Here is a 144179-nt window from a genome sequence, read left to right as displayed (position 1 = left end):
AAGACTTATGCTCTAAAGATGGTCAAGCCCATAGTCGGTATGTTGGGTACATGACTTGTGTATGACATGACTTTACTAGCAACAGTGGAATTCATAGCTCAATTAAAGAGTTAACGATATCCACTCATTGGCATTATGTGGATTGATAAATATGAAACGTGGCTACGGGTTGCTTATTCTTGAACGAGCAATTTATTACAGTCATTTGTTAAAAGTGATCATATTAATTATTAAGAAGACACAATGGTGACAATAAGATAAAATAGTATTATATTGAATGAATAGATTTAACTCAAATGAATCAAGGATATCATATGAGGGTAACACACACATGATGATATAATTGGACAAAGCAGTTCAATGAATAGTTTTCGTAAAGAGTATACAATAAGGAGTTGTAACACCCTAAATAATTTATTTCTATTTCTATAAGTATCTAACATAAATGAGTATCTACTTCAGTGGTCAAGTGTTCTGAATGTATGTTTGAGGTATTGGGTTCAAGTGCCACTTTTGATAATTTTGTTATTTTTGGTCCTAGCCTTACCCTTATGAAGTGGGCTTACATAAAATTTTCTATTAATTCATATCAGAATGAGCCTGTTGGTTTGAGTGGAAAGGGAGTTAGTGTGTTTGAATCCCTGCGCAAACGTGAATGTTAATTTTTGCTCGGTTGTTTGATAGAGTTTCGATATAGTTAAAACTTTGAGGGACTTATGAGTTAGTGGGTTACTAAGAGTAAAATAAGGGATATGTGGGATATCTTTTATTTTTATTGTTTTTCTAAAAATTTCTCTCTCCTCCAAATAAAATATGACGTCTAATTTTTTTTTTGTTTTTCCCCTTCTTGGCATTTCTTTTCTCTTTTTCGACAACCATCTGTTTTATTTCTCTTTCGATTCAGCTCGTGAATCCATTGTTTGATCATGCTGTTGGAATTGTTGGGTTCTCCTTTTGGTTTGGTAAGTAGAACTCAATTGTCGTTAACTTTTGGTTTGGGATTTTAGCGATAACATTATGTAGTGATTGATTAGTGATAATTCGTGTTTAGGAGTAGATTGTGGAGTAGGGAATTACACTTCAACGGTTTAATACGCGTTAGAGGTGGTTTGTCATCGGTGGTAAGTCGGTTTCGTGTTGATTCTTATGTCGAATTCATTAATCAATCTGCTAAATCGATGTTGGGTACTCTATTTTAAGGTTTCAGAAGGCTCGATATTGTTTTTGCATCAAAATCGTACCATGTATGTACCGAAAATGTAGAAAATTGAGCTTCGGCAAAAGCTGAAAAACCACACTGTTTACGCCACACGAGTGTGTGCCTGGCCATGTGCGAGACACGACCGTGTGATCGACAAAGGGGTGGACGTACGCAAGACACGATCGTGTAATGGTGAGTGTGGCTATGTGAGCCACACGGGTTAGGCCAATCTAGGCGTGTGGGCTTTGGGCCAGGCCGTGTGAGCCACATGGGCAAGGCCAATCTGGGCGTGTGGGCCTACACGAGCAAGCCACACGGGCATGTGGGCTCGTATTTCTAAAATTTTCCCTAGGGTCACACTGGTCATTCTGATCGACTGTGGACCTACCGTAGGATCGGTAAAGGCTAACCAAACCCTGGGTTAAGTGATCAGTTATTTTGATAGTATGCTTTAAGTAAGACATTGTTATGCATGTCTGATTATTCTGCTATTTGTATATCTGATATCTGTATTCAAGCATGATAACCATGATAATTATGTATTTGTAATCTATAATTATGTTTGGGGTGGGAATTGTATATGTGGAGGAAGTGTTCTGTATGGCGACCTTCACCTATATTCTAGCAGCTTAGCTACACTTTATTTGATATGTGTCTTAATGACACGATATGGTGTGTAGGGATGAGAGGGTGTTTTTAACCCTACATGGTGTGATGGGATGGTCAGAGTTGGTGTGTAGAAGATGGGGGTAAGATTCTGTATATTTGATCTATATATCTGTATCTGTTATCTGTATTTGAAATGGACATGTGCCCGAATCTGTATCTGATGTATATGAGATTTCTGTATGTTTTGCATGTTTATTTTTGTTGGGTTACACACTGAGTTTACGAAAACTCACGTCTGTTTGTCTGTTTTGTTCAGGTAATCCACAGACTTAGGTAGATCGGTGCATCAGAGTCTCATTGTGGCCACTAGATTATAGACTGACTTTAAATAAAGGTTTATTTTAAAATAAGGTTTATTTCTGAGAGTTTTGTAATATTTAGACTCTTCGGAATGTTTGAATTAATTTTGATATTTGGATTTTCGTTTAACACTTTATTTGTGACGATTACTGAAAAACATGGTTTTTACTAAAACAAAGATTTTCTGGAACGAGATTTTCAAATATAAAGATTTCATGACTTTCACTATAAATTACGTTTTGGTAAAAAAATAAACTAAATAACACTTTCGATAATAGATATAAACGAATATGAATTATAAAACTTGAATGATTTGACGAAACTACTCAGTTTTCAAAACCCTTCTTCGTGACACCTCCAAATTCGACCATAACATCTGGGCCGAGTTTGGGGTGTTACATTTAGTGGTATCAGAGTCAGGTTGCAAAACTCGAGCTGTAAAATTTTGGGTTCTAAAATTTTGTTTAAAAAAGAACTGGTTTTCAAATAATTTGAATAATACCTAGAAAGTATGTGGTATAACAAGTCTCCAGCGCTGATCTTGTAAGTATTTTTAAACTTAGATAGTGTATTCTAAAAACACTATAGATAGTACTTTCTGAAACTGTACTAAAATAGTTAGATACTGAAACCTTTGAAAACATTTCTAAACTTTTGATAATTTTTGCATAAAATATCTGCTAATAAATACTGGAACAAATAAGTAAAATTTTATAATGTAGAAAAAATTTGAATTATGATGAGAGCTTGTGGAGCTCGCAGATGTGATATTTGTAGCCGCGGTAGAGACCGTAGAGGGGCTCGAGCTGAGTCTGCCTCTCTGGGTAGTATGCCAAATTTAGATACGAGTGAGACACCGGTTTCACCTGCTACTAAGACTAGAGGTGCTCATGGGCCGGGCCAGGCCCAGAAAAAAATTTCTGCCCGTTTCCTAGGCCAGCCCGGCCCGAAATATGGGCCTGAGATTTTGCCCAGGCCCGGCCCGTGGAAAAATATGAAGCTCGGGCCCGGCCCGGCCCGGCCCGTTTATTTTTTATTTTTTTATTTTTTAAAATTAAAACTAATTGTTATTAAAATTAATTATTATTAAAATTATATAAAATATCAAATTATGTTTTTTTGTATATAATGAACAAAAAAATAAAATAAGATTACTTGTTTGAAGAACAAAGTGCATAGCTTTCATGTTATCTGTAAAATAAAATAAGAATTGGTGTTTGCAAACAAATATACTTGTTCCATCAAGAGAAAAAGAAACTTTTATTGGTCGAAGACACTTCTTTACTAACAATGCAGTGCCTGCATATTTTGTGTCAGCTAGAGACCACCAAACATGATAATTTCCAAATGGTGGACTAGAAAGAGCACGCATCAATATCTGCATGGTTTAAAAAATTATAAGTAGATCACAAATAAACCACATGCATTACATTGATGTGAAACTGTTCTGTAATAAGCTATTTAGGCCCTTCACTTTTAAGGAAAAAACACTGCCTTTTTTGTAGCCTAGCTGAAAATGATATAACATGTAATAATAAAATTTTTAAATAAAAAATATATTAATTATTTTCTGGCTGGGCCGGGCCTAGCCCAAAAAAATCTTGCCCGAGGCCCGGCCCATGTTTAAAACGGGCCTCATTTTTTGCCCAAACTCATATTTCGAGCCTATATCTTTACCCAAACCCTCCCATATTTTGGGCGGGCTGTCGGGCGAGGCCGGGCCGCCCAGCCCATGAGCACCTCTAACTGAGACTGGGTCTCAAAGCCGTTTGGCTGGGGACGACGTACTGTCTCAAGCCATATTGAGGGCGTTCGAGAGGGTTAATAGACCACATTCTAGATCTGGGGGCCATGGGTCAGTAACTGAATGACTCCAGTCCAATGGAGTTGAGCTGTTTAGGTGTGTCACTGGAGTCGCCTCTACTATGGCGGAGTATTGGTTGGAGGCCACCGAGAGGATTATGAATGATATAGAATGTACTCCCGAGAAGAAACTTAAGGGTACAGTCTCTTTGCTTCGCGACGAGGCTTATCAGTGGTGATTATTGGTTGAGGAGGGTATTTAGCCGGATCGTCTGAACTGGGATTTCTTTAAGACAGCTTTCCAAGGGAAGTATGTAAGCGCGAGCTATGTAGATGCTCGCAACCTTGAGTTCATGAATCTCACGTAAGGTGATAGATCAGTGGCCAAGTATGAGGTCAAATTTCTGAGGTTAAACCGCTACGCTTGAGATATTGGCATTTGAGTATGAAAAGTACTACGTTTTGAGGACGGTTTGAGAGACAATTTGAGGGTTTTTATTGCTCTGTAGAAGGAGCGCGAGTTTTCTGTTCTTGTGGATAAGGCGAAGATCACTGAGGAAGTTAAGTGCGTGGAGCGCTAGAATAGGGATAGAGAGAGAGGCAAGAATAAAAGGGATTCGGAGCCCTCTAGACTGTTCAGAGGCCTAAGAAACGAGCCAAACTAGATAGGCCGGTTAGAGTGGGAGTCCCTATTACTCCTACTAAGATTCAGCCTTGTGAGGATTGTGGTAGACGCCATCCAGGCAAGTGTTTGAGGAGGTTAAGGGTTTGTCTGAGGTGTGGGTTCTTAGAGCATCAGATTTGAGAGTGTCCACAGCGGTATGATCAGATACAAGCTTCAAGACTAGGTTCTATACAGCCTTAGAGAGTAGTTTAGTAGCCCCTTAGGGGCTGTGGACCGGCTAGGGGTGGTAATGGTATTGACTGAGGGCAGAAAGCACCGGGTAGATGTGCTAGTCAAACAGAGGCGAAGCAGCCTGTGCTGGTTTAGGCTGCTTGACGTCGAGAGGATAAAAATGCTCCTGATGTTATCACTAGTATGTTCTTTATTTTTTATTTACCTTATACTGCTCTGATAGACATAGGTTCTGCACACTCCTATGTAGCTAGTTTTGTTTCTGAAAACCTAGAGATTTCGGTCAAGAGCACTTCTAATAAGATTACTGTACTGAGTCCATTGGGACAGTCTGTTTGGGTTAGTAAACTTTATAGGAATGTTCCGTTGGCGCTGCAAGGGGTTGTATTTCTGGCAAATCTGATGAAGCTTCCATTTGGGGAGTTCGACTTAATTCTGGGTATGGACTGGTTGATTAAGTACCGATTTAGCTTGGATTGCGCGACTAAGAGGGTTGTTCTGAGGACCAAGGATAATAAGGAGGTGGTTGTAATCGGTGAACATCGAGATTATTTGTCCAATATGATATCCGCTCTTGTGGCTGGTAAATTGGTTCGAAAAGGGTGTGAGGCATTTATGGCCTACGTCAGCATCTCTATTTCTGGGGACTCTTCTGTCGGAGATATAAAAACAGTGATGGATTTTTCATATGTCTTTCTTGAGGAGTTACCGGGTTTACCTCCGAATCGAGAAGTTGAGTTTGACATTGAGCTTCTATCGGGTATAGCTTTAGTATCTATCGCTCCCTACCAAATGGCACCGAATGAGCTTACAGAGCTTAAGGCTCAACTTCAAGAGCTTCTAGATCGTGGTTTCATCCGCCCTAGTGTGTCTCCATGGGGGGCATCGATTCTGTTTGTAAAGAAGAAGGATGAGACCATGAGGATGTGTATTGATTACCGGTAGTTGAATAAACTGACCAAGAAGAATAAACATCCACTTTCGAGGATCAATGTTTTTATTTGATCAGTTTTGAGGGCTTCAGTGTTCTCGAAAATAGATCTTCGAATTAGGTATCATCAACTTAGAGTTAAGGAAGTTGATGTTCATAAGACTACATTTAGGGCTCGTTATGGACATTGCGAGTTTCTAGTTATGCCTTTTGGTCTGACGAATACTCCAGCTGTACTCATAGATCTGATGAACCGAGTCTTTTAGCTATATTTGGATCAGTTGATCGTGGTCTTCGTTGACGATATTCTGATTTACTCTAAGACTGGGGATGAGCATGATGAACATCTTAGAGTAGTGCTTCAGATACTCCGAGAGAAACAACTCTACGCTAAGTTGAGTAAGTGTGAGTTCTGGTTGCGAGAGATAACTTTTCTAGGGTACGTGGTTTCTGCTGAAGGGATCCGTGTTGATCCAAGGAAGATTGATATTGTGCTTGAGTGGAAATAGCCTAAGAACGTATCTGAGATCCGCAGTTTTCTGGGTTTGGTGGGATATTATTGGCGGTTTGCTGAAGGGTTCTCTCTAATTGTAGCTCTGTTGACTAAGTTTCCGTACAAGGGAGTTCATTTTGTCTGGAATGATACGCAGCAATCGAGTTTCGAGAAGCTCAAGTCTGTTCTGACTCAGGCTTCTGTCTTAATACAGTTTGAATCTAGTAAAGAGTTTGTGGTCTATAGCGATGTATCGCACGTCAATTTGGGATGTGTACTGATGCAATATGGTAAAGTTGTAGCTTATACATCCCGTCAGCTTAAGTCACACGAGGGGAACTATCTGATGCATGACCTCGAGTTAGCTGTGTGGTTTTTACGTTAAATATCTGGAGGCATTATCTGTACGGTAAGAGGTGTATCATCTACACTGATCACAAGAGCCTCAAGTACCTTTTTTCTCAGAAAGAGTTGAATCTTAGACAGTGCCGATGGATTAAGCTGCTCAATGATTATGATTGCATGATAGAGTATCATCCTGGTAAAGCTAATATAGTGGCCGATGCTCACAGTCGTAGAGTGATAACTGATTTAAAAGCGATGTTTACTCGTCTTAGTCTATTTGATGATGAAGGTCTGTTAGCCGAGTTGCAAGTTAAGTTGACTTGAATTGATCAGATTCGAGATATGTAGTGGGGGGATAAGTCTCTAAGTTTACAATTTCGTCAAATTGAGAGTGGTAGTATTTCAGATTTTGGACTGAATAATGATAGAGTTTTGTGTTTTTGAGGTCAGATCTGTATGCCGAATGATTCTGATTTGAGGCAGTCAGTTATTAGGGAGGCACATAGTAGCCCTTATGTTATGTATCTCGGTGGTTATATGATGTATCAAGATTTCTATGAATTGTATTGGTAGCCGAGCTTGAAACGTGAGGTTATGGATTTCGTTACTCGTTGTCTGACGTGCCAGTAAGTTAAGGCTGAGCACCCAATTACCTTCGAGTCTGCTCCAACCCTTTAAGATTCCCTTATGGAAATGAGAACAAGTGACGATTGATTTCGTTAGTGGGTTGCCATTAACACCCATTAAGAAGGATTTTGTTTGGGTCATCGTGGATCGATTGACCAAGTCTGCTCATTTTATTCTGGTTCAGACGGACTACTCTCTGCAAAAGTTAGCGAAGCTCTATATCTACAAGATTGTAAGACTGTATAGGGTTCTTGTTTCGATAATTTTTTATAGAGATCCTCGCTTCACTTCTCGATTCTGGAAGAAATTGCACGAGGCTCTGGGTTCAAGATTGGACTTTAGTATTGCGTTTCATCCTCAGACCGATGGTCAATCTAATACGGTGATTTAGATACTAGAGGATATGCTTTGCAGTTTTGTAATAGATTTTCGAGGTACTTGGGAGGATTATCTGCCACTAGCTAAGTTCGCCTACAATAACAATTTCCAGTCTAACATCCAGATGGCACATTGTGAGGCTTTGTATGGTCATAAGTGTCGTACTCTACTGTGTTAGACTAAGTTGTGTGAGCGCCGAGTTTTGAGTCCTGAGTTGGTTTCTAAAACCAAAGATAAAGTTAGACGAAGTTTGGAATCGTCTGAAGGTGGCTTTTGATAAATAGAAGTCTTATGCAGATCTGAAGAGGAGAGATATTGAGTACTTTGTGGGAGACTTCGTCTTTCTTAAGGTTTTTTCGTGGAAGAAAGTTCTGAGATTCGGTCGTAATGGCAAGTTGAGCCCTAGGATCATTGGGTCGTATCAGATTCTGAAGCGTATGGGACCGGTCGCTTATCAGTTAGAGCTACCTCCAGAGTTGGACCAGTCGTATCCACAATGTGTTTCACATATCGATGTTGAGGCGGTACCGGTCTGATCCATCTCACGTTGTTTCTGTTGAGGAGATTGATGTTAGATCGGATTTGACCTTTGAGGAGGAGCCGATTCAGATTCTGGATCGAGATGTTAAGATTTTGATGAGGAAGTCCATTCTATTAGTGAAGGTTCTGTGGCAGAATCATGGCACTGAAGAAGCCACGTGAGAACCGGAGGACTCAATGCGTCAGTAGTATCCCCATCTATTTTGATCAGGTAAATTTCGAAGTCAAAATTTCTTTTAGGGGGTAGAGTTGTAACACCTTGAATAATTTATTTGCTTTTGTAACTATCTAACATAAATGATTATCTGCTTTAGTGGTTAAGTGTTCTGAATGTGTGTTTGAGGTATTGGGTTCAAGTCTCACTTTTGATAATTTTGTTATTTTTGGTCTAAGCCTTACCCATGTGGAGTAGGCTTACATAAAATTTTCTTCTAATTTATATTAGAATGAGACTGCTGGTTTGAGTGGAAAGGGAGTTAATGTGTTGGAGGTTCTGTATTCGAATCCTTGCACAAGTGTGAATGTTAATTTTTGCTCGGTTGTCTGATAGAGTTTCGGTACAGTTAAAATTCTGAGGGAGTTATGAGTTAGTGGGTTAGTGGGAGTAAAATAAGGGATATGTGGGATATCTTTTATTTTTATTTCTTTTTGCTAAAAATTTCTCTCTCCTCTAAAGAAAATCTAACGTCTAATTTCTTTTGTTTTCCCCTTTTTGACATTTCTTTTCTCTTTTTTGGCAACCTTCTGTTTTATTTCTCTTTCGATTTGGCTCGTGAATACGTTGTTCGATCGTGTTGTTGGAGTTGTCGGGTTCTTCTTTTGGTTTGGTAAGCAGAACTCTGTTGTCGTTAACTTTTGGTTTGAGATTTTAGCGATAACATTTTGTAGTGATTGATTAGTGATAATTCATGTTTAAGAGCAGATTGTAGAGCAGTGAATTGTACTTCAACAATTTAATACGCGATAGAGGTGGTTTATCATCGGTGGTAAGTCGGTTTCGTGTTGATTCTTATGTCAAATTCGTTAATTAATATGTTAAATCGGTGTTGGTACTCTATTTTAAGGTTTCGAAAGGCTCGAGATTATTTTTGCATCAAAACCGTACCATGTATGTATCGAAAATATAGAAAATTGAGCTTCAGCGAAAGCTGAAAAAACCACACTGTTGATGCCACATGGGCGTGTGCCTGGCCGTATGGTTGGCCATGTGTAAGACACGATCGTGGGATCGATAAAAAGGTGGTCGTGTGCAAGACACGACCGTGTGATGGTGTGAGTGTGGCCGTGTAGGCCACGTGAGCTAGGCCAATCTGAACGTATGGGCTTTGGGTTAGGCCATGTGGCCCACACGGACAAGGCTAATCTGGGTGTGTGGGCCCACACGGGCATTTGGGCCAATGTTTCTGAAATTTTCCCTAAGGTCGCACGGGTCATTGCGATCGACTGTGGGCCTACCGTAGGATCGGTAAGGGCTAACCAAACCCTAAGTTAAGTGATCAGTTATTCTGGTAGTATGCTTTGAGTAAGACACTATTATGCATGTCTTATTATTCTACTATTTGTGTATTTGATACCTGTATGCGAGCTTGATAAGCGTGATAATTTACATCTGTAATCTGTAATTATGTTTGGGGTGGGAATTGTATATGTGGAGGAAGTGTTCTGTATGGCGACTTTCGTCTATATTCTGGCAGCTTAGCTGTACTTTATTTGATATGTGTCGTAATGGCACGATATGGGGTGTAGCGATGGGTGGGTGTTTTTAACCCCACATGGTGTGATGGGATGGTCGGAGTTGGTGTGTAGAAGATGGGGGTAGGATTCTGTATATCTGATCTGCATATCTTTATCTGTTATCTGTATATGAAATGGACATGTGTCTGAATCTGTATCTGACTGTATATGAGATTTCTGTATGTTTTATATGTCTATTTCTGTTGGGTAACACACTGAGTTTACGAAAACTCATGTTTGTTTGTCTGTTATGTTCAGGTAATCCACAGACTTAGGCGGGTTGGTGTAGCGGAGTCTTGCGGTGACCACTAGATTATGGACTGACTTTAAATAAAGGTTTATTTTAAAATAAGGTTTATTTTTTTGAGTTTTGTAATATTTGGACTTTCAGGACTGTTTGAATTAATTTTGGAATTTGGATTTTCGTTTAACACTTTATTTGCGACGATTACCGAAAAACATGGTTTTTACTAAAATAAAGATTTTCTGAAACGAGATTTTTAAATATAACGATTTCATGACTTCCGCTGCAAATTACGTTTTGGCAAAAAAAATGAACTAAATAACACTCTCGATAATAGATATAAACGAATATGAAGTATAAAACTTGAATAATTTGACGAAACTACTCAGTTTTCAAAACCCTTCTTCGTGACACCTCCGAATTCAGCCATAACGTCTGGACCGGATTTGGGGTGTTATAGGAATTTTCAATTATGGTATTTCTTGTGGATTAACTCCATGATTAAGTAATTGCAAATTGTCGGAACAATGCTTTTGGACATAATTGTAATTATTTGAGCCTAATTGTATATTTCTAATTAGTCACTTCGCTAGCTCAACAAAAACTCAATCGGACTACATTTAAATCAGAAAAAATTCTACGACTTTAGAAATAATTTAATTGAGTCGATCTATTTGATGTGAAATTAAAGTGGGCAATCGTAAGAATTGTTCAACTAGGGAATTTGATTAAAGAATTTTCTTGAAAATTTAATTTGGAAAATCTAAGTGACTTTTGGGAAAATTAATTTTGATCAAATAAAATCAAATTAATCAGATTAATTAAAATTAGTATGATATTTTTAGAAATTAATTTTCAAGTCAGACAATTGGCCCAATGAGTAATTGAACTTGAAAATTGGACTTAAGATCGTAAATTGGGCTAACCAAGATCAAGACCCAAAAACTGGTCAAACTGGACTAACGGTCCATTTGGTGGCTAGACCAGACCGGTCAGGCAGTCACTAGCCCGGACCAAATCGACAAAAATCAAACTAGCTTGGGGTGCCGGCGACATTCCGGTGGTCGAAAAATGGTCAGCGACAGTGAGTCTTCGGTGGTTTAGTAATTGAAGAATTACACTCCTACTGGGACTCTACTAGAGAATTTGATTTTAGATTAACTATTTAAAAAATAATATTATTTTAATAGATTTAATTTTAAATTTAATTTAATACTAATCTTAATAATTTTTTTATGAATTTAATATTAAAGTGATTATCTTAATATTAAATTTAATTTAATGTTTATCTTTTAAATAAATATTCTATTAATTTAATAAGATTTAATATTAAGTTTAATATAATATTATAAATATTAGATTAAATTTAATATTAAAGTGATTAAGTTTAATCATATTTGAACTCTCTAAACTCTCATTATATAAAAAGACCATTGGGTCATTATTTAAACACAAATCAAATTCAAGAGAAAGTTGTAGAGAGAAAATTCTCTGAAAAAATTATTTTAGAAAATTTCTAGATATATTTTTCTTATTTACAACTTGGCCTAAAAGTTTAGAAAAATTGTGAAATTACCTCACTAGTAATTTTTGTGAAAAATTTTCTGATTCAAAGCGAGCCCACACTTGACAGATATGAACTTGAGGATAGTGGAGAAGACTACTCGGTCAAAGCATTCATCCTAGACAAATCGAAAAGGTACAATTTTGATTAGGTGTTTATTACTTTAGATATCACAACCAAGTTCTTGTTTTGGAATAAAATTTTAAAACTCTAGTTTTTCCCTAAATTTATTTTCCGACGTGTTCTTCAAACCTGATTTTTCAACAGTGTTGTCCTAGGTTGCCATTGTATATCACCGGTTGTAGCAACATGTGGTTGCAAAGATGAGTAAACTCGATAGAACAATGATGTTGGGGGTGTTTGTGGCACTATCGATGGAAAAGTATATGGTGTGGCATAACCCAATTGCAGATAAAATGTTATAATTGTTGAAGATGGCAGATATGTCGGTGTTGTTGTTAGCATTGGCACTCCATATGGTGCTAGGGATGAAGGTGGTGCAAAAAATACACCTGAAGAAGGTGTTGGTGCATGGTATGGTGGTGCATAATGTGATGCTTGTGTAAAAAAATATGGTTAGTGAAAGCACTAGAATAATATGAACCATACTGATGAGAGGTGGTGCACCCATCGATGCCTTGTGTGGGGTTGGAGTTGATGACGACTCCATAAAAACATGTACTCCCAACTTAGGATTCATGTGGGGTCATCTTCGCATCCTACGATGACGTTGCCTAGTCCTTTCCTCCTCCGACAGTAGATATGATTTACCGTGATGTCTAAACCATTTCATGGAATCTGGAAAGGTCACCAAATCCTGTGTGAGAATTGGTTTGTGCATAGGTATGAAACCATACCTATGCTCTCAAATGTAGATATAATTGGCGAGGAATTTCGTTCAATCTTCGATAGTTCTCCTCCGCAAGTTAACCTTGTGTAGTACCTAATATTGAATTTTAAATCGTTACATAAATATTTATAATTTAAAATTCAAAAAATAACCTCGGCTTCCGGTCGTTGATCTAACTGTAGCCAAATATCTTCGAGCTCATTTGATATACCCACATGACTCACGTCATTATTCCCCCTATTCAAATAATATGTTATTTCAATAATATAATAATGAAAAAAATATTATGATAACAATATTATCAAATGAATTTTACATTATTACGAGTGGAAAAGAATATGACGCGTTTACTCGGGGATATAAAAATGGTAGTCGGTACCATGCCCGTGGCTAAAGAAGAAGTATGCAACCATCAATTTTAATTTTTTGTGGATGTGTCGTCTGGCAAATCTCTTGATACAATGCCATCAACACAACTGACCAACTAAGTTGTCCCTCTTCTTTTAAGTCGACGAGTTGTAGTAACCACCTTAAATGTACTAGATATTGAAATTTATCGGGCATCATAAACCTTCAATTAACCTCAAGATGAATGTTCAGGTGTATCATTCTCTTTCAACGATACTCGTGGAGTTGTTGATATAATTGAAAATTTCTTCCAACCATTTCATTTTTATCCAGCTACCAAAAAACTTGTCCCACATGTTTCCTAATAGTTGTTCGCAAATTGCGCTCCAATCACTAACGCTCACTACTCCTGTAATGATTAGCTCATCCACCGGTAAACTGAGTTGTAAAGCTACATTCTCGAGTGTAATTGTACATTCACCGCACGAAAGATGGAATGCATGAGTTTCAAATCTCCATCTTTCCACCAAAGTGCTGATAAGTGCGGGATCTAATTTAGTCCCCTGAGCATACAAGACACGTGCAAGAATCTCACCTCTTGCAAATGTTGTTCAATAACACGCGGTGCCCTCGCAGTTAAATTGTGTATGTACATCTCTAGAATCTGGTCTTCAGCCTGATTATATAAACATAAAAAAATTATAAAATTAATAATGTCAACAACTTAATAGGGTTTTTTACAAAAATATTATAAAAAAATAAAAATTTACCAAAATATAATCCCTTTTTTTATTTACTAAAATATTATAAATTTTTTTTATTTACCAAAATATACCAAAAAAATAGAAAAAACAAAAAAAAACTGACACAGCCTGATCAGGCCAATGCCATTGGCGGCACTAATGGTGCCAATGCCATTGGCGGCACCAATGTGCCAAAGGACTAAAATGTGACCACTTGTAGTTTCAAGGACCTGACATGCAAATTTACCATTTTGAATTTTGAAAGTGAATTGCTGCTGTTGTGCGCACTAAAATTGAAATGTGTCTAATTGCCTTCTAAGCCCTCCTTATTTATTATTTATTTTTTATTCTCTTCAACTCACTTTTTTATTTAATAAACAAGCTCTTAACCTATTTTTGTAGTTAAATAAGCTCTTAATCTATGATTTTTACTCATAAAAGCCATTTATTTTATTATTAAAGTAAATATATTTTACCTAAAGTAAAGCTATTTAAAAAAGTATAAACTAATTCGCATTTTATGTATTATTTTCATAATTTGATGAGAATAGTTTATTTAAAAAATTTACTAAATTTGATGAGAATAGTTTATAATTATACTTTATTTTTTCTATTTGGGTTACATTTATAGGTGATCATTTTTATTATTACTTCTGGTTTTTCAATAAGGCATGCCTAGTATTTCTATTAATTTAAAATATAGTTATTAAATGAGAATAGTTTATTAAATTAAAATGGAGTTATTACTTAATCAGAATTCTAAGTATCTTAATTATCACTTAACTATAAGTAATAATAAAACTGATCACCTATAAATGTAACCCAAATAGAAAAAATAAAGTATAATTATAAACTATTCTCATCAAATTACGAAAATAATACATAAAATTGGAATTAGTTTATCCTTTTTAAAATAGCTTTACTTTAGGTAAAATATATTTACTTTAATAATAAAATAAATGGCTTTTATGAGTAAAAATCATAGATTAAGAGCTTATTTAACTACAAAAATAGGTTGAGGGCTTGTTTATTAAATAAAACGTGAGTTGAAGGGAATAAAAAGTAAATAATAAATAAGGAGGGCTTAGAAGGCAATTAGCCACATTTCACTTTTAGTGCGCACAACAGCAGCAATTCACTTTCAAAATTTAAAATGGTAAATTTGCATGTTAGGTCCTTGAAACTACAAGTGGTCACATTTTAGTCCTTTGGCACATTGGTGCCGCCAATGGCATTGGCACCATTGGTGCCACCAATGGCATTGGCCTGCTCAGGCTATGTCAGTTTTTTTTTTCTGTTTTTTGGTATATTTTGGTAAATAAAAAAATTATAATATTTTAGTAAATAAAAAAAGGATTATATTTTGGTAAATTTTTATTTTTTTATAATATTTTTGTAAAAAACCCCAACTTAATAATGAATTTAATTAAATTTTAAAAAATTAATAATATTTTCTTACCATTTGCAATTGGATGCTGGAAATGTGTTTGCCGTCTAAACGAATAAGCAAAATTACCATTATAAAAATAAATTAAAAACAAATAAATTACGAAATATAAAATTAAAACAACAAGATTTTAAGAGAAATTGAATGAAAAATTGAGAATTAAAAAGTCAAGAGAATTGAGTGAGTAGATGAATTGAGAGAATTAGGAGAATGAGATTTGAATGCAAAAGAAAAAAAGATGGCTTGGGTTTATATAGCAAATAAACTAGTCGTTTTTAGCTGTTCGAAAATTTTTTGCCTTTGGACTTTTTTATCATTAGGGGAAAGTTATTGTTGGTTGAAAACGCATCTCAAGACGCGTTTTCAACTGAGGTGGCAGCAAGGATGCTGAAAGCAAGTCCTACAAGGCGCGTTTTTTGCCATCTTAGCTAAAAACGCATCCTACGGGACGTGTTTTATGTTCCTCTCCAGAAGCAGTCTATTTCCCTAAATATTAGAAAAAAGCAACCTAAAACCCTAATTATTTTATAAAATTGGAATATATTGTTAATTTACCCCCAAATTAATCATGTATTTAAAAAAAGAGGCTAAATTTCAATAGAGTTAACATTGACTATTTAAAAAAAAAGGATTTATTGTTAACAAATTTAATATTTTGAAGGTTTTTTTATGGTTCTACAAATGAAATCTTTTGTTTAGAATTTATCTACAAACGAAAAAAAATTCCATGTCATTTTTTAAAGAGTAAATTAAACGTGAAATGTGGAGTGATTATACCTATGAAACTTGAATTGTGGTTTATATGTATACATGAAACTTTAATTTTGATTCAATTATATAGTTTTAAAAAATGAGCACATACCTTTATTTTTCATATTGGATTAAAATAATTATTTGTGCATGTAATATATCAATATAAAATGATGCTAATTAGATGATTTTATTAGTGATTTTGTGAAAATTGCATAAAATTGAAGTTCATGTATGACATAACATTAGATCACATATAGGTTATGGATTGGCTTAATATATCATTTGGTACCCGCGTTTGACATTTTTTTAATGTGGTATCTATGTTTTTTTCCAGTCCAATGTGGTGCACATATTTGGTAAAAGCTATACATTTTGGAACTTGAAAATTACAGTGTTAAACTTTTTAGTGTTTAATTTGGGTTTTAGAGTTGATTTAATGAAAATTCATAACATACTGATAATATTAACAATTAACTTTCATCAAATAAACTATAAAATTCGGAAAAAAAATCATAGTCATCATACTATATTTAACAAATTGGACACCAAAATAAAAAGAACTTGCAATTAATACTAATTATATTCTATTAACGAAGTCATGAAAATTCAAACCTTATAATATTGGCAATTAACTTTCATTGAATCAACTCTAAAATCTGAATTAAATACTAAAAGGTTAATACTAGTACCCATAGGTATCAAAATATATAACTTTTGCCAAATACAAACACCATATTGAAAAACACACACATGTAGTACATTAGAAAAAAAAATGTCAAACTCAGGTACCAAATGATATATTAAAGCGTTATGAATTTAGTCTTTATATTTTAATTTGATTATTTTTAGTCTTTATACTAATTGAATTTTAAAATTTCAATCTCGACCAAAACAATAGCATTTAAATTAATTAAGGGTTCGTTTGATTAGTGTAAAATGTTTTCTGGAAAATTTTTTCTAAAATTTCCGATGTTTGTTTGCCTGAAAATATTTTCCTACTGTAAAACCAATTACAAAACACGGGAAAAGAAGGTGTTAATTTTGGAAAATGTCTTACCCTTTCTAATTCGGTAAGACATTTTCAAGAAAATTAGAAGGAACACAAATCTTCCCTTTCCCTTCCCCTTGCCCTTCCCCCATTCTTGATCGATTGTTCCAAGAGAGGCTACACCGTAATCGGTTGTTCCCATGCCCAAGAAAAACTCAATTCCCTCCAATTGGAGCTTTCATCGCCTGACCGTCACATCCTCCTCAATTTCGATGTGGTCTGTCCTGTTGTTTTTCGATTCATTTATGTATCCTCCTTCGACTCCTCATCTCCATTCGTTGGCCTCACCTCACCATCTCAGCATCGTCGTCTCTGTCGCTCGACCGTCAGCCTTACCTCTGCATTTTGAAGAAACCTTAAAAAATTAGGGTCCACAGTCGAGAAAAATTCATCTCTAATCTCCTCGAGATATCCGCATATTTCTCTAATGTCTTACCTCTGCATTCTGTTTTCCTTCCTTTTCTCTCTAATTTTTGTTTCATGTAATACAGAAATTTTTCTCTCTAATTCTGGTTATTAGATTCCTTAAGTGTGTCCAGTTGAATCTAGAATGGGTATTGAGTCTAGTTCCTTCTGCTATTCTTTGTATTTCTTGTGCTTTTCCAGCTTCTATGGCTGAATCTTGAGAAGAGAGGCCAGAGAAGAAAAAGAAAATTTGATCTGTTCAGTCATAATCTCTTTTTTGCTTTGGCTATCAAGGAACTGTTTTTTTTTAAATTGACTTATTCCAAGTTTCTCATTCATTCTAAAGCTCTAACCTCAGGTCTTAATTTGATGCCTTTTATCTTCATCTTATTTATATTTTGATTATATATATATATATATATGTTCTTCGATGCTGTTCAGGTGCACACTTCCAAAACTTGCACTCTTCAACTTTGAAGCAAGTCCTGTACTTGACTTGCGAGTGATCCCCACAAAAGAAGACTGCATTGTTGAGTTATTTTCTTGCTAGGTGAGCTTTGATCCTACATTTTAGATACTATAAGGTAAAAGTAAGGTGGGGGTAAAATGTTTGCTTACAGTGAGGAGGAAAAATGAAAAGAAAAGGAAATAAATACAAAGAACTCATTTAGCATTTTCAGAACATGTCAGCAGAGGTTACATTTTGCAAGTACACTGCTAAGTTCTACTGAAAATTTAACTTCAATAAAATGCATCATCCAGTGATTCCTCTTAGCATTGAAGCCTCTACAACAAAAGTGAAGAATGCTCAAAATTTGAACAGATTATTCTATGAAAATTACACTGTATGGAAAGACATCAGTGCTCTGTCATGCTGTTTTCTAGTTGGTCACAACTCAGAAGCATACACATTAATAAGTAACATCAATATCAAAATGCCAATTTTGCTATTGTGCTTAGATGAGAATGAGAATGTCTATTTTCACTGAATCCTGAAAATGAAAGATTTGTCAAGTATTACAAAGAAAATGGTTACTGTTATTCATATTATGTTTGATGACTGTTGAAAATTGCATGTATACTTGTTGCTAAAATTGTATGCAGTTCAAGGGTTCAGATGTTGTGGAACGCCAAAATGACCATTTTTCAGGTACTTATTATGGCATTTGTATACCTCAGAACGAATATAGGTTTGGTTTTATTTAGAGTGACAGATGTTGTTTAGATGGACTAAAATGCTTGTTTCATAGTGTTAAACCTATTGTTTGAAAACCAATCATTTTAAACTTAAAATGTATGCCCTTTTGGATTTTAAAGACTGTGGCTAAACTTTTCATTTGGTCCCTAGCTGCTATCCTCTTATCACCCAATTGGATACAAACTATAGCTACAAGTTTTGTGTTTTAATAGGCAAGATTTTGAAGGTCGTCCCTGACTTGCTATCTGCTTGGTTATGGGTTCAAACCCTTGAAATAGCCTCTGTGAACAGGGGAAGGCAGGATACATTAGACCTGCCCCTGTTTATAGCCAAGATCCTTGTGCACTGGGTACGACCTGTTTTTTTTGTGTGCTTGCATAGATTTCATTCGGTTGTATCCTTGATAACAGAATTAAGATGGACGGCCTATGAAGATTTTTCTTTTCAGAATATTTAAGAATGCATGTTGTGCTATATAAAGCGAGTATTTGGTACCATGTTGTAACTATTAATGTTGCTTTGAATTTTGCAGCTACTATGATTAAGCATATTACTTGGGACACAAATATGTCTGAACCATTTTTAGAGGTTGATGTGAAGTTGAATCTATGTCTTGAGGTTGTTATCTTATTGGCTTCAAAGATCATGATAGTTACCTGGATATTTAACTTCAATTCTGCCCCGTGACAACTTTGTTCTTTTAAGTTGTTCAGAATATCCATCTGTATATGTTTTTTCCTTCCAAAACGCAAGCACAGGTAGTGAGTTATCTTTGCAAGCAAAAGGCTGATATTGGTGCTGTTGCCATGGATGGCATGGGTGCGATTCATTTTGCGGCGCAGAAAGGACATCTAGAGGTTGTCTGAACTCTGCTTTCATTAGGAGTTTCAGTGAGAGCCACTAATCGCAAGGGATTCACTCCACTTCACTATGCTGTTCAAGGGTCCCATCTAGAAGTAATCAAAGTCTTATTAAAGAAAGGTGCAAGTGGCTAGCAATTTGATAGCAGATGGTGAATCAGTTAATGCAACGGTAACAGTCGGAGTAGTGTTTTATGATTAGATTATTTAGGCTAAGTTTTGGTTTTTGTGTGTTTTGATTTGAACCCAGCAAGCTTCCTGGCAGCAGGCATTGCCATTTTTTTAGTTGTAAGTGGCTAGCAATTTGATAGCAGATGCACTTAAGCAGTTACGCCAAACACAGTCTATAACAATTTACTAAGGATTTGGTATATGTCTTGTCTTTTGTTTAACATTTTGGTCTTGCTGAATTTGTTTAAAAGATCCAAAGTTTCATATTGGTAAGTAAATACATCTTATATGTTTTAAATAAATGCATAGATTAGTATTTTTTTAATTGTGGTTTGGAAGCTAAATTTATAATTATTCAACCCTTGTTTTTTTTTTTTATATTTTTTTAACACAATTACAAATAATTTATTTGACTTTGGTTGTTTTCAATTTATGACGGTTAATATTGTAGCTTAATAATTGAGTATTATTATATATTTAATTTGATTTATTTATTTATAAATAAATCATTGCAATATATGTAAAAATAATTTAAAATATAAAAATGTATTAATATATATTAATATATGTAAAAATAAATTTTCCAGAAAATATTTTCAGGAAATCTGCCAAACAGCAGAAAATATTTTACACAGATTCAATCAAACACCAAAAAATATTTTCCAGTAAATCATTTTACAGAAAAGTAAAACATTTTCCAGAAATCATTTTACGGAAAACATTTTACTGGCAATCAAATGGACCCTAAGTTTTGTTATTTTTAAAATCATATGCAATAAATATATTATTAATATATGCACAATGCTATATCAACTTGCTATTTTTATATAGGGATAAATATCAAAATTATACATAAATTATGGTCTAATGTGCAATTTTATATATGAGCTTTGATTTTGTACATCTTTATACATGAAATTTTGATTTGATCAAACTCTAAGAAATTGTTAACACGATTATTTATATAACATCATTTTTTGTTTACATATTGCATACCCATAAAATTATATTTATCTAATATAAAAATAAATTGATTACCTACTTCTTTAAATGTGTATGATTGAATCAAAATTAAAGTTTCATATATGCATTTGAACCATAATCAAAGTTACATGTATATAATTCACCAAATCAAAGTTCAAGTATTAAATTGCACACTAAATCAAAGTTCATGTATTATTTTGAGATTTATCTATTTTATATATTACTAAAAAGGCAGTTGATTGATATAATGATAGTATTTTTATGGTGAAATTTTAAAATTAAAAGAAAAATATATAAAACCTAAAAAAGATAAAAGTTGGAAAACATAGTTATAACTAAAATTTAAATGGTAACGTACACTCAGAGTTACTGAATTATTAGTAGGTTTACTTTTGATCACTCGATTTTGAAAGGTTATAAAATTATTTTTGAACTATTTGAAAGTTTTTATTTAAGTCACCGATGGTTAAAATCGCTATTGTATAGCTTTCTTTGTTCGCATCACCTAACTAATTGAAAGTTCTCATTCATTTTCTCTTATATAATTTATTTATTTTTCATAAAATAGTTTGAATGTAAAGTATCTACAAATTAAAATCTAAACAACTTTATTCTTCGATCTATGACAATAATCATCGAATCAACTTTAATTTAAATTATGTTCTTTTACTTGTCGATATATATTAATTCACTATATTAATTATTGAATTGTTCTTTGTAGCTTTGTAGAGTAATTTAAAAAAAAAAAAAGCTTTATAGGTTAGTCAAATAGATTTTTTTTTGAGTAGTTCACTTATATATAGCGAGTAAAAAGTAAATTTACTACTCATAAAGGATAGCGCACTCCACCCTTTTATTTTTTATGAGAAAAGCCCTAAACCCTTCCGTTTATGTGTGACAAACGACGACGAATTCCTTTTAAGAAAGCGTAATTAGGTTACTTCAATTCCTTCACGTCCCTGAATTCGGCCAAGGCTTAACAGAAGAAGAAAAGGAAGAAGATGAGTAGTGAAAGGAAGAAAAACCCAAAGCACTTTCAGCTTAACCCAAACTGGGCTCAACTCCAACAAGTACTTTTTTTCCTAAGATTCTTTTTTTTCTATCAGACTTTTTACTCATTGTGTCTTTGATCCACTTGCAGAAGCTGAAGTCCTTTGCTAAGCCTTCAAGACACTCGAAAAATCCACAATCTGAAACCCCAAACTCTATATTAGGTAAAATTACTAGCTAATTTGCAGTATTTCTGTTTCCTTTGCATTGCTTTGGAGAAAAAGAAACAAATGGGGTTTTTTGTTTCGAGTCCAAGTTGAGAAAATTATATTAAAATTTGCTTGTTTGGTTGCCTTTTGTGTCAGTTTTTGGTTTTTTAAACTTTGGGTGGGATTGTTTTGTTTATAGGAAAGCGTAAGGAGAGGCCTAATTCAGAGCCTGATGATGCTAAGCCTAATCCTTTAATGCCAACATATGATGATTCCAGGTGCTTTAGTTTTTATCTGATGCTTCAAAAGATCAATCAAAGCATTGTGAAGTTTCATCTTGTTTATCGTACTCTTTCTTGTTTAGTAGTGTTTCGGCTGTCGAATAGAGTTCAGTCCAGTATCTGCAAGTGTACTGGTTTACCTTGGATTTTGGTGTTTAACTTGATTATAGAGATGATTTGACTGGAATCGGGTAGCAATGGGGTTCGTTAAAAATAATGATTAGTAGAACAATTGCAGATATGGATCAATTGTAACACGTATTTCCCAGGGTGCCGTATATGGAATAAGGTGCAATCCAATTTCCAGGCACTAAAACCCTTTTATTGCCTTAGGCACAATACATAAAGAAAAAGCTGACTTGAACGAAGTAAAGCACAATATGCATATATATGCATAAACTTAAGTTGTGTAATTATGGTAAATAACTCTAAGAGTGGATAAAGTTTACCTACACAACATGCAATTCTTTTTTCTTGTGGGTTGGTATACAAGATATTCTTATGATCCCATATGCATATTAAATACTCAAATATTGGGAAGCAGAGAGTTTGATATTATCCCCTTCCTTATGGTTTTGTGGCGTTTTTGTTGCCTAGCACTAAGGGGCAACACCTACGAGCATGCCTTAACAATACTTGTGTTTCATCTTGTTTGATTGCTCTTGGGGTTTTATGCAAGGAGTAACTTGTGCTATACAGGTTGTATGCACCAAGCAAGGAAGTAGAAGTAGGTTGTTTTGATTCTTTTGTGGTTTTTAAGGGATATGGATATTGCAATAACTTTAATGCCTGGGATAGTAAGGTCAAGCTATGGTGTTTTTAATGAGAAATGCTATTTCAATGTGCAATGGTACACTGCTAGAAGTTCCATTCTTCCTTCGAGTGAGTTGTTTTGATGTGGTCTTTATCTATCTTTCAGCCTTCGCACATATGTAACCTTTTGAATGACTGTCAAATGTGTGACAGTGTGACAGATGTGCTAGCTATGGATTGTGAAATGGTTGGTGTCGGTCAGGGGAACAAGAGTGCCCTTGGACGAGTTACAGTGGTAATTTAGCTGTCCCTGCATCTTTGATCTTACTGTTTATGTCTTATGATCTTACATTATCCATAGCCGAAATTCAATGATGGGATAGGCGATATATAAAATAAATGTCTCTCTTTTTCCCTATTTAGTTTGGAATTGTTACCTTTATAGTTTTAAGAACAGATAATATCTGATGCAGTGTAATGCTCTCATGTTAGGTTAATTGCATTTGTCATGTGTTGCCCTCGGACATTCTTTTATTTCAAGCTCTCATGTTTTGTCTTTTTTAATCAGTAAAATAAGATACAGTTTTAATTTATGCACAAGAAAAATTATATTTGATTTTGGGTTAATTTAAACATTTTCATTTAATGAGATTTTGAGTTTGATATATTATTCTTTTTAAGGCCATTGATTACTTAATATTTCAGTTAATGACAGGTAAATAAATGGAGAAATGTCATATATGATGAGTTTGTGCGGCCAGTAGAACATGTTGTTGACTTCCGCACACATATTAGTGGCATTCGGCCCAGAGATTTGAGGAAAGGTTGGCTTTAATTTGCTTTGGTGGTTACCTGAGTTCTCTGAACCTGGAGCATCATCTCCTTAAAAAAGCTATTGGCTTATATATATTGTATATGCAATGTATATGCGTTTTTGTATAATTCTTACATGATAAAAACCAATTTTAGTTTGAAAACATTTGCCATTCCATTGTTCAAGAAGGTTTGACTGCTTTGGAGAAGAAAATTTGGCCTAATGCAATTTTTTTTTGTCTCTGCAGCAAAGGATTTTAGGGTTGTTCAGAAGAAAGTGGCAGAGTTGATCAAGGGAAGAATTCTTGTCGGTCATGCGTTGCACAATGACCTTAAGGTTTTCTTTATTTGCTTTGTTGTTTGTATGGAAGTAGAAAAACGGCACTGAGATGTTGATTTGACTGCTTATTTTTCTACAGGCCTTACTACTAATGCATCCTAAGAAGGACCTGAGGGACACCTCAGAGTATCAACCGTTTTTAAAGTATTAGTTTTTCATCTCTTAGCTATTATTGCCTGGACAATTGAGTGTGTTAAACAGCTCCTATGGTGCCTCAGATAACAATGATTGTTGTTGCAACAGGGAAGGACGCAGAAAGGCACTTCGGCATCTTGCAGCAGAGGTTCTAGGTGTTGAGATCCAGAATGGTGAACACTGCCCTGTAAGTAAAATGCTCATTATATACTTGTTCTCCAAACAATTAGCAAAACATGAAATAATTACATTGAAACTACACATAAAGACTTGGTTGATTGATCTGCTATGCTCTAAACTTGTCTATTAGAAGGTTGTTGACATTACTAATCTGAATCCGAGATGCTCAAAGTCACAGGCTTGTCACTGAGTGGTAATTTTGTTCATTTTAAACATTTTCATTCTTGAAGGCCAATGTGCGACAATAAGGTGACACCATTGTGTTATGTCATCCGTTATTCATTACAAGGGAGGGTAGTTTTCTTTGGAAGAATACTTGGGGCAGGAAAGTTCCTTCTCAAGTGTTTCTTCACTGCTGGTCTGCCAAGCTGTCAAAAGATCCTTATTGTGTAGAACTTAATTAGAAAGGGTTGTTTTGTAATTATCGAGGGAATTATGGTCTTTTTCTGAAACATATTCGAGTTGGTTTAGCTCAAATGTGTTTAGGGGCAAACTTTGGGACTGCTTTCCCTATTTTTGCTCTAAACCAACAATACAACGTTTTCAAACTAACATATATTGTCATTCGTCAGGTAGACGATGCTCGTGCTGCAATGCTTCTTTACTCAAAAAACCGGAAGGAATGGGAAAGAAGCGTTAAGGATCAATTAAGGCTCAAAGAAAAGCAGAAGAAACGCAAGCAGAGAAAGAAACCAAAGGCTGATATCAACCATTCTCTGATTGCATCTTAATGGCGACTTGTTGCATAATTGTCGAATATGAAGTTCCAAAATCTTCAGCAGGATCACCTTCATGGAGAGTGATTTACAGAATCCTTACCATAAATCTGGACTGCAAGAAACAGATGATGCAGCATCAAACGGTGATCAGAGAACAAAAGGCTAACCTCTTCATCTGTAGTTAAACTTAGTATGATGGAAAAAAAAAACTTGGTTATGTATCCCATTCATTAAATTATCACAATCACTAGTTTTTACTTTTTACTTTCTGAAAATGAATTTATAACTTTATTCATAAATTTTGCATTACAATGTCTACATTGACTTTTCTATGTATCAAAATTTTACTAAGTGATTAGCACTTGGAATTTGGTAATCAAATCCAATTTGCAAGTATAAGTTGATAGGATGCATAAAGCCAGATTCTTTTTTTGGCGAAAAAAGAGACGTGAAATTATATCAAATCAATTGTTTAAGAGCACCACTTGTTTTGCTTTTTTGTAAAACCTTTACAGCACGTTTGGTTCGCTGTATTGGATTAGAGGTGTATTGGATTGGATTAGAGGTGTAATGGAATAGAGGTGTAATAGCAAATCAACTGTTTGGTTGAATGTAATGGAATAGAGGCGTAATAGTAAAACTGTGTTTGGTTGAATGTAATAGAGGTGTAATAGCATAATGGAGAAAACTAAAATGACCAGAATACCCTTAGCATAAATTTGTTTTGGTAAATGATTATTGTTATTGTTATTTAAATTTTAATAAGATTATTTATTATCAAAAATAAATAATTTAATCATATTTAAACATAATTATTATTTAATATATTTTAATTAAAATATATAATTTAATAAAATTCTTAATAATTAGCAGAAATTTGTTTTGGTAAATTATTTTATTTAAATTTTAATAAGATTAATATCAATAATAAATAATTTAATCATATTTAAACATAATTATTATAAATATATTTTAATTAAAATATATAATTTAATAAAATTCTTAATAATTAATATTCTTATATGAATTTACTCAAACCATATTATTAAATATGATACTGTAAAATATAAAATAACATAATTATTATTAAATATAATATAATTAAAATATATTATTTAATAAAATTCTTAATAATTAATATTCTTATATGAATTTACTCAAATTATAATATATGATTATAACTAATATGATTTAATTAAATATATGATTTAATAAAATTTAAAATTATTATAACTAATATATTATAGTTTATGAATTTGTATAATTTAAAATAATAATTATTACATATAATTTAATAATAATATATAATTTCATAAAATTCTTGATAATAAAAATTTTCTTATATGAATTTATACAATTTAAAATAATTAATATTAATATAATTATATAGTGATATATAATTCCATAAAATTCTTAATAATAAAATGTTCTTATATGAATTTACTAAAATCAATATATAACTTGAGAATTATATTATGCATAAACATAATTAACTTATATTAAGAAAAGGTTAGATGAAAATGAAATTGTACATTAAAATCCATATGTTATATAGTTTTACAACATCAAAAAGTTTGAACATTGATATTTAATGGTAAGAAAGAAATCTCCTAACCCATTCCAATCGGGCAACTGAAGGTAAACTAAAGAAAACGATCATTTGAGTTGGATGGTCGGGAATTTTACTCAATGCATCATATCGTTGATCGTCGGTTAAACCTTCAATTGACCATAAGGCTGAATATAAATTTGAAGCTCTCTCTTCCATATGTTGTTCTGACTTCTGCTGAACTACCACCTCGGAGGCAAAACTCCTACTGATTTGATCGCCAACGGCCTGGATTTTCTCCCCGAACAAAGTGGCAGCCTCATTAAATGAAGAAAACATATTATCACGAGCATCAGATTTCTTCTTTCTCTTGTTTGAAGATGAGGAACCCCCTTGGTCTCGATCTCCTCGTGGATCCGTACCAGAAACATCCATGTCATCTAAAGAGACGTCAGCTTCGCAGTCATAGAATGTGTTTCTCTCTTCATTCATATCTGTAGTACGTTCATCATCAGCATGTATTTCTTCAAGAACATCAGCAGCTGTTTGAGCATCTCTCCCAGTTGCTCGATCTCTTGCGTATATGGTAGTAAGCTGGTCATAGTAAGGGAAAGTACGAAATCTGAATTGGGCGGCTTCTTTGTGACTCTAAAAAAATGAGGAAATCATATTAGTCGTAAGTTTGGTAAAAATAATATAATAAAGACTTGAAATAATCTTACCTTTAAATAGGACTCCCAAACCGCATCTTCAGCAACAACGAGCTGCCTATGCTCGTCCCAACCAAAACTGCTATTGTTTTGGCCATTAAGCATGTCGTAGACGATTGACCACTCCCTTTTAAGTAACCTAATCATTGATTCAATATTAGGTTTCGCCTTCAACATTGCATTTGGTAAAACCGTTTGTAGCTTTCTTTCCAACTCGTTCAAATAACCGGCTTTGAACCCGGTATCAGCATTAAATGTTCCAACATTGTGCAGGTCCACCATGCTGGAAACTAATGCTGCATCTTCCTCGGGAACCCATTTTCTTTTGCTTCCTCGAGAAGCTTGAGCATTTGATTCTGGAACACCTGACATAATGATCTTAAGAACAAAAAAAAAATAAATTATATTAATTACTATTTTAATATCATGATTCAAAAGGTCAACACTTTATAAAATCTAGTAATTAAGTTGAATATCATGAATCAAAAGTTCCATAGCACAAAAAATTTAAAATTATAACACAAGCTGAATTAGAAGAAATTATATTATAATTTCTGTAGTTTAGTACAATACAAAAATAAATACAAAAGTTTCACAAACTAATTTCTAGATGCTTGCCATTCATCGAACATTTGGTTGGCTAGTTCCATCCTCCAAGTAGCCCAAGCATCCGATGGATGAATATTTGTGATATTTGGTTCATCGTCATCCACCACATTAATTGTAGGTAATCCTTCTCCCACCTCCGCTTCAATGGGATCACTACTCATATGGGTTCGAATAAAATTATGGAGCAAACAACATGCAATAATAATTCTATTGTGCACCCTTACAGGATAGAACGATGGACTCCTAAGTATTCCCCATCTAAGTTTTAATAAGCCAAAGCATCTTTCAATGACATTACGTGCTGAGGCATGTTTCATATTAAAAAACTCTTGCGGAGAACTTGGCTGATAACCCTGACGCCACTCGTTCAAATGATATCGTTGTCCTCTAAATGGTGCAAGAAATCCCTCACAATTTGTGTATCCAGCATCAACTAGATAATAACAACCTATAGGATAAGTTTCATATTAAAAAATGATTAATTCAGCACACAAAGTGTGATCTTAATGAATAAATCAAAGTCCTCTAACTATACACTTTACCATGAGGAACTTTTAATCCATGTCTTCTACTAATGGCATCTCGAAGAACCCGTCCATCAGCAACTGAACCTTCCCAACCAGGAAGAACATAAACAAATTGCATCTCAGGTGTACAAACACCTAGCATATTTGTTGCTATGTCACCTTTTCGCGTCCGATATCTAGGTTTATCAACTGTTGGAACCCTAATCTTGATGTGGGTTCCATCAAGAGCACCTAAGCAATTCTATATCACATGATATAAAACCTTGAGTTAGAATACTAATTTAAATCTAAATCAAGTAAATGTTGTTGAAGCTATATATAAAACTTAGTCCTATACCTTAAACCATTTCCACCTTGTGTCAGAAAAATCGGCTGTAATTGGCTCCGGGTTTTTAAATAACACATCTTGCAAGCGTATGACAGCATTTAAAACACTATGAAATGCTCTGCTAACAGTTTCCCCGGACCTTCTAAAGTGATGCTTGATAACTCGATTTTTCAGGTGATGGGAGATGATATGTAAAAACATTGCTACTTGCTCGTCAACAAGCATGAACCTTGTCGACTTCAATCCCCATATCGATTCTAACATCTCACATAATTTAAAAAAGGCAGCTCTATTCATCCTAACTTGTTCAATACAGGTCTCGTCACTAGCATATACAAGCCTATTCACATAATCCCGTTTTGCATAAAAATCTACGGTATAGGACCTAATCCTTGGTCTATGTAGGCTAAGGCTGGCACCCATTCTAAATAAGAACCAAACCGCGATTCTACAGATTTCCAACCATATTGTCACAGCAATACTAATTCTTTTACGCCTCACACTTTGTGCAATTAAAGGCAGATGAGCCATTACTGCAACATTTTAAAATTAGAACACACTATCAAAGAATTGAAGTTGCAATTACACATTATCGAATAAAAATAAACAGCACAAATTTAGAACACACGAAGCAAAAAATTAGACGACTAAATGATATCGTTGCAACTTTAATTTCATTTCTTTATCAATCACCCAAATAATAATGAAAGAGTATATTTAATTACTGATGATTAGTTTAATTAAGGTTTTATAACTTTTATAACATTTTAAATGGTAATTTCATTTTGTAAAAATATAATTAACTTTGAAGAGGACTTATTTTTTACAAGAATTGTTACTTAGCTGTCTAGTATCAAGTTTAAAATACATGTTTAGCATTTTTTCATCAAAAAATTATTATTATTAAAATTTCAGAATTCTATAGAATTTATTAATTTAACAGCCAAATTTGACTTTTTAAGTAATATTTGTATAATTTTATTTATCATATTATATATACGTTAATTTTAAAAACTTCCTTACACTTTCACAATTATAATTTATGTATTATAGGGAAATCATATTATGAATGAGGAATATTTTATGTATAATGTAATTGACTTAAAATCTAAGATAGAATTAGACAATAATAAATTTCAGTCCATTTATCCATTTTTATAATTAAGATAACATTATTTCCATTATAGGGGAAAAATAATGTTTGAATCAATTAACATTTGTTTTAAATAACATGTATTGCGTGCATAAAAGGTTAATTATAATCCATGAGCATTTAATTTCTTCAAAAACTTATATTAAATTTTAATATATTATGTATAATTGAGGTAAAATTAATTTTGTTTAATAATGAAATTGAAGTTTTAAAACTAGATAATAACATTTTAAATGGTAATATAATTTCATAAAAAATATATAACTTTTATCTCATTTACATGTACAAATTTATCTCATAAAAGATGTGTAGGCATAATGCTCTTTAAACAAAATGTTACCTAATAGTAAAAACATATAACTTGGCTGATAAATTCAAAAAGAACAATGGTCATGCAGCAATAACCATAACCATACAAACAAAAGCTTTAATGAGCATTACAAACATACAAACAAAACCATATTCATTTGGGAAACAACAGAACCTACTACATCAATACTAACCTGTAATGCTCAAATCTGGGACGACTGCGATGTGGAAGTGTTGGAAAAATGTTACCTGTAATGAGAAAAGTGCTCGGATCAACCTTTTTTTTTTGGGGAAAATATTTATGCTATAGCTAAATATAGTATATCAAAGCACAGAACAACCATACACCAATCATCATCCATGAGCCATATTTTAAATATGATATCGATCAAAACAGTATCTAGATAGTTTATTAAATCCCCTTGCCTACCAATCATCAATACTTACAATTATGCAACAATCACCTTTTAAGTTAAAATATAATATCGATGAAAATATGCAAAAATATGCAAAATCAACAATAAAAAAAGAAAAATTAAGAAAATAACAAATGAAAAGGTAACAAAAAGCGATAGTTTATTGTATAAAAGGTAGCAGATGAATTTCTTTCTTCTGCCTAGTGTCAACTTTATAAACACCTTATACTACACCAGAATAAGCCTTTAGCGGCACTTTTAGCGGCGTTTGAAAGAAAAGCGCCGCAAAAAATCGAGCATTAGCGGCGATTTAGTCAAAGCGCCGCTAAAGGTAGACCATCAGCGGCGATTTCCAACAAGTGCCGCCAATAATAGGTATTAGCGGCGTTTTATGTAAAGCGCCACAAAAAGGCTAAAACCAACGACGTCGTTTTTGCGATTTTTTAAACCTTTAGCGGCGTTTTTGTCTAAGCGCCGCTAATGCTCGTATCATTAGTGGCGTTTTTATCTGAGCGCCACTAATTCTCTGTTCTTTAGCGGCGTTTTTGTCTAAGCGCCGCTAATGCTCGTATCATTAGTGGCGTTTTTATCTGAGCGCCACTAATTCTCTGTTCTTTAGCGGCATTTTTTGCTAAGCGCCGCTAAAGTTCGTGTTTTATATGGATCAATACGACGTCGTTACGTGTTAGGGATCAGTTTCTCTTGTGGCGTTTTATAGGGAAGCGCCGCTAATATTCTTGAAACTGTGTCAGAACGGCGTCGTTTCAGTTGAATGTGTACTCTATTAGTGGCGTTTTAAGGGAAAACGCCGCAAATATGTCTACAATTTTGTGAAAACGTCACCGTTTCTTTCTGTAATTGAAAATTTAGTGGCGTTTTAAGGTAAAACGCCGCAAATATGTCTACAATTTTGTGAAAACGTCATCGTTTCTTTCTGTAATTGAAAAGTTAGTGGCGTTTTTTCCGGTAGCGCCGCAAAAGGCATGCAATAGCGGCGTTTTTACGCCAAACGCCGCAAATGTGACCTAAAATTAATTTAAGCGGCGCCGTTTCTTTAAAGGCCATTTAACCCGTGTCCTCATCCTTTACGAACTTATTATCGAAAAAAATGCATTTTCTATACCAAATTTTATAATAAAAAATTGTTTTTTATACAAAGAGACAAAATTTGTTGTACCAAGTTTATTATAACAAATTTCATCCATTTGTTAAGAGGACATTCGAAGCTTCATACGAAAATTTGTCATAAAGATAATATTGCTTCCTTATTTCAACTTTATACAATATTTTTAACTATATAAATATAAGTTATTATATTTTAATAGATTTTCACTATATTTTTTTATTATTAAAGAATATTTAGGGAATTTTTTGGTCGATGCATGGTATTCTAAGGAGTACGGGCCGGTATATATGAATTTAAGGTTTGTTATTTATAGTTTAGGGTTTAGGGGCTAGGTTATGCTTTAGGGGTTATGTGAATTTAGGGGTATAGGGTTAATTATTAGGGTTTAGGGTTTACTGAGGGTTATAGATGTTTTAGGGGTTTGGCCGGGGTTTAGGGTTTCTTAATAGGTTAATATTAGATTGATTAATTTTGGAGGTAAATATATATGTTCTTATATATTTGTAAAATATATATCCAGAATAAATTTAATATTAAGATAAGTTTTGAGTATAATAGGTATAAGATGATCACTTTATGCATGTACGTAGCTACATATATAAATTGAATGGTTAATATGAAGATTACAAGGTTAATTTATAATTTGAGACTTGTTAATATAACTAATAATTAATAATAGTTATAACTGGCAAAACATTTAACCCAAATTAACGTCCATTGTATATATTTTTACTTATATATGGATATATATGAATATATATGGATATATATATAGTTATTAAATATTTAATTTGTAAATATAGGACCAAACTAAAATTGGTATAAATAAATAAACAAATAAATAAGTTAGTAATTATTTATTTGTTAAATAAATTGGTAATTAATTATTTAAAAGTAAGACAAAAAGAAAATGAGAGTTTTAGCGGCGTTTCTATATAAAAATGCCGCAAAAGGTATCCTTTACCGGCGTTTTAGTCAAAAACGCCACAATTATTACAATATACGGCGTCGTTCTGTGAATTAGGGAATCAGATTCTATTGTGGCGTTTTATAGGGAAGCGCCGCAAAACTTATAACTTAACTTAAACGACGCCGTTTCGTCAGCGGACAAATTCACTTACATCTCTGCCTCCGTCCTCCAGTTACAGCAACCCTTAACAAAATTTTCTAAGTGTCGAAATTACAGAGAGAAGTGTGTAAAAACTTATCACGAAAAATAGAAAGGGAAGAAAGGTGGTCGGAGTCGATCTTGAAAGACGGTGGGCACAGCTGCGAGATTTGTCGATTGAATAGGTAAGCACATCCAGTTCTGTTTCGATTAAATTTTTTGGGTTTTAGGTCAGTCTAAGTTATTTGGGGTTTTAGGGTTTCGATTAAACAACATAATTTCTGGGGAATCATTAGATGATGGGGAATAGGTAAGCCGTCTGTCGTCTTGGAACTGTGTTTGAATGTTCCTGATTTTTACTCATGTCTTTGCCATCCCTTCTTTCTCTTTTACAGAAGAAAAAGTGGAATTTGTTTGAACTGGAACAAGGCAAGAACAAGAACAAGAACAAGGCAAGGCAAAGGTAAGGCAATGGTGTCGATGGCTTGAATTGAATCTGTCCATGTTGTATTGAAAACATTGTCGAATACATGAATGAGACATGCATTCTCAATAGCTAGACAAATAAGTATAAGAGTGAAGGAGAATAATAGAGTGATTAACAAGTTTTAGACTTTGATTTACAGTTCTTTCTGCCAAAACTCAATTTGTATTTTTGGTTTATAAAAGGCTACAAAATGCCAAATTAATTATTTCTCATCACCCAATTGCCTCCGTTTTCTTTTCCAGATTTAATTAGAATGGTTTTAACCCACTAATGATTTCAGGTGAAGAATATGATGGTTAGATTTTGGTGTGAATTTGACGTGTTTTATTTCTTTGGTGTGAATTTGACCTGTTTTAACCCAGTAATGATTTCTCATCACCCAATTGCCAAATAATTTGCTGTTTGCTGTGACTTATTTCTTTTTAAAGATGGGGTGATGTGATATAAATGTAGTATTCCCTACACACAATATTCAGCTCACAAGACTTGATTGCAAAAAGAAAAATGTCATTTCACTGACTCTGGATTAGCTGGAAATCGCCATTATTAATTACCCTATAAACTGGACCGAAACCACCCTGCCCTAGCTTTTTTGAGTGATCGAAGTTGCTCGTCGCAATGGCGAGTTCTTCGAATTTGAATAGCCGCAGCTACTGGAGTTTAACTCCCATTGATTTTTCTCCCACATTTTCACTAGAAAATTTTGTCATTGCATTTCCTTTGTTGAGTTGTTGTTTGATTTGTTTCTGTTTTTGTTTCCTTCCTGAGATGCAAATTGCTAAATTAGAGATACACTGAATTCAGAGTTACCTAATTAAAAAGCAAAATCTCAAACATGTTCAATCATTTTCAAACAGAGTAATGGAGTTGAGTTTGAATATCTTAATAACCAATAAAAAAAAGATAGAGATATTACCTCTTCTTTTAGCCATCCAACATCATAAGAATAGCATAATAATCATAATGGTTACTATATATACCCACAATTACTGCTGTAATAACAATAACTTTAGTGCTTTTCCCTTTATCTGCAAATCGAAAAACTTGGTTAATAAAACTTCCACACCAAAAACGCAGATTAATTGAGGCATTTCAACACATGGACGACATGGAAGACAAGTTTGATTCTAATTTGATTATAATGTAGTATCAATGTAGGAATCATTAGATGATGGGGAATCATTAGACAAGTAGGTAGACTATTGTTGTTAGTTTAATGGATTTAATGGATTGTTTTTCTGTCATGTTATTTTGGGAACATATATATATGTTCACTTTTAAACCTCTAATATCATCTAATTCACTGTCATGTTTCAACATATCTTCATATATATTTTTTCTGTTGTTTAAGTTTTTTGGCTTTAATTACTTATGTTTTTTCGGTATGTACACTACACCAGAACAGACTTTTAGCGGCGCCTTTAGCGGCGATTGGACAACAAACGCCGCTAAAAATTAAGCATTAGCGGCGATTTAAATTTTGTTATCATGTTATAAATAAACCATTTATTAAAGAGTATACCTTATAATTAAATTTTGTTATCATGTTATCATAAAAGATAAAATAAAATATAAAAAAATATGTGGAATATTAAAATTGACTATTAAAATAAAATGTTATTTTATTAAATATTATTAATAATTATAAAAAAATATGTGGAATATTAAAATTGACTATTAAAATAAAATGTTATTTTATTAAATATTATTAATAATTATATTAGTAATGTTATTAAATTATATATTATTTATTAAATAATACATAATAACTTACAACTTACATAATACATTTAACTTACATTACTTACATAATACATAATAACTTACAACTTACATAATACATTTAACTTACAACTTACATAATACATTTGACTGACATAATACATTTAACTTACAACTTACACAATACATAATAACTTACAACTTACATAATACATAATAACTTACAACTTACACAATACATAATAACTTACAACTTACATAATACATAATAACTTACAACTTACATAATACATTTAACTTGCAACTTACACAATACATAATAACTTACAACTTACATAATACATTTAACTTACAACTTACACAATACATTTAACTTACAACTTACATAATACATAATAACTTACAACTTACATTTAACTTACATAATACATTTAACTTACATAACTTACATAACTTACCATTGCAATTTCTGGTGAAAATCAGACTTCAAGATCTAAGAAATGGACCGGTCTTGGATGAATTTGTTAAGGGTAAGCGACGGTTATCGAAATGGAGTACAGACTTTTCTAAATTTTGCATTTCAATATGCAAGCCAAGAGAACATGATTCTTTGCCCGTGTAAGAAGTGTGTCAACATAAACTGGCATTATCGTGAAGTTGTATACGAGCATCTAATTGTTGATGGGTTTGTTCGGGGTTATAAACAATGGTTATTTCATGGAGAATGCCCGCCTAGTACTTCCTCTTCAAGTATGGATGTAACTTATCCTGATACTGCTTACCATCAGTCTGGTAGAGGGGATGACATGGAAGGTATGTTGCGGGATGCATTTAATATGCACAATCATGGTGTCGAATCATTCCCAGCGGACTTTATGGCCTCTGATGATTGTAATATTGGTGGAAATACTTTTACCGAACCGGGAAGTAGTGTACGTCATGAAGAGCCGAATGGAGAAGCGGCGAAGTTCTACGCGCTACTTAATGACATGAACGAAGAACTGTATGAGGGATCAAAATTTTCAAAGATGTCCTTCTGTGTTCGTCTTTTTCAATTAAAGTGTTTGGGAGGGTGGACGGGAAACTCGTTGACAATGCTGTTAGAGTTTTTGAGAGAAATGTTCCCGTTTGCAAAAATCCCTCGGTCCTGCAAAGATATGAAGAAGATGATAAAAGATTTAGGCCTTGGGTATAACAAAATCCATAGTTGCCCAAATGACTGCATGTTGTATTGGGGCGATCGGAGAAACCAACAGTGCTGTCATGTATGCGGCCACTCTCGTTGGACAAGTAGAAACACAGAAGATGGGAACGACGATGAAAATGATGCACAGTCACGGAAGAAGCCAGCCAAGATTTTACGGTATTTTCCGTTGATACCAAGGCTTCAAAGGCTTTTTTTATCGTCGAAGACAGCGGAGTCAATGACATGGCACCATGATGGACGAACCGTTGATGGATTACTAAGGCATCCGGCAGATTCTTTAGCTTGGAAATCATTTGACAATAAATTTACAAGCTTCGCAAGCGATCCTAGGAGTGTGAGGCTTGGGCTAGCATCTGATGGATTTAATCCTTTCAAGATCATGAGCACTGCCTACAGTACTTGGCCAGTAGTGCTTGTTCCTTACAATCTGCCTCCATGGATTTGCATGAAGCAATCTTCCCTAATCTTATCTATGATTATCCCTGGAGAGAAAGGGCCCGGGAATGATATCGACATTTATTTGCAGCCACTTATTGAAGAGTTAAAACAATTGTGGGTTGGTGTTGAGACATACGATGTGCTGAGAAAGGAGAACTTTAATTTACGTGCAGCTTTAATGTGGACCATTAATGACTTTCCCGCTTATGCCAATTTATCCGGTTGGAGTACCAAGGGTCGTTATGCGTGTCTTTGTTGTGCTGCACAAACATGTTCGCAATGGTTATACAATGGGAAGAAGTTCTCTTACATGGGGCATCGTCGGTGGTTACCGGAAAATCATAGATTTAGATTTCAGAGTTCTGTATTTGACGGTACTGAAGAGTTCAGAGAAGCTCCTTCGCAGACCAGTGGCTCTGAAATCTTGTTCATGTTGGAAGATATGAATTTTATTTATGGGAAGATGAACCAACCGCCAAACACGCAAAGAAATAGAAGATCCAATGATGAAGCTGATGATGACTCTGATGAAGAGGACGATCCTAATGAGGCGGAGTTGTGGAAAAAAAGAAGTATTTTTTTCAGTTACCTTATTGGGAGCATCACCTTCTACGACACAATCTTGATGTTATGCACATTGAGAAAAATGTCTGCGAGAACATTGTGGGTACAGTTTTGAATGTCGACGGAAAATCAAAAGACAATCTTCAGAGTCGACTTGATTTAGTCCAAATGGGAATCCGACCTGATCTTCATCCCAATCCACTTCCGAATGGGAAATATCGGTTGCCGCCTTCTATTTTTTCAATGTCAAAGACGGAAAAAGAATTGTTCTGCACGGTGTTGAAGGATATAAAGGTTCCAGATGCGTATGCATCAAATATATCTCGATGTGTTAGTGTTAAAGATAGAAGATTATATTCGCTAAAATCACATGACTATCACATCTTGATGCAAGATTTACTGCCAGTGGCTCTACGATGTTGTATGTCCAAGAAGGTGACGTCTTGTATAATTGAACTATCCAACATAATGAAAGCCATTTGTGGCAAAGTTTTGGACGTTCAAGAACTTCAGAAGGTACAGGATCGAACCGCTTTAATTTTATGCAACATGGAGAAAATCTTCCCACCTTCCTTCTTCACCATTATGGTTCACTTGATAATCCATCTCCCGCACGAAGTAATTCTTGGCGGACCCGTTTTCTATCGATGGATGTATCCCATAGAAAGGTGTTAATTAAAAGTTTTAAAGTTTTCCTTCATTCACCTTGATGCCTTTAGTTTCAATAATTAAGAAATGTTGTATATTATGTTTAGGTTTCTATCCAAATTAAAGTCTTACTGCCGCAACAAGCGATATCCAGAAGGATCGATTGCTGAAGGCTACTTGGCAGAAGAATGTATGACCTTCTGCTCAAGATATTTGGAAGATGTTGAAATAAGGTTAAACAGACCAAATAGGAATGCTGGACTCACGGACCATAACTTAGCCGAATTTTATTTGTTCCAAAGTTTTGGAGAACCAATCGGAAAAGTTGAAATTACAGAATTAGATCATTTATCGTGGGTACAAGCACATCGATATGTTCTGTTTCACCACGATTTATTGGAACCTTTACGGAAGTAAGTTCTACAAATTTGATAAATATTTATCAAACTAATAATTGTTTATCTTCTAACAAAGATCACATTTTTTAACACAGTGAGTACAAACAAATATTGAGATCTCGTTTGCGCTCCCGAAGAACACAACATCGAGATATCAATAAGTTGTTTACAGAATCATTTTATGAATGGTTAAGCCAAACGGTATGCAGTTCGAGCTTCCGCTTACAAATAATAATGTTTTCTCATAACAAATGAATTACTCAGTTTACTTTCCATTCAATAGGTTTGGAGCGGGAAGAACGTAAACGACGATGTTAAATGGCTCTCCCAAGGTCCAAATCGAGTGGTTAAAAGATATAGTGCGTTCCTCATCAACGGATTCAGATTTCATACAAAATATCGCGAGAGGTTGAGGAGAACGCAAAATTGTGGAATTGTTGTCAATTCTGCAATTACGAGTTATGCTAGTGCTAGGGACAATAATCCTGTCGAGGGAAATGTGGAATATTTCGGACAACTTACTGACATAATTGAGTTGGATTACTACGGCAAATGGAAAGTTGTCTTATTTCGTGGTGATTGGGCCGATGTTAATACAGCTCGTGGAATTAAGCAAGATCAATTTGGTTTTACAATGGTGAACTTTGACCGATTGATTCACACAGGACAACAACTGATAGATGAGCCGTATGTATTCTCATCTCAAGTCAAACAAGTTTTTTACTCAAAAGATCCAACTGATGAGGGTTGGTACGTTGTACTCCGTAACATCCCTAGAGACTTGTTTGATATGGGCAGTGGAAGTAGAGATAACATCGAAGATAGATCAGTAACTTTACCCTTTCCAGAACTAAACTTAAACGATAATATCCCTAGTACTAGTGCACAATTTGGATGGGTTCGTCAGGATACCGATGAAGATATTTACGAATAATGATGTAGTAAGATTTTACGATTGTTTAATTATATATAATATCATAATTTAAATCTTCGTCTTATTATATGTTTCAACTGTTTTATATGTGCTGTTATTGTTGTAATTAGCTATTAAGTTATTAACTATTTTATGTGTATTGTAGATAAAATGCCTAGAAGAAAATTCTAAGGGGAAGCATTGTTCAAAATAATCCAAACTCGATAGAAACTAATAGTACTGAACAACAGACAGCAGTTGGATCTTCAAATGTTCCGATTACAGCTGAGGATCCTACAGAAGTTCAAAGTAATTTTTCATTTAATTTACATGCGTGTTTCTGTTATAGTTGATTTATTTTTCAAATTCTTATATTATAATATACCATTTGTAGCTGAAAATGGTGGGACGCGCAGAGGTCGAGGACGTACGCTACTTAGAGAGTTGTACGAGTTAGATTCAGTCGAGCGTGTCAAAGTTGGACGAAACAGTTTTGGTCAGCCTGTTGGATCAGAAGCTCGACTTTTAGTTGGATACATGGGCATTTTAGCACGAAATCCGAATATGTTACCTATAAACTACGAGTCATGGCATCAAATGCCCGATAGCAACAAAAACCAAGCCCTCGATAATATTAAGGTAACAAAATGTTAATGTCATCTATAATGCTTGGGAAATAGTTTCATTTATATTTACTTTATTAACTTGTGTTTTTTGTTTTTTGCAGGCGAGGTTTGCTTTAGAGGTCTCGGATGCTTATGTAAAGAAGGCATTGGGAAAAAGATGGAGAGACAACAAAAGTACTTTGAAGAAAAATTATTATAAGACAAAAACAACCCTCGATGAGAAATTGCAAAATGTCCCGCCGGGTATGTTGAGGTACCAATGGGAAGATGCGGTTAGATTTTGGCATTCGAATAAAGGCGAGGTCTGACGTCCTTCTAAACTATTGTAATTATTTTGGTTTATAGTATTTTCTATTTACGTACTAAAAAATTTCATAACGTAGGATCGTGAACAAGTTGGAATAAGCAGCAGGCAGAAACAAAAATTCACCCACACAGCCGGGTCGAGAAGTTTCGCATGTGTAGCTGAGGCGGAGGTATTTTTAAATTTTTTAATATTGTCGAATATGTATAACTTTCTATTAAATAATATTTATACTACTATATTGTAGGAACGGTCGTCCGGTCAAAAAGTTGGACGCCTTCAACTTTTTGAAATTACACATAGGAAGAAAGATGGATCTCCCATGACTCCTGAAGCTGCTGAAATAATGGTACGTTTACTTAATACGATTTGACTTATTTTAGTTATTTATAGTGTTTATTTTCTAATGGTTTAATTCATTGCAGTTAATGCGACTATTGTTATGTTGCATATGTTTTTCAATATATAATATTGTGTTCCTAACTATGTGATATATTTATTAGGAAAAACTAAATGATAAAAAGGCGGAGTACGAAGCAATTGCTTCTAGTGATAGTTCGGTTCATCTTGAAGATATTGATAATCGGATTATTACTGAAGTTTTGGGTCCTGAAAGGTATGGTCGGGTTCGATTTCAAGGATCTTTTGTTAGCCCAACCCAATATTTTGGATCCAGCTCCCACCAATACATGGCTTCGGGGAGTCAGGCTCAAGCTGAAGTTCAGAGGTTAAAAGACCAAATGGCTCAGATGCAAGCGACTACAATTGAGGTTCAAAGGAAATATGAAGAACTCCAGCTACAACTTAAAGCAGAGGCAGAAGCGAGGGAAGCAGCGACTGCAGCGAGGGAAGCGGAGGCTGCAGCAAGAGAAGCAGAGCAGAGCAAAAAGTACGACGAACTTCAGCAGCAGCTTCAGATTATGATGAAGATGTTTAAGTCGCAACTTCCACCTTCATAGTGTATGACATAAATATTTTTATCATTTTAACATTTAACATTTAACATTTTTTGCAAAAACAATATGAATTCACTTTTATTTATTGATATTAATATTATTTTATTCCCTTATGTTAAAATATTATATAAATTTATTACTATTGGTTGCTTTTGAAATGTTGCTTTTGAAATTTTGCTACAGGAGGGCAGAAAAAATGAAAAATTTAATAAAAAAAATCCCAAAAATAGTGGCGTTTTGTATAAAAGCGCCACTAAAGAACATGTTCTTTTGCGGCGTTTGTAAAAATGCCACTAAAGAACATGTTCTTTAGCGGCGATTAGAAAAAAAACGCCGCTAAAGAACATGATCTTTAGCGGCGTTTTCCCTTAAGCGCCGCTAAAGAACATGTTCTTTAGCGGCGTTTTTTTCTAAGCGCCGCTAAAGAACATGGTCTTTAGTGGCATTTTTTTACAAACGCCGCTAAAGAACATGTTCTTTAGCGGCGTTTTTTTCTAAGCGCCGCTAAAGAACATGATCTTTAGCGGCGTTTTTTTCTAAGCGCCGCTAAAGAACATGATCTTTAGCGGCGTTTTTTTCTAAGCGCCGCTAAAGAACATGGTCTTTAACGGCGTTTTCGTTTGTAAATGCTGCAAACATTTGCGACGTTTTCATTAGCGGCATTTTTTCCGGCGCTTTAAGAAGCGCCGCAAATATCTTTAGTGGCGTTAAAAAGCGCCGCTAAAAACCTAAAAAAACGCCGCAAATATATTTAACCATTACGTTTTTTTTCCTCGGCAATAGTTTGAATATTTAATTTATAAGAAAAGGCATCAAAATGCCATAAACCAGCAAAAAAAAAAGAACACCTTAAACAACTTAACCCAACTTTTAGGGGACAATAACAAAATCTAAATCGAAAAAGCCAACCAAAACAAAGAATCAGTGCACAAACCAACCAAACAATGCAGCAGCAAAACAGAACAATCCACTACTGTACAGAAAAAACAAAGCAAAATCTGCAAACAGTTTCCTGTTTATTCTTTCTCCAACTCATAGCAAAGAATAACAAAAAATGGAAAGGGAGTGTCTTTTGTAAGCTTTCTTAATTTAAATGAAGTCCGCAAGGCAAAATTTCAATGTATATATGTATATAATATGGTATTAAAAAAAACATGAATACACAAATGTACCACAATCCATATAACAGAAATTATTTAAATGTTCAAATTTGTATACCTATAATACCTTAAAACACGAATATGACACGAAATCAATACGAATATGCAGATTGCCAAGCATAAAGTATACTATCCTGTTGTCTACCTAAAGACCCATGTCTCTCAATCTACACCGAAAAGAAAATATAAATATATATTTCTTCTCAATTCATCTCCTTAAATAGTCCTTCAAATAAGGAAGAGCAGATCTCCTTTGAAACCCAAATAAGAGTGAAACCATGTTGGACTCTGTGGAAGCAAACAACTTTGAGGCATTGCCACTTCTGTCATTGAATCATGTCTCATTGTTGTGTAGATCAGTCTGGGATTCAGTGCGGTTCTATGAAGATGTTTTGGGCTTTGTTTCCATCAAACGCCCTTCTTCTTTCAAGTTCAATGGAGCTTGGTAACCTTACTGCTCTACCCTTGTTTAGTAAAATCCAGTGTTGAATGAAACATGATACTAACTGAACAACTGATGCAGGTTGTATAATTATGGCATTGGGATACACTTAATTGAGAATCCATCAATCGATGATTTCGACACTATCGTTGAACCTCGACCGATTAATCCAAAGGATAATCACATATCCTTCCAGGTATAGCAAAATGAAACCAAGTTGAATCTTTCAGAAACCAAGCAGCACTAACAAGTTTCTGTTTGAAATAGCAGTGTACTGATGTTGGCCTTGTCATGAGGAGGCTGCAAGACATGGGAATGAAGTATGTTACGGCGGTGGTCGAAGACCAAGGGAACAGGGTTGATCAGGTATTCTTTCATGATCCAGATGGTTACATGGTTGAGCTCTGCAACTGTGAGAACATTCCTATCATTCCTCTTTCTTCATGCTCATTCAAGCAAAGGCTAAGCAGTTTCTACAAGTCTGCACCGGCTAAATGCGGATTCATGGAAAACGCCATGATGGAGAGCTTAAGCATGGAAATGTTGAACATTTCATTTTGAATCAGCACAAGGAAAAGAAAAACTGTGAGCAACTTTCATTTTTCTTTTTCTGCTATTATATTCTGCAATTGTTTTCACAAGTCTTACAATGGTGTGCTGTCTTGTTTTTCCTGAACAACTTGTGTATTTCGTAATGGTTATAGCAGTTAATAAGTATGTGAGATTGAGTTGCAATCCTTGTGTAATATATCTATACCCACTGCACCCATTTGAGAAAAAGCTGCCCGGATCAACATCATAGAGATACCCATGTCCAAAATGAAACCTTTCTCACCAAGTTCAATAATCACTTGAATGGCCATATCGACCATTCCCTGTTTGCATAGCCCACTTATTATACAATTATAGCATGCAACAGAAGAAACTAATGACACCCTATACTCATCAAATACTTCAAGTGCCTCCTCTATTCTGCCCACTTTACAGTAGCCATCAATCATTGTGCAATAAGTAATCGAATCTGCATTTAAATCCATTTCCGGCATTGCTTGGTAGAGTGCACGAGCATCTTCAAATGCACCAACCATAAAGAATGCTTTGATAAGTATGTTACATGCAACAACATCCATACAAAGACTAGATTTTTCTAATTTTTCTTTCGTCTTAATAATTCCTTTTATATTCCCTTCTTCGGTATAACCATACAACAGAGTACTGTATGTTATAATATCACCGGCTACTTCTTTGAATACATTATCTGCTTCAGATGTCCTCCCAACCTTACACAAACCATTGATGACTATGTTATAAGTAACAACACTTGGCTTAATCCCTTTCTTCTCCATTCCATCTAACAAATGGAAGACGCAATCAAAATCTCCTTTCCGACAAGCTCCATCAATCAACGTTGCATACATAAACTCATCCACTTCAATCCCCATATCTTGAACTTCCTTGAACAACCTAAATGCCTTCTCGAATTTCCCTTCCTTACAGAAACCTAACATGATTGCCGTATACGTAATCACATTCGGCATCACCCCGTCTTTCAACATCTTCTTCAGAAATCCAACAACCTTCCCAACACTACCTTCCTTCGAAAACCCATCAATAAGGACAGTGTAGCTCACAGTATCAGGGTTTATTCCTCTTTCAACCATCTCTCTATATTTTCTCAAAGCCTCCATTAAACACCCATTTCTAAAATACCCTAAAATCCAACAGCTATAAAGAATAGCATCCAAAGCCAGCCCTTCCTTTTTCATACTATAAACCAACTCACAACCCTCATCAAATTTACCCAACAGATTAAAACTGCTTAAAAGAGCTGTATAAGTAACAACATTAGGCTTTAAAGCTCCTGAATTCATACAATTTTCGAAAAACCGAACTGCAACTTCAGGTTTCCCAATCTTACAAAAACCAACAATCACTGAACTACAAACAAAATTATCAAAAGGGTATCTAACATTATCACCTGTCATCAACTCCAACACCTCAATTGCTCTATCCATATTCCCTTGAGATACAAAACCATGAATCAACGAGCAAAAAGTAAAAGAAGAAGGCAATGTACCAGAATCACTCAAGCAATCCTTTAACAACAAAAGACCCTTCTCTGGGTTGTTTCGGATGACAGCAAAAAGAAATCAAACCCGTTAAAACCAAACCTGTTCTAACACTAAATTCACATTTTTTATCATCACTCATAAACATATATGAATAGAAAGTAAAGCAAAAATTAACAAAAAGATTCAATCAAACGCAGCATAAAATCCAGTAGGAAAAAAAGAGAAAAGAAACTGTAAAAATAAAAATAAAACCCAGTAACATCAAAGCTATCCCAACACTAAATTCACTGTGTTTATAATCACATAAGCAAAATTAACAAAAAAAACAATGAAACAGAGAAGGAAGAAAAAACGGAGGAAAAAAAAAGCCAAAGGACTGAATGAAACAGAGGGTTAAAAAAACCCAAAAACAGTAGGAAAATAATTTGAGAATACCTTGATTGAGAGGATCAAAGAAGGGAAATTAGTGGTAGATCCTTCGATGTAATTCAATCCAGATGAAGAGAAAGGACGTCGAAAATGATTAGGGAGAGGGTCGGGTAGGGAGGGAGGGTAAAACAGGGAGATGGGGAGGGAGGCCGGAAGTAATAGCTAATACAGCGAAAAGGGAAGGGATTGGAAAACACGGGAATTTGGGGATTAGGGGCGTAACCGATTACGCGCGTAATACCTATTACAGCGAACCAAACGCCGGAATAGGGGCGTAATGTAATACGCACGTAATCGGGGCGTAATGGATTGGGTAATACGGCGAACCAAACACAGCGTTAAGATTTTATTAGGAGCCTCATAAAAAACTTGACTTTCACGTTAGATTAAGTTTAGCGAACTGATTTGCAACCAAATTGTGTTTTTTAGGTATTTGTCTGATCTGCCGTTCTTATAACTCGCCGAGCACTTCTTAGGACAGTGTCAATCCTCCAATCCAACATAATTAGTAAAATGAAATCTTTCTCTTTTAAGACAAAAGTAAATAGGAGACCGAAAAATCACGGGATTCACTCGCATTGGCGACAGAATTAGGGTCGAAACTACCCCCATCCCAAACAAATTTGCTTTCTCTTTTTTATTTTCTATTGTTCATAGTTCTATCAGAAATTCCATACCTTTGATAAGACAAAATCTGGTCCCTCTCCAGAATAATCATAAAAAAAAAATTACACTTACTATATACTTCAATACCCAAAGCATATCAAGTTTATATTTTTCTAGAAAGAAGAAAAAAAAAAAGAAAAAGGAAAAAAGCCCGCGCGACCAAGAGTGTTGGAATCGATGGGTCGGCATCCGAGTAGTGGCGGCCCTGCCTTTCGTTTCACCCAAACTGAGGTACCCTTTTTCTTTTCAAAAGAAAGTAGTTATATTGCTAATAGAGTTGTTTCATAGTAATGGTTTCGATTTTTAGTTTGAAATCTCAAATGGGTCAGTGGGATTGCATGTTTTATTCAACTAATTTCTGGGTTTTTTTATTTGAAATTTTCTGCTAATGATTGCTTTGATTGGTTGGGTTTCTTGTGTGATAGATTGTTTAGTAGTTAGCCTACTTTGTTAACGGTAGTGTTAGTAATCCAATTTTAATATTTTTAGTAAATAAACGTAGTTGTAAGTGCCGAGGCTTGTTTCAAGATTTTACTTTCGTAAATTCTAGTGTAGTATAGTTTTTTTCGTTTATTTCTTTAAACAATGAATTTGTAACATAATCTCTGCATTAAGGTGGCGGAGATGGAGGCTATTCTCCAGGAGCACCATAATCAGATGCCTGTTCGAGAGATCCTTATGAGTCTTGCAGATAAGTTCAGGTCTGCATTAATTTCCTCAACAACATTGTGTTGCATGATGTATAGTTCTTTTTTTTTTCTTATAAGAAACTGTAAGCAAATTTGCTTTGGATGTAGTGAGTCGGCAGAACGGAAAGGGAAGATTGTTGTGCAATTTAAGCAAGTAAGAAGTTGGATTTTGATTTTTTGTTTATGAGGAAATGTTTTCAGCCGATTACACTTGGAAAACTTCTTGTGTAGATATGGAACTGGTTCCAGAATAGGCGCTATGCGATAAGGGCAAAATCAAACAAGGTTCCTGGGAAGCTAAATATTACATCTATGCCTCGGGATGATTCCAATCCCATGAGAAATGTGCCTCAGCCTGTTGCAGCTCCCGTGCCTCCTCATATGACTGCTCCAATGCCTGCTTCTACAGGTAGAATAATTTCTGACTGTCTTTAGAGTTCTTTTTCACTTTCGAGTCTTCCGTGTCATCGCACGGCAGATTTATAGTCCTCATTTGCTGCTCTCAGTTCCAGGTGCAGGAAGGAATTTGTCAGAATCTTATATGGAGTTTGAAGCTAAATCTTCAAGGGATGGTGCATGGTAAGTTTGTTCATCTTTGTCTATTTAAATTTTGTTTCACTGATAAACAAATATTTGTAGTCAACCCAATCCTCTTAAATCTCCTGTTTTCAGGTATGATGTTGCGACTTTTCTGGCCCATAGATATTTGGATGCAGGTGATCCGGTAATATTTTAGTCCACTGTCACTGCATATGCCGGTGCAAGTGCTGTACTTATGATTCACTGTTGCCCGAGTTCATAAATTACTAACACGGATTATTCTTTTCTTATTTCTTATGTTTACCTGATCCCATCTTTCAATTTTTGACATGAAATTTGTTTTTCACTTTTGAATAAAATGTTCTGATAGTTCTCTTCTGTAAGTTTTCTAATAGTTTTATGCAGAACTGAAAATACCACAAATTGCCATCTGAGAAAAAGTATTCCAAAATATTTTGCTATCTTTTTGCAGGAAGTACAGGTTCGGATTGCTGGTTTTGGACCAGAGGAGGATGAGTGGGTAAACATTCGCAAGCATGTCAGGCAACGGTCCCTCCCGTGTGAAGCTTCTGAGTGTGTTGCAGTTCTTCCTGGGGACCTTGTACTGTGTTTTCAGGTGGATTTCTGCTTAAAATATCTGATCAATCCTTGAGAATATATATTTCTTTTAATCAATCCTTTCTTAAAATTCATTTTCTTGATGCTTTCAAAATTTACAGGAAGGTAAAGATCAGGCTCTCTACTTTGATGCCCATGTCCTCGATGCGCAAAGGCGGAGGCATGACATACGAGGTTGTCGTTGTAGATTTCTGGTGCGCTACGATCATGACCAGTCTGAGGTATTAGTTAATCACTCCATTATTTCATTGTTTGAGTCATGCATTTTGATGATATTCACTGTAATAAACATTAACTTCCATTCCATAGGAAATTGTACCTCTGAGGAAGGTTTGCCGTCGGCCTGAAACTGATTACAGGTTGCAGCAACTGCATGCCGCAAGTAACTTATCCAATGATCAACACAAAACTAGCACCGATCAATCTACTGCTCTCGCACCAAAGATTATCGGTTCATCAACTGAAGCAATGCAAAAGCTGCAGAATCCAGATCAATCCAGGACAGCCACAGATTCACATTTCAATGTTTCTGTAGCTGCACAAACTACAAATCAAGAGTCTAAAATTTTAGGAATTGTGACTACTGATGTAACTGATCCCAGAATTTCCCCCGTCAAGAATGCTATGGCTGCTGCTGCCACTGGCATCGGCCCTGGTCAAAACGTGCAGGAAGCAAAGTTATAGGTTCGGACTTCAGATACTGATGTTCAATGGGGCAAAGGTCCCTTTGGGATAATATGATGTAATTATCACAACTTCCAAGTTTTTGATGGAAGACTTAGATTCTGTCTAGATTTTCTTCTTTCTTCAACAATTTTTGTTCTTGTCTGTTTAATAGTTCGAAGGCTTCCATGAATCCATGCCATCAAATGCTACATATACACACACACACACTCACTCACAGCAAAGATGAATAATTCACCAAGAAGAAATGCGGCAGCTTGAACAGCAGCTTCCTTGTTAAGGGTTCGAATCAGAGTATGAGTCGATCGTCCATAGATTCTTCTTTGCATTCTCGTCGACAAATGATGGTTTGCCTGCTTCCATGCGTGATTTTGAAAGCAATGTTCAAGCCTTTCAAAGTTGATCCTCCATAGATTCTTTTATATTATTATTTATTCTATTTCGCAATATATATTGTGTTTCTACTTGAAATTTACTTTATATTATATATGAAGCAAAATTATTATGTACACCCCCTAGTCGACACATATCAATGAAATATGTGGTAACTTGCTGGTGAAGTTAATTTTTTCTTATGATTTTTGTAGGAAAAAGATATAAAGAATAAAGAAGAAGAAGAAAGTAGTAACCTAAGCAAGATTGATAATGAAGTCCCGAAGGGCAGCATCTTTCTGAAGCTTATTGGCAATGGGTTTGGAGATGCTTCTTAGGGCTAATGTTCCTAACTTCACTATTGGTATCATCATCTTTAATTATCTTTTCATTCTAAAATAATTATGGGTAAATGAATGTGTAAAGTTATAGATATTCAATTATGGTTAAAACGGAGAGTTTAAGAGAGTCTAAAAAAAAAATTATAAAGATGTGTATGTAAAAATTATGTGTGCTTCAACAGTTAATTTTATTGTCATGATATTGTTAACGGTTTAGTGACCATAACATAATAAATTGATCATGTTAATAGGGCAAATATTTGGTACATTGATAGGGTACTTTTTTATTTATTTATTTTACAAGTAACTTTAAACAATTGACATGTGTCTTATCTTTAAATATTTTATTATACTCTTATAGGACACTTGTCAATCCTATAACCTTACTTGTGAAATCTAAAAACTTCATTAACAATATACCAAATATTTTCCCATGTTAATAACAACCTCGTACTTTTTTAAAGTTTAATAGCCATACATCAATGGCTGAGTTTGTTAATTATCCAAAAATGGACGAATTTATATATTAAATAGGCTAATTTTAAATTTTATTCATTTACTTTGCAAAAATGGAAAATTTTGTCTAATTGGATAATAATGTTTATTCAACAATTTATATATAAAGAATTAACAAAAACTAGTAATTTATATGTAATGAATTAACAAAAAAAAAAGATAGTAGTTCAATTTCACACACACATATATATAACAATCAGAGTATCTCTTCAATTTTTGTAAAGTACAAGGATGAAGTTGTAATGAATTAGTAGAATGAATTTTGTCGGTCCTTTGATAAATTATAGTTGATTCATATAGAGCAGTTTATGGGCTAGGTTAGGCCTAATCAAAATTTTAGGTTTGTTTATTAGGTTTGGGCTCGGCCCAAAAAATGAGCTTAAAATTTTATCCAAGCTCAGTCTAGATAAAATGTTAAAACTCGGGCCTGGCTTGGCCGTACTAATATTTTTATATTATTTTTTATATAAGTTTTTTTAAAAATATAATACATAAGAAAAACTAAAAACATTAAAATAAATGTTTCCCAACAAATTGAAAATAAATTAAAAAAATATGTATAATTAAAAAACACTAAGATAAGTGCAACTTAATAAGCAAATGCTTTTAAAATAGTAATAAAATTAATAATAAAACAAGAGTTATACAATATTTAAATAATAACAACAAAATAGTAACAATATAATTGTGAAATGATAGCAAAATAGTGAAAAAACAATAAGAAAATAGTAAAAAAAACAATACAAAAATAATAATTTTCTTTTCATATTCAAACTGGGTTGGACCAAAAAGGCTTACCTAAGGCTCGACTTATTTTTTTACCTAAACTTATTTTTTAAACTTATATTTTTACACAAATATTCTCACTTTTCATGCATAACTTCGAGCCTAGTGGTCTAGATACATATAATATAATGAAGCGGGTGGTGAATCATTGGATCCAAAACCAATCATCGCCTATAACCCTAACAAGCCGAAGCCGATTACCTAAGTTTGACGTCTTAGCCCCACTAACCTAACCTTAGTCCCAAATGACCAACTCAGAAGCTGTGGTCCAAACATTGGACCACCTAATCTTGAACCACATTACCAAAGATTGACTTGACTACCCCACCTAACATGAATTTTGGATCAAACTCCACACACTTCCTTTTTGAGACATTTACAGTTGGCTTAACCTTGAATTGGGCTTTGATTATTTAGAATCATGTACTTTAATGCCTTTTATTTATCACTCTTCTATTAAAAGAAATCTAAACCTATATTTGAATACTTCTTTTGTCTTTTAGTTTTCTTCTTTGGTCAAAACCCAAACTCCCTCATTATTCCTCTATCATTGCACTTTCAAGTCAATTTTTTTAAATTTTATAAGATTAAATAAAAAATTAATTATTTTTAATTATAATTTTAATCAATGTCTAATTGATTAATTATTATTTCTTTATAGGAGTTGGATAATAGGTTAATTTCAAACATATTTCAAGTCATACTAATGTTCAAGTTAAGCCCTGAGTTGTTAGAGATGGATTTTAATTAGCTAAAGTTGATGTGACTACTGTTATTCAATTATTGTGTAATTCTAATATTGTTAATCCTGTTTTTTTGTCTCCCTTGATGGATGAGTGTAGGATGCTCTGTTAGTTTATGAAAGCATGTCTTTCGAGAAAGGAACCAATCCATCAATGTGCTTGCTCGTTTAGGGAGTAACTTCCAACTTCCTTCTTCCTTGAATGTTCTTTGTTTATCTAGACCTTTTAATATTTGTAATACTTGTCTTAGGTGTTGTTTATCATTGAGGTTGAAAAGTACTTTTCAATCCAAACCTTGATTTCAAATAAAATTTTTTGGTAAATAAGCATATTTTTGAATCAAACCTTGATTTTAAAAGTATTTTAATCCAAGTTAAAAAGCCAAAATTTTTAGCTTTTAGTTTTTGGCTTTTAGAGAAGTGTTTTTCAATGAAGTTACATTTTTATCCCCCGTTCAATCTTTTATTTTACAACACTATGTCTAAAATTGATATTTTATCTTCTTAAGAAATTTTAGACAAAAATGGTAAACACTATCAATATTTCTAAAAATACTTTTTAAAAATTCATTTTCACAGCGCTTTTCATCCTCAATAATAAACTAACCTTTAGCAGTGTTGAACCCTTATTGCTAACTAGACTTGTCTAAGGGTTGGGCTTGAACAAGAATTTTTGTATCTCAGGTTAGCTCGGCCCAAATTCAATTTAAATAATAATAAAATATTTTAAAATTAAATTTTATTATAAAATATCAATTAAAAAATATATGTTTAAATTTTTTTTATTTTTTAATAGTGAAATAAGCTTTTTGAACTAACTGAATTAAAATGAGACTAAACTTGAAAACTTTTTAAAAACCGAAACTCGACCCCAACCGACCTATTACCAACATTATTGCTAACTGATAAGTTAGAATGCAATATATATGGTTCTTGACTTGATTTTGTTACGCTATGCATCTAATTTCCTTTTTGGAGAAAGAAAAGAGAGGTTGGCTTGCAAAATAAATTAAGCTAAAATGACATGCGATGCGAGTAGGGAAATAGGCTATGGTTGAGATTTGGTGATCCGGTAGGCGAATTTACTCTTCCACAATTATCCGTTTGGATGAGCTATTTCAGTTGAATTTTAACTGAAGTAGGGTGCCAAATAGGCGCTGTTTAAATGAGATTCTCCGCCTCACTGGCACTGCCAGACGACACCCACCACTTGGATTTTACTTTTAATTCTTTCCACAGCTCATGGTTTTCGTGCCCACAATTTTCTCTTGCTTTTTCTCCACATGCGACATTTTTGGTTCATTGCATTTATAAACCATACATTTCAAAATTGATGTTAGGAGCTTAACTTGGAATATTATTAGTTTTAATTAACGATTATTCTAATATTTATTTTTTAGAGAGTTCACAATCACAAATATACCTATAAGTAATTACAAAATAAAATTTTAAATTAATGTAAAATATAAATAAATTAAGAACCAAACTAAAATTCACGTAGAAAGAAATTAGAGATCTATATATAATTATTGCACATTATGAAACTCTACATAGAAAATTTATACATGATAAAACTCAGTATTAAGTAAACAACACCCAAGACCTCATTAATATATTTTAATATTTATTTTTAATGTTATTTCTTCTAAAGTAATAGCTTATGCTGAGCTAGCTAATGACTAAGTTAACTCACAACTAAGCGTAGTAATAAAACGGTTGCTTGAACGTGATGAGGCATTAAATATTAAATAGTATTGAATTACAATAAGTTCAATGTTTCTTAAATAATATTTAAGAATGGAGGTATAAAAATGCAGTTCACATTATGAGGATGTTCAAAATTAGTAAGATAATGACGATTTTCATTGTGAAAGGTGTGAGAAATCGCTTGGTTGGGAATTTTAGAAGGATTGGGAAGGGGAGTTTTGCTGCTTGTGTTCTCGTGTTGGTCTACTCTCCTATTAAGGGAGTGTTTATAAAGGGAAGAAAGTAGGGCGTGAGCCTCAATCGTGAAGTATAATCTATTGTACAATTAGAGTTACTTGAAAGAGTAAATGAGATATTTGTCAAATACAATAGAATCTGTTTTTGACAAAAATACCTAAGTCAGTCATCCTTCAATTAATAGCATCATCAATTACAAAATTATGAATCACCGTAGGTAATCCATACCAAAAACCAAATGACCCTCATTAGAAATTGCATAATCCACCTTATTACAATTACGATTCGCCCAATTTACAACTGCATTATAAAACATATCCATATTTTGAAAGCATTCATTGATGCTTCTTAATTCTATTCGCGAGGCCGGCACAATCTGTTTCGAAGGTGACTTTTGTAATATTCAGCAATCTAGCAATCTTGAGGCTCTCTTCGAAGGCATAGAGTTTAGCCCAGTCACCCGTCATCTCCTCATTTTTGAAACCATAGCCCCCACCAATAACAAAGCCTCTTAAAGGCTTCTCCCACTTCTTTGGAATAGGGGATAACGGCAGCACCGGCTTGTTAACCATGTTATGAGTACGAAAATCCTTGCTTAAGGTAACGATCCTCACCCAAATGACACGGGCATCTTCTTCCTTACCACGAAAGTCAAATACAATAGATTCGTGAGTGGCTTTAAAACTCTTTAATTTATTTTTAAGAGCGTTAGTTGATTTAATTTTTTATTTAATCGATATAGCTTTTAGAATACCTTAAAAAGAAAAAAGTAATGACCATGAACGAGAATGAATGAAAATTTGATCATAGAAAAGGAGGAGTTAAATGCATGCGTTGCTATTCCCATCCTGGGTGTACCCATTGTCATTTTCCACCATAAAAAAAAAAAAAGCCCCAATTCCACCCCCAAAATATTATACATTGGGTGGACCGGAATGAAAAGTACTTATAAAAATTATTATTATCTTGTTGAAAAATTCACTTCTAAAAGATAATAGAATGAATGCGATGAGATAAATATTCATCAAATTTGCCTTTTTAATTTGATTTAAAAGAAAAAATCATTTCAAAACAGAGTTGGCCACGTACTTCGATTTGCATCTGATTTATACACCAAAAAGTGGGTAGTTTCTCTCATTGTTTTGTTGGATCGACTAAAAGGAAGTTTGGCAAAGAAAAAGGAAAGAGAAAAGAGGGCACACACACACGGATGGTGATTGATTTGTTCCCCCATCGACTCGCTCACTCACCCCAAGGCCAAGACCAATTCATTTTCACTCACCATATCTCTTTATCACTTTTGTCAATTCCTCCTCAAGTTTCTATTGTCCACCGTTTTATTAGACCACCTGCCCACGTTGGTGGTGCATTTTTCTAACATGCCAGAGAATTGATATGTGGCCTATGAAAGCTATATAATATTAAATATGGCACAGAAAAAAGTTTAAATTTATATAACATTCTTTCTCTAAATATAAAACACCAAAAGATGAAAAAAATTGCATGAAAATTTTTCTTCGGATATGAAAGATGGAAAACGAATAACTATAAAAATGTTGCTAATCAACTTTCTTGTCGTCAATGCCGTATCTTTACTTAGCGGCAAGGTTTTCAATTAAAGGCCTTGGTTCCTTGAACCATAGTTTGGGTGTTGAGATTCTATGGCAGTTTATCGAAATAATTCTCTCCTAAACAAACCATGACAAGGAGTTACAAGCTGGAGAAAACATGGATAAATGCAGCCTGATCAAGACCTCCATGAGCAACATAGAGATTTTTCGCATAGGTCAGTGGGATAATTCTCTCCCAAACAAACCATGTCAAGGAACTAAGAGCTGAAGAAAACATGAATAAATGTAGCCTAACCAAGACCCTCATGAGCAACACGAAGACTTTTCACAGATGGTGCACCCTCGATTGATGCAACTCATTTTCATCATGTAATTGACACTTTTTTTGACCAAGTGTAATTAGTAAACATCAATTTCTCCATGAACAAACTTTCCCAATACATGCATGCATCCTTTGGGTTACATATAGGAAAGCAGCAAATGGGGTACTTAGGTACCTTCATGATACCTATCGTCATAGTTTCATCTCATCAGGACCTCAACCTACATTCTATGTTATTGCAAATGTTGTCACCAAGCTACTAGGGTAAAAAAACTTGTTAGACGAACTTCGTATGCCACTACAGAGATCTCCCACCGTCTACTGCAATGATCACAACAGAATGAAGCAAATTGATGTAGACTTCCATTTCATTTGTAATATGCTCTTACGCTAGCTGCTTAATGTTGTTGCGCACTGGCTGCCATGAAGGGGGCATATTGGTGTAGAATGAGTGTTTGGTTGCTGGACCTCTTCTTTAACTTATGATGCATGCTTGTTATTCTTTATGCTGAATTGGTTTTCATTTGAAAGTCTCACGGAAAAAAGTTATTGGTTTGTTAAAGTTGCTTTGTATTTATGAACCTTTAATTCCTTAACCTTATGATTATAAGGTTGAATGTTAAGAAATGTTAGACGTGTTATTTTTTTTTGGTGAATTATAATAACAGAACAAAGTCCGAACAATAAACGTGATTAACTCGATTCTAATTCAGACTACATCTGAGGTAATGAACACCTTTGACCATTTGGTCATCACATGGGTTCAGACATGTTATATTTTAAAATAACTGTGAAAAAAAAATTAAACAATTTATCATGTTTTAAAAAGTGTTGAATCTTAATTTTCTATCTTTCATATTATTTTTTTTTTTGGTGGAAGGTGACTCTAGATGGAATGAGAATTTAATTCGAATTTTATTGGATGGTAACCATGTCGATTGAATTTTGTTTGGCTATTTCCATTTGTGGCAATTATAGTGATGATATCTTGGTATGGGGTCATGCAGTACTGAATGAGGTTTACCCGATTAGGTTTGGTTATAAATAGGCTCGTTCTTAATTTGTTGGGGGCATGACACACATGGGGCTTACTATAAGGAAATTTGTACCCTACCCAAGATCAAGTTATTTGGATGGATAGAGCCATGAGATTCTTTTGGCAGCTGTGAAGTGCGTCCCTTTCTCTTTGGCTAATGAACACCAGTGTAGGAGATGTGTGGTGGCTTGAAAGAGGATCTTATTCATGCCATTTGTGATTGTCCTTTTATTAAATGCCTCCTTTTGCAGAGCGATGATAGGTTGGAGTTTGCTATGAGAAAGCTCGACAAGGAGGCTTTCAAAAGAATTTTGGTGGTTCTATGGCAGCTATAGGGGGCGAGGAACTTGGAGATCATCCAAGGAAAGACTATAACCTCGCAAGATGCTTTGATTCTCGCTTGGACCCTCCATAGAGACTTCAAGGTTTACAACCTCTTATGTGTACCCTTTTTGCCTAGGGGATCGAGGATCGAGAGGTGAGAGGCCCCGTACGGTGTGCAATTGAAGATCAATATTGATGCGGCATGGCAAGCTAGAGAACGATTGAGGACCTTCGAAATAGTGGTTCGTGACTCGGAGGGCATGGTGTGCATAAGTTGTGTTCGACAACTTGAGGGTGCCTTTAATTCTCAATCGATGGAGGCACATGCTATTGTTAATGTCCTCAAGATGGCTAGGGAGTTGAACTTTCACACATGATTGTTGAGTCAAATTGTTTAGCAATTGTTAACAAACTTAATAGTAGTAGTTTGGATTTGTTTGTTTATACCCAAAACATTGAGGAGGCACGTACTTTGTGACATTAGTTTGCTGTTATTTCCTTTCGTTGTGCTCATTGATTATTGATCCCTTGATGAAAATGTGAATATTTCGTCTGATTTGGATTATTCAAAAATTATCCACCTTAGATACGCTTTAGTTTGGGTTATGATATTTCACCCTTACGGTCTTTCTCTTTAAAAAGGGAAAAACATAACATAAAAGAAATACCAACACTTCCTTTTCTTTGACTCTGGTTTTTATGTCAATTCACCACTAAAAATAGTTTGATTGGTATCGACATTATTGTCAGTGTAGGAGAGTGTGGGTTCATCTCCTTATATTTAAGGGTTGGGAGGGACTATAAGTAGTTTTAAGCATTGTATAAAAAAAGAGCAGATATAATAAAAACCTACAATGAGATTAATGTTAAAAAAATAATTTTATTTTTTTATATTGCATAAATAAATAATTATGTGATTTCTAATATACACTTGAGAAATTAAAAAAATTAAAAAATATCTAATTGATTTACTAATTTATTTGATTTATTTTTTAAAAATTTGAATAAAATCTTTTTATTAATTTGAAAATTTTCAATCTATACATGCGCAATATGTCGAATTAAAAGGTTCGGTTTATCATATTCTTTTTCATCCATGATTAGATAAAAATTAAGATAATGGTGACTAAACTTTCACGACTTTCATTTTGAGCATCAAAAACTAAAAATTTTCATTTTAAATATTCCGGTAAAAATTTATTTTTATTTTAGGTATTATCGTTAAAAAATATTTTCATTTTAATTATCTGTGTGACTTCATTGTTATTGTATACTCATTTTAGTTACCTAACTTTAATAAATATTTTTATTTTGATCACTCATTTTTTAAAATTAATTTTATTTAAAAAAAACTCTTAATCTTTATAAAGAATTGAGTTATTCAACTGAAGAGATGAAACCTAAGTTTTTCCCTATAACTCAATTCCTTATAAAAGCTCAGGCTTTTTCATGTAAAAACTAGTATTTTTTCCGGTAAAAGCCTATAATTTTTCATGTTTTTGGAAAAAAAAAACTAAAATTATTTTTAAAATAGGGATAAAAGAAAATGAAAAAGATAAAATGCTTTTCATGTAAAAACCCAATTTTTCCCTATAAAAACTAAGATAATTCCTTATAAACCCCTCCCCCAAAAATTTCCTTTTACCGGGGAAAAGTTTAAAATTAATTCTAGAAAATAAAAAAATTAAATAATTTTAAAAAATAAAATTATTTTTTCTTGTAAAGATCCAAGTTTTTCTATAAAACCCTATTAACACCCTGTACAATCGTAAGTTTTTTTCTTTTTATTGGAAAAAAAACTAAACCTAATTTTGAAAAAGGAAAAAATGAAGGAAATTAAAGGTAAATAAATTTTTTAATGTAAAATCAAGTTTTTCCATGTAAAAATTAAGTTTTTCCTTATAAACTCAAGTTTTTTTTAGTAAATAAACTAAAATTAATTCTAAAAATTATAAGTAACTTAAAAAGATAAAAAAAAAAGTGACCAAAATAAAAACTTGCTAAGTGAATGTACAATAACATTGAATTAACGATATGTAACTGAAATAAAAATTGACTTTAACATTGAATTAACGACATGTAACTGAAATGAAAATTGACTTTAATGATAGTGTTTAAAAGTGAAAATTTTTATTTTTTGACACCCAAAATGAAAATTTTTGAAAATTGAGTAACCAACTATGCAATTTACCCATGGTAAAAACTTGAAGCCTTAAACAACCATTTTAATGATCAAAAGAAAATTATTAAATGAAAAAGGAAAACACACTAACACCCATGCCCCCCATGGGGAACCAGAAAGAAAACCCAACACAACACTCTGCAAAAGACAAAACAACATTTCGTCATCTTCCATTAAACCCTCTCTTCCTTCATTTCATTTCATTTGCTTTGCTTTCATCTCTCTCTCTCTTCCATTAATCTTTTCTATCTGTCAAGCTTTGCAGTTTGCAGCCCACCACTTCAACTATCAAACAACCAAATAACTCCCCCCTTACTCCTAATTCATTGACCATCCACGCACACACACACCAGAAAAGGAATCTGTAGATCAAGCAAAAAAGTAATAATGGATCCTGAGAGGCCCCATCGAAGTACTAGCATCAACAACAGTAGCACTAGTGGCAACAACACAACAAGTGAGCTCTTCATTTGTTTCACTTCACGCCTTTCTTCTTCTTCATCCATGAAAATCTCTTCCAAGTCCATCCTTAGTCCTGGTCGCTCTAGGGAATCTTCTTCACATATCTCTCTCTCTTCATCACTCAGTAGGAGGTTGAGAAATAATGGTAGCATGAAAGGTGGTCAAGCTTCACCAATGTTCCCTACAAATAGTGGCAAAAAGAGAGGCTCCGGTTTTGACAACCCTGAGCCTTCTTCACCTAAGGTTACTTGCATAGGTCAAGTTAGAGTGAAGACCAAGAAACAGGGCAAAAAATTTAGAGCTTGTAGATCTAAAAGAAGGGGAGAAGTTAGTTTCAGAAAAGTGGATCATAACAATGGAGGCAACAGTCTTGATTCAAGTAGCTCTCAGGATTACAACATGGGTCATTTTTTGAGCAGTAATAGCAGCCATCATCAGCAGCAGCAAGAGTGCAAGAAATGGGTGCATTTGCCATTGACTATTTGTGAAGCATTGAGGGCATTTGGGGCTGAGTTTAATTGTTTTCTACCTTGCAGGTCTTCTTGTATGGCTAACCAAAGGGATAAAGAAGGGAAAACAAGAGGATCTAGTGCTAATGTTGGGAATGGGAATAAGAATGGAAATGGGAGGTCTTCTTGTGGGGCTGTTTTTACAAGGTGGCTTGTGGCAGTTCAAGAAGGGGAAGGGAAAGAGAGGGAGATTGAGTTGGTTGTTGGTGGTGGGGAAGATGATGAGAGAAGGGAAAGTAGTGAGATGATGATGATGCGAAGTAGTCAAAGGAGACATGTCTTTGAAGATATTGAAATAAATGATTTTGCTAATGAAAATAAGGGTGATGATGATGATGAAGCAGCTGCTAGAGTGAGCATATGTATACCACCTAAGAATGCATTGTTGTTGATGAGATGTAGATCTGATCCTGTTAAAATGGCTGCCCTTGCTAATAAGTTTTGGGAAACTCCAGTGCCTAAAGATGAACATGACGATGAAGGAGAGGAGGATGGAAATGAAAGGGAAGGGGAGGTGGAAGAACATGAGCTGGTCCAAGAGGATACTTTGGAAGTTGAAAGAGAAGAAAGGGAAGTAAAATTTGAGCAAGAAATGGAACATCAAGTAAGTGAAGTTAGTGACATGTATGTGTATTGTGAAGCAAATGAAGAACAAGAAGAAATCCCAGAAACTGAAGCAGAAGCAGAAGCTGAAACAGAGGTTGAATCCGTTTTGGTGAAGAATGGAAGTACTGGAGTTGCAGAAGAAACAAGTATAGAGTATCAAGATCAAGAACATGAACATGAAGATGAACATGAAGTGGAAGAAGACCCGCAAGAACCAACATCAAAAGAACAAACTTTGACTGAAGTTCCATTGAGTCTTGAGAATGAAGCTGCCATTGAAGAGCTGCACCTAGCTGAAGAGGAAAATGTTAATGGAAATGGAGAGGAAGAAAGGGAAGAACAAACAAAAGCTGAAGAGGATGAAGGAGAGGATTCAACAGTGGAGGAGGAAGAAGAAGGTGAGACAAGCCAAGAAAGATCCGAACTTGAATACCCGGAAACCGACCCGGAAAACGAGTCAAAGGAGAGTGAGAGTCAAGATAAGTTATTGCCAGATTGTTTACTATTAATGATGTGCGAACCAAAGCTGTCAATGGAGGTATCCAAGGAGACTTGGGTGTGCAGCACAGATTTCATCAGATGGTTACCAGAGAAGAGAAAGCAACAAGTAGTCAAACCAAAGGACAGTGGAGATGAGCCCAAAAGAAGAATCAGCGTTGACTCCAATCCTCTCCCTATTTTTTCACAGCCACCTCGCTCTTCTTGCTCTTTCCCGGCTGCTCCGCCTATGGATACGGCGGGTGCAGAAGCTGTCAATGGAGCTGGCAGCGGCGGATCAAAGACTACAATGATGGAGCACAAGCTTGTTGGAGGTAAAGGGTATGAGCCGTTTCCGCTCACGCGCTGCAAGTCTGAGCCGAGGAGGTCATCGGCTAAGCTAGCACCTGATGCTTGCTTTTGGAAGAATAGGAAGCTGGAGCCGACTTCAGTTGGAGTTGGCGGGGTTTTGATGAGCCGAGTTGGGTAAAAAGTAGTCAAAGGTTAAAAAAGTGTTTGTGGTAAACTGGTAAGTTGTAGGAGTAAATGATGTAGGGGTTTTTTGTCCAATTTGAACAGTATCTTCTATGCTCTGTAAATAAATTGTATTTGTTTGTTTTCCATAGTATTTGTTTGGCAACCTGAAGATGATGGATGAAAGAATTGCATGTTACCAATAGGCTGGCAGAGGCTCCACCAGATGTCAATTTTGAGCCGTTACATTGCTTTCATGGTGGAGGCAATGAAAATAATGGTTTAACAGATGATTTGACAGTCCAATTCATGACTTCTTTGTAATTTGGGTTTGTTTAAAAGATGTTGTCAATCTTGGTCCTTCAAGCTCCACAATTGCTCTAATCAAGAAATTAAAATTAACCCCTTCAAAATCAACTTGAGAAATGATGAAAACTAGAAAATTGCTTTGAAATTCACTACCATTAAGCTAAGGAGCACATGATTTCTCATAAAAAACTTCAACAACTACTTAAAAAAAGTAAGGTATCTCACATGTTAATCATGCCATGCATTGTCATCATCATCAAATTTCAAGACAACGAAGTTAGTGCTTACCTTTTTTTTTTTTTGGTTAGTAACAGAGATTTTCAGCCTTTTCACAGACCATGTTTTTCATCTCACCATGGGCCTCCCTGCTTATTCTTTTTAAGGTAAAGACAATGACAAAGTTTTATTAAAGAAAACCCAAAAAGAAGTTAAAAGTGAAACTACCGCATTTTATTTTACCTGGGTATTGAAGAAGTTGTGAACTGCAATCATGTTAATTGTGCTTGGAATTGCCTGACTGCAGTAGCCAAGGCTCCCTCGACAGTAGTGATTATTGGTGAATGCTTGTAAGCAAGAGTCATTCTCCTCAATTGCCGGCCATGGGTTTGATCAAACTTGTGATAACCATCAAGTGTATCTGGCCGCTAGCAATCATATCAGCCGCATGTGGTTGCCCTTGGTACAATTTCAGCGCCCCTTCCACTGGGATACCCTTTGAGTTCAACCAAATGAGCTGTCCTAATTGTTAGAAACAATTTTAAATCCCAGTCTCAAGAATGAATTCGCTATTCTTTCAAGATGGGATTTGGTTAAGTAAGTCACTGAAGCTGAGGGCCTAATACATGTTTCGGTGTCACCTCTTTTGTAAAACCTAAATCATTGAGCGACTTCCCAGGCATAACAAGAGCAGCATATTTATCCTATGGGTACCCAGTTGCCTTGGAAACAAATGTTACAGTACGAGAAGCTAGGGGATTTGCCTGAAAACCCCACCAGATGCTGGGATCGCATAGTGGCAGTTCATGAGCCCAGATACATTTAGACTCTCAGCCAATTTTGTAGTCGATGACCTTATGGTATCTAAGCAAGAAGGTGGGATAGTTTGAGTGGGAATCGAGTAGGCAGAGTCACCAGAATAGACACTGGCCTGCTTCATGTCGTCCATTATCCCTCCAATCACTACGTTACCATGTGAATCAGCAAGCTACATCAATCCCGGTTGCATCAGATAAATTGGTGGGTCCAAGTCTAATAAAAATAAACTTTTACTTAAAAATATTAAATTTGTATGTAGTAATCAGCATGGTTGAATTCAGATAGAGGTTTGGTAATTATATTTCTTTGGTAAAACAAGTTAGTAAAAATGAAAGGGGATTTTAGGGTTTTTTATAAAATTATTATAAAAATAAAAAATAATCAAAATATTATAATTTTTTTATTTACCAAAATATTATAAATTTTTTTTTATTTACCAAAATATACAAAAAAAACAAAAAATAGAAAAAAAAACCTGACACAGCCTGATCAGGCCAATCACATTGGAGGCACCAAAGGTGCCAATGAGATTGACGACACCAATGGTGCCAAAGAGATGGGCGGCACCAATGGTGCCAAAGGACTAAAATGTAACTTTCTGCAGTTTTAAGGACTTGACATGCAAATTTACCATTTTGAATTTTGAAAGTAAATTGCTTGCGCACTAAAATTAAAATGTGGCTAATTGCCTTCTAAGCCCTCCTTATTTATTATTTTACTTTCAAAATTTAAAATGATAAATTTGCATATCAAGTCCTTAAAACTGTAGAAAGTTATATTTTAGTCCTTTGGCACCATTAGTGCCGCCAATCTCATTGGCACCTTTGGTGCCTCCAATGTGATTGGCCTGATCAGGCTGTGTCAGATTTTTTTTTTCTGTTTTTTGTTTTTTTTTGGTATATTTTGATAAATAAATTTTTTTATAATATTTTGGTAAATAAAAAAAAGTTATAATATTTTGGTTATTTTTTATTTTTTTATAATAATTTTGTAAAAAACCCGGGATTTTAAAATTAAAATTTAAAACTAAAACTTCAAAAGGTTGCAAATAGAATTTATAAAAAAAAAACAATACGATGAGAATCTAATCACATGAGTTTGATCATCAATGTAAAAATAAGTTCAATACTCTTTGATAAATCAATTAGATACCAACATCACACATAACGTGGAGGCAAATATTTTCTTTTTTGGTGGATTTGAGGCAAGTTTTTTACGTGACCTGTTAAGTGTCAATCAAAAGTGATCATTTTCATCATCACTACGACAGGATGTCACTTGTCATATTTAAAGTTACAATTTATTGAAACCAAATAATATGTATGGAAGCTCGACTTTGAAGACTAATTCATTTAAAGCAATTGCCCTTGAAGATTGGATTGGTTCAAAATCAAGTAATTAAACCCTTTGGATTGTGGAGAACAAATCGATATCGCATTGAAGATATCATTGAAGAAAGAATCTACAACAATCCACTTTTCTTATGTATTTATTGGTGTATTGTTTTTGACTATTTTGTAGTTTCTATAATTAAGAGGTTCTATTGTAATTGATCTCTAATATGTTAGCAAGTCTCAAAAATCTCTTTCTATTGAGAGACTTGTATAGGTTTTAGATAAGAGCATAGAGAACACTTCAATATTCACTGATGAACATATTTATGTGAGTGCATTTGAGAGTAAGCAGTTTGTGTTTACAACCTAAATTCTTAGGGGGTGAGTGTTCTAGTCTTTATTTTTGGAGAGTAAAAAAACATGGGTTCACTTGTTGTATTTTGGATTAAAGATAATGGCATCCAAAGTAGCCATTAGAGCCTAGCACTTCCATTCAACACATAAGTTTAAACCAATCAGCAACTATGTGTTTCAACACATACCACCCAATCTCTCATTACCTTTTTAATAATCAAGCTTGTCGAAATCATTTCCTTTATTAACAAAATAACTCTATAACAAAGTGCTTAAAATTTAATTTATTAATAGCATTAGAAATTAGAGAGATCTAATTATAACCAACAAACACACGCACATGGGGTTTATTTAGGCTAAGATTACATATCCACACAACATGGATTGCATATATAGCTTTTACTCATTAATGTTATTTGCCACAAGTATTAGAATAATTAAACAATTACAATTTTAAAAATCTTAATTGACAAGGTAAATATTCTAAGTCGAGTCAAGTTCAGGCCGAGCCTAAGCATGATATTAATATAATTTATGCTTGCTCAAGCCCGGCTCGACCCAAAATATGGGCCTAAAATTTAGCCCAAGTCCACCCATATTTGTAAAAGACTAACTCAAGCCCATTTTAAGCCTGCCCGTATTATTTTTATTTTTTTAAAAATATTTATATTATTTTAATTTAATATTTAATATTTTTTTATTTATTGACATTTTTATATAGTCATCTTAACATTATTTTAATATTTACATTAGAGTAGTATTATATATTTAGTAGAGGTTTATTTTTTTAATGTGTTATAAATTACATAATATATAAAAATAACATAATATAAAGTATTATAAACTTAAAAACGGGCCTATTTTTATTGCCTATTTTTTAGGTCTAATATTTTTACTCAAACCCTCTCAAATTTCAAGCGGGCCCTCGAGCCTAGGCGAGTAATTCAGCCCATGAATAAGTCTCACAATGACCCATTAAAATTTTCTTCTAATATAAGTTGTATTATGCATTACAAAATAAATTTTGTTACGAAACTTTATATTAATTAAACTTTAAGTAATTAATGAATCAATATTTATTTAACCATTCCCTTTTCATGTAAAACCAATGAGGACGTGAAACAAAGAGTAATGATAAACATGTAAAATTTTTATTAATTAATTAATCTTAAGACACATGTCCTAATGGTTCTTCCTCAAGGACTCGTTTGCAGGATTTGAAATAATCAAAACAACCTCGTACCTATAAATGGTTTCCAAGTTCGGGGAGTCGAGTAATCAGATTCACAAGCTTGGCCGATGACAATTGGATTGGGCCAATTATTGTTAATAGTTTATAATATTAGCAGTAAAAAGATTTAATAAATTATAATTATTGATCAGTACAAGTTTATGTAAAGTTATTTTATAAAACAAAGGATATAAAGAATTTTTGTATTAGTATTTTTTAAGTTTTGTTTGAAATATTGAAGATTTTGTTGTATCTTGGAAGTATTTTAAAAATTTAGGCAAAATGCTCTACACACTTTAAAGCAATCATATTTTAGTAACTTCCCTTTGTTTCAAATTTTATTTTTTATTTGTCTACCAAGTATCATGTTCGTTCTTTTTCCTACTTTGGGATCCTTTTCTTCTACGTTTCGAGTAGAATAGGCTTCAATAGGACGATGCTTTCTCACTGTCGTATGAGAGAGTTGCCATTGCAAAGGCCAAGAGATGAAATTGGAATATTTGTGGTTTGGTTTTGGGGTGGAATCAAAAAAGAAGAAAGAAGGGAAGTTGAAGGATTTGGAAAGAAAAGAAATGAGAAGTGGAAGGAAAAGAGAAGGTTTTGAATGAAGTCATCGTTGAGTTTTCGTGTTTGTTTTTTTAGAGAAATATAGTAATTCAATTAATTCAAATGGAAATACAATATGATGACAATGCAACCACCTAAACAATAACAGTAAAGTACAAACAAGAAAATGCACTAGGTAAAATAAATCAAACTAAAAGTAACATTTAGAACTTGTTTCCATTGTTTTAACAGTTGCATGTCGTGACTGTCATAAAACCCAGTGAATGAGAGATATACACAATAAAGACCATCAAACTAGCAATATAAAAAAACCGCCAGAGACGCACCATCATGATCAACCACTAGTTATAGCATTTTAGTCTCACCTCGGTTAGAGTACACCAATAATGAACTCCGACTAAAAACAACAATGCTAGTGACCCCCAAAAGACTTTTCAGTATTAGCAATGCACAAACCCAACCCCTAAAACTAAATCAATAGATGTTAGGTTAGTCCAACCTCCTTTCAAACTTCTTGAAAATAAAAATAAAAATATAATTAAGAAAATCACTAAAAACTACAATTGCTAACACCATCACCATTTTCAAAGAAAACAGAATAGGCTATTATCATCGCCACCACTTTAAGAGAAAATGAAACGTATCGTCACCACTTTAAAAGAAAACGAAACGAATATTATTCATTCACAAGCTTTTATATATGAGCTCAATTAACATATCATTACTATTATAGCAATTTAATAATCATTCAATTAACATCATTGTTATTGTAATAATTTAATAGTTGTGAATTTGAATGCTTTTAAATATGCAATATCTTTCCATTTAAGGTTCAAAATTATAAATAATTTAGAAATTGTAAATAAAAAAATTCCATTACAACATTTGGCATGTATGATTATATATTAATTTATATTTTATAAACTTTTTATATGATGTATGAGATATTTATCGATATTTTAAAATATTTTTCATATATATTTATAATAAAATATTAGTTTTTAATAACATATATGTTAATATACAAATGCAAATATTAAAATTTCTAATGTAACTTGATAAGTGCTAAAAGTAGCATGTTTTAACCTCATTCTTAATGCGCTTTTGAATGATTATTCAATGTTAATCGTGAATTTTGGATGATTATCCGATGCTAATTGTGAATTTTATACTCTTAATCCTTTAAATTCATGTTTTAATGCTTAATAGAGCACTTAGGAGCAAAATGAGCAAAAATAGGAGCGTCGTAGCAAGTTGAAGGAGCCACATGGGCTACACTTTTTTACATGGTTGTGTGACCCACACGGGCATGTGGTAGGCCATGTCAATTTCATGGGATTGTGCACTTAACAGTAGAAAATTGTGATTTTTAGGTTTTTTGAGCATTATAAGACGTATATATGACAAAAATAAGAAGATAGGAGGGAGCCGTCACAAAATATTGAAGAAAACAACTCGAAAAACACCATTGAAGCGGATTTTGAAGTAGAGTTCCGTCAAGATTGAAGATTTCCAGTTGATTTCTTAAGAAATTATCATGAGTTTCTTTATTTTTTTGGTTATACTATATCTTGGATGTTTCTATTTTCGAGCATGAACTAATTTTCTAAATATCTAGGGGAGATAACCCTATGATGGATTCTGTCGTTTGATTTTTATTTTACGCAAGAAATACTTAGTTTCTTGTTCTCAATTATGTATGCTTAATTCATGGTTTGATATTTCTAAAGTATTGACCCATGTTCGATGTGCTTAAATCGGTGGTTAAATAGACCCTATTTAAGATTAGATTTTGCGTAATTAAGTGGAGTTGCATGCAACACTAGAAATAGGATGACATAAATCTATCGAATTAGAGTCAAATCTAATAGTGGAATCCATAGCACGAGTTAATGTGATAATAGGAGTTTTAATTAGAAAGAAATTTCAATTAATCAACCTAGAGTCAGTTGCTCTTATGCTCAAAAGAGATATTAACATAATTTAGGGATTTCTACGGATCAAGGTGCTAAGTAAAGAAATTGCGTAATTTAGATTAATAGTGGCAGATGAAATCTAGACAGATTCTTTCCTAAGTATTGTTTCGTTTCTTGGTTGTTATTCGATTATTTTTGTAATTTGTTCTTTGTCACGTTCGTTAGTTAATTTTAGGTTTTAGTCGATCACTTGAATTATTTTGTTAAATAATAGAAAGATGGTAATTACTAGCACTTGTAGTCGTTGAGGGAACAATATATTTGCTCACCGTAGCTATACTATTAATTAATAAGTGCACTTGCCTTAATCAAATTTTTAGTTAATTTTGTAACCATAATAATTATAAAAAAATAGAAATATTTAAAGAAATAAAAACTTATTTAAAATATCAAAAATTTTGTACCAACTAAAAATTTTGATATTTTAAATATCAAAATTAAAAATTATTAAAAATATCAAGATATTGGTGAAAATACACTGAAACCCAAAAATAGTCAAAATGGATTGAAATTTTAACCAACACAGCTCAAATGATTTGATACTAATTAAAAACGGAAATGATATGTACTAACTGTTATTGATATAGTATTGGCTACCAACTTTTTGTCTTGGTTAGGGTTGATTGTTGTAACAACTATAGTAAAATTACAAATACAGATCAAAGTAATCGTAAATATCAAACTATTACAAACGGGTTATGTTCCAAACTAAAGAAAACTACCATGCATGATGTGTAGGGTTGGTATTTTTTGTGTGTGTGAATAAAATCCAGCTGGAGAATTTATTAAAATAAATTAAAGTAGTTTAAACAAAAACTCGGAAAACAAAAGTGTAGCAGAAAATTAAAAAAAACAAACAACAACTCCAGCTTAGATAGAGAAGCCACACCCGAAAGTGGATACACGTGTAGACCGTGGGAGGCTCCAAACAATAGGAGCAGTTTAATCCCTACTCTAAAAAAATCCAATCGTCCTTTTCACCCTCAGAAAAATCCCCCTTCACCAAAATCCATTTTGAAGAAGAACAACTACCTAGAAGCCATTGCAACACTTGCTTCATCGTCTTCGCTGACGCCTCTACAGTTCAGAGCTACCATCTCTTCTAGGTAACTATGCTCTAGATTTAGACCATCTCCCCTACTCCATCCCTCTTGCACTAGTAAATAAGTCGATTTGTTCGCCTCTTGGGAGACATAAACAAACTCACACTCTCTGAGCCTCCGTTGTTCAGTTCTAATGTCTTGAATATACGCCTCGATGGCCAATCTATTTACACAACTCAAGTTTGCTTTATTTATCACAGAAAGATAATCCCTTTCCACCACCACCCTTTTAAAATCGAGATCTACCCCTAATCTGAGAGCTTGAAGGCATGCAAGGGCTTCAACCGTAAAAGCCGACAATATGCTTTCATTAACAGTTACTTTTTCAGCAATAGTTCTAGATCTACCATATCTAACGATTATCCCTGAACAAGATTTTGAAATATGAACATGAAACGCCGTATCAACATTTATCTTGATGTAAGGTTCTTCCGGCGGTCTCCACCTTTCAAAACCTACCTTTCAAATCTTACTTGTAATATGTTGTGGCGAGGCAAATGATCTGTCATGCACCCATTTATTCCTCTCAGACCAAAGGAACTAGATCGTACATGCAATCTGCCTGTAGGTATATTCTGATGAATTATAAAACATGTTGTGCAGCTAATCTTGAAAACTTTTTCCACCTTCTTCACCATCCCATTTAATGTTCAACAGATCCCAAACTACAACAACAAATGGATAGTCCTCAAATCCATGCTCCAAATCCTCCACTCCCTTTATGCACTTTGGGCAAATCACGGATCCCACTAAACGGCTGTTATAAAGATTGTGTGAATTAGAGATTAGGTTCTTAAAAAAAATGCCAGATTGTGACTTTGACCTTTTCTGGGAATTTTTGTTTCCACAACTTCTTGTAAAAAAGATTGTCACTATCCACTTCATTGTCATTTATCTCTCTATTTCCCTGTAATAATCTGTAATTGCTCCGAACGGTATACTCACCTGAGGGTTCAACCTGCCAAACCACTTTATCCGGCTATGGGTGCAAGGCTAGAAGAGTACATTAAATCCTACTTGCCATATTAGGATCAAAACTACTAGTAATTTTTACCACACCCTACACCCGTTCATGATGTACAATTAAATCAGAGACTGTTCTATAATACACATTAGCATAAGCCTGAATTTTCCGTGTAGGAAGACTAAAGACCCAGATATCCTCCCAGATGTCAATACTTGTGCCCGTGCCCACCTGCCAGCTTAGACCCTCCAGAAGCAAACCTTTTGTTGACCATATACTCCTCTAGGTATAAGATGGGTAGGCTTCTAAACTTGTTCTCAAGAAATCTGAATTTGGATAATATTTAGCTTTTAACGATCGCGCCAATAACGAACTCTGATATTTCATTAAACGCCATCCCTGCTTGGCCAAAAGAGCAATATTAAATTTACTAAGATCTTGGAAGCCCATCCCACCGTGGTCTTTCAATGTGCACAACATAGACCATGCATACCAATGAATCCCTCACTTACCCCTAAATTTTTGCCACCAATAACGAGAGATAATATGTTCTAATTCCTTACATAACGAAGTTGGTAATAAAAAGCAAGACGTCGTAAAAATGGGAATAGCTTGTAGGTAACTTTTTATAAAAACTTCATTTCCCCCTTGGGACAACGGTTTCACGCACCAACTGTTAATGCGACACCGCATTCAGTCCTTCAACCCCTGAAACTCCCTCCTTTTGCTCCTTCAACCATATTAGGTAAGCCCAAATAGCGCTCAGGATCTGTTGAAATATGAACCCCTAAACACATTGATATTGTATCAACCCGGTTTTGATCCTAATCAGAATAATGGTTTCGGGACCACAAATCCGAATCAGAAAAATATTTTAATATTATATTTAGTGTCTATTATATGTTAAGTTATAGGTGTGAAAAATTCGTGTGGAAATGTAATCGTTTGAATGTTCAATCTGATAAAAAGAGTTTAATTGCGTAAAATAAAAATTTAAGGGTTAAATCTAAAAATACCTAATTGATGTTGTCTTTTAAAAATGGGGGTCTTAAATGTCAATTAGACTATTTGAAATGATAGTGGGTGGCTATGGACAATTATATCCTTATGTTATATGAAATATAAATTATTTATTAAAGGTTAATAAGGTAAATAAATAAAACAAACTAATATATGTTAATTAAAAACAAAGAAAAATTCAAGGTTATCATCTTCTTCACTAGCCGAAAGTAAACAAAAGAAAAAGAAAGAAAACCTAGCTACATTCTGTCATATAAAAGCTTGATTGAGATCGAGAACCACAGAAATCGGAGTTAGATCAGGGAAAAGCCAAATTAGTCGAATAATCGTCCGATTTTGATTTTCCATCGTCCGAGGTAAGTCTACTAGTTATTTAACGTATTTAAATCAGTATATATGTATGTATATTTATTTTATTTTTGTTGATCTATAATTAAAAATAATTTGATTGAATAAGTTTGAAATATAAATGGTATATATGTATATACCATATTCGAATATATGAATATATGCCTATATAAGTCTTTGAATTAATTGTAAGTATGAATGGTATATAGAAAAATATATATACATTGTTTGAATATTAAACATGTATCAATATGTTTATGTTATTGAAAATATTTGATGATATGAGGATTATAAATGTAAACACAAAATTTGAATATATATGTACATTCATGTATAATCTTTGAGTTTGATTAAAAGTATTTACATTGCATTTGCATAGATAATTTCGAATAAGTATATATATGTGTGAGTTGAAACATATACGTATATATGTTTGAATAGGTTTTGAACATATTTCAAGGTGTGAATGTTAAATATATATATGGGTAGTACTGCATATGTACGGATATACATGTAAAAGTTATTTTCGAATAGGTGGATATATATATGTGTGTGTGTGTGTTAAGTTCTTGTATTGAATTTAGTTAAGTAATAATATATAAATATATATGTGTGTTTATAAATTTATAAGTGTTTGAATTGAATTGAAGACATGATTTATAAACTTTTATTTGATTGGACATGAACTACAATGAACATGTGTTTGTTATAAAGAATTATTTGAGGAAATATTTTGTATATGTGAAATTGAAATTTGTGATCTGAATCAGGCTATAAGCCTAGCAAGCTAAGTGCCGGTGATCTGAATCAGGCTATAAGCCTAGCAGGCTAAGTGTCGGTGATCTGAATCAAAGGAGCGAAGTTATTAGCTTAGATTATTTTAATATGTTTGAATGTGAAATATATATTATTTAAGTATAATGGAAGTTAAATACTATGATGGTAGTAGTTGAATCTATAATATAAAGATATATATAAATGTATTCGGTTGAATCATTGAATTATCAAGTTTGGAATTGGTGATCTGAATCAGGCTATAAGCCTAGAAAGCTAAGTGCCGGTGATCTGAATCATGCTATAAGCCTAGCAGGTTAAGTGCCGGTGATCTGAATAAGGCTATAAGCCTAGTAGGCTAAATGCCGGTGATATGAATCAGGTTATAAACCTAACAGGCTAAGTGCCGGTGATCTGAATATGTTAAATTAAGTGATTATATGCATTTGATATATATATAAATATATAAATGATTTTGGTTTATTTTAACTTAATGATGGAATAAGTATAAGTATATATATATGAATTTTTGCTCATGATTTACTAAGCTTAAATAGCTTAATGTGTGTTGTATTTGTTTACCTCTGTTTTATAGATTTTGAAGTCACGTTAAGAGCTCGGGGATCGTCAGCATGGTCTATCACACTATCGACCGTCTTTGGTATTTTATATATTTTAAATTCGAACCTATGGCATGTATAGTCTAGTTAATATGTTTAATTTTGGGATATGTGAATATGAGCCATGCGAAAATGGCTTACTTTGTTTTGACCTATTTTGGTGTCTATGCATATAGTTTTAAAGGTCATTAAAATGGAGATTTTAATTATACATATTTGATTATAGTATAAGCTATGATAGATAAGTAAGTGTTATTTAATCTGCTGAACTCTATACTTTAAAATTTTATTTAGTTTGATGTTCATTCATTATTGCTTTCGATGTATATAAAAAAAAATTGAAGTTAACTTACATGCTGTTCGATTTGTACTGCATGAGGGAGTTAAAGTTGAACTTAAGACAAGTTATTAGCTAATTAATATGCTGCTGTTATATTATGAAGCATTGACTGTCCAAATTAGGGCATAATTATGGTATTTAGATAATTAATATGCTAAGGTTGTGATGTGAATCATTGGTTGTCCGATTTAAGACACTTATTGTATTTTAGTTGTTAAATGTTGCCGTTAGGAGGAGGATTATTGCTGTCCAAAAGTGGCATTGTTGTGTCTATTAATGTTTTAATATCTGGTCCAATTTTGTAAATAAATTGTTGACTAATTAGGGTAATAATAATTTTGGGTCGGATTTTGATTGGTAATGTAACACCCTAACCCGTATTCGTCGCCGAATTAGGGTTACGAAACATTACCTAACAAACACAACCATTTTTATAATCAAACTGATCACAAACATAGAAATTAAACCATTTTCGCATGACTATTTATATATTTTACAATCCAAATCTAACCAAAATATACTCAAACCTATACATGCCATAAGATCGAGTTCAAATTTTTAACAAAATACCAAAAGAAGTCGATAGTGTGACAGACTATGCTGATGATCCCCGAGCTCGTAACGCGTCTCCAAAATCTATAAAACAAATGAACAAGAACAATCAAAGTAAGCTTTTATAGCTTAGTAAGTTTATAGCATATCTAAAATACATATAAACGAACATATGAAAAATCATTATATGCTTATAATCAAGTTACGTACACAATCATTAATTGCATATACAAATTCCAAATATACTTATCATTTTCATTTCATGAATACATATCTATGATCTTCCAAATACATATGTCAAAAGCTTATATTTTTACTTATCAATTACATGAATCAAATGCACATTTATACTTCTAATCCACATGTGCCGATTTCATACAGGTATATTCAACAATTTCATAGCAACCAATATATGTACTTACTCACTAAACACATAGATCCAAACATTTATAAGCTCATCGAATACATATACATAAGTATTCATATATTTATTCATTATATATATAACCCAAAATCATTTATATATATATATATATCACATGCATATAATCACTTAATTTAACATATTCACCGGCACTTAGCCTGTTAGGCTTATTGCCTGATTCAGATCACCGGCACGTAGCCTGCTAGGTTTATAATCTGATTCAGATCACCGGCACGTAGCCTGCTAGACTTAAAGTCTGAATTAATTCACTGGCACTACATTCGCTAAGCATCGAGCCTGAATACCACGGGTATGAAATTGGTCTTTCACAAAATTCTTTATAAGAAAATCTAGATATTCTTTATATCTCATATAAATCTTTTCAATAATTGTATCTCAGCAAGAATCAAATTATTATTCCAATCTTCGTAGCAAACATACATTTGAATAACATCTCTATAGTTCATATCATTAAATTCGGTTCATAGAACTCAATACCTGCATTCGAATATTATGCATATTTTCTTCTATATTATAAGCTTCAACTTATAAAACTCAAAGCAAACATTAACTACATACATATAATTCATGTGATTAATTTCAACTTATCGAGTTCAATACATACATTCGGCTAACATACATGTAATCTATTAAATTTCATCCAACTTATAAAATTCAGCATATATATATTCGGCTAAATATATATATATAAATAGAATCTATGCAATTTATTTTAACTTATAAAACTCAAATATACATTAACTAATACATATATATATATACAATTCATACATTATATTTTAACTCATATACTTACACTTATACGAAATAACTATATATGTATATTATTACTTATTCGATATTTCCATATATATAAATATACTTAACATTTAAACCTTGAAATATGTTCAGAACTTATTCGAAAATATACATGTATATTCTTCAATTCCCACAGTGACATTCATTCAAAATTATTAAAGTATATACAATATATACCCTTAATCAAACTCAAATATTATACTTATTTATACATATACATATTCGAAAATTAACACATATATATACATATAATTTCTTACTTATACTCAATATATATAAGTATTTATTCATATATATACATGCTTATTCAATCCAACTTATACCAATATTTGATACACATACATATATATATCTTTATATATAACATCATGTAAACATATATAACAAACAACATTAACTAAATTCAAACTTTATTCACATATATACATACCTATATATATAGTTCCATATCTAAATTATTTACAAGGGCATTGATGTATGTATATTTGTATATTCATACTCATTCGAACCTAACACATATATATATACATAATTTTCATACTTTCCATTTGATTTATATACTTTTAAATTTTAACTCAACATAAATACATTTGATATTCATACATATAAACTAATTTAATAAAAATTAAATAGCTAATAGACTTACCTCAGACGATGGAAAATCGAAGTCGGACGATTATTCGACTAATTTGGCTTTTCCCCGATCTAACTCCAATTTCTTTGGTTCTCGATCTAAATATATTCAAAATAAGATAATTTATTTATTAACACATTCAATTTAATCCAAAAACGCATAATTTGTCAAATTACTATTTTGCCCCTAATATTTTCACTTTTTGCAATTTATTCCCTATTACATAAAATACAATTTATACAAAATTTGCCCATACCACACAAGGGCCGAATATTCATGGTTCTCATACAAGTCCACACATTGCATTTATTTCACATTTTAGTCCCCCAAAAATTTAATTTCACAATTTAGCCCTATTTACTCAATTTCACTAAAAATTCCAATACAAAACATATTAATCTATCACATATCTTTCATTTTTCATCATCAACTATCACAAAGTCTAAGCATTCATCAATGGCACATTTCAAAATCATCAACAATTCACAAAATTAAAACATGGGTTTTGAAGAACACAAAGCAACGATCTCTAAAACATAAAAATCATCAAAAACCGAACAAAATCCATACCTTAATCAAAGCTTGAAAGTGCCGAATGAAATAAGCTTTAAACCCTTTTATTTTCTCTCCAATTCGGCCAAAAGATGAAGAACATGGCATTTTAATTTGTTATATTATACATATATTAACCTTATTGTTAATTTACTATATTAACCTTTACTAATATATATATAAAACATATATAATAAGGTTACATTAGTCCTTTGCCATCCACTAACTTACATAGTGGGCTAATTGCATAATAAAACCTTTAAATTATAAAGACAACAACAATTAGGCACTTTCATATTTAACCACTACATTTTTATTTTACGCGATTTAATTCTTTTATTTAATCAGACACTCAAACGGCGAAATTAAAGCACAAAATTTTTACACTAGTAAATTCACACATAATAAACACAGAAAAAAAATATATAAAAATATTTTTCCAATTCGGATTTGTGGTCCCGAAACCACTATTCCGATTAGAGTCAAAACTGGGTTGTTACAGGTAATGTCTCGTAACTCTAATCCGGCGACGGACTCGGGTCGGGGTGTTACAGATATCCCATGCCTTACATCATCCCCTACATTCGAACAGAAATAGATAACAAATTTTTCATAATTTACACATTGGCCTAACGACTTTTCATACTCCTTAAGAATCTATTTTAGAATCGTTGCTTCCCTCACCGTAGCCCCCCGAATAGGATGCAATCATCAGCAAATAGAAGATGAGAAATTTTTGGTCTCTCTACAGATCTTGCACCCTTAATTGATCTACTCTAGCTTACCATACGCATCAATGAGGATAAACCTTCACTACATATTAATAACAAATACGGGCTAAGTGGATCTCCTTGACGAAGCCCTCATCCAAGTGAGAACCTTTGACCTGCCTCTCTGTTGAGAATTACAGAATAGGTTACTGAGCTCACATAATAATGAATAAAATTGACCTATTTTTCCACAAAACCCATCTTTAAAAACATATTTTTCAAGAAATCCCATTCCACCCTATCATATGCCTTACTCATATCAAGTTTAAGGACAAAGTGACCCTTCTTACCATTCCTTTTTTGTTTAAACACCTCCAAGGTCTCATAAGCAAGCAAAATGTTATTTGTAATTAACCTTCCAGGAACGAAAACACTTTGTGCTTCATCAATACAACAACTTAAAACTTTTTGGAAACAGTTAACCACTATTTTTGAGATAATCTTATACAAAACCGAACAGAGGCTTATAGGACGAAAATTTTTCATATTATTCAGATTTGACATTTTCGTATTAACACAATATGAGTAAAGTTTATATCTGCTAAGGACATACCTTCATTTAACACCTCAAGACAGTAAGTTCCGACCTCCTCCTCTATGATATGCTAGTAATTCTGAAAGAATAGAGCAGGAACACCATCTGGTCCCAACGCCTTTATGGGCGCCATTGCTTTTAGTGATACAAGAATCTCATATCTTTCATATCAAGCCGTGAAGCGTCTATTCATGTCCTCCGAAATACACCCGTTAACACCCCTCAAAATATAGTCAGAATCACACAAGCTCTGAGAGGTAAATAACTCCATAAAATACTCCCTAACAATTTTATTTACCTCTCCTGCATCACTAGTTACATGTTCATCACCTTTATCTAACCCTTTCACCCTGTTCGTCCTTTTATTTTGAAACGTTATACGATGAAAGAAACTCGTATTTCGATCACCCTACTTTAACTAATTCACACGCTCTTTGCTCTCAATACATCTCTTCCTTCTCCAACTCCAAAGTCAAATCAATTTTACTTTCCATGGGATTGAAAATATTCTCATCATCCTATTCACCCAAATTAAATTCCTAGATCTTTTTAAATAAATGCCTCTATTTTCTGCCCTTCTCCTTTCTAAACCTATCTGCCCAAGATTTCAAACCTGCCTCAATAACTCTAGCCGCTATGGAATAGTACCCCTACTCTGCTCCCAGAGTCGATGAACTTCAATTTCACACGAATCTTCTAGCATCCAAGATGCTTCAAACCGAAAATGATTGCTTCGAAGACGCCCATCCCCTTTATCCGTTACCAACATTAGAGGACAATGGTCCCAAAACGAGTGAGGCAAAAGGAGCACCACAAAATTTGGAAAATTTACCCACCATGCAGAATTGGTAACTCCATATCCAACCTTTTCTTAATGTTATTATGCTCAAAGTTACCCCGCTCCCAGGTAAAACCAATGGCCTTCAAAACCTAAATCCTCCAATTGGCAATCCTCCATCGCCCTTTGAAATTCTTCCATCCTTCTATCATCACGCAAAATACCCATTTCTTCTCAAAAGAGTAAAGAATCTCATTAAAATCCCTACATACCAACCACAGCAAGTTTTGATCTCTCCCTAAGCTTCGAAGGAGACGCCAAGATTCACTACGATTTTCTAGATCAGGGAACCACAAAACCCTGTCAGCCTCCAATTTATACCATCAACGTATATCCAAATCAACATGGCTACTCGAATAACTCCGCAAATTAACATCAATATCAATCTTCCACCCAAACTAAAATCTCCCATTGTACCCTCGGCTGAAACATCAATATCATGCACAAACCTACCCCATCAACGCACTCTCTCCATTCTAACTGAATCCAACTTTGTCTCCATAAAGAAGACAACTTGGGGATTGTGAAGTTTCAACATCTGTTGAAGCCTCCTTAATGCTCGTGGACTCTCCAATCCATGAACATTCCAACTCATGATCTTCATTGCTGCCAGCCAACCTGCCCTCTAGCGGTCGCCGATAAATTGGTTTGGGAAGCTAGACACTGCTCACCTCCTTTTTACTTAGAATCAAAAGTCTCAGAAACTTTATCAGAGAAAACATATTTGTTCTTTGTCTTTTTTTACCATCCACTCCTCCAATCGGTTCTTTTTCCAAGTCATGTATCATCGGATCTTGATCCAACCCTACAAAGGAACTTCCCTCCCAACCAAAACCAACCTTTGATTTTCCATCCAGATTAACACCCAACACTCGATTTAAATTGTTTAAAGCATCAAATCCTCGATCCTCAATCAACTGTTTCTTAGCCAAACACTCTCTATCATAGTGGCACGCCTTCCTGGAAGAGCCCTTAATGATATATCCCATCCCAACTCCACCAAATCCACATCCATTCGTAAGTGGATCGGGCAAAACTGTCACTGTGCTCCAGACAACCGCACATGAAACAAAACAAGGTCAACTTTTCATATTTAAATCGTGTTGATTTTGCTATTTGTCTTATGTTAATGTTTAAATAATTATAATTATGTTTAACTAGTTCAAGTCGTGGTAGCCCAAATTCTAAATATCTTTTCCCGAATTAAACAGTTATGGATCGTCGATTTTGTTTAGTTTGTCCCTACTGGGCTTATCATTTAAAATTTTGGGTTGTGTAGAATCGATTTATTAAGCTATTCTTCCAACAAGTTTCCTATAAATTCTTGTTTTTGAGGAGTCAAATTTGGTTGATTTTAAGTTAGGTAAAATAAAACTGCAATTTTTAATGCAGAAAAGCTGCATTTTAATCCAAATAAAGACAATGTCCCACAGAAGCAGAGCTTTATTAGTTGAACTAATCCATTGTGAAATTAATAGCAAAAGCTTATTAATACTCAACCTGGATTTGATTTGAATGACAAAAAAGAAATTATGGGTTGGAGCAAGGAATACTTGGATATAGTTTTGGTCCCAGCTGGTTTATTCATCTTGTCTGTTTACCATGTTTTTCTTCTTTATAAATACCTCAAATTCCCTGAAACTACTGCCATTGGCTTTGAAAACCATTTCAGGAAAGCTTGGGTCGAAAGGATGTTGCAGGTCGAGGCTAAAGATAGAGGATTATCATTGACAACGATCAACAGCACAATATCAGCATCAACTTTCTTGGCAACAACATCGCTAGCATTGAGTTCGCTAATCGGAACATTGTTAGCGGATTCATCACATCAAAAGCTCTTCAAAAACAGTCTTATATATGGCAACACAAGCTCATATATCAATTCGGTCAAATACATAACACTTCTCATATGTTTCTTGGTGGCTTTCGGCTCTTTTCTTCAATGTGTACGCAGCTTTGTTCATGCTTGTTTCTTGATTAGCATGCCCAATGCAGTTATCCCAATGAGTTACGCCCAGAAAGCGGTGATAAGAGGCAGTGCTTGCTGGTCCATTGGCTTACGAGCTATTTATTATGCCACTGTTTTGCTGCTTTGGATATTTGGGCCAATCCCAATGTTTGCTGGCTCTTTGATTATGGTGCTGGTTTTGCATTTGCTTGATACAAATGTGACCCCTTTGCATCAGTTTGAAGAAGATAACAAGTCTTGTAACGTGGTTACCGAGACCAATTAAGAAGTTTCATGCAATAGTTGGTCCAGTTATTGTGCATCATGATATATCAAACTCCATTGCAATGTGATGTTACGATAGTTATTGAAGTAATAACTTTGGATCATCTTTTGAAAATAAAGCTTCTAATTTTTTTTTATTTTTTATTTGGTATGCATTATTGTTAAAAATTACTGGATTAAAACTCCCATATATGACTTCACACTTTATTATTACTAGCCTTTAATGTCATATGTATTGCATGTAATTTTTGAATTACAGTAATTAACGTAAAACAATATCTTTTTATTTGAATATAATTAAATTATATTAATTTATCAATTCAAATATTATCTTATGAATGCATAATAAAAAAATTCAACTCATAATTAAAATATTTTTAACTTATTCAACATAAAATATAAATAATGCAAAAGTAAAATTATTCAAAATAAGAGTTTATTAATATAATTAACTCTAATATATTAATTAAGTGATAATTAATATGCTTAGAATTTTATTCAAGTAATAACTCCAGATTAATTTTAAATTATCACAACTTCAATTCAATTATAATTATTTTTAAATATATAATTATCACAACTTTTATTTTAGAACGTGAATTTAATAATATAATGAAAAATAAAAAATATTTTTTATCCTTCGTACTTATATATTATAGATCATAGATAGATAAGAATGGTGAATACAAACCCATTGATACATCACCAAATAAAACAATTATTGGAACCTAAACAAAATTATTTGACTAAGCGATGGAAACACCACTTTATCAAAATAAGCACATTAAAACTTGATCTCATTTATTAGATTCTCCAAGTTGACATAATCAGACAAGAATCACTTTCAATCTCCACGAAATTCACATTTAACCCCGAACACCACCGCCCATTGCAAAAATATCCATGCTGTCCTGTTTTATCCAGCGTCTCTCTCATGCCAACCCTGGCTCCTTCATTAAAGCCAATATAGAGGCAGAGTTTGCAAGTAAGCTAAATTAAGTTAGCTTATATATAAGCTTTCTAGAGGTGGGGTTGCTACTTGGTAGAGGAATTGTTTTTTTATTTAGTGCAAACTTTGTAAGTAAATTAAATTGAGTCAATCAATTTATATATCAGCTTCCAAGGAAAAAAGTCTTATAGGGAGAATTATCTAAAGTGAATATAGTTGATGAGTGAGTGAAACTTAGATCATAATTTGTATTTTGAGCATAGTAGATTAATTTTCTAGGCAATACCCCTATAGATGTAGGAAGTTTTCGAACTACATGAACAAACTTTTGGTGTCCGTCTCTATTTTTCCTACACTAGTTACTTAATCTAGTTGCAATTGAATGTATACCTAGACTAATATTTGACCGGCAAAAATCAACATTATTTCAATTAGTATTAAAACTAGATACTTGACTCACTAAATGGTGATATTGCATTGATTTTTGTTTGAGATACAAAGTTTTTCAATAGCTAGACCCCTTGGGTGTTGGATGACTTCAAGCCAAGATGAAAGTTTTAGTAAGCCCATGGATGAAAAGGCTTGGCATTCAATTTTTACTAGTTAAAACCCTCCTCCTGTTGATGTTTTAGGCATGAAGACTCCCAAACATGCGACAACCTAGAGGAGTGAAGATGAGAAGCTTGGAAGTGGTAATTCCAAGGCCCTAAATGCTTATTTTCCGTGGAATTGATGAACAAAAATTCAAGAAAACTTCAAAGTGCACCACGTATAACAATCAAAACTTTAAATGCTGACTACTAAATTTAAGACTTTAAAAACATAGGAATATAAAACCTTTAAAAGAGTTTTATGGTAGGCTCTATGATATTTCAGATCAAATCTGAGCATTAGGAAGGGAGTATTCAAACTCAAATATTGTAAGAAAAATTTTTCGTTTTTTGGTGATCAAAATAAAAACACCCTAAAAATGAGGTGACTAACTAGGTAGTTTATGGGAATAATTTTACAGATTCTAAGTCCATAAATTGAACATTTTTAATAAATATTTAAATCTGTTTTCTAAAATTTTGTGATTATGAGTAAACCAGGTTAAAAAAAATGAAAATGAAGTCACTTTCAAAAAAAGAAATGAATGAACCCAACAAGGTTAACGTTGCGTATCCAATGAGATGACAGAAATTAAGTTCAAGTGGTACAAGTATTTTCTAAAAAGATTCCTTTCAGGTACACGTGTCTTGTTAGTAAGGGTAATAAATAAAGACAAAATCCATCACGTGGGTTACATTTGTTGGTCAATTGTAATCCAATGAATTTGTTTTCTTTTTCTCCTCTCCAATAAGGGAAATTAACTAAAAAGGATTAATAAAATCCATTGTGATTAGATCGTATCAATTATTTTGAGAGAATGATGAATTGATTAAATTGAAAATTGATGATAAAATTAATTAAAATTGGATTGTATCGATAAAAAAATCTAATTGAATCCAAATAAAATTTGTTTAAATATTTAATTTGTTATAATTTATAAAATAATTTATCTATATTTCTATTATTATTTCATATTTATTTTTTTATATATTTTTTTATTTTATCATGATGAACCAAATGAATTATGAATTAGTGGTTTGAATTCGACCATTAGTTTGATTTTTACAACATTATAACAAATATTAGTTTGGATGATATGAATATTAATTCAATTCTAAAACCTGTAAGTTTCAAAAAGATTGAAATTAATTAAGTCTTAGCTTGATTAATATTAATATTATTGTCAATGCAACAAGATGTGAGTTCGAATGTGATGAAGTATATTTGTCCCATTAATTACTATTGTTATAAAACAAGCTCATATTTTATCTTCGTTACCCTTTCTTAATAATGAGAAATAGTTTGAAAGAAGCGAGTCGACCACTAGAACTACTGTTCTTAGAATCAGAAATAAACAGGCTTACTCCTTCAAAAGAATCGAATCCGGTTGGGGAAGAAAAAGAATTTTTTTTTTGAGCGTCTTCGCTCATCTTGTTTTGATAACCTATTCAAAATCTTCTATTTAAGGGTTGGAAAGATGTTATGGATAATTCTAAGCATTATATAGGCTTTTTTACCCAAATATTATAAAATAAAATAAAAAATTTGAAAATGGCATCCACCCTGATTAATTACAAGAATGGGTTATTTGGGGGGTGGAGGGTGGTGCAGAGGCGGCACCACCCATTTTTTTTAATGGTAACCAAAATCAATTAACCAAAAAAAATATTATATTGATGGAGGATAACTAATAGGCGGCACCAAAAAAAATTAGTGGTGTCTACCTGATAGGTGACACCAAAGGCACCAAAAGTGCTTTGTATTTTTTTTGTTCTTTTTTTTTAATAAAAAATATTGTTGTTTGGCTTCTAGGGTTTCCTCTTACTATATTTTAAGACTTTCTCTATATTCGGTTTCAGTATCTCTCTTCAATATTTGGGTTAGTTTTCTTTCTTTTTCCCCTTTGATTTTCATTTTTTTTGGTGCATTACTGATAATTTTGTTACTCCGGAGAAATAATGAAATCAAATTTTTTTTCTGTTTTCATTTAATTTTAATATTTTGGGATACAGATTTTAAGCCAAAATTTAACCTCTGTAGTTTCTCGCAAAATTGGATGTTCCCTCAAAATCCGAATATTACTATTATTTGCTTTACAGCAGTTTTAAGACACTGATTTGTAGCTCAAAAAATACAAAAAAAAATACAAAGCACTTTTGGAGCCTTTGGTGCTGCCTGTCAGGTAGGCACTTTTGGTGCCGCTTGTCAGGTAGACATCACCAAAATTTTTTGGTGCCACCTATTAGTTATTCTCCATCAATATAATTTTTTTAATTAACTGATTTTTGTCACTATCAGAAAAAAAATGGGTGGTGCCGCCTTTGCACCACCCTCCACCCCCCAAACAACCCATTCCCGTAATTAAATGGGGTGGGATACCATTTTCAAATTTTTTATTTTATTTTATAATATTTGGGTAAAAAAGCCCATTGTATATAAAAAAATTTGAAAATTAATTTTATTTTTCAAAGGGGAAGGACATTGGTGTAAAACTATTTGAGTTTTACACACTTCCATAACTTTTTGTATAATTAATATTTTAACAATTCGACAATCATATTTTACTTTTCATTCATATAAATCATGCATGTCAAGTTTTGAATAAATTAAAGACACAATGTCAAATTTAGCTTTTGGCGTTTACATTTTTTTGTTATTTTGGCCCTTATTTTGTTTAACTAAATTTGACCTTCAACTTTTTAGAAAGAGTTAAATTTGACCATTAATCTTTTGAAAAAATAATTTTTTTAACAAGAATACTAACTAAAATGTTAAATTTTTAAACATGATAATCCACATATACTCCATGCTAAGTTTTTTTGAACTTTTATGAACTTTTTATATTTTTTAATTTTTATTTTTATAATTTTGAATTATTTGTTAACGTAACATATAAAACAAATGGTGTTATGCGAGCATTATGTGCTCATAGATTGCCATGTGAGTTGTCACACTCACACTAACAAGATTAAAAATTAATGTTCTAGTTAGCATTTCCGCTAAAAAAATTATTTGATTCTTTTTTGAAAGGTTAAGGGCCAAATTTAATTCAAAAAAGAATAAGGATCAAATTGATAGAAATGTAAACGTTAAGAGTTAGTTTTATCATTATCCCTAAATAAAAAATATCTAACTATTTAATTTTGATAGATCAGAAAAAAGAATAGCCTTAAATTTTAATAAAACTATTTAATTTTGAACATATCCATATAATTGGTGTTCACATATTAAAAATTTTATGTAGGTATTTTAAATATATTATAAACTCAATTTAAGTTGACATTTAATGTTAAAATCATGATAGGCTGATATAAAAAGTCAATTAATATAATATTAATACTTGAATGACCCAATTAAAATATTTTAAAATTTAGAGATGTGTTTAGTAAAATTTACCTTAATGTCAATTTTATTTTTGCCTAAAAATGTCTTAAAATTTAATTCAAGCTATAATTATGTAAAGAAGCACCGATTTTGGCTTACAAATAGCTATGCTGGCAATGCTATCTGAAAAGAGAAGAAAAACACAAGCAAAGTTGGATTCATCTTTTATATTTATTGATAAGGACCCTCTTCCCATCATTTTTTTTATTTATTTTTTATAGAAAAAGAGCACTTCTCCTTTATAACATATAAAAATATCACAAGGTTTATTGCTTCCCATACAATTCACCATTAATTTATTTTCTCAACAAATTCTTTCAAATCTTATTTCTAAAATTTTAAAATATATATTTTTACTATTTAATTTAATTTATGATCTATATTATTAATAAAATTCTTGAGTGAGTTAGTGTCACAGGTTAACCAGATACCAACCCGGTTAGGAAAACACAGAAATGTCTTTATTTTTCGAGGGTATTTTAGTCTTTTTATTTTAACAAAAACCGAGAAAAATATGCATATGGTGGGATTTGAACTCATGTCAATTAGATTAGTAAAATTTTAAGTTTACCACTTAACCAAAGTATTAATAATATTATTAGTTGAGTTGATGTAACAAGTTAGCTCAACAGTAGCTTCCAATTGATGACAAAATCATAATAAATAATTATAGTGCATTTAGTATCGGTTATCTGATACATTTATGTGTTTAAATTTCGTTTTACTTATAATTTAATAATCTTTTTTAATATAGTACATATTTAATGTGCTATTATGATTAATTAGTTTCAAACTATACGTTTCATTGTTTATTTATATTATTTTTAAACACACATTTATATTTTAAATCTATAAGTATATAGGGTTTCTAATTTTTAATAAAAAAAGTAGGCAAGATTAATAAAAATATAATTAATTTAGGCCTATTTTATTAATCATGTCCACGACCACACCCTGTACATCATAAAATCTTGAATGAAGAAATTAGGTATTGCTAACTTTGATTTCAGCCCAAGCTAAAATATAAAATCGAATGCCCAAATTAACCTTTCAAGTCGCATGGCATTCAAATCCCTACTTTATTCAACAGAAGATGAGATGAATTGATGGTAAAGGCTGAACTCTTGACGGAGCTCGCAGAGTTGGGGTTTGAACTTGGTAGGAAATTGAGTAGTGTTGAAGAAGATGGGGATAGAGTCAGGAATTTGGCGATGGTTTGATTGTTTTAGTGGATGATTTTGGTTTGGACTTGGAATGAGAGGTGAGGAGACCCATTACCAATTCACTTGTTGTTTTCGTTTGCCCATGTTTCAGAAAACCTATCCACTATTCAATTGAAAACAAACGAAAACTCTCTGGCCACCATAATTTTTGAATAAATGTGGCCAAGCCATTTCATTGAATAGGGGTAAATCTCAATCAGTTTACGCTTGCCACATCATTGTTGATACACGGTATTAACGGAGGTGGAGAAGAAGGGAGTGGGTGGTATTGAAGGTAATCAGTTCGCCCATTCTAATGTTGAAAGCCAGACAAATAGAGGGACTCGATATGAATACTTAACAATTAAGTTTTTAATAGAAATAAGTCCTCGTACGATGTGAATACCTTTGAATATTTATAGAATAAAAGCTCATATATAATTATTCCTCTAAGTGAGGCTTTCAATGACCTAACGATGAGCTTAATTGAGTTGATGTCGAGTTGATTCATGATACCAACTCAATCAATCAGTTTATATATGATATAAATATATAATTTATGGAGATAATAAATTGTACATATTAAAATAAAATTATATAAAATACATTAAAATAATACTTTAGTCGAGTAGTAAATTTAACATTTTATTAATCTAATTAGTGTGAGTTTAAATTATATCATAAACATATTATCTTATTTATTTAGTAGTATATATAATTACTTTATGTTTCATGCAAAGGACCATAGGAGTTTTAACGTGTGGTGAAGGAACTGAGCGATTCTTCTATTACCTATCTTCATCTCTAAAATCGTGTCTCTCCCTCTCTCCCTTTATGTGTCTCCATCTCTCTGACTTTCTGCAATTCCCTTAGTTCCATTGAAGAACCCAAAACAAAGTGTTCTTTATTTTTATTTTTTTTAAAAAAGAGGGTATTTTAAAGATTTGAAAAACAATGGAGAATGGAAGTGTGAACCATGAAATGGAAACAGCTTCAACAATCACAATCAAAGGCATCCTTAGTTTATTAATGCAAAATCTTGATGAAAACAATTGCAAGAGGTTGATTCCTTTGGGTATGGGTGACCCTACCCTTTATTCTTGTTTTCATACTACTCATGTTGCTGGACAAGCTGTTGTTGAAGCTCTTCAATCTGATAAGTTCAATGGCTATTCACCCACTGTTGGTCTTCCCCAAACCAGAAGGTTCAAAAATTTCCCATCTTTTGTTAATTATTTTCTTTGCTTAATGCCTGAATTTCTTCAATTTTAGTATGAATATCTTCAGCTCCATCAAAATCTGCTTCTTCTTCTTCTTCTTCTTTTTAATGTTTCATTCAGCTCTGAAAGTTATCTGAAATCCTGTTGATGCTTCGTATTTCAGCTTTTATGGTCAAAGAAGGTTTTTTTTTTAATAATCTAATAATTTATTTTAAATTTTCATGGTTACTCAAAATAATTTATTTCTTTTAGTTCGTCAAATCCTGCAATTGATGAAGTTGAGGACTTGGAAATTATCGATTTGTTTTCTTAAGTTTTGGCTTTATTTTGTCTTCTTTTGCTCTCATGGTTTCAGGTAACATGGTGGTTCATTAAATCTAGATTTCATTTCTACATTTAAAAATCTAAGTGACCCAAAGTAGAAATCTGGGGTTTCTGCAATCCTAAGTTCTTTGTTTTAAACATTTACAGTAAAAAAGAAATTACGATAGATTGATAATTTCAACTTTCAAGTACTTACCTGGATATAGGCATAATGAAGTCTAGCTTTAGTTCGTATTGTTTTGGATTTAATGCGATATAGAGCATTTATTTATGTCAAATTCAGTATTTCCTTTTTCCTCCCCTAAGTTGGAGTTTCCTAAACAAATCAAAAAGTTTATATTTGATATGTGCTCGGACTCGGGTGTGATTGTTCATACGGTTATGCATCGGATACCATTACTTCCAACAAAATAAAAGTGGGATCAACAGAGATTTTCTCTACTCATTTTTGCATTTTTTTAAAACTTTTTAACAGGGCAATTGCAGAATATCTATCATGTGATCTTCCCTACAAACTATCATGTGATGATGTTTTCATCACATCTGGCTGCACACAGGCTATTGATGTTGCATTGGCAATGCTAGCTCGACCCGGAGCAAACGTCTTGATTCCAAGGCCAGGGTTCCCAATTTATGAACTCTGTGCTACCTTTAGACGTCTAGAAATTCGATATTACGATCTTCTCCCTGAGAATGGCTGGGAAGTTGATCTTGATTCTGTTGAAGCACTAGCAGATCAGAACACTGTTGGTTTCGTAATCATAAACCCTGGTAATCCTTGTGGCAATGTGTACTCCTATCAGCATTTGAAAAAGGTTGGTAGCATCAGTAAAATGGAACTTTTTATATGACTATGTCTGTGAGCCGAGACTCGAGTGCACAGACTGTGCCATGCAGTAGTCTAGTGGGGAACCAGGCGTAATTTAATTGTTTGTTTATTGTAATTAGATTGCAGAAACTGCAGAGAAGCTTAAAATTCCTGTTATTGCTGATGAAGTCTACGGGCACCTTGTTTTCGGGGACAATCCATTTGTACCAATGGGAGTTTTTGGATCAATGGTTCCAGTTCTAACTCTTGGCTCTCTATCAAAGAGATGGATCGTGCCTGGTTGGCGACTCGGTTGGTTTGTAATAAATGACCCCTCTTACATGTTTAAGAATCCTAAGGTCATTTTCTTTCTCTTGGACATTGTCTGTGGTACTAGTCTATTTCGAAAATAATGATGCACATGAAGTCTGCAAGCATTGTCTATTTCAACAATAATGATGCTATACAAAAGGTGTGCTATGCATGTTTATATTCACCTTCAACATTTGCCAACTACTTAATTCCAAACTCAAGTTGTGCGGACTTTTGTTCTATGGATAATAGCTTTCTTGAGCTCTATTTTGCTTGTTCTGCGGATTTGCTTTTCTTACGTCTTATATGCTTATATTTTCATGTTTTTTCATTTTTACCAGATTATCGAGCGTATCAAGAAGTATTTTGATATTTTAGGAGGACCTGCAACTTTTATCCAGGTATGTATTTATGATACCGGCTTGTTTACTAACTAATGAAATGTGAGCATCCTATTGTTGTTCATAAGTATAGGTACCAACTGGTCCTTGAAAAAGACCTGGATTTGAAAGTTTCCATTTCTGATTCAAATCTTTATGCCATTACCAAACGTATTGAGTGCATTGTTTTCATGGCTTTCTGGTGGGTGTCATAGGCAGCAGTTCCCCGTATAATTGAGCAAACTGACAACGTTTTCTTCAAGAAAACTATCAACACACTGAAGCAGACATCGGATATTTGTTGGGATATGATAAAGGAAATCCCTTGCCTTACTTGTCCCCAAAAGCCTCAGGGGTCAATGGCTGCAATGGTAATGGAGCAATATAATTTGCAATCTCTGTTTGAAACTCGGACGGGTTCATAAACATGTTTGAGTTTATATTGTTCATGTATTTCACAGATTAAACTAAATATTTCCAGTCTGGAAGACATCAGCGACGACATCGACTTCTGTTTCAGGCTAGCCAAAGAAGAATCCGTTATTATTCTTCCTGGTAACTAACAAATCAAATCAAACATTTATGAACATTATATGTTATCATAAGCATGATTCCTCTTGTTAGATTAGGGAACAATGACAAGCAAAGTCGAATACCGTCTTATCCTAGAAGACTAAGCAATCACTCTTAAGAAGTAGCACCAACTAGGTTTAGGGTTCGAATCATGGCATCTATGGCCCCTTCTATCCACCTGAGAAGCAAATTTCTGATGCAGGTACCGCGGTGGGGTTAAAAAATTGGCTCCGAATCACTTTTGCTGCAGAGCCACAGTCTCTGAAGGAAGCATTAGGGAGGTTAAAATCATTCTGCAAAAGGCACACCAAGCTAATGCTGCAGCAGCAGCAGTAGCAATATTAGAAAAGTTGAAGCTATACAAACATGGCGTCAAGCCTCATACAGTATACCAGCAACCCTTACTGCTGCTCCACATCTTCGATGCTTTTTAATATATTGTAAACAACACTTAAAAGATGTTAGATATGGTTCGTTTAATGGAAAATACAATGTTCTTAGATCCATCTGCAAAGTAGTCTTCCGTATGTGATAGAATGTCCCCAAGAATCGAAGTATATGTCCGACACGGGTAGTTATGTTTCAATTTTTTTAAAAGTTTTTCACGGTGATACGAGCATGTATCTCTTAAAGACAACTATATAATTTCGACAAGTGGACCTGCTTGTAGACAGTCTTAAATGGTGAAACTTCAGAACATAGTCTTAAAACATGTTTCTGTAGCTAAAATCCAGTCTGAGGATGAAGGATATTTTGAATAGCATCAATTTGTTGTTGAGATTCTTTTTTGTCACAGTAATCTTCTTAGAGCTACCTTTGTCCCATATAGATTCCAAGCCAAATATAATATATTTCCCTTTCAAGTAAGTAAAAGAGACAAGCGATAGGATAATAGAGTGGGAAGTATGTATTATTTATTCATCAATAACATATTGATAAACATAAGATTAATGAATAATATAAAATTCTAAACCCACGTCTTTCTCATGGTTGAATAAAAAACTTTTTCTTTCCCTTTTCAGCCGTCTGATTTGTGATTGACGACCAAAGGCCAATTAGTCTACAATCATTTATAGCAATACTGACCTTTAAAGATGAGTTGTCAAGGATTGTCCAATGTGGGAGTTAGTGTTGATACGGGGGATCTGGGGCAGGAGAATCGGGTCACGTTTAAGGACATGCTTCTTGGTGATGGTAGGACCAGGAAGGAGGCCTGGGAAGACGACGAGATGGTGATGTAATAACTGCGGTCGTAGATGGTATTCCGTCTATATGCTTTTAGGAGAGGGTGCACTCGTTGATTGAAAAAAGTATGTGCTTCACCCTGATCATTAAGTTGATAGGAAGAAGAGTAGGTTTAATGCTTTATTGAGTAAGGTGTATGCCTTTTGGAAACCAAAATCCAAAATTTTCCTCGAAAATTTGCTCGCATGGTGGATCTTGGGAAACCACTAATTCGAAGATTCGAGTTGATGGCGTCTTGCAACATGTAAAGTATGAAGCCCTTCCCAGTGTTGGTTTTGGATGCGGGAGGTATGGACACATCCAAGACTTGTGCCCATCGCAGGAAGAAAACGGTAATGCTCTTGAACCAAGAGATAAAGAAGAAGTTCCGACGTCACATAGATCGGAGAGTGGAGTCAGAGCGTTCTGGTGGCTTAAGATTTATTGTTTTATTGGACAGCCATGAATTAATAGAGAATCGTACGGGCGTTTCGATAGATCAAAATCCATCCATTCCATTGAATTCTGGTTCAACTTTTGGCGCTAGGAATAATGGTCAACATAAGGAACCCACTAGCAATTTAAAAGGGAAAGAAAAAGCAATGGCCAAATGGGCCAAGGTTTCGGTCAAGGCTTTAAGGAATGTGGCTGCCAATGATGCGGCTAATTTGGTGGGCGGGGTTTGACCTGGGTTGATGATGGGTCTAAGATGGGGGTCCAGTTGGCACCCAGGAAAATGAATTGGATAGGTATCGGTCGGTTCTCTTGGATACTACTGTAGACAAGGGTAATAATCGGGTTATTGGATTTGATGAAAACTTGGACCCGTTGGGGACAGCAATACATTCTGGGATAAGCTGTAACGCAGCATCGTCGTCCAATGAGCGTATTCCTGCAACAAAACCAATGAAGTCGGGAGCTCAAGTATGGAGGAAGGTGGTGCCTGTGTCAGTTGCTATGGATGTAATAATCTCAGGCATTGAACCATATTCTGATGATGGAGGCTCGAACCCATTGTCATGGGAGGTGAGCAGGCACATTCAATGGAGGACTTTGCATGATGCGGGTATCCCTTCTCCATTTTCTCTTAATGGTAAGGCTTCTTGTATGGAATTTCCAAAGGTGTGGGTTTAATAAGATATTGAAAGAGATGAAGTTTAATCTTGTTGCGCTTCAGGATAAAGTAATTAGGAAGCGTAATTGAGGCTAGCGGATATTCATTTTAATCAGACACAGTTTGCTCACTTGCAGCTGAAGTGGGGGATTGTTTCCAAGGAGGTACTTTGTACAATTGTTTAGGCTCGTAAAATTCTGTGGGATTATCTGATTGCTGCTGTGGATCATCACGGGGGATTTTAACTCAATTATTGCGATTAATGAAAGAAGGGGTGTTGTTTTCGTTAGGCCGTCTTGTTTTTGCCAGATAAACCAAGCAAATGATAGAATTTTTTCAATGAAAACTGTGAAAAATATTGAGTAGATAATGAATTATTTATCACTTAATACAATTTTTTATTTTATTTTTTTAAAATCATCTTTAATCTTTTAAAAGTTACATTTATGAAACAATTTAATTGTATTGTACTTAATTTTAAGAAATATACCGAACACATCTATAACTTAAATTTGGTACTTAAATTTTCAGTTTATTATATTTATATATGAAAGTAGATATCGACGCATTGGAGCTAGAAGAGATAAATGAAGTGAAGTATGATTTAAACAAGTATTCATAATATATTAACATATTCATATTTTATATTATAAGAAAATTATTATTAGATATTTATAAAGTGTAGTGTGTTTTTATTATTGAAATTTTAATATAAATATTTTTCAATGAAATATTAAGAATATTATTTAAATTTTTTAAATTATTACTAATGTTAAAATTTATTATTAAAATAATATTTTATATTAGATATTTTTTTAAATTAATGAAGTATATTAATAATTCATTATATTATTAAATATAAATATATATGTTTAATAATATTGAAATTATAATATTTGATATCAATATTTTAATATTATTATTTAAAAAATAAAAATTTATTAGTACAATATTAGGTTTGATTCAAGTTAAATTTTTATATAAAAATCAAGTTAATTGTAAGGATTTTTTTTCGAAAAATGATTTATGTTTTTCAAAAGGAGAATTTAATGTTCATAAATTATTTTTCGTTAATCAAGTTATTTTTTACAAAATAAATATAAAAAAGTATTCTTCGTGATTGTTTTAAACAAACGCATCCTCAATAATAATAAAAGATTACATTTAACAGTTGGTGACCAGAAAAGAAAAATATCGAATAATTAAATTACTATTTTATAATATTTTAGAGTGAAGGTAGTAAAAAAATAACTTAGACTATAAATATATAAAATAATGATTAGTAAATTATTGTAAATTCTGGTGTAATTATAATGGGAAAAAGGTTTGGACATTGGTTTATTGGAATTTACATAAAATATGCTAAAGGAGAAAAATAGAGGCAGTGATTGGTTTGGATTTCAAAGAAGATTAGAGGAGGAGCCGTAAACGCCAACACCTGAAGCTACCTACTTAGCTTAGCTACCTACGTCCTACGCCTCACGTTTTCCTCCTCCCAATGGGTATTTGTACTTCATTCCATTAACTTTTTTAATGGTAAAAATAATTGACCATTGCAATATCATATTCAAAACATAATAACATACTTATTACTAGAAAATTAAGTATTTTCTGGGCTCTTTTTATATAAGGGAAGAAAATAGAGAATGTATATACAGAAACAGTAGTGAAAAGCTTGTGAGGATGGCCAAAAATGGGATTCTCTTAAAACTTGGTGACTGTTTCTTGGGTAAAGTAGTGTTGAAGAAGCCTTGACAACTACAACCAAGAAAGCTTACAATTGGATATCATAAATGAAAACATGAATAACAATCTTTTTGAAGGAACAAAAACAAAAACAAAAGGAAGACCTAAGCATGCAGCATGCAGCAGCATGCAGCATGCAGATTGAAGAGATGATTTGATGTAAAGGCTGTTAACAATCTCAAAATCCGATAATGACGCGTCAAAATCTCATTACATCGACGCCTTCTTTCCCATTGGTGATGGATGGATGGGATTGCTTGAATTGATGCATGCATGTTCTTTATCTAATCATCCATCATATATATATTTTTGCTTTTCTAATTAAAAAGTTTATTTTCTTTTTACTTAAAGTAAAATGTTTTAATTCTTTTTCAAGTTTCTTTTAGTTTAAATCACATCAAAATTCATTATACTCACATTATTTTTTAAATATGTAAACATGTTTTTAAATAAAGTAGTAGGTTTGTTGGGGGAGATTATAAGTATAAATAAATAATTATAACAAGAATTAAATCAATATCAAATATAGTCATAATGGCTTATTTCACGTTCTAATTGTATCAAAAAAAGTCATTTTAGTTACTCTTTTAACACTTAAATTTGCATCGTTTATCAAATCATGTACCCAAAAATAATGGAAAAGTTAACGTTAAAAACTTTGCAGATATGACATCCACGTGGTAGTTCACATATATGTCACATTAGTCATTAATTAATTTTTAAAGATTAAAAAGTCTTTTTAATTTTTAATTTTTAAAATTTTAAAAATTAATTAATTGTTTATGTGATATCCACGTTAACAAACGTTAACTTTTTCGTCATTTCAGAGTGATTAACAAATAATTCAAGTTTAAAAGTTAAAAGAGGTGAAAAAAATAAATGACTAAAATATTTTTTTGTAAAATTGAGGAGCCAAATAAATCATTATGTCAAAAATATAATTAAACTGAAAATTGAAATATATTCAACCTTAGACTTGAATAAATTTGTACATAAACAACTCACATGGTGAGTGCAATCCTTGATAATCCTCTACACCTATACTTTATAAATTAGTATTTTTTTTAAGGATAGTTATTTGTTAAAATCCAAAAAAAAAAAGTTTAAATGTCTTTAGATATATGTACACTCAAATGAAAAAGTTATAAATGAGTAACAATGAGTGGGAAGTTATAGAGAAAACCCAAAAATGTTTGAAATGAAGGTTTTACAGAGTTATAAAATATTATATTTAGAAGAAAACTAATGAAAAACAAAAAGGAAATAAAGTTTCAAAATAAATTTATTGGTATTAGGAATTAACTTGGAAAACGGCTTGTTAGTTGAGAGAATTTTTTTTTTTTTGAGTTTTATAAATTTATAGATGGGAAATGTCTCTATTTTAAAAGGTGAAAGCTTTTATTAGGAAGTTTGAGGATTAAATTGATAGAATTTATAAATGTAGTGGGTTAAATTTATTTAATTGTTAAGAATTAGGATCAAATTGATAAAATGAGTAAGAGTTGAGGACTAAATGTGTTATTATACCAGTTAGAAAAGGTTTTCTGTTATGAATTTAATTGCGAGTGGCCAAAATAAAAACGACTTCAAATGTTAGTGCCTAAATTAAAAAAATTAAAATTGGGTGACCAAAATAAAAATGCAAAGATAATTGAGTGATATGTATATAATTAACTTTTTTTTTATTTTGAATAAGAGCATGGTTAATTTTTTTACTAATATCAATATCAGATGAGGTTGAGTATCGATACCTGTTGTAGAATAATTTATTAAATCAAGAAATTATAGTTGATGATTTTTAAGTGGAAAGCGAAAATAATAAATAATAAAGAGAAAGGGGGAAAAAAAGGACTGTCTGAATATGAAATGTCGTCTGGCTATAATATCAACATGTCTAATTCACCAACGACTCTCAGCTTTATTTAGTTTCTCTTTATTATTAATTTTTTAAATTATTAACTTTCAACCAACTTTTTTATTATTATTATGGGATTTGGCGAAAAAGCTAAGAATTTGGAGGGGGGGTTGGCACGTTTTTCTTATTATTTTTATTGAAAAATATTATAAAAATTTAAATTCTAATTTTTCATTAATTTTTTATTTGTGCAAGAAGTAGGGTGTAATGGTGTTGAGGAGGATTGTTCACCTTGAGAGGCTGATGGTTGAGAAATGCAAGAGGATAAAGAGAAAGGTGGAAAGTAGGCCGTGGAGGATAAATGTTTAATGGCTCAAAATATCCCTTTCTTGTTGTTTGGAAGGGTATTTGTTAAAGAGATTCTCTTATTTACTAATGTGATGTGGCAGACACTAGCAAAAAAGTTGTTATGTTTAGATGGGACTCAATGATCTTCAGGACTTACAAGTATGTTCAAAGCTTGTGGCTAGCAAGGATGTTTGCCCAAGCAGGTGGATTGTCTCTAGAAGCGGGAGGTTTAGGTCTTTCAAGAAGACGCGTGCAGTCCAAGTCCTTTGCTGAGATAGAGGGTCAAACGGAGAGTAAGAATATCGGAGAGACAGTCACCAAGGCGTTCGAGTAGAGCCGAAGGATTGTTTACGATTATTTCTCAGATGGCTTGTTACGCTGGCACATGTCCACCTGTACTGGAAGTATAATAATTTACGGTTTATTTTTTGTCTGATTATCTAACCTTTTAATAAATACATATTGATCAAATCGAGTGTTTTTAATGCTATTCAATGGTTATTATTGCAGAAATAAATAACTTGCGTTACTTAAAACCTGATTGGTGTTGGATTTCAAGTTTAAGAATTTAATTCGAATCTAAATTTAATTGATGTTTAATGTAATTATTTTTTTGTTGGTAGCTTTCATGTTTATTTCACTGTTCATATTCAACGAACAAAGGACGCATTTTTCTAGCATCGAAATATCGAAAAAAAATAAGGAGCCTACTTTTTCGTATTTTTGGGCATGACTAGTTTGAAGATTCTAAACAACTCGCGTTGCCCATGTCGTACAAGTGCACCCCAACCCCGATGATTTGGACTTGCACCCCCCTATGCAAGAGGTAAGGTTCCAAACTTAGTCATTCAATTATTTTTCAAGAGGGTTCCCATATATAAACACATCTCACACTTGGTATTTAACCAATGTGGGATTTAAGCTTTTCTTTTCCTCAACAAATATTTTCAACTAGCTTACTTTAAGCATCAATTTTTCATTCATCGCTAAACCATTTTGAACATATAATATACCGTTGTAAAGGTCTCATGGAGTAGAATATGAAACCATAATTTTATGATTCAACTCTGTACCTTTACCTATTGAGAATATGCCTCAAAGTTCCGTAAAATGCAATTTTTCTAACAACTGGTATGTTCAAATCTTGTGGCTAGCAAGGATGTTTGCCAAGCAGGTAGATTGTCTCTAAAAGCGAGAGGTTTAGGTCTTTCAAGAAGACGCGTGCAGTCCAAGTCCCTTGCTAAGATAGAGGGTCAAACGGAGAGTAAGAATATGGGAGAAACAGTCACCAAGGCGTTCGAGTAGAGCCGAAGGATTGGTTACGATTATTTCTCAGATGGCTTGTCACGCTGGCACATGTCCACCTGTAATGGAAGTATAATAATTTACGGTTTATTTTTTGTCTGATTATCTAACCTTTTAATAAGTACATATTAATCAAATCGAGTGTTATTAATGCTATTCAATGGTTATTGTTGCAGAAATAAATAACTTGCGTTACTTAAAACCGGATTGGTGTTGGATTTCGAGTTTAAGAATTTGATTCGAGTCTAAATTTAATTTATGTTTAATGTAATTATTTTTTTGTTGGTAGCTTTCATGTTTATTTCACAGTTCATATTTAACGAACAAAAGATGATTTTTTCTATCACCGAAATATCGAAAAAAAATAAGGAGCCTACTTTTTCGTTTTTTTGGGCATGACTAGTTTGAACATTCTGAACATTTCGCGTTGCCCACGTCGTACAAGTGCACCCCAACCCCGATAGATTTGGACTTGCACCCCCCTATGCAAGAGGTAATGTTCCAAACTTAGTCATTCAATTATTTTTCAAGAGGGTTCCCATATATAAACACATCTCACGCTTGGTATTTAACCAATGTGGGATCTAAGCTTTTCTTTTCCTCAACAAATATTTTCAACTAGCTTACTTTAAGCATCAATTTCTCATTCATCGCTCAACCATTTTGAGCATATAATATACCGTTGTAAAGGTCTCATGGAGTAGAATATGAAACCATAATTTTATGATTCAACTCTGTACCTTTACCTATTGAGAATATGCCTCAAAGTTCCGTAAAATGCAATTTTTCCAACAACGGATATGTTCAAAGCTTGTGGCTAGCAATGATGTTTTCCAAGCAGGTAGATTGTCTCTAAAAGCGGAAGGTTTAGGTCTTTCAAGAAGACGCGTGTAGTCCAAGTCCCTTGCTAAGATAGAGGGTCAAACGGAGAGTAAGAATATGGGAGAAACAGTCACCAAGGCGTTCGAGTAGAGCCGAAGGATTGGTTACGATTATTTCTCAGATAGCTTGTCACGCTGGCACGTGTCCATCTGTAGTGGATTTTTTGTTGGTAGCTTTCATGTTTATTTCACGGTTCATATTCAACGAACAAAAGATGATTTTTTCTATCACCGAAATATCGAAAAAAAATAAGGAGCCTACTTTATCATATTTTTGGGCATGACTAGTTTGAACATTCTGAACATTTCACGTTGCCCACATCGTACAAGTGCACCCCAACCCCGATAGATTTAGACTTGCACCCCCTATGCAAGAGGTAAGGTTCCAAACTTAGTCATTCAATTATCTTTCAAGAGGGTTCCCATATATAAACACATCTCACACTTGGTATTTAACCAATGTGGGATCTAAGCTTTTCTTTTCCTCAACAAATATTTTCAACTAGCTTACTTTAAGCATCAATTTCTCATTCATCGCTCAACCATTTTGAGCATATAATATACCGTTGTAAAGGTCTCATGGAGTAGAATATGAAACCATAATTTTATGATTCAACTCTGTACCTTTACCTATTGAGAATATGCCTCAAAGTTCCGTAAAATGCAATTTTTCTAACAACTGGTATGTTCAAAGCTTGTGGCTAGCAAGGATGTTTGCCAAGCAGGTAGATTGTCTCTAAAAGAGGGAGGTTTAGGTCTTTCAAGAAGACGCATGCAGTCCAAGTCCCTTGCTGAGATAAAGGATCAAACAGAGAGTAAGAATATGGGAGAGACAACCACCAAGGCGTTCGAGTAGAGCCGAAGGATTGGTTACGATTATTTCTCAGATGGCTTGTCACGCTGGCACGTGTCCACCTGTAGTGGAAGTATAATAAATTACGGTTTATTTTTTGTTTGATTATCTAACCTTTTAATAAATACATATTGATCAAATCGAGTGTTATTAATGCTATTCAATGGTTATTATTGCAGAAATAAATAACTTGCGTTACTTAAAATCTGATTGGTGTTGGATTTCGGGTTTAAGAATTTGATTCGAGTCTAAATTTAATTGATGTTTAATGTAATCATTTTTTTTGTTGGTAGCTTTCATGTTTATTTCACGGTTCATATTCAATGAACAAAAATGTTTTTTTCTATCACCGAAATGTTGAAAAAAAATAAGGAGCCCATTTTTTAGTGTTGGGCTAAAATATCTACAAGCCCATTTTGAGCATGACCAGTTTAAACATTTCAAATATTTCGCGTTGCAGACGTAGTGCGGGTGCACCCCAACCCTATCAAGTTTGGACTTGCACCCCTGCGCGCAAGGCAAGGTTCCAAACTTAGTCATTCAATCATTTTTCAAAAGGGTTCACATATATAAACACATCTCACACTTGATATTTAACCAATGTGGGATCTAAGCTTTTCTTTTCCTCAACAAATATTTCCAAGTAGCTTACTTTGAGCATCAATTTCTCATTCATCAGTCAACCATTTTGAGCATATGATATACCGTTATAAAGGTCTCATGGAGTAGAATATGAAAACATAGTTTTATGATTCAACTCTTCACCTTTACCTATTGAGATTATGCCTCAAAGTTCCTATAAAATACATTTTTTCCAACAACGGTATGTTCAAAACTTGTGGCTAGCAAGGATGTTTGCCAAGCAAGTGGATTATCTCTAGAAGCAGGAGGTTTAGCTCTTTCAAGAAGACGCATGCAATCCAAGTCTCTTGCTGAGATAGAGGGTCAAACGGAGAGTAAGAATCTGGTAGAGACAGTCACCAAGGCGTTCGAGTAGAGCCAAAGGATTGGTTACGATTATTTCTCAGATGGTTTGTCACGCTGGCACGTGTCCACCTGTAGTGGAAGTATAATAATTTACGGTTTATTTTTTGTCTGATTGTCTAACCTTCTAATAAATACATATTGATCAAATCGAGTATTATTAATGCTATTCAGTGGTTATTATTGCAGAAGTAAATAACTTGCGTTACTTAAAATTTGATTGGTGTTGGATTTCAAGTTTAAGAATTTGATTCGAGTCTAAATTTAATTGATGTTTAATGTAATTATTTTTTTGTTGGTAGCTTTCATGTCTATTTAACTGTTCATATTTAAGCTTCATGACTGCTACTTCCAATAATATCATGTATAAGGTTTAAATTTGCAATCTTTTTTTAAAAGTATGATGCGTTTTACAATTGCATCCAACACTCACAAGAATTGCAACTAGTTTTTATACAATACAATCTCAAACTCATACACCTACTTAAACTACCACATAATTAATCTGACAACCTTAAAAATATATTAAACATCCTTAATGAAGGAATAGATGTAATATTGAAAAATCTGGTATAAAAAAACGAAACTTAGCAAGACTAGTTGAATAATTTGCGTTACTTAAAATTTGTTTTTTTTTTTGGTTAAAAAGAAAAAGGAATGGAGGAGAAGAAGGCTTAGGTAATTACAACGTCACTGTCAAGTGCTGACAATGGAGATATGAAACAGCTTTATCGATTCACGGTGAAAAATCTTTTCTTTCTTTTCCCTTTTCCTCCCTCCTCTTTAAAATCCCCCCTCCTAAAGACTTTACTCTCATAAAAGTTTCTTTCTGTTTCCTACCCTTTCATTTTCTCCCTTCACTGACAGTGAGAAACCTGCACTGCACTGCACTGCACTGCACCCTTTTCTCACGCACGCACGCATACTCAAAAACTCAACCCTTTTTCCCTTCACACACAAGGGAAAGGCAATTTGAGAGATTTCAGAACACTTCTGAGCCTCTGATAAAAACAAACACACATCTCATCACCTTCAGATCATGCCCTTTCTTACTATATAATTGTTTGCCCTTTTGGCCCCAATATAACACCCTCTCTTCATTCCTTTCCTCTTCAGTTTCAAACCCTTGTTTTCTTCACTTCTTGCTGATCAACTTTGTCCTTTGAAGTCCAGGGTTTTCGGCTATGGATAGTTACCATCATTTTGACAATGGTGAAACGCATTTACCTCCAGGTTTTCGTTTCCATCCAACTGATGAAGAGCTCATTACATACTATCTGGTGAAGAAAGTTCTTGATAGGAGCTTTACTGGTAGAGCCATAGCTGAAGTTGACCTCAACAAGTGTGAGCCTTGGGAACTTCCTGGTCAGTAATCATTAACATTTTCTGCAACTGCCCTTTTCTTTGTTGCACATAAACCGATGTAATGATGATGTTGTTATTTAAACTCTTTACGTTTTTTGTATTGTTCATGGGATTGTTTTTGCAGACAGGGCAAAGATGGGAGAGAAAGAGTGGTACTTTTTTAGCCTAAGAGATAGGAAGTACCCAACTGGGTTGAGAACTAACCGAGCTACTGAAGCTGGTTACTGGAAAGCTACTGGGAAAGATAGGGAGATTTATAGTTCAAAGACTTGTGCACTTGTTGGAATGAAGAAAACTCTGGTTTTCTATAGAGGAAGAGCTCCTAAAGGAGAGAAAAGCAACTGGGTCATGCATGAATATCGCCTTGAAGGCAAATTTGCTTACCATTATCTCTCTAGAAGCTCCAAGGTTTCTCTCTATCCTTCCCTTTTCCTCTCACTTGATTGCTTCTTTTAGTATGATAAACTTGTTGATCAGTCTAATGTTTTGTTGAAGTTTTTCATCTAACTGATCAATCTTTGGATAGTACTCTAACCTAATGAGGAATGATAAGATGAGGTTAGCCTTTTTATAAGGCAATTGTGTGTGGATTGTAAGTTAATTGTAGTCATGGTTTTGCTTACAAAGGCAAACTATTAATCTGGCATATGAAATTATAAACTTCAAGTTTTTTCTCACTCATTCCAATCGTGAAAACCTTTGCCATTTCCCATTTTGCTGCTGAAAATCTAGGTTTTTTCAGTAACATTGCCTGTTAAAGCAATGGTTCTTTGAACAATGAACTGAAACTCATTAATCTGTGTCATAGCCAACCCTTGTTACTGTTCTTTTCTTCTTTTTTTCCCATAAAAAGCTTTCTAGCCTTGCTTTTCAGATTAACACTGAAAATGTAAGATTAACAGTAATATGGTCTCTTAAAAAGGTGTTTTTAGTCTTTGGACTTCTAGCAGTGAACTGAATCTCTCTAATCTGTAAGTTAAAAAGCAAATGTTATCTTTCTGATTTTCACGTTTTTACAATTGAATGGCTTTCCCTGAATCCATGTTAAGATTACCATTTAACACGCAAGAACTCAGTACCATACAGTTTCCCATTTTCACTCTTCTTTTAACACGAAATCCAATGAAAAACACCCCCTCAAATCTCGTTTATGAAGTATTTGGCCATTGTACCATTATCTTCCATTTTCATGGTAATTTGGAACCTCTAGATGTTGTTTCACTGTTGCGTTAACTTCTAGTTGCTTGGATGAAAAGAGAACTATTAACTATTTGATGCAACGCTAAGGTTTTTTTTTAAGTTATTCCAGGATGAGTGGGTAATATCCAGGGTCTTTCAGAAGAGCAGCGGAGGAGCCAAGAAGGCCCCCATGAGCGCCGCTTCCATGGTGCTCTACCAAGAACCAAGCTCACCTTCCTCGGTCTGTCTTCCACCGCTCCTGGATACCACCAATGCTACTGGCAGTGGTACCGCTACCGGTGCTTCCCTCACTGACCGTGACAGCTGCTCTTACGACAGCCATAACCAATCCGAGCACGTGTCCTGTTTCTCCACCATTGCTGCCACCTCGTCAGCCACCCTTCCTGGCTACCACAGCGGATTCGACCTTGCATTGCCAACCCCACCCCAGATGAATAACAGTTTTGATTCAATTGCAAGGTACACAAGAAATGTGGGTGTTCCAGTGTTTCCAAGCTTGAGGTCTCTCGAGGAGAATTTGCAGCTCCCTTTCTATTTCTCGGAGCCAACATTGGCGGGGGCGGCACCACCACTTGACGGTGGTTCATCAGCGAACTGGGGAGCTGTTTCTGAGGAAGGAAACAGTGGTTCTGTTGCTGATGGCAAGATGTCCAATATAGGTCCTACTGAGCTTGATTGCATGTGGACTTACTAAGTAGAAGTTGAGGAAGGAATTTCCATTTATGTGTTTGAAAAAGACTGCTGTCTAATGCTAGCTATAATGTAGTTAGATTTCAATTTCATGACTCTTACTTTTAATGAATCCTAGTATTTGCTGCCTAATGTTTTACATCTTTTTCCTTTAACAAATTATTCAATGCATTTATAAGTCAAATTATATTCATTTCTCTTATGCCTCTGTCATTTTGGGATGAAACAAGTAAAACCCTTAAATAACCTAATCCCATTTCCATATGCAAAAGATCATTAAATGGGCTGTTTGAATCAAGTGTTTTTGTGTGAAAATTATGCCATTATATATAAAATTAGAAAATTAAATTTAATAATAATAAATTAATATTAACACGATATAAATATAAAAATTATCAAATTTCAGTTTTTTTATTTTAATTTTTAACATAAATTAATTTTTATTTTTATAATATTATTAATTAATTCCAGTAATTAATATCCTCAATTTTTTGTTAAATTATTATGTGATTATATATAATTTGAATATACTAAGAGATTTAGACCTAGCTTTCTATTCTTTTTTAGTTTGCCTTATTCTTTTTTTACGTTATGCTGAAATTTGATATTTAATTTATATGCTTTAATTTTTTATTTTTTATTTTTATAACATCATAAATTAGTCTAAATAGTGATTGCTAACTATTTCAATCAAAATGTTAATATTAATTTTTCTTAAAAACACTACTTCAATGAAAAAAATATTTTATCATGAGTTTGAATGAGTGTTTTTAAGAAAAAAAATCATTATTTAGTATTTTCATCATTATTTTTATTATTAAATGAATTTTTTTTTTAAATTCGAAATGCAAACCAATGAATTTAATAAAAGAATCTTAACAACGGTGACAATTGAACCTAAATTTTTAAATTTGAAAAGTAGAGGGACTATATTCTTGAAAATAGAAGTAGGAGACTAAATTAATTTTAAATGTACAAAGTTTACAGAGACTTAAAAGATATTTTAACCTTCAAATTTTTACTCTATAATTTAATACAAATAAATAATCCATGTGAGTAAAACCATACTAGTAATTTATAAATATAAATATTTAAATAAAAATAAAATTAAGATATAAACATTTAAATAAAGAAAATTAACTCACTTCATGATTTGGTAAAACTTTAAACATTTAAACACCAACAAGATTTGATACAGAATTTGATTGAAATTATTTTCACTGATTGAATATAATTTTACTTTCTCCACCTGATTGTATGCGAGAATTATTATTAATTTACTATTCCAAAAAACTTTTCCCAATTCTTTTTAAGCTATCTATTCTGTATCTTTTTTCCTGCTCTTTTGGTCACAAGTACTTAATTTTCTTTTCAACTTGGTACTTTTATTACTCAAACCGTTAAGTCTAATTTTTTAAAAAAAAGTTTAACCTACAAATTGATACCTAAATTATTTTTTCCCACTTTAATACCCAAAACTTTTTTTTTATCACAAGTTGTACCTAAACCACCTTTTTTTACCCAAGTTGGTACATCTGTTAGCTTTTGAGAAGTTTAACCAGATCTTTATTGCTTTTGAGAAGTGCTTTTGAGAAATTTGAATGTTTGGCATTGTTGTCAAAAAGTGCTTTTGAAAAATAAAATGTCCATTTTAGACATGAGATTATAAAGTAACAAATATGTATTTAAATAATGTTCAAATTAATTAATATTATGATATTTTAGCAAAAATATAAAAAATAATTTATTATAACTTATTGTTAATATTTTAATATATAATATTAATTTTTAAAATTTCTAAGTAATTAATATTAATTATTTATAAAAATTAATTAGAATATATAAACTATATTTAAATATAAATATTAAATATTTGTAATTAGATATTGACACGATTATATTATTATAAAAAAATATTTTTTATTTTTAATTAATGTTTTTAACACATTTTATTATTTTATTTTAAAGTGTATTTGAATATATAACTCATATATATACTAACATAACATAGAAAACAGAAACCTAACGAACTAAAATATTACATATATTTGGATAAAAGTTTTAAAAAGGGATAATATTTATATATCAAATATAAATACTAAAAATTTTACAATAACATTTACAATTTAAAGTGAATTCATTAAACTAGAAGCTATAGCATCTCTTGTTAATTCCATTTTAAAACCACTTGAATTGTTTGATTCACTGTCATCATCACCATCATCGTCGTCGTCATCATCACTTTCTCGACCATGCGCATTTTCTGAATCAATAACATTCTCATATGCCTAGTTAATATCTTCGTATTCCATAAAATCTGCATCATTTCGACCAACATGTTTTCGGATAAAATTGTGTATCGTCATTGTAGCAACAACGATCATCGTTTGCTTCTCAAAACTATAAGTTGGCATATCCCTTAAAATGGCCCATTTTTTTTTCAAAACACCAAAAGTTCGTTCAATCACGCTACGTAATGATGAATGTGAATGATTGAATATCTCTTCTTTACCAGATACCGGTCTACCTCTACGAAAGTCAGGTAAATGATATCGCTGACCTCTATATGGTCCAAGATAACCTTTCATTTGAGGATATCCAGAATCAACAAGATAATATTTTCCTACAAGTCATAATATAACAAACAATTAATCATATTACTTTATTAACAAACTGAATTAAAGAGCTTATACTTTATTATTTAAAAAATAACATATAAAAAAATATCTAACCATTTGGTGGGTGCGGAAATTTGTATTACGGATCTCGAATTGCATCAAGAAATATTCTAGTGTCATGTGTCGATCATTCCCATCCAGCCATGACAAAGGTGAAACACATATTAAAATCACATACTGCCATAACATTTTGAGTCGGGATACCTTTTCTTCCAATATAAGGAATTTGTTCATTTGGTGGAAGAATAGCGGCAATGTGAGTACCATCAATTGCACCAATGCAATCTTGAACAAATAATCATATTACTTTCGTGCATATTTTTAATCAACCAAAAATATTAAAATATAATAATATAAAATTAAATTTTAACTTTAAAATGCGGCATATATCTAGAATCATTACGTATTTGTTCGGGTACAATTAGATCAGTGGCCATCCTTGAAACTTTCTCAAGCACAGTTGCAAAGTGTCGACTTATTGTTGATCCAGACCTCTAAAATCTTTCTCGACATTGGGAAACTTTTGCGCCGCTGCCCAAGATGTATAAAAAAATTCCCAACATTTCAGTAGAAGATATGTTTCTTGAAGTTTGCAAGTTGTATCTTGTCTCCAAAACTCTCAACAAAATTGTGAATACCATTTTAGACATCCTAAAATTAATCATACAATGTGATTCATGACCGTCGAGGATCTCTCGGATCCATGTCTCACCTGACTGTTTTGAATCCATGCATGGTTGCCTCGATATATACTTCTCGTAATATAATTACACGGAAGAAGATGCAGCAACAAATAATCGATTAAAACATTTCATGCGTTGTAAAATCTCTTTCTTTTCCCTTTCATCATCATTTTCATCACCGCTGTAATTCTCAACTATACTCATCACTTGTGAATAAATTTTATATCCAAAATCATATTTAAACAACTATTGATAAAACTAATTTAGTATAAATAAGTAGAACATAAATTCAATATCCAAAGACCAAACATAAACAACTATTAATAAAACTAGATTACACATAAATAAATAGAACATAAATTCAATATCCAAAAACCAAACATAAATAACTATTGATAAAACTAGTTTAGCATTGTTGTTTAGTCACATAATAGATATCTCTGAACCTTAGAAGATCAGAAAATGTTCAACTATCCTCCATTTCTGACTTAAGCCACAAAGCTCTAATCTTGGGATTAATTGATAAAAACATAATTCGCTTGTCCTTATTGAGCAATAATTTAAGTGCGAAAAAGTATAGCGGACTAGCTTCTGGAACTTCCTCCGACATGCTGTCAAGCACTTTGACTGCTTGCGGAATACCATATGGATCCATAACAGGAGTCAAACTAGATGTGGCTTGACTCATATTATCAGCTGCATTGCATAATTTTTCTATTTGACTGGACAATCTTGTAGCCCCTCCAATTTGCTTTGAAGATTTATTTCTTCCAGTTTTAAAATGTGAACTTGATATCTCAGGGTTTTTTCTTTTTTGACCGTTCCCATCAATTTGAACATCATTTGAAATGTGAACATCATTCAAAATGTGAACATCATTTCTCATATTCTCTTCTTCATTCCACTACACCAAAACAGACTTTTAGCGGCGCTTTTTTAAGCGCCGAAAAAAATGCCGCTAAAGAACGCGTCGCTAACTCTAGCGGCGTTTTTAGAAACAAACGCCGCTAAAGAACAAGACCTTTAGCGGTGCTTTCCCCACAAACACCGCTAAAGACCACGACTTTTAGCGGCGCTTTCCCCACAAACGCCGCTAAAGGTCTTGGTCTATAGCGACGCTTCTCCCACAAATGCCACTAAAGACCAAGACTTTTAGCGACGCTTTTATCACAAACGCCGCTATAGACCATGACCTTTAGCGGCGCTTTTATCACAAACGCCGCTAAAGAACAAACCTTTAGTGGCGCTTCTAGCAAAAACGCCGCTAAAAACATAATCTTTAAAAAAGTTTATTTTAATCAAATAATATTTATTTTTATGATAAATATTATATTATGTTTTGTTTTTTAAATTTGAACTTTAAATATACTTTTTAAGGATAAATAAAAAATATTATTTAAATTAAATTTTCTATGAAAATTTTAACTTTAAAACTAAATATAAAAATTAATGAATTTATTTTTAGAATTTAAAATAATAAATTAATAATACAATTAAAATCCAAAAGTTAGAACTGAAGTTGTTGTAAATATTAAATTAAAAATAAAAATTTAGAATCAAAACTAAAATAAATAATACATATGAGAAACACACTGACTAGTTGAACTTGCCTATGACTATACACATGGCAAGGTAATAAAAAATAAAATGCAGTCTGGTGCACCATCTTTGCTCTGCAAGTTTTCATTGAAGGCATTCCAAACTATATCCTACAATATAAACATGCATTATTCATAAGAAAGATAAAAGGTACAAACCACACATGTAGGGAGAGGAAAAGTGAAAGAAAACAGAAATTTATGCGTGTAAATACAAAATGCTTCAAACACAACCTAATTGTGATTCATAATAAATATTACCTCCACTTCTGCTGAAGAGTAAGCTAGATCCAAGTTCTAAAACAGAACAAGTTTTCCAAACTCATGTGCATCCCGCAAACTTTCTTCCCAAGGCTGAAACAATGTAGGAAGCAGTTTAAGATCAGCTTAAAGAATGTAGACTAATTTTCCCACAAATAACAACAATCAAAGTAGGCTATGAAAATAATTTAAACAACTGGTTTAGGAGTGACAAAGGAGTGCTTATGAGTTCTCCAAACCATTTGCTCCTATCCTGTAAGCATGAATAAACAGCAAAATGTCCACATCAAGAACAACAAAGGGATAACAGGATAGTAAATCTGCAATAAGGAGGAAAGCAGAAACTTGCAAGCATGATATTGTACAGGATGATGAGGATTAAACAAATAAATTTATTCATCCAAAAAGAAATACGAGTAGAAGCAAGAACCAGGTAGGAGAAACAATCAAATGAGACCACATTATTCTTCCAATAAATGTTAAAAGAAATTGAAATTTGAGATCATGTGATTTAAAGAAAAAAAGAGTTCACCAAAATTCAAGAAAAATTGAACAAAAATTATAAGCAGTATTTATTCAACTTATTAATGACTTTTCAGGCTTAAAATACAAGTATCCCATCCCTAAATATTTACTTGCTGAAACATATATGTCAAAAATTTTACAATGAAAAACCAATTATATAACATGCTGAAACCAATTATATAATTGCAGTAACAATGAAAAACCCCAAAGACCAAATATTTTATAATTAATAACATGCCAAAAATTTTACATTACATTAAATTTTACAAATACTAACCATTAAATTTAATTAATTTGAGGCAGAAGAAATGAGGTCCTTACTTAAGCTAGGAATTCGAATTAAAAACCCTATGAATATCAAAACCTAACAAACAATCAAACCACAATATATTCTCCAACTAAAATTAAAAACAACCCTACATAAAAAAAAAACCCTAGGTGCTAACAATTATTTTACAAGTTAATTCAGCAAATAAATGACGATAAATTGGAACTAAATTCAATGATTGGAGGAAATAAAATGCAAAATTGAAAAATACCGAAGTACCTGAATATTTTTCAGAACTCTGAAGGGATCGAAAATTCAAAGGAAAAGAAGGTATTAAATTCTATATAAGCAGAAAAATTAACTATCGCAGCAAACTAGAATTGAACAATTAACTAACTGGATGTGGCATTTGAAAACAACTTTGACAAAAATGCAGTTCCGAAAGTAGTGAGGCCACTGAATGGCATGTCTACCTGGACAGCAATAGTGTTCCCTGGAACACTTCTTTCATCAGTTCCCGACTGCATAAAGGGAAAGAGAGTATGTGCATAACACACGAGATCAAAACAAAATTCCGCAATTACAACAAACATCAAATGATAACAAACAAAGCAGTATAGACAGTATACAGAAAATTAAGATTCAATTTCCATAATTGATTTTAAAACCACCAAGTAATGGAAACTCTCCAAGCTAGATCTGCAGAACAACAATTCTGAATTACCATAACAACAACAAATCTGTTGGTTGGTTCAGGTCCAATGTGAGCTCCTGAAAATGATAACAAAATTATATGAATGAAAAAGGAGGGGGGCTTCTAAATTAGTGATTTTTCTGAGTGAGAGGGAGAGGATCACTTGCCTAGATAACTAGTCTTAAGCAAATGTTTAATGAAGGTTGTTTGATTAAAATGGTAGTAACAAGAGCATCAGCAGCAAAGGAAGATCAACTATAAAATGACAAAACAAACCTTCTTTGATGATTTTGAAGAAAACCATTGAGATGCAGGTGATGTTTGATTTGAAGAACTACCTGCAAGCCCCAACTTGTAAAAATAACATATGATAGTGAAATCGGAGTAAACTAATCATCAAAGGTTACAACAAGAAAGTCATACCATTGCTTTCAAGGCTACTGGACTTTGAAGATTGTTTCTTTCTCTGAATAAATCAAGCAAAATGATAAGAAATTCCAGACGCTAAGCATATGGAACATAGAGTTTAAGAAGGTAAAAGTAAGAAGCCACATACCATGATTAATGTATCTAAGCCTTCCATTACAGGAGGTCTAATATTCTCAAAATTTACTGCAATATATCAGCATACCTTAACATTAGAAAATATTAAAAAATTGTAAAATGAAAATTTGAACAAAAAGTAAAGCTAAAATCGTACCTGAATCAGCGAAGTTGAACTTCAACGAAAAGAAGTTGAACTTCCACGACTTTGATCTGCTCCCGAACTAGCACTACCCGTACTCCGCTTCTTCTCTTCGGTCATCCACCTCTTCCACCACCGTAGAAGACTGTAAATGTAACCGCAACAAAACACGACAAATAGCGCAATACCACCAACGACCATAGCAATCAACAAAATCAGCTTCCTCTGTTTCTTTTTTCTCACATTTTTACAGTCATTATTCAATGGCTTACCACATAAATTTTCATTCATTGAAAATACAGAACTATCATTGAATAAAGAACCTAATCCACTTGGAATCTCACCTTCAAGATTATTTCTAGATAAATTCAAGTACTTCAAATTAGACATGTTTGAAAATGAATCTGGTATGTTACCTGTAAGGCGATTTCCATCTAAAAGGCGATTTCTTCTGGGATTTCACCATTTAACTTGTTAGAACCCAAACCAAGCTCTTTTAAACGAGACAACCGAGAGAAATCCGTCGTTACATTGCCGATCAATCGATTCAAACGAAGCTGAATCACTTGAAGCTGAGAACAATTACCAAGCTCCTATGGCTTCGACAAAAGAGAAGCTGGCTTCGAAACAGTGTAGAGAGAAAGAAAATAAGTGAAAAAAATTGAACAAAACTGAAAAAGGAAAAAGAAAATACACTGCTGAAAAAGGAATTCCATAGATCAATCCCTGTGGTCTTTTGGTATAGATCGGAAAACCCTTTTGTCCTGATTCAGAGAGAAACAAAACCCCAAATCAATGAATCATTTTTTATATGCATATATGTATATATATATATAAAATCATGGAGAAAAAAAGAAAAGGTTTAGGGATTTGAACGATATTACGAGATGTTGGGGCAAAGGAACTCATGGAATTTTGAGATTAAAAGGGAAAAAGAATTAAGTACATGAGAAGAAGAGGGAGTAAGGAGCGGGTAACCAAAAATCTTTTTTTTGGGAGTGGGCGGGAATTTGAATATTTTTTGTGACGTTTTTATAAAAAAACGCCGCTATTGTTTACTTTTTGCGACGTTACAAAAACGTCGCAAAAAATCATTGTATTTTGTACAAAACGACGCCGTTTTGTTATGCTAAATATTTTTTATTTTGTCTGCTAAAAATTATTTTAAAGTAAATTTTTTTGTGGCGTTTTTTTATAAAAACGTCGCTATTGCTACCTTTTGCGGCGTTTTTCATAAAAACGCCGCAAAAAATAATTTCATTTTAATTCTGTTAAAAATTATTAGTTAAGTGATTTTATAAAACATTTATTATTTTTTTATAAATTGAATTTTTTTAAAAAAAATTAAGTACTCTCAAAATAAATATCGTATATTTTAAGAAGAAAAAATGATTAAATGGCTGTAATTAATTATTAAGTTAGAATTATGCAATGTAAGCAATTAATCTCTCACATATCAAAATTTCTATTAAAGATTGAGACGTTAATCATGATTTTATATTATCCAATTCCTATCCATATCAATCCGATACATTAATTTATTTATTTATCAATTGTTTTAAATCTAATATTTAAATTTGACTCACTTACCTTCCCTTCCCAATCTGTCATATATAGATCATGATATACAAAGGCACACACACATAATGTGACTTTAAAGCGTTCAACTTATTAACATTTCAACAGCCAATTCGACACCGAGCGCGATTATTGAACTCCATATAATACCTTTCTAGCTTTACAAACCTTAAACCCCATAACCCCTAGCTTTACAAACCTTAAACCCCATAACCCCTAAACCTTAAACCCCAACCCTTAAACCATAAACCATAATCCCTAATCCCTAAACACAATCCCTAAACCTTAAAATCATTTAATGCAATTACTACAGTACAAATTGATTACATTTTTAAAGTACTAGCAACGTAAAGAAACAATATTACGCTCAACTATCAATCTATTTCATACTGAATCTGGAGGCTCTCCAAATAGTTGTATGTTACCCAATCCACTTGAAGCTATTTTGGCCATATGATCGACAATTTTATTTTCATATCTCGAAACGTGATGAAATCTTACTTTTCAGCCTCGCTTGAGCAAACTAAGTATTAAGCATAACTCGCCCAATTTGCTATTGGTCGTTAAATCGGTTAAAATGGATTCTACTAGAAGCACGCAAGCTTTCTATATTCGTTCTCCCATACTATTTGAAGACCTTGTATCACCGCTCTTGTTTTGACCTTAAATTTAACCTAATGACATTCTTAGAAATATTATTTTTTGTTTTTAAAAATTAAAAAATAAGTGAGTGTTTGGTACACTAATAGATTATCTTTTTTATTCCACAAGTAACATTAAAAAATGGACATATATTTTTTTATAAAATATTTTACTATACTCCTACAGGACACTTCTCAACCTTGCTTATAAGATCTAATGCAAATAAATATTACAAAATGTATTTTCTTAACAATTATTGTATTCACTAATATAAGAAATAGTAACTCCCTAAACCTTAAACCCTAACCCTTAAACCACATAATCCATAATCCATAATCCCTAAACACATAATCCCTAAATTACCTTAGAATAATAACTCCTAAATCTTAAACCCTAAACTATAATGATAATTAATTCAATATTTTAAAATTAATACTATTTCTTTTATGATTATATAAGAAATTATTTAATATATAAATTAAAAATAATCAGTCATGTACTCAAAAAACTTTAAAATTATTTTAAATAATATTATTTTAATTTTTTTCATTTTTAACAAATATTTTTCTACGTGTCTATTTTTTTCCGAAGAATTTAAATATTCAATTAAAATAAAATTGTATTTTAATTAACATAAATAAACTAGTTAAAACAGATAAAATATTTTTTGCACCGTTTTTCAACAAACAAAATGTCCAGAGTTAAATACATTTCTATCAAGCAACAAAAATCTCTAACCACCACCAACAAAATATCCAGAAACACTAGGATCCAAACCACTAACAAAAATCTGCAAAAATCTTAAAATAGTAACCCCTATACCTTAAACTCTAATCCATATACCCTAAACCAAAAACCTTAAACTATGGTGATAAATCTCTTTTACAATTATATAAAAAAATTATTTAATATGTAAATTAAAAAACACTCAGTAATGTACCCAAAAAACTTTAAAAAAACTCAAAAAATTACTTAATATGATAAATCTGAGCATTAGCGACGCTTCTTCAAAAACGCCGCTAAATCCCTGAGCATTAGCGACGCTTCTTCAAAAACGCCGCTAAAGCCCTGATCATTAACGACGCTTCTTCAAAAACGCCGCTAAAGCCCTGAGCATTAGCGGCGCTTATTTAAAAACGCCGCTAAAGCCCTCAGCATTAGCGGCGCTTTTTCAAAAATGCCGTTAATGCCTCAAAAACTTAGAAAACGACGTCGTTGGACTTAGGTTTTTGCGGCGCTTTTTGGAAAACGCCGCTAATGCTCATTTTTAGAGGCGTTTTTTAAAAAGCGCCGCTAATACTCAATATTTAGTGGCATTTTTTTAAAAGCGCCGCTAATGCTTGATTTTTAACGGCATTTTTTATCCAAACGCCACTAAAAACGTCGCTAAAAGCCTATTTTGGTGTAGTGTTCTCTTCAGGTATTTCGTTGGTAACATCCTCAAAAAAATCACTCCGGAGTGTACCAGAAGAAAGTACCCATGCTTTATCTCCTATTGCAACTATCCCCATGAACATTAGATCTAACTTCCCTTCAAATTCGGGATCAATGCCCGAAATTTGAAATTTTTGAGCTTCAGGCACAACTTACATATAAAATGATAGTTTAATAACAGTAATTATCAATAACATCATAAATAAAAAAAAACAAAAATATTCAGAATTATTAACGTAGCTGTAGCCTACTCTCCCACCAATCATCCGATGTATCAACAGTTCTTTTTATAGGATTCCACCCTAGACCAGTATCTTCGCCTTTAAGTTTCATCCAAGCTTTCCATTCTGTTTTTAGGGCATCCCACCTATTTTTAAGTTGTCTTTGTGAAAAACCCTTTCCCGTTTCTTTCTCAAAGTTGGTCATTATTTTCAACCATCCATCTTTTGTAAAATGAGTACCAGGCCTATTGCCTTTCAATATCTCTTTAATACAAATATCACAAAATATTTCTGTCAATCTCTTATCCCACATTGCTTTCACCTTTTCACCACTAACTTCAACCATCGAAGTACTCATCTATTGTATAAACGAACATATTCGTTGAAGCCAGTAAAGCAATCAAGAAAATCAAATGTCACATAAGTATATTTGTTTACATGTGTATGAAAATACATATTCTAATATTAATTTTACCAAAAAATGGACCCGACCGTAAATATTTTCCTCTAATATTAATTTTACATGTTAAATGTGTATGAAAATATTTTCCTCTTATAGAATTTTGCAAAATGATACATCAGTGTTAACTGCATCCAACTATTCAGAATCCAAGGCAAAAGCAATAAAAGAAACGTAATAAGCTCACAAATCTGGGATTTACTTTGTCAAGTCCAAGAACCAAGGAATTCCAGAATAGGTTGATTGAGAATAAGTTGAAAATAGTGAAGGGGAAATAAATACATAAACAATATATTGTAAATCAATCATATTAAACTTAAATATATTGTAAATCATTTAAAAAATATATTGTAAACCATATTAAACTTTTTTAACCTTAGTAATAAGAGAAAACTTTGATAAAACTTTAACTTATTGCATAATAAACAAAGAATTCAAGAATTTTAACAGATGAAATTTTTGAACGTATTTAACAGATGAAATTAACCTTTTTTTAACTGTGCAAACAACAATGCCAAATAATGAAGCTTTTCATGCTACAATAATTTACTGTGAAAAAGGGAAGATAAATAAACAAACTTAAAGCATGCAGTCATCATGCTACCATATTTGTCATACTACAGTGATCCTTTCTGGCCATCAGGATATCAATAAAATTCTTTGTAGGCACATTATTTCTAAAACTTATTTCTGGTTAGAACAAAACGTAGTACAGCATGCCACAACACCAGTCCTAGGCTAGAACCCACATGGATGTCAAAGTCATTTCAATATAAGATTGATTTAAACAAAGTCATTTCAATATAAGATTGATTGAAACAACTTTAACCACCTGAAACTTTAATATATGTTTTCTTAAACAAAGCTTTTAAATTTTTAGCATTGTTTTCAGTCAAAAGATAACCTCAATTTTCACCTTATAAACTAACGAAAAATACTTTGAATAAACCACGCATAAAAAAAATTCAAAATTTACAGTAATATCAAGCATTCAACATTAATTGAATTAATAGAGCATAAAAATTCAGTCACAAAATTTGTCCTAATGGATACATGGGAAGCGAAACTTGCTACTTTTCATAAAAATTATACCAGTTAAAGTTGGTAGTTTTGAACGCATTACTTAAGGTAGTTTTGGTTGTTTTGAGCATTAGGGTTATAATTATCATCTTGTTCTTGCCCTCGTACTGCTTTACTCATTTGTAATTAAGTTAGAACGTGTGGGGTAATAGTATAATTGGTTTGAAGTTTGGGTAGGTGAGTTTACTCTTGGGACAAGTTCAAATTTTGAGCCGGGATTAAACAAAATTAATGGCCAGGAAGAAAAGGCTTTACAATCTTCTTTCTTATTTTCTCCATTTATAATTTCTACCTTAAGAATTCCATTCATTCTATTCAGAAGAAAAGCTTCTGAAAAAAGACGGAATATTTTATAATGTATATCATCCACTCAGGCATTTATACAAAATCACAATATCACAAGGCATATTTCTATTTTTTTTTCATTCGACACTGTAATGAAAAACCAACCATCCTCATATTGCAACACAAATTCATGCAGAAACTGAACCATTGAGACTTGAAAATAGCTCATACAAGGACAAGATATTTACGAAATCAGAGTCACAGGCTAGGAAGGATCCCCATTAATAACCAAATCAACAGACCACCACAAAATAGGGAAACCTTTTAAGATTAAATGACATAAAACTTAAAGAGGCCATTCAAAACAATCTCAATGTATAAATTTTTTGCAGACAATTAAAATATATTGCATCATAGAACTTATTTAACATGAATGAGTTAGCCAAGCGCTAGAACTTTTACTAGTACGTACGCCAACATTGCTAAAGAACTGGATTAAAACAGATTAGGAGGAAAAAAAATTAGAACTTGGTATCCCATAAGTAATGAACGTATATTCTAGCAATAGATTCCAAGGAGTATGACTTAAGCAGCTGTTGCCTATATAAATCTATAATTATAAAATTCAAGAATTGTTCACCTTTAACAGTTGTATTAATCTTAAAATTTAAAAAAAAAGGAAAAGAAAAGAAAAGAAATATCCAAGTTCCAAAGAACAACTACTAGGAAATTTGAATGTAAGAATTTTCATCTTGCTGAGGTCATAAGTTTTTGCTGTCATCGTTTCTGAATTTTTGCAAATAAGTGAATCCTTATGCCAACCACTTCCTCAAGCATGATATAACAAACATAGAGGTACAAAAATGGGTCATGTTGAGTATGCATCGCTTCATAATAAAATTTAAGAACAGGTAAATGAAAGACAGTTAAACAAGACAGGTAAATGAAAGAAACAAAACAGCAACAGCAACAGACCCTTTATGCTAACCGCAAAAGACAAGCTTTTTCTCTTATTAGGGTACACAACAAACATTCCCACATTTCTTAAGAAAAAAAAGCAACAAATGGAATTGATTATTGGGGAAGTTCAACAAACAGAAAGAGAGCAAAATAAGACAATGAGGAAACGAAGATTGAAACAAGAAAAGAAGCCATAGTTGAAATCATTTGTCCCAAGAAATACCAGCAAATCAACAGCTTCAAACTCTTAATCAACAGCAAATCAACAACAAATCAAAATCTTTAAAATATTAAATAGAAGAGGAACTAATTAAACAGAAGAAGAAATATAAAAGAAACTCTCACCTGCTGCGGAAGAGGAACAACAGAAAATAGAGCTTTGAAAGCCGAAAATGGGGAAAAGAAATCGGGTATAAAGCTCCAATTTCACCAGCAGAGGGGAAAGAACATTTGGGGAACCAGTAGAGGGGAAAAATGTTTGGGGGAGAAGACAGGTTAATTTGGTCAATTTTCATCCAAAAGCAGTTCTAGCAGAAGAAAGGGAGAATTTTTTAGCTTTTCCATCTAGAGAGAAGCACTTTTTTGATGGAGAAATTTTAAGAGAAAAGGAGGTTGTTCTTGGTTCCTTTTAAGAGAAAAGCACTTTTGGGTGAAAAATTCATTCTCACACGGGATAAAGAATGGGCCTAATCATTAGTTAAACAATTGAGTCTATTAAAAATATATAAACAATTAAAATTGCCAAGCGGCCAAATAAAAGATAAAATATTAATTTTCACTTATATTTATTCTTTTTATTTTTTATTTTTTCATAATCAAATCAATAGTTGAACCTGTTAGGCCACTAGTTCTTAGTTTGACCAGTTCGTTCGATCAAATAAATTATTAAAAAAGTTTATAAATATTAAAAAAATAGAGAAAACCGGTCCAACGATCTGTATTGGATCGATTCAACCACTATCTTCGAACCAGCACCCCGATTGATTCTCGATCTGATCGACTGATTCGATTTGGTTCTGAAAACATTTGTTTTGATTGATTGAATAACTTATAAATCTTGTTAGGTCGAGCAAGCAGGCAGTGAAGTTCGAAAACAAAACTAACCACCAGTGTCTTGACCTTGGGAGGATGAATTTGTAGCATTGTTGGTATTACTAGACATTATAAAGGAAGAAAAAAAGGAAACATTATAAGCAATCATTATGATAAGTAAACATTTTCAAGTCTTATACAAGCTTACAAATGTTATAATATCAACTCGAGGTTGAATTAGGACTAAATTGAAAATTTTCAAAATATAGCAAGTGGGAATTGCAATATCCAGGGCTTGATATCGCGATTTCAAAGATAATGGCCAAACATCCCAACCTGAGTACTAAATTGCAAAGTTTTCAAAATAACTCAGGGCTGATATCATAATATCAAGGGTGTGGTATCGTGATATCGGAAACAAACTACTAGGTCCCTATTTTTGGCAAAAATGCACACTGTAAAACCTTAATATTTCATACCAATTTAAAGTCACCTATCCATACCAAATCAAGACCAATTCAATATGATGACAAAGTAACATAAATCATTCATTTAGAACTTACATATTCATACCAATTTCACCAAACCCTAAAAATTCAACCTTTCATAACATATAGAACTTATATGCAAAAGATTTAAAGACATACCATAATTATATTGACATTACATGTATCATACTCAAATCAATCTAAGTTGCATATATACATACTAGCAAGCATATATCATCTTTAAAACACCAATTTCATCAAGACTCAATCTATTAGGTACATGCCAACTAACAACAGAAATCAAAATGAACAAAAATTGCCAAGTCCAGGACCATTGATTCGAATGCTGAAGTCAATGCTCGAGAGTCACGAATTGAACCTAACTTGAGCACGAAAAACAAATCGCATGCTGAGCAAATCACTCAATGATAAATCTATGATCCAAGACAATATAAGTAACTTATGAAACATGCATACCTTCAATATTTAATCTAATACTATACAATTCTATAAAAACACTTCCATTTTCACATGGCAAGTATATACTAATATCATTTGCTAACTCATTAGATTTACATATAACTTATCACTTTCTTAACAATTTCATATACTATTTGGTTCATTTCAATTGCTATATCTAGTTACAAATATACTCATCAATTTTTCTCATCTTTAACATGCATATATATACTTCTCATCACATACCACATTTTATGCTATTACCGAGCTTATTGGCTCATTAATACTCAATCGACCCCAAGGCTCACTTTTGATTCATTTTGAATATTGTATTTTCATTAAATTTCATATTATTTCCATTTAACCAATTCAGGTATTTTTAAACCTATTAACCAGACATGATCTCGATACGGATATGCGGATCCGTCACCCCTGGTTGCCCGGCAACGATGACATTATAACGATGTATAATACCATCCCAAATTAGCCAAAAACAATGGCTTTCTCAACTTAATCAATTTTTCACCTCAGATTGTTTGGCAACAATGGTTTTACTTAATACTCTGACCCTATGGCATGCCAACTATATCTGACACAATTTAAACTGCTAATAGGGTAACCAATTTTCGTTTCATTATATATAGATAATTCAGATTCTTTTATCCTTAATTCATCATCAAAATATCAATTTATCATATATTACAACATGTTTTGATTCAACTTCATACCAATTATCTAATATCAATCAAGTCAAGAAATTTTTATTCTATTCAATTTAATCCTTATCTAGATAATCATTCTCAAATATACCAAATCAACCCAAATAGTCATCAATGACTTACCTCAAAAATATATAATGCAATATGACATGAAAATACAGTAAATAAATTGGTCCTGATTCATAGAAATACAAACCGAAAATTCTGAGCTATTCGTCGATGACTTTGGATTTTCCTTTCCCTCTCGATGAATCCGAGTCGGCGTTAGCTACAGATTAACATAAAACATATAGTACTATTAAAAATCATCCAATTTTCAATCAATAATCAATTTATAAAAAAATCAATTTATTCAATTTAGTCCCTAAAATCGGGACTAACCTAACTTTCAATTTAAAGTTCCAATTTCAAATCTGATTTCACTATTATTCATTAGGGACCTCCTATTTACTATTATTACTTTAAATTTTAAAATTTATTCAATTTAATCCATAATGTATGAAACTATCAATTAAGATTTATAATTTAGTCCTTTTTCACATCTAAGCTTAAAATCTATCAATTTAACACCTAAAACTTCAAGAACACAACAACAACATATTTCAAAAATTTAACATTTTCACAAATTGGTAAATGGACTAGCTAAATCAGACTCCCATGACCTTAAAAACATAAAAATTATAAGAAATGACTTAATTGCATTAACCAATTTTTTAATTAAAAGCTTGAATATTCGACCATGGAGTTTCTTCTTCTTCTTCTTCTTTCTTTGGCTGGATGGAGAGGATGATAATTCCCTCTCTCCATCCACCAATGGAGTATTTATAGCTAGATTATGTGTTAATTAATAAGTTAATCATGTTTTATGCTAATTAAATCAAGATTTGTTTAATCAATCTTTTATAATAACTATTGTCCATTAATTTATATTTTTCCATGGTCTAATTTCTATCTTAGACCTCTATTTAATTACAATTTAAGCCTTCAATTCATTTTTTAATTAAAAATCTATAGCGATTGGAGTTTACAATTAAATGTAGTTACGGCATAGGAAATCAGAGTTGTTCCATGTTTCGACAATGTTAAAGGTGGTAATAGCATCCTCCTCATCCTCTCTAAAAATAGGAGGATCATTCTTCAGAAATTGTCATATTCAACATGGTCAAATAGAACAATATTTTCTATTGCCATGTTTTAAAATTCTCTCTAGTGATATTCGTGTACTTTTCATTGTGACTCATAGTCACAGGTAACGTTTGGCTCGTAGCCTGAGCTTGAGTAGCGGCAATCGCCTCAGCCTTTGAATTGGATGAGTTGTTTTACGTATAAGACATTTTTCTGTATTCAGAATGAAGAACCAAAATCCGTAAATAAATGAAAAATCGAAACAAAAGTATAAATCAACCTAAATAAGTTACAATGGTAATCTGTACGCCTTAGATTAAAATTACAACAAATCATCTATCTTAAGATTGTAAGAAAATATAATATCGTATGTAGTATTAATATGCCAGTAACAATAATAATGCAATACAATGCAGTAGTAGTAACTCAACAGAATACCTGTAATCGGACAGGGTTGAAAATTAGAAGAAGAATTTTGTTGAGGCCTGTATAAACAATTTTCTTAAGACAGATTCGACTTTTCCTCGGTATTTTGAGTAACGTTGGACGTCTGTCTCCCAGGATACAACAACAAATGATCACAGTAGTAGCACAACAACAGTGATCAATCGAACACAATCTTACCTTTCTCTATCACCAAGAGGAATGGATTTAGAAAGAATTTTTTATATTGATGGTTTTTGATGATGTGTTTTAGTAGTCTCCTAACTTGGCTTTATATAGAGGAGAGGAAATGAATGAATAGATTTAGACCGATTCATAAAGAGTTTTGTTGAAAAGTTAATAGATATAAGTGAATAGACACAATGACTGAAAAGATGCAATATTAAACCAAAAGTAATGAATCTATTCACCAAGAGATACAATTGTTCAAAAGATACAACTATTCATTAAGAGACAGAACTATTGTTTAATTTGAGCATCAATTTATCATTCATCACTCAACAATTTTGAGCATATTATATAGAATATAAATCCATAATTTATTATTCAAACCTTCAATTTTATCAATAAAATAATATGCCTCAAAGTTCCAAAATATCCATTATTTTCCAACAAAAATGCCATCCAATTTCTTTAGGGGCCCTTCCTGGCTAATAGCAATAATAATGCATGTCATAGTGTAACAAGATGCCAACACGAAGGATAAAGGATTATATGAAACTGTGATTCCACATCATCCCTATCCCTTTCCAATAAGAGAATGATAAATTAAATTTTTCCTATTATTTTCAGCTTTTTTTTTCTCTTGCAAAAATTCAAATTGAACTAAAAAATGATAAAAATCAAGAGGAAAAATCTAATTTGTCATTCTCTTGTTGGAAATGAATAGAGATGAGTGGAATCACAGTATCATAAAGATTACTGTCCACCAGGTTCAAACCATTTATTACTTTTTATATTGTTTCTAATTATGAGATGTTTTTTCTTGTCGGAGGATCTCCATTTGTACTTGTGAATTACCGCAATGAATAAGAGGGTGAGCAACACCAAGAGATCAACAGCAGAGAAGACACCCCCTTGAGAACGTGCAGTGTGGACAATGAATCTCAACCATTGGAAGATAACAAGACTAGATGTTATCTCCTCCGAGGACTCAATCATGGAATTTGAATATGAAAAACAAGTTAACCAAGACATATTCACTCACATTTAACGTCAAATCATACACATATACTTATATATGATATTTAATCAATAAAATAAGGAGTTTAAATAAGATAATGAAAGGAAATAGCAATGACGATTTGGTGCAAATACTGTGCGAGGATTGAATTGAACCCAAAAGCAAAATGGTGATATCCCAAAAGGAACGGTGAAATAAATAGTGAGCAAATACCATCAAAGACACCAAATTAATCACACCAAAAATATAACTTTGAGTTTGAATAATAAATCCCAAGAACAAAAAAAATGTAAAAATAAAGAATTCAGCTAAAATAACAGACCGTTATACTAAAAAGGCCCATTTTCTACTTTATTTAAGGAAATGGGTCACTTTAAATTTTATTTATCAGAATTGGCTAAAAAAACCAAAACGTGCCTATGTGGAAGCGTTTTAGGAGAGATTTCATAAAAGCGCATTGACGGGGACTACTTTACCCTGTGTCAACAAAAACACGCTGACGTGGATGCGTTTTTGTCTGTTCTCAGACTAAATTTTTAAAAAAGGTCAATTTTTTTAAAATATTATAAAAATAGACCAATTTTTTTAAAATTTATAAGAATAAGCCTTTATAAAGACCCAAAGTGACAAAACTAATTTTTTATTTTATTTTAAGGTGACACCAATTAATATGGAAATAAAACTTACAAAATAGATTTTTTATATAGATCCAAAGTCTCATTTCCCTTATTTTCTTAAGTAATATTGTAACAGACAGTTTTTTAGTGGTGTCAGAAATAGTGATTTCGGGGCCACCAAATCCGACGAGTAAGTTCGCAAATATTATCATTTAATATTTACGAGTCAAATGTGATTTTTAAAAAGGTTTTTGATTTGATAATTTATGTTATATAAGTGATTTATTAAGTTCAAGTGGTTTTAGAAAATAAGGTATCGGGACCTTGTTTTTATAAACTGAGCCGTAAATATTTTTATAAATATTTACGGAGTGTCGTTAAGGTGATATTAAAGTTTCGTTAAGAAATTTTAATGTTTCGATAATTAATTTAATTAAAAAGGATCAAATTAAAAAAAGTGCATTCCCGGGACTCCATTCTCGTAAATCGAACTCGTAAATATTTATTAATTAGATTTCGATTAAGTTAATTTGCTTGAATTAAAATTAATTAGGTATAAAGACTAAATTGCATATAGGTTGAAAGTTGAATTATAAATTAAAGAAAAAATTAAGGGACTAAATAAGCAATTATGCCATTGGCATTAAATGAGACGGCATAAGGATGAAGATATTTATAAAATTTAATTCTATGTTTAAGTGTTCTTGAACTAGGCAAATTGATTTAGATTTGGTATGTTTATAATTTGAATTAAAATGATGCTTTGATCATTTGTTTTGATGATATGAAATGTTTGAAATTTCTGTTTGTTTGATCTATAAACTCCGGTAATGCTCCGTAACCCGATTTCGGCGATGGATACGGGTTGGGGGTTTTACATTTAGTGGTATCAGAGCTTTACAGGTTTAGCCGATTCTCGGACTAAATCGAGCTCAGAATTGAGTCTAAAGGTACATACCATAATTGAGTCGAATTGAGTTGGGATTTAGATGTTGATATTTTTGTTTTTTTTTTATAATTGAAAATGTTGAATAATTATAATGATTATGTTGATGATAAATGTTATGTTATACGTGAGTATATATGAGAGTCAAATTTTGAGGCTTTACGACATTCACCCCTCACCTGTAAAGTCTTATACAATGGAATTTACAATATTTATATTCATTAAGCTTACAAGTGTGAAACTGAAGAGTTCAATAATTGAATGAATAATAATGCGACCAGAGCTAAAGATGGGTTAGCAAGTAAAGAGAGTTCTAAAAGAGATATCAGATTTTTCTGAAGATTATTCGAGATACGCAATGTCACTATTAAGGAAGAAGTTATTCACGAGTAATCGACTTATTAAGGTATGGTATTTAAAGAACGGGTTAACCAGAATTTCTTCTGAATTGATTTTTTTAGTGATTTGGATAATGTGGGATCATTGATGACTGTAGTAGTCAATGGGATAATGTTGAAATTGCAAAGATATCTGAATGCAGCTGTTATAGTCGAGTATCTTATAGTGATCTCTTCTGGGTATTTTATATGTTCTTTTATTCTCAGAGATATATGTAACTGTTCATTTTCAAACGTGATTCTTATCATAAGAAAACGTTAGCTAATCATAATTTTAGATGGAATTCTTATTAGTCTGGTTGATTCATGATCGGCATTGCTCTATCTTTCTTTAGTTTTTTAATCTATTATGTTTGATAGAAGACTTGATGATAAGACTCATATGATGCTATTTTCTATTTGTACTGGTTGATGTTCTGAATTACATATAAGCAATTTACATTATCTCTATCACAACTGAGCGATATTCTTCTTCTGAACTTTCTCTGGGATATCATCGATCTCTTTATCATTCAATGTGGTTTTTATTATCAGAAATTCAATATAGCTTCACATCTTGGATTTTATTATCTCGGGTTTTCTTATCATTCTTATTGTTTAATTTATCAAACACGGTTATCTGTAAAAGGTATTCATTGGTCGGAGGTAATTATATTTATTACTGTTATAAATCCTGGTTCGATCATGGGAGCTTGGTGATATAGATCTCAGATTATAAAAGTTGTATTACTGCACTGGTTGTTATTGGGACTACTTTCGATTTTCCTCTTCTATTTTGGAGTGCACTATTGATGTTGAGGTATTGTTCTATCTATACAGTTGAAACGTTGGTCCTATTATAGCACTATGGTTTTTAACCTATCTGATAGTTGTGGCTTTGGTATAGTTCAAAGCTTCGATGATAATAATTGAAATAACTTTATTATATATAATCACTTTCTAGCTTTTGTGAATGGGTTGACATTGGCAAAAGAGTAGACTGTGGAAGATTGAGCTCAAACTTGTATATTGGTTTTCATTCCTCAAGTAATCTTGATTAATGTCAACAAGTTAAAACAAGATGTTATGTTTTGTTTAAGTTAATACAATTTTTAAGGATCATTGATTAGTATTCTGAGGGAATTGTGATAAATTGTATGTCTAGGTTGTATTGACAATAAGAAGAAGGGATTATTCTGAAATGTTATTTTCTGATAGAAAAAATCGATTCAGTTGTTTTAATCAAAGTGGGTTATTTATTGAAAAGTTAATTGAGTTATACGCATTTGAGTCTATCCTCAGGTCTGGGAATAAATTTTGTGCATTTATAGGTAAATAGACGGATGGTTAGAATGAGAAATTCATATTCTAGAATACTTGATACAGAAATATATCTATCAGGTCAGTTCTAATCGGAAAATGTTATTATAGGTTAAAGTCATCCCAATTGTTAAAGTTATCGCAGTTGTGTAAAATGATATTGTTTGACGCTTTCCTGGAAAAAGGGGAACAAATATCAGTTGAAAGTTACAGATGCAACCATGTCAGAAACATCAGTTAGAGTTTGATAATCCGAGTTTCTCAATTATATTTCGACAGACGATTACTGGGAATTTCTCGGTAGTTATACTACTAGTGATAAAGTGATGACAGGAGAACATCAGAGCTACTTAGTTAAGTTCAGGTCTAGTATCAAGTTCTAAAATAAGTTTTGATATGAGTTCGGAAATGATATGAGTTATGATTGATTTTTATAGACTTCGATTGAAAAGGTGGAAGGAACAATTGACTTAATAGCTTGTACCAAGTAAGAAATTTCGATGACAAAATTTTTGTAAGGGGGAAGAGTTGTAACATCCCGTTTTTTTAGTGGTATCAGAAACAGTGGTTTCGGGGCCACCAAATCTGACGAGTAAGTTCATAAATATTATTATTTAATATTTACGAGTCAAAACTGATTTTAAAAAAGATTTTTGATTTGATAATTTATGTTATATAAGTGATTTATTAAGTTCAAGTGATTTTAGAAAATAAGGTATCGAGACCTTGTTTTTATAAATATTTATGGGTAAATAGACGGAGAGTCAGAATGAGAAATTCAGATTCTAGAAGACTTGATACAAAAATATATCTATCAGGTTAGTTCTAATCGGGAAATGTTATTATGGGTTAAAGTTGTCCCGATTGTTGAAGTTATCGCAGTTGTGTAAAATGATATTGCTTGACGCTTTCTTGGAAAAAGGGGAACAAATATCAGTTGAAAGTTACAGATGCAACCACTTCAGAAACATCAGTCAGAGTTTGATAATCTGAGTTTCTCGATTATGTTTCAACAGATGATTACTGGGAATTTCTCGGTAGTTATACTACTAGTGATAAAGTGATGACAGGAGAACATCAGAGCTACTTAGTTAAGTTCAGGTCTAGTATCAAGTTCTAAAATGAGTACTGATATGAGTTCGGAAATGATATGAGTTATGATTGATTTTTATGGACTTCAATTAAAAAGGTGGAAGGAACACTTGACTTAATAGCTTGTACCAAGTAAGAAATTTCGAGGACGAAATTTTTGTAAGGGAGAAGAGTTGTAACATCCCGTTTTTTTAGTGGTGTCAGAAACAGTGGTTTCGGGGCCACTAAATCTGACGAGTAAGTTCGTAAATATTATTATTTAATATTTACGAGTCAAAAGTGATTTTTAAAAAGATTTTTGATTTGATAATTTATGTTATATAAATGATTTATTAAGTTCAAGTGGTTTTAAAAAATAAAGTATCGGGACATTGTTTTTATAAACTGAGCCGTAAATATTTTTATAAATATTTACAGAGTGTCATTAAGGTGGTATTAAAGTTTCGTTAAGAAATTTTAACGTTTCGATGGTTAATTAATTAAAAAGGATCAAATTAAAAAAATTGCATTCACGGGACTCCGTTCCCGTAAATCGGACTTGACGAATCTAGTTATGTAGTTAATTAGGTTTCGATTAAGTGAATTTGCTTGAATTAAAAGTAATTAAATATAAGGACTAAATTGCATATAGGTTGAAAGTTGAATTATAGATTGAAAAAAATTTAAGAGACTAAATAAGCTATATATGTCATTGGCATTAAATGAAGCGACATAAGGATGAAGATATTTATAAAATTTAAAGTTAAAATATATATAAATATTATAATAATAAACATTAATGTTTAAGCATATATATTATATTATATTATATTATATTAAAAAATAAAGAAAGAAAAAGAAATAGAAAGGTAGAAACGAAACAGAGAAGCAAACCGAAAAAAAAGAAAAAGAGAAAGAAATAGATGAAGGGCCTTAGGGTTTCAAAAGTTCTAAATTCAATTGCTAACGTCGTACCGGAATCCTCGACTAAAAAGTGAAAAGATAAAGTCTACGTGGAATAGCTCGGAATTTCTGGTTTGTATTTCTATAATCTGAATTTAGTTGTTAATTGTTATAATTTAATTTAATGTATATGGTAAGTGTTGAGGTGAGAACTATTGTGTTTTGCAATTGAAATGGATTGATTTAGTATGTGATGAATTTATTGAATTTATATTGATTGGATTGGTATATATATTGAATATATTGATTTTTTGAATTGAAATGAATATTGGTTGTATCTGAAAAGTGAATTGAAACCATATTAACTGTATCGGGCTGAGTCGGATATAGATGAGATGCCATAGGATTGGAAGAGTTCAGGGATTTCTTCGAATTCGAGTCGATGAGACACTGGATGTCAATTTACTACTTCGGATTAATTCGATGAGGCACAGTGTGCCAATTTACTTCGATTTAACCGATGAGACCTGTGTGTCAAATTATTACTTCGAATTATCCAATGAGGCACTGGGTGCCAAACTGGTGTGTTTGGTTGGATCCGTGTATCTGTCTGAGTCCGAGTCGTGCTAATAGGGATAAATGAATAATAAAGTTTTTATAATTGATATTGAAATGGTATGGTATAAGAAATGGAAGTGAAATAATGAATTCAAAATAGAATATGAAATATGTTGCAAATATATGGAATATATGAGTTATATACCCATGAAATGACTATGGAATGGATATTGCAATTGTATAATAAAATGTGAAATAAATTTTGAAAAGCTATTTATATAGCAAGTATGAGAATTAAGATATTTGTGAAACAAAAAAATGATATGGTTGTTGTAATAATTAAATATAAATGTGTTTATATTTCAATTGTATATTTATAATTTCTTATCTTTAAATATTCTGATTATAGAAATACCACTGAGTTTTGATTGTTGATTCAGTATCCAACAATGATCCTGAACTCAAATGTGGTGATGTTTATCCTTTGTGCGGCATGTACCTAGGGTGTCTAAATAATAATTATTTTGTGGTTTGATTGTAAATGAGGTTATAAGTTTAATTTTGGTTGGTTTTATACATATAAATATGTGTTTATTTTTCAATCCATATTATGGCCTAGTAAATTGAACTAAATCTAGATAGGTGTATGTGAATTTAATTCTATGTTTAAGTGCTCATGAACTAGGCAAATTAATTTAGATTTGGTATGTTTATAATTTGGATTAAAATGATGCTTTGATGACTTGTTTTGATGATATGAAATGTTTGAAATTTCTGTCTGTTTGATCTGTAAACTCCGGTAATGCTCCGTAACCCGATTCCGGTGAAGAATACGGGTTGGGGTGTTACAAATATGGGATGTGAGATATATGTATATATAGTCATGAATAGGTTTGCAACTTGTTCCTAGACAATGCGAGATTCCTTTCTCTTTTAACTAATAATATAAGATTAAAGGCTACACTATATTTTATAAATTTTTTACAAAACAATTACTATTTTTTTTATATTTTGTTAACATTTTCTCATATTATAAAATTATCTTTTGATATCTTTAATCTCGTTGCATTTTAGAATTGTTAGCATATACAAAAGGACTATTAAAAAGAAGAAGAATAAATTGCACATATGAAACTTGTACATACAATACTCTTCTATTTAATTTTAAATGTTTGAAGTTAATATCCATGCAATTCTAATTTTTAAAATAATTTTCCATTATTTAAATTTAGAAGTTATACTTTTAATTAATTATTTATTTTATATTATGAATGTTTGATTAATAAATAAATGGTGAGTATTTGGTACTCAAATAGTATATTTTTTGTAATTTTAAAAAAATGGTATATCTTTTTTAAATATTTATTTATTTTTAATATTTTACTGTACTCATTAATTTTTTAATCCTAATTTTAATTTAATTTTCATCACCTAATGAATGCTGATAAATTTATTTCAAATGTATTTTGACTAGATATATAATCTATTTAAACATAGTATATAATTATGTTAAATAAGTTTTTTTATACAAATATATAATATACATAAAATATAATAATTATTTTTCATATTTTTATATCTAGATTAAATTATATTAGTAGTCACTTAATTATGATTTTTTGGCTATCGAATTATAAAAACTTACAAAATGATCACTCAACTATTAGTAATTTTTTAAATATTTAATATTTAATATTTTACCATACTCATTTTATATTTTATAATTTTTTTACTTATAGAGTTTAAAAGTTTTATTTATAATGTAACAAATGTTAACTTTTTGTAAAAAATTTAAACTCTATAAGTAAAAAAAATATAAAATATAGTGTAGCTTTTAGCCTTATATTATTAGTTAAAAGAGAAAGGAATCCCACATTGTTTACGAACAGGTTGCAAACCTATTCATAAGTCTATATATACATATATCTCATATTCCACAATGCTTAAGAAAACAAGGAAAATAAGAATTTAAGTCTATATAAAGATCTGCTTTATAAATTTTATTTCTAAATTAATTGGTGACACCTTAAAATTTAAAAAATGGTGTTGCCATTTTGGAACTTTATAAAAGCTTGTTTTTGTAAATTTTCAAAAAAAATTAGTCTACTTTTATAATATTTAAAAAATAGCCTTTTTTTTTAATTTAATCTTAGAACGGGCAAAAACACGCCCACTCGTTTATTATTAATATTTTCTCTTTTTCTCTCTATTTTCTATCAATAAAATTGGCTCAATAAAATCGTGATACTGTCATCTGTTCCTGATACCTATATAAGATTATAAAATTATCGGCAAAGCTCTGATATCAAACACGTTGTCTCATTCACTGCTGTGCTCTCTAAATAAGCTTATGAAACACTTCCCATCTTTCACAATTCCCCGTTTACTTGCCACTGTTGTTGATATAGCCATTGCAAAAAACAAAGGCTCTTCCTTTATATATTGCTAGAGCCAACCTTTCTTACTTTCTTTATTATCTTCAATCTCTGTTCAATATGGACAAGACAAACTGTTATCGTACAATTTTTTGCTTTCTTTATTATCTCCCAAAATGTAGTTTTCCATTTTCATTGATTTTTTTCAAACCTTTTTAACCATAATTATTAATTAACGAAAGAATATTAAATTAGTCTCTGTATTGTGATATCCGTCAATGACTTCATGTTGGCTTCGCAGGACGCAGTCATTCAAAACCGTAGAAACATCGCTTCGTGTTGATGCTCTTGCTAGTGCAGGATTTAAGATTTCTAGATCTAAACTAGTTAATTTGACAAGGTATATTCTCGGGTTGATGCTCTAGCTTAATCTCTTCTTGACTTTGGGTCTATTTTACTCTGACTCTAGATTTCTTGAGTGCCTGTGCATGACACCCATGTCTGAAGAATATTCTGATATGAGCATGATGATATGACTCTCAAAGAACACTTTCAATAAAGGAAAGAACTTGGAAAAGAGAACTGAACATACCCATGTTCAACATATACCCACATCTCAGAATCACATTTGAGTCCGAGTAACATAGCTTTTAGTAGCAAAATCGATGAAAGATTGAGCTGATGGACGTTTGTTTTTCTATTTTGTTTTGGTCTTATAGCAACGGAGATGTACGCGTAAATTGGACAACTGTCACAAAAAATGGAACAACTCTCAAGACCGGTGACATTGTCTCTGTTAGTGGGAAAGGAAGACTAAAGGTGAGTGAGTGTTCGGTTTGAGAAATCTTTGCCGTCTAGTAATATGTTTAGCATATATTACTTTGACATTTCATTTCCCTCGAGTGCTTGAATCCGACTCCAACGCATAGATGTAGGGTACAATCCTCCAAATACATGAAAAAAACATAATAATAATAAAAAAGCATCTGATATTACTTGGGAGTCCGAGTAAGGTAGGTTTAGCAAACTGATACATTGCAGTTTGGTTTTGTACAGATTGGAGAAATTAACAGTACAAAGAAGGGAAAGTTTTCTGTGGAACTCATTCGGTATTTGTAGGGTTTTAGAAGACAAGCAATTGAGTAAAAGGATGATTTGGAGTTTAGGCAATTGAGGATACACATTGTGATGCTTCTAACTAAACAAGGGATTCTCAAAGATCAGAAGCCATAGAAAAGAAAAAAAGGAATTGCATTACAAGGAGTCTGGCTCATGTATCAAAGCTGTGAATTCCAAGACAAATGCCAGCTTCTTGCATGGCATCTGAGGGTCATAGGAAAACTCAACACTTGAGTGCATTAGAGGCATCCAGAATATTCATATAATTTCATTTAATAATCAATCATTTTTGTTTTATGTATTTAGTATTAATTGTATTGTTAAACTATTGGAATTTGAATAATATATGATGATTCAAAAAAACAATATTTTATTAATAAATATTTAAAATAATTAAAATTTCAATATCTATTACTAGAAAATAACCAAATAGTAAAAAATACTTTTCATTGACTTATCTAAATATTAGAAAATATCTTCTTCTTTTTTTTTGGGGGGGGATGTTTATAGTTTTTAGAAATTATACGAAAAATAATTTGAGATTTATTGCAGTGATCTTTTACTATCTTTGTTTTAGTGATCTGAAAGGAAATGAATTGATTTATGGTAGTGATCTTTTATAATTATTATATTTTCACAAAATAATTTATATAAAAATGGAAAAAAAAATTAAAAAAAAGAAAGGAACTTGGATGAATTTAACCGATCCAAACATGTAAAAAAAGACTTTGTATCCAACATTCACAGGTGACAATCAATACAGGGTTGCTACAAAATCATGATTTATTGCATCCAAAAGTTACTTATTACAAGTGCATGGAAGGCCGATATTATTACAGAAATGCCAAACTTCTATCAGATCTCCAGGAAAGAGTTGATAGTCTTGAATCCATGGTTCTCCGGAAGAGGACCGTTTCCCGGCCTGATGGAGATTACAACCTCCAAACCTACCAAATGGATAGCATGAAAAACAGTAATTGATAAACAAAGGGTATGCAAGGATGTGCAGAGTAAAATTTAGAATTGTTCTTATACTAATTCGTAACGGTTTAAGGTGTCGGATTGTGATTCTGAAAGAAAAATAAGTCTAAAACACGAGCCAGAATCAACAGGATTAGAATACGGACACCGGCAAAGAAAAAAAGATCAGTACACTACCTGCAGCTTTTGCAGCCGTGGCTCTTGATAGACATCGGTCACAAATAGTATATCGGATGGCTTATCAACTCCCAATGACTCAGTGATTTCGACATAACTTCGTGTTTCTCTTCGTGTTTCTCTTTTATATCTGCAAGCAAGGCAAGGTGAAATGGAGTGTCACTTTGAGTTAAAATTTTGTGATAAGCATAAAGCAAAACAGTGATAAGCATAAAGCAAAACAAAGTAAAAAGACTTACCCTACTGCGGTGTCGAAAAATCCAGATAAATACTTCCTCAAATCACCGTAGTTTGTATTTCCGAATATAAGCCTCTGAGCCAATCTGCTACCACTATATGTATACCTGTGATGAAAGAGGAAGCAAAGATAAGCATTGAAAATTGAACTTTCTATAAGTAACCGAGAACTTAGCTGAGTAAGATCCTGTCCATAAACCAATCCCAATGATAATGTTTCGGTTTTACCTCATGGATATACATGACTTCTAGTAAAAAAGAGAAAATGGCAGCTGTATGCCAAGGGATGATACAGCTTCATGACAACACGATAGGACATGAACATACATTAACTTGAGCTTAGATCTAGACTAGGTCCGAGTGCACACCTATGCGGGAGCAAATGCACAGAAACATATTTAAAACGTAGACCAAATACCGTATCCAGAACTACATTCAAAAAATGAAATTGTAAAGGAGTAAAGGAAATTCGTAATAATACCTTTATACTCAGTGCATGCCACTTTTCGAGAGCCTCTGGTACATCATCAAAAACTACTCCTTCAAGCTCGTTATTCTCAAATCCAGTACGCCATATATGACCCTATTTAACTTCATATTAGTCCTTTCCCAAAGGTAAGCTCCAAAAATGTATTATCTTTCGATATATTTGCTTACTTGCAGTTGCTTTAAGGCAGTGATTTTTCGATCAGCTTTTATCATTGCTTCGACATTAGCCACCAAAGAAGCAATCACCTCCTCTTTTCCTGCATTCCGAGGGGATAGGTACAGCGCCAAGAACACCTTGCTTCAAGTCATCTTCAACCTGTGGAAAACATCTTATAGGCAGATAATTTAGGAGTCAATCAGGACTTCCTTGGTTGCTAATTTGTTGCTAATTTGTAAGATACACAACCTCACTGCCTTAAACACAGAAAACGAGCTGAAGAAGTATCCTTAGATTCCTTTGGGTTTCCTAATTCTATACACATGCCTCAAACGCATGTCAAGTAAACAGATACTCCAGCAAAAAGCCCGGCTTTCACATAAAAAATATTGATAACAGTAAACTAACATATGATTAATGATGATAATAGACAGTAATTTCATATATTCTACAAAGGTTCCAAATATTGTTGAAATTAAAAAGGTTCTAAATTCACAGATAATGATGGTTCAAGAGTAATGCATTGTATCACACAAACAACTGGTCCATTCTATGTTTGTATTTCAGGTATATCACACGAGTTCGAAGCATATCATTTTGGGGAAAAGAAAATGAGTGTTGATTGAATTTTATTTAGGCATCAAGACAAAAGGTTGGCCAATCCTCATATATCCGACCATCAATTTGAATGGCTACTCAATTTTCTTCTTTCGGACAATACTCGGGAAGCAGATAGCATCAGTAGGCAGTTCACTAGTAAGAAGCAATGAATTGTAGTTCACTGCTAGAGCTTAGCCAAGGAAGCAGGCACATGAATGGGCCATACAATCTCAATTCTCCGAGAAGTAAAGTTCATATGGTCATTTGTGCCTAACTCTTAAAATTAATTCTTTAATATATTAAAAGGTAATTGCCTTGAGGAAGAAAAGAAAACAATTTGTATCTGGATTTGCCGCAGAAGAAGATAAAAGGTCAAAAGATCCAAAGAAAAATCTTACTTGAGAACGTAACAACTTAATATCATCTCGAGTTTCAGCACTATTGTAAGTTGCGGACAAATGCCTCCCAACATTGTCTCGGGCATAGGGAAAGTGAACATCTGTTACAAATGAAATAGGAGTTGTAGTTCCTTCGATGTCAAGCACAACGCAGCGCTGCAACGGTAAAAAAGACAATGTACAGTGAGAGAGTATTTGATAAATGAAAGTAACAACTTTCTTGTTAAGCAATAAAACAGTCAAGAGTCTACAACAATGTTATCCCAAAATTAGAGATTTTTGTTAGAAGGGAAACACGTGTCTAGAAAACCCAGAATTTGTCCGGTTTTACAGAAAATATGTGCTTACTGGATATGGCTGGAGTTTAAAATTCGAATCCACCGTCCCAGCCTTCGTAGCCACCCTTTTTATCATGCTATTGATGCTTGAAAATCCTTTAACATTCTGAATGGGGCCATGATCTGGAGTAGACCAGTCTAAGCCTAGATGATGGAGTTTGATAGCAGCATCAAAGAGGTAATGATAACATTCAGCCTGAAATAGTATGTCACCGCTGAAGTAAGAAACACATACGACCAACGCAACATGTAAGAATCAGTCTTACTGGGAAGGAGGTTCGGAAAAGCCAAAAGAGAGAGAAACCAAGATGCATATTCTGAAATTTCAAGTTTCACATACCTGAGTTTTAGCACTGATCCATGAGTCACCCCATACGTATATGCCATGATGGCGAACAAGCACAGCAGTTGTCTTAGGATACACTTCAATCTGAAAATCAATAAAGTGAACTTCAATATAGTGAAGACAATATTGTCATTGGATAAAGTGAAGCATAACGAATGATTTAGCATATGCAAGATGAATTTCTAGTAAGCTTCAATTCAGAGACTCAAGAAAGGTTGTTGATAACTATGTTGCTCTGACTTGGGGCAAAATATTTCGGTCGGGGAAAAACTTACGCGAAACTCTTTTGAAAGTGAATTTATCATTGTTACAAGACATGATTCCATTCCATGACTGTGGATAACCGATCCACCATCATGCATATCATATGCCTGAGATACGAACACTATAAGCACTCGTTTTCTCGTAAAAACTTATCAAAGATCATGCTGAAAAGGAATATTATGTTTAAAAGTAAAGCAAATCACAAGAGCATACTATCCTAACAAATGCTACAACATCAAAAATAGGATCATTATCACCTCAGTAAATTCTAGATTACAATTTCAAAAAAAAAAAACTCGGTAAAATAAACTACTGGTTTGATTAAACAATGCCAAATAATAGTTTTCAGAAAAGCAGATATAATAGTTGCCTTCATGAAAAGAGGAGCACAATCGGAGCACTTGGGAGGCTTATGAGGGTATGGCTTTGGCGAAGGTGAAGATATGATAGACCCATCTCCTGATAATACATAGATGTCATCTGATTGCATTCTCTCCTTTTGAACACCTATCAAAGTACCAAATCACAAGCCTGTAATTAAGCTATGCTCGAAACGATCTTCTAGTAATTGGCAAACATGCAGTTGAAGAATGTTGGAATATTTTCAAATATTTATAGTATCCCAATAACTATAAATGAATGGGTGTAATTAATTAAAAGATAAATCTTTTAGTCCTTGGTCAAAAGTTATATCATTCGATTTTTAAAAAAAAAATTATAATTATTCAAAAAATATTATTTGAATAGTTACAAAATTAAAAGAATAATTATTATTATTTATTTATTCATAAAGACACCTATTGAAAGATGTCTCTATGAAGAGACAAGAAAATTCCTATAAATAGGAATGGGTTTTCATTTAGAAATATATCAACAAATTCTAATATTATTTCTTCTCTTCCTCCATTTTCTAATATTATTAGATTATTCTATAAAGTATTACTGCAGAAATCCTTTGTAGAAATTGAGTTTTTGTTATGCATTACTCAGTGCATAGTGGACTATTCTCGTCAGTGCAAAACGCAAATAGTCATTGGCTTCATTGTATCCTCGAGGTTAATTTGCTTGGAACTCATTTGCACACTGAAGATAAGTGGGGGCGAATATAACCTTAAAGACATGCCTTGATACACGCCTTGGAGCCTTGTCCTATTTCTTCTTTTCTTTTCGAGTTCTGATCGTGTGTTCGAGATTTTCCTTACCGGAGTTTTGTACTAACAAAGAAGAACGACAATATATGCAAAAAAAGACGAGTTCTATACGCAACAACAGTCAACTGAACCGAGCATTATAATCCATAACCCTTTTAAAAGAGGACCTAAGAAAACACCACCAGACTCGTATATGGCAAAGTAAAACCAACAATAAAATAGCAAGGGCATCTCATACCAATGGAAAAGCAAATTTGGCTTGAAAGGCACATAACATCTAACCAAAAACCATAAAAAAATTTCTCTTTTTAAGTAGATTTACCATTGCCTTGCATTCCAAACATACAAATATATGATCATAAAGCAGCAACACCTAAGATATCAAACACTTCTTTGGATATATAAAATAATTAGTTATCTAAAAAAAGTTTCAGATTAATACACAAACATTGAATTGAGCCCAAAAGCAAAATGGTGATATGCCAAAAAGGAACTGTGAAATAAATAGTGAGCAAATACCATCAAAGACACCAAATTAATTACAATATATATATAACTTTGAGCTTGAATAATAAAACCCAGGAACCAAAAAAAATACTTAAAAATAAAGAATTCAGCTAAAATAACATCAACCCAAGATAAAAAAATAGCCCAAAAGAAAAATGGCTTGAGAAATAAGTACCAAAAGGGGACATGGGGATGAGTTGCTGAGGCTTAGGGATACAACTATCATGGACTTTCATGGTGATACTGCCACCTGTTCTTGATACCCATCCAAGGTTATAGAACTGTCGGCAAAGCTCTGATATCAAACATCTTGTCTCCTTCACTGCTCTGCTCTCTAAATGAGCTTGTGAAATACTTCTCATCTTCCACAATCCGTCATCCATCACTGTTGTTGGTACAACCATTGCAAAAGACAAAGGCTCCCCATTTATATATCGCTAGAGCCAGCCTTTCTTGCTTTCTTTATTATCTTCAATCTCTGTTCAATATGGGACAAGACAAATTATTGTTGTACATTTTTTGTTTTGATTTGGTTGAGAAAAGAATGAATGTACTTGGAGTACCTCACCTTGGACTTAGGATTGAAGTTATACTTATTCACAATCTTGTGGTGGGAACACTAGAGATGTGGTGGAAACACTTCCTTAACTGGCTTTAATAACCTCTAAGCTGTCAGATTGGATTATTACCTTGTCATGTCTTCTACATTGGATAAGCTTGAGGCCCTCCAAAATGTCCCAAAGTTCGGCATCAAAGATCGAACACTTCCCAAAGTATTGGTTATACCTAAAGATCCAACCTCAGTTTTCATCGTGAATTATTCCCCTAGAAGCTGCATTTCCTGAATCCAATTGCACGACATTGTCGGTGATAATGAAGATCTGCTTTCTAGAATGTCGTTCTTCGATGCTCATGATGTTGCAACCAATTATTTCATCACTGAAAGCTGAAAAAAACTGTTTGGCCCAACTATATGAAGCTTTTACTATCTCACTTGGGCTCCAAGTTTTTCCTTGAAAAATAAAAAGATTATAATAATTGTCAAATTTATTACAAATTTAGAAGTTTTTAATATAGAGGGATTAAATTGATCTATTTAATAATAGAAGGACTAATTTGATTTAGTCTCTATAATATAGGGACCTCTAAGGTACTTTAACATAAAAAACATATTAATGAAAAAGAAGAAGAGAACTGGTCTTGGGCTAAACCAATGTAAACCTGAAATTGGTCCATTCTAACTGCCATAACCAATGGTGGGTTCTAAGCCTACAATAACAACCCAAAACCAAGAAACATTTGTCTTTCTCAAATCTAAAACCCTAAATCTTTGCCCCCAAATGAAATAAAAAAACCGCTGAAAAACAAACGGGAAAACACTTGGATACTAAAACCTTTTTTTTTGGAAGCCATGAAAAGGGTTTTGTTCAGAGGCATTTCACTCACCACTCGCAATTTTCTTCACTCTTATTCCAAAACCCAGTTCACTCGTTCACCTCACTCGCCGCTTCAACTCGGTCTCGACTCAGGTTCTACTCATACGAATCGGATTCTCCCGTTGAAAAGAAGCCTGACCCTGTTATAGAATCTGCTTCAGTAGCTGAAGCCCATATCAAGGATGTAGCTTTGCCCATGGCAATTTGTTTCTTGTGTTTTTGTTTAGATGATGAGAAAGGAAAGTCAAGATGAATGAGCAAGTTTGATTTTTATTTGATTGGTTTGTTATGTTCAGGTTAGTCTGGTAAAAAGTCTTCAACTGGGTCTGAGGATTTAATCTCTGCTTCTTCTTTGCTGGAATTTACTTTTTTTTTATTTGGAAATTATTTGATTGGTTGTTGAGAAAGGAAGGGAAACTAAATCATGATATATGTATATATATATGTTTTTGTTTGGATAATGAGCAAAGCAAGTGATAGTTTGTTTCTTAGTTATGTTGTTTAACTTTGTTAGCTCTTTGGTGCCAGAGCTGAAAACCCGAATCAAGAAAGTTGGCTGGGAAAGGGGATGAAGAGGCACTCCCTTCAGTTCTTGAGGCCATTTTGCGGAGAAAGTTGGCTGGGAAGCATGAGGAGACGGATGATGAATTGATGGATGAACTGAGTGTCCATAAACCTCCTTTCTGTATTTTTTTTTAATCTTTCCTGTAAAGCCAACTGCACTCTCTCATTTCATCTCTCAACGATGCGTCTCATAACACAATCCCAAATCTTAAAATGCTTATGCCAGGAAGCCGTCATCCATCGGAAATACCCATCTGATTTCCCGAAATCCCATTTTCTCTCCACCTCTAATCCCGCTGCCCCTCAATACCATCCCAGCAATCACATATTTCATTTTCTGGGTGCCAGTAAAAACCCTATTTTTCTTCATTCACTTGCTAATTCTGATGAAAGCACTGGCTTTCACCAAAAATCATACGAGGCATATTCGTTGAAACTCCAGAACGTTTTAAAAAACCATAGAAATAGCAAAACAGAAGAGATTGAGCTAGCTCTTGATCAATGCAAGGTTACAATATCTGATGGTTTGGTCTTGGAGTTGGTTAGGCGAAACCGTTTTGATTGGAAACCGGCTTATGTTTTCTTCCAATGGGTGTCTAAAACAAGTGGAAATTCACTTGGTTTTGATGTTTGCAATGAAATTCTTGACATTCTTGGAAGAATGCATCGGTTTGAAGAGTTAATTAAGGTGTTTGATAAAATGTCTGAAAGAGGACTTATTGATGAAAGGACTTTTAGGATTTTGGTTAATAGGTATGCTGCTGCACATATGGTGGATGATGCGATTGGGGTTTTTCATAGGAGGAAAGAATTCCAATTCAAGGATGATTTGGTTGCATTTCAAGTTCTTTTAATGTGTTTATGTCGGTATAAGCACGTGGAAACTGCAGAAACTTTATATCAATTGAAGAGGAGAGAGTTTGGCTATGATTTAAAGACAATGAATATTGTTCTCAATGGATGGTGCGTGCTGGGGAATGTACATGAGGCTAAAAGGTTTTGGAAGGACATAATTGAGTCAAAATACAAACCAGATCTGTTTACTTACGGAACATTTATAAATGCATTGACGAAGAAGGGAAAGTTAGGTACTGCGATGAAGTTGTTTCGAGGAATGTGGGAGAAGGGGTGTAATCCTGATGTGGTAATTTGTAATTGTGTCATCGATGCGCTGTGCTTCAAGAAGAGGATTCCCGAGGCTTTGGAAGTGTTAAGGGAGATGAAGGAACGTGGTTGTGCTCCAAATGTTGCAACATACAACTCGCTTATCAAGCACCTAGGAAAGATTGGGAGGATGGAGAAGGTTTATGAGATCTTGGATGAGATGGAGGAGAAGGAAGGGTGTTCACCGAATAATGTAACTTTCAACTACTTGCTCAAGTTTTCCGAGAAACCGGAGGAAGTTCCTGGTGTTTTGGAAAGGATGGAGAGAAATGGTTGCAATATGTGTTGTGATACATACAATTTGATCTTGAGGTTGTATATGAAGTGGGATCATGAAGAGAAAGTTAGACAAATGTGGGATGAGATCGGAAAAAGCGGATTGGGACCAGACCGGCGATCTTACACAATAATGATTCACTGGCTGTATGATAAGGGAAGGGTTGAAGATGCTTTGAGCTATTTTAATGAGATGACATCTAAAGGAATAGTGCCAGAACCTAGGACCGAGATTTTGGTGAATTCCATGAGGAACAAGTTGAAAGAGCAAGAAGGTGAAAAACAAAAGAAAGATCTAGGGATAAATGGCAAATCACCGAGGCTTAGGACTAAAAGGTTTAAAAAGACCAAAGCTAGGTAATGCTTCCTCTAAAATTATACCATAGTTTTAGTTCTGTGCCAATCACCGAGTCTGGTTATCATTCATTAATTTTGGTTGTAGTTAGTCGGATGTGTTCCTTATAATTCTAATTTTGATTTCACTTAGTAACTTCAAAAAAAAAAAAAAAAACAAAGCTTACATATATTGATTGAAAAATAAATTATGTTTAACATATGACAATATTAGATTACATATATTAATTGAAAAATAAATTATGTTTAACTTATGACAATATTGTAATTTATAATTTAATTTAATAGTAATTAAATTATTTTTATAATTAATTAGATTTTATTATTTTTAAGGATAGATTATAAAAATATTCACTTTTGTTTGTCTCATATGATATTTTAGTTATTTATATTTGAAATGTTACATTTTACTCGCGTTATCATTTTGTTACGAAATTGTCATTCTATCGTTAAATTCCGTTACCTCTCTAATAGTAGTCCTATTTGGTAGTCCTATTTGGTAGTCCAAATGAGTTTTAAATGTCAACTTAGATATCCAGTTGTTGGGATGAAAATAAGTTTTTAATTAAATAAATTTAATTTGGACTGCTACGTAAGACATCCAAGTTGACATTTAAAATCTATTTGAATTGTCACGTAGGATTGCTGTTAGAGAAGTAATGGAGCTTAACAGTAGAGTGATTATTTCATAACAAAACAATAATGTAAGTGATTAAAATACCATTTGAGGTAAATAAAAGTGACTATTTTTATAGTTTGTGGGAAGAGTATTGGCACATGTGAATGGCCTGCAATGGAACTGATTTTACGAGGCAGTGTTGGGTTAAAGCAAAGTGGTGCAATTGCTATAAATCCATCCAAAAATGACTTCCGAAAATGTTTCAGCAATCACGTGTTCAATTCCAACCTTAATATGTTGGACTGTCTTTCATCATAACCATAATATTTTGTTCTTCTCAAACAAACTGCTTTAATCTACTGTTTGCATAGACATGTACTTTTACCAGGTTGAAGAGTTTGAGGCAATGCTGCTCTTTAAGCATTAGAGGTAACTTGGGAATAAGCAATGTAATATTGCCTTTTTCTTTTATGAATCTCATGATGATTGTAATAGGCCCAATTTTATAAATAAAAACAAAATTATCAAAACTAAATGTCCAATAAACGGTCCAAATTACAAAATGCACCAGACCCAATTACAGTGGCCCAATATCTGGCCCAAATCATTTTTAGCCTAATCCAGCCCAACCTAGCCCAAAACTTTCCCAAATGTCGAAACCCTAGTTTTGTTGGAATGGTCCAGTGGCCATTTTTCTTTAGCCGCCGCAACAGTTTCAGCCACCATCGCTTCTGTCTGCCTCTTGCACGCGCCGCGTCTTCCACGTGCGTCTCCAGCTGGCGTGTACCTGCAGCAAACAAACAAGCCAACGCAGCACCAAACAAAAAGGACATATAGAAAAAAGGAAAAATGGGGGAAATTTTTTTTATTTTTTCTTCATTTCGGCTATATAGGCCATTAAAAACTGAATCTGTAAAGAGGGGGAACCCTCACGCATACTTTATGAGAGACACACATATATTGAATACAAAAAAAAAATTCAGAAAGAAAACCCGAAAGGTGATTTAATTTTCGCCCTTTTTTTGTTCTTGCTTCTTTTCTTTTTTTTTCTGGTGTTTCGAATGCAAATCATTCAACGAAAGATAAAAAAGGGAGATTAGAGTGTTTAGACGTACCTAGAGGTTGGATTTTCGCTTTCTCTCCGCGGCCATCGGAGTTGAAACAGAGATGGAGGGCCTTAGAAAGTGACGAACGCAGAGCGGCGCAGAGTGTTTAGGTTTTCTAGTTAGTTTTCTTTTGTTTTCAAATAGCAGATTAGTTTTAGATTAGGTTTTTTTATTATTTTTTACGTTATTTATTGATACGGCGCCGTTTTAGCCTCAGCGACCTGCGCGGTGACCCGATCCAGGGAAGGATCCGCGCACTTTGGGCGTTTGGTCTATTTCCGCAATTGGTCCCTCAATTTTCAAAAGAGTGCTTAAATCAACTTTTTATTCCCTTTAAATTTAGCCACATGCTTTGTTTTTGTTTCAAAACGGTCCCCATTGTTGCGCAGCGTTTTAGGGAGGCAGATTATTTCCATTTTGGCCTCCTCATTTAATACACGCGTTGCAAATTAGTCTTCTGTTTGGTTAATTTAATTTATTGGTTTTTTCTTTTTGTATTTTGTTTTTTTTGTGTTTTTTAAATTTTATTATTATTCCTATTATTATTACTACTATTATTACTACTATTATTATAGATGTTATTATCGTATTAGTTAGTATATTTTACTCATTC

The 144179-nt window shown here is 32.9% G+C and overlaps 9 protein-coding genes, 4 long non-coding RNA genes and 1 pseudogene across 18 annotated transcripts; 10 read left to right on the top strand and 4 right to left on the bottom strand.

Moving 5' to 3' along the window:
* The first annotated feature begins 21313 nt into the window (after window positions 1-21313).
* On the top strand, window positions 21314-25211 carry LOC107918409 (RNA exonuclease 4). The gene is made up of 9 exons (XM_016847971.2): window positions 21314-21562; window positions 21634-21706; window positions 21891-21969; window positions 22939-23020; window positions 23441-23549; window positions 23787-23875; window positions 23958-24022; window positions 24122-24200; window positions 24766-25211. The coding sequence occupies exons 1-9, from the start codon at window positions 21494-21496 to the stop codon at window positions 24922-24924; spliced, it is 804 nt and encodes a 267-aa protein (XP_016703460.1). The 5' UTR covers window positions 21314-21493; the 3' UTR covers window positions 24925-25211.
* A 17206-nt stretch (window positions 25212-42417) lies between these two features.
* On the top strand, window positions 42418-43173 carry LOC107921141 (metallothiol transferase FosB). Its single transcript, XM_016851010.2, has 3 exons — window positions 42418-42615; window positions 42694-42808; window positions 42883-43173. Exons 1-3 carry the CDS (start codon window positions 42449-42451, stop codon window positions 43171-43173), a joined length of 573 nt encoding a protein of 190 aa, XP_016706499.2. The 5' UTR covers window positions 42418-42448.
* LOC107921653 (pentatricopeptide repeat-containing protein At5g57250, mitochondrial-like) lies at window positions 42989-44762 on the bottom strand (the record flags this gene model as incomplete). The annotated part of the gene is made up of 1 exon (XM_016851482.2): window positions 42989-44762. A coding segment is annotated over one exon (1443 nt), but the record flags the coding sequence as incomplete, so codon positions are not given.
* An 838-nt stretch (window positions 44763-45600) lies between these two features.
* LOC107920712 (protein SAWADEE HOMEODOMAIN HOMOLOG 2) lies at window positions 45601-48418 on the top strand. Of its 2 annotated transcripts, none has more exons than XM_041109102.1 (9): window positions 45601-46010; window positions 46395-46480; window positions 46577-46622; window positions 46700-46877; window positions 46981-47047; window positions 47141-47192; window positions 47481-47624; window positions 47728-47847; window positions 47936-48418. In XM_041109102.1, exons 1-9 carry the CDS (start codon window positions 45957-45959, stop codon window positions 48308-48310), a joined length of 1122 nt encoding a protein of 373 aa, XP_040965036.1. In that variant the 5' UTR covers window positions 45601-45956; the 3' UTR covers window positions 48311-48418. The 2 variants fall into 2 exon arrangements, with proteins under 2 accessions (XP_040965036.1, XP_016706029.2); XM_016850540.2 differs by having other exon boundaries at window positions 46975-47047.
* Window positions 48419-58375: 9957 nt separating this feature from the next.
* On the top strand, window positions 58376-61121 carry LOC107920247 (uncharacterized). The gene has a single exon (XM_041109101.1). The coding sequence runs from the start codon at window positions 58834-58836 to the stop codon at window positions 60988-60990; it is 2157 nt and encodes a 718-aa protein (XP_040965035.1). The 5' UTR covers window positions 58376-58833; the 3' UTR covers window positions 60991-61121.
* A 7283-nt stretch (window positions 61122-68404) lies between these two features.
* LOC121225124 (uncharacterized) lies at window positions 68405-72918 on the top strand. The gene is made up of 2 exons (XR_005923015.1): window positions 68405-68886; window positions 72585-72918. It is a non-coding gene; the product is annotated as an uncharacterized lncRNA (long non-coding RNA).
* Window positions 72919-79177: 6259 nt separating this feature from the next.
* Window positions 79178-80443, top strand: LOC107918817 (uncharacterized). The gene has a single exon (XM_016848402.2). It carries the CDS (start codon window positions 79606-79608, stop codon window positions 80305-80307), a length of 702 nt encoding a protein of 233 aa, XP_016703891.1. The 5' UTR covers window positions 79178-79605; the 3' UTR covers window positions 80308-80443.
* Window positions 80444-87149: 6706 nt separating this feature from the next.
* LOC107920617 (probable aminotransferase TAT2) lies at window positions 87150-90555 on the top strand. Its single transcript, XM_016850411.2, has 7 exons — window positions 87150-87637; window positions 88452-88791; window positions 88925-89143; window positions 89438-89497; window positions 89692-89847; window positions 89938-90031; window positions 90252-90555. Exons 1-7 carry the CDS (start codon window positions 87387-87389, stop codon window positions 90383-90385), a joined length of 1254 nt encoding a protein of 417 aa, XP_016705900.1. The 5' UTR covers window positions 87150-87386; the 3' UTR covers window positions 90386-90555.
* Window positions 90556-101141: 10586 nt separating this feature from the next.
* Window positions 101142-103746, top strand: LOC107918931 (protein CUP-SHAPED COTYLEDON 2-like). 2 transcript variants are annotated; one of them, XM_041108557.1, is made up of 3 exons: window positions 101142-101724; window positions 101849-102132; window positions 103025-103746. In XM_041108557.1, the coding sequence occupies exons 1-3, from the start codon at window positions 101544-101546 to the stop codon at window positions 103616-103618; spliced, it is 1059 nt and encodes a 352-aa protein (XP_040964491.1). In that variant the 5' UTR covers window positions 101142-101543; the 3' UTR covers window positions 103619-103746. The 2 variants fall into 2 exon arrangements, with proteins under 2 accessions (XP_040964491.1, NP_001314084.2); NM_001327155.2 differs by having other exon boundaries at window positions 101309-101724; window positions 103034-103714.
* A 4778-nt stretch (window positions 103747-108524) lies between these two features.
* Window positions 108525-118348, bottom strand: LOC107920454 (uncharacterized). Of its 4 annotated transcripts, none has more exons than XR_005923012.1 (8): window positions 118012-118348; window positions 111022-111770; window positions 110878-110933; window positions 110745-110787; window positions 110598-110659; window positions 110352-110398; window positions 108835-110148; window positions 108525-108684 (listed from the first exon to the last, which is right to left on the bottom strand). It is a non-coding gene; the product is annotated as an uncharacterized lncRNA (long non-coding RNA). The 4 variants fall into 4 exon arrangements; XR_005923013.1 differs by having other exon boundaries at window positions 108835-110398; window positions 111022-111151; window positions 111423-111770; XR_005923011.1 differs by having other exon boundaries at window positions 108835-110398.
* Window positions 118349-131956: 13608 nt separating this feature from the next.
* Window positions 131957-132768, top strand: LOC107919508 (uncharacterized). Its single transcript, XR_001690374.2, has 2 exons — window positions 131957-132102; window positions 132340-132768. It is a non-coding gene; the product is annotated as an uncharacterized lncRNA (long non-coding RNA).
* A 327-nt stretch (window positions 132769-133095) lies between these two features.
* On the bottom strand, window positions 133096-133926 carry LOC121225123 (uncharacterized). The gene is made up of 3 exons (XR_005923010.1): window positions 133800-133926; window positions 133561-133690; window positions 133096-133349 (listed from the first exon to the last, which is right to left on the bottom strand). It is a non-coding gene; the product is annotated as an uncharacterized lncRNA (long non-coding RNA).
* A 221-nt stretch (window positions 133927-134147) lies between these two features.
* LOC107919256 (probable bifunctional methylthioribulose-1-phosphate dehydratase/enolase-phosphatase E1) lies at window positions 134148-138451 on the bottom strand (annotated as a pseudogene).
* An 890-nt stretch (window positions 138452-139341) lies between these two features.
* On the top strand, window positions 139342-142147 carry LOC107918513 (putative pentatricopeptide repeat-containing protein At3g15200). The gene is made up of 2 exons (XM_016848084.2): window positions 139342-139779; window positions 140012-142147. The coding sequence occupies exon 2, from the start codon at window positions 140229-140231 to the stop codon at window positions 141846-141848; it is 1620 nt and encodes a 539-aa protein (XP_016703573.1). The 5' UTR covers window positions 139342-139779; window positions 140012-140228; the 3' UTR covers window positions 141849-142147.
* Window positions 142148-144179: the final 2032 nt, after the last annotated feature.

This window comes from Gossypium hirsutum, chromosome D13, assembly GCF_007990345.1.
Source record: "Gossypium hirsutum isolate 1008001.06 chromosome D13, Gossypium_hirsutum_v2.1, whole genome shotgun sequence".
Taxonomy (NCBI): domain Eukaryota; kingdom Viridiplantae; phylum Streptophyta; class Magnoliopsida; order Malvales; family Malvaceae; genus Gossypium; species Gossypium hirsutum.
The sequence above is the reverse complement of the archived record's forward strand: the minus strand, read 5'-3'. Positions and strand labels throughout refer to the sequence as shown.

What these genes read in the sequence shown, in the direction of transcription:
- LOC107918409 (XM_016847971.2), top strand. Translation starts at nt 21,494, where the DNA reads ATGAGTAGTGAAAGGAAGAAAAACCCAAAGCACTTTCAGCTTAACCCA. An exon ending in CCCTTGGACGAGTTACAGTG is followed by an intron (nt 23,021 to 23,440) that starts GTAATTTAGCTG and finishes AGTTAATGACAG; the next exon opens with GTAAATAAATGGAGAAATGT. An exon ending in AGAATGGTGAACACTGCCCT is followed by an intron (nt 24,201 to 24,765) that starts GTAAGTAAAATG and finishes GTCATTCGTCAG; the next exon opens with GTAGACGATGCTCGTGCTGC.
- LOC107921141 (XM_016851010.2), top strand. Translation starts at nt 42,449, where the DNA reads ATGTTGGACTCTGTGGAAGCAAACAACTTTGAGGCATTGCCACTTCTG. An exon ending in TTCAAGTTCAATGGAGCTTG is followed by an intron (nt 42,616 to 42,693) that starts GTAACCTTACTG and finishes CAACTGATGCAG; the next exon opens with GTTGTATAATTATGGCATTG. An exon ending in ATAATCACATATCCTTCCAG is followed by an intron (nt 42,809 to 42,882) that starts GTATAGCAAAAT and finishes TTGAAATAGCAG; the next exon opens with TGTACTGATGTTGGCCTTGT.
- LOC107920712 (XM_016850540.2), top strand. Translation starts at nt 45,957, where the DNA reads ATGGGTCGGCATCCGAGTAGTGGCGGCCCTGCCTTTCGTTTCACCCAA. An exon ending in AGTCTTGCAGATAAGTTCAG is followed by an intron (nt 46,481 to 46,576) that starts GTCTGCATTAAT and finishes CTTTGGATGTAG; the next exon opens with TGAGTCGGCAGAACGGAAAG. An exon ending in TCTTCAAGGGATGGTGCATG is followed by an intron (nt 47,048 to 47,140) that starts GTAAGTTTGTTC and finishes TCCTGTTTTCAG; the next exon opens with GTATGATGTTGCGACTTTTC.
- LOC107920247 (XM_041109101.1), top strand. Translation starts at nt 58,834, where the DNA reads ATGGATCCTGAGAGGCCCCATCGAAGTACTAGCATCAACAACAGTAGC.
- LOC107918817 (XM_016848402.2), top strand. Translation starts at nt 79,606, where the DNA reads ATGGGTTGGAGCAAGGAATACTTGGATATAGTTTTGGTCCCAGCTGGT.
- LOC107920617 (XM_016850411.2), top strand. Translation starts at nt 87,387, where the DNA reads ATGGAGAATGGAAGTGTGAACCATGAAATGGAAACAGCTTCAACAATC. An exon ending in GGTCTTCCCCAAACCAGAAG is followed by an intron (nt 87,638 to 88,451) that starts GTTCAAAAATTT and finishes ACTTTTTAACAG; the next exon opens with GGCAATTGCAGAATATCTAT. An exon ending in ACATGTTTAAGAATCCTAAG is followed by an intron (nt 89,144 to 89,437) that starts GTCATTTTCTTT and finishes CATTTTTACCAG; the next exon opens with ATTATCGAGCGTATCAAGAA.
- LOC107918931 (XM_041108557.1), top strand. Translation starts at nt 101,544, where the DNA reads ATGGATAGTTACCATCATTTTGACAATGGTGAAACGCATTTACCTCCA. An exon ending in TGAGCCTTGGGAACTTCCTG is followed by an intron (nt 101,725 to 101,848) that starts GTCAGTAATCAT and finishes TTGTTTTTGCAG; the next exon opens with ACAGGGCAAAGATGGGAGAG. An exon ending in ATCTCTCTAGAAGCTCCAAG is followed by an intron (nt 102,133 to 103,024) that starts GTTTCTCTCTAT and finishes TTTTTTTTTAAG; the next exon opens with TTATTCCAGGATGAGTGGGT.
- LOC107918513 (XM_016848084.2), top strand. Translation starts at nt 140,229, where the DNA reads ATGCGTCTCATAACACAATCCCAAATCTTAAAATGCTTATGCCAGGAA.